This window comes from Diceros bicornis, chromosome 7, assembly GCF_020826845.1.
Source record: "Diceros bicornis minor isolate mBicDic1 chromosome 7, mDicBic1.mat.cur, whole genome shotgun sequence".
Taxonomy (NCBI): domain Eukaryota; kingdom Metazoa; phylum Chordata; class Mammalia; order Perissodactyla; family Rhinocerotidae; genus Diceros; species Diceros bicornis.
In genome coordinates, this window is record NC_080746.1 from 54,577,787 (window position 1) to 54,720,034 (window position 142,248).

Below are 142,248 nucleotides of genomic sequence, written 5' to 3' on the forward strand. Positions count from 1 at the left end.
CCAGTTTGGAAGATAAAGACAAGTCTTGTGCAAGGCAATTTCTCTGAAATGGCTGCTCCGGCTCTATGTTAATATGGCTCCACTCATGTCATCTTTCACAGACCTGAGGGCCTCTGAGTGGCTCTCCAGCTCAGACATTCTCGCCAGGCTCATAGATTCTGAGGATCCAGTTGGTTCTTGGTGATCACACCACTGCCAAATACCCACCCAGGTTCTGCTCGACTGCTTCCAGGAAACTCAGCACACTCCCTGCAGCTTCCTTCCACCTTTGGAGAGTTCTAGCAGAAAGGCCTTGCTCACACTGTATCTTTCTTCCTACATCATCCAACCACTGGGCTCAGTTCTGCCTTTGGAGGCTGCAGAACTCCACACAATTCAATAGACCCTAGGCACTGGGCACCCTGGCCAGGCCTTGTGCTGGACTCCAGGGACACGGAGGAACCAGAAATGGTCTGTTCCTTTAGGAGATCATTGTCAAGCTGGGGAGACAAACCAGTAAACAGACACATAATTTCAGTAAAAGCTTAAGCTATGAAAGAGAACTCTGGAACTACTGGAGCAGAGCCTGAGTGAGGAGAGGTGAAAAGGCAGGGTGCGTGTCAGGTGCCCGGCCAAGAAGTTTCTATGTTGCCCAATAAAGACTGGAGAGACGTGGACAAATCCACTAGTTCTGTCTGACTCCAGACTCAGTAATAATCCCGGCTGCCATCTACATCTCCCTCTAGGCGCCGGGCCCCGTTGCCTCATCAGATACCCCCAATATCTCATTGATCCCCACAACAACCCTGCCAGGTAGTAATACTTATTTCCGTTTTGTAGATGAGGAAACTGAGGCCCAAGCAATCAGATATCTCCCGAAGTTCCAGTGCTCAGTACACTTGAAGCCTGATTGCAACCAATCTGAACCAGCCGCTGGCTGCTCCTGCATTTCCTAAGGCGAAGAGCCTGGGTGGTGGAGGTGGAGGGTGGGGTGGGTGGGGAGGTGGGGCTGTGCTAACAACTGGGTGGAAACTTTGGGCCTGAGTGAGCCTTGGGAGGTGTGCCTTTGTGTGAGTAAGGAGGGATCATCTCCCTGCGACCTCCAATTCCCCCTCAAAGGTGGCCTTTGCTGCAGTAGCCTGGCAGTGGGCAGGGCCCTGGTCTGGGAGCCCCAAGTCCAGGCTGTAGCCCCGGCTGGCTCTGACCCACTGTGTGACCTTGGATGGGGCTCTTCCCCTTCAGGGCTTCAGAGTCCCTGTTTGCAGACCGGAGGCGGGGACAAGCTCCCCAAGCAACAACCACAACTGTAGCTGAGTCAAACACTGTCTGGGACTGATCTAGATGGGCAGATGTGATTCTGAATGTCCTCCCCTCCCCTGCCCAAAGCCCCTCCCTTGTCTCCTGGGGCTGCAGCTGGGCCCACCCTCCATCTTCTCAGCGGGATGTCCTTTCATTTAGGAAGGGAGTTCCGCAGACAGTGAGGGGACAGGAGGGGCGGGAAGGATGAGATCAGCATGGCCCAGCTGCTCCTGGGTAGGTGGATAGCGTTGGGGTCAGACAGACCATTAACCATCTGTGTGACGTAGGGCGGAGCTCTTAACCTTCCTGACCTTCAGTTTCCATATCTGTAAAGTAGTGATAATAATAGTACCTCCTATTGGGGGTTATTAATAGTGAGGATAAAATGAGAATTAAAGGCAAGTGTGTCTGTACAAGACTTGGCTCAGAGCTTGGTATGTAGTAAGCACTCACCAACGTGGCCTTGGTGATGATGATGATGGTGGTGATGGCAGTGAGGGGAGAAGGATGGCGACAACCGTAATGTTGAACAGTAAGAGACACTGCCCCGCCCTCTCCCAACACGCAGGTATTTTCCCGCCTCCAGGCTTTGCGCTCGAAGTCTCTTCTCTTTGCCTGCAGGTCCCGAGACTCTCCTACTCCCATTCCACAAATGTGTCCTGAGTAACCCAGGGCGCTCCCGGCACCAGGCCCTGTGGATCTGAGCCTGGACGAAGATCTCACGCAGACCAGCACCCAAAGGCTTTGCAGAACTAGTAGAAGGTTTCCCCGGGGAGGGAGAGTTGAGCCAGAGTCTTGATGGAGGAGTAGGAATGGGCTGGAAGCAGAGAATAGGATTTCTTTTTCCATTTAAAGACATTCCAGGCAGCTGAAATAACATGTGCAAAGCAGAGAGGTGTGAAATAGCATGTTGAGCTTGGGAAACTGCAAGAAGCACAATACGGTTGGAGCGTTGGGAGCAAGTGGGGGGGTGCGGTTAGAGATGGGAGCAGAACGAAGAGGATGTTTGGGGCAGAGCATGAAGTGCCTGTGTTCTAAACAAGACATTTAAAATTCATCATGAAGGCAATGAAGAGTGATTCTTTTCATCATGCAGCAAATGTTTCTGAGGATCTACTTGATCCGAAGCACCTTTGTAGCGGGCGCTGTGATGCGCTGCGTAGGTGCCACGCCTCCCCCTAGGACGAAGCATTCTCCCCTCTGATGGTTCATAGCTCGAAGCTGAGTCTCCCCTCCATGCCATTGCCTTAGGCTGAGAGACTCTCCGCATCTAGTGTCACTCCCCCTCCTGGGACCAGCCTGCCTCCAATGATTGGTCTGTGTGGGGGTATAAAGGCCCAGCCCCCTTACCCCAATTTGGGACAACTGGGAAAAGCCGTTCCAGCTCCAGAGCTCCTCAGAGGTGGGCTGAGGCCTTTGTGGCATCTGCATCACAGCCCAACTTGTCCCTCTGCCCAGTCCTGCTTCAGTCGATCCCCTACAGGTATTGATCCTGAGATGAATCCCCAGTAAACCCCCTGCTAGCAAATCTTCAACTCAAAATATCCTTCCCCAGGAAGCCAACCTGTGACAACCATCATGGAAGAATGTCAGGGATGGTTGACATCTCGTTGAGGGTCAAAGAGAGACCCCTGGTTTTGGAAAGTTGCTCTGCCCACAGTGTGAGAACGAAATGGAGGGAGAGGCTGGAGTCCAGAGGCCAGTGAAGAGGTTGTTCTGATTTAGCAGAGGAATGATGAGGGCACGAGGTGGGTGGGGGCAGGAAGAAGGGATGGATCTGGGGGACTCAGATGAAAGAGAATTGCCAGACACGGGACAGGCTGGGTATGCAAGCTGCCTGGAGCCGCTGGATGAGGTGGAGCCAATTCCTGGGATGGATTTACCAGGACTAGGTTCAGTCTGGGAGTGGAGAGCAGGCCATGCCCATGAGACATCTTGGGGGAAGTCCAGGAGGTGGGGCTGAATATCCATGACCAAGAGATGGATCTGAGCTGGAGGTGTGGATCTGGGGGTAAACCAGCACCTGGCAGTTTACAAAGCATTTACTCACACTCATTAGTTTAATACGGGCACCAACAAATCAGAAGGGTCATGAGAGTCCTAGAGACCGCCTATATGTTAACCCTTTAGTTGCTGAATCATGGGTGGGAGGGACATCCAGGGGGCTCTGAGCAGCAGCTATTTACCAAGCAGTAAGTTAGAATCTTTGCATGCCAGCTGAATGTCAGCCCTGCTGGTTCCTCAGATAATCCTCTGACGAAACTGCTAAGGCAGATACTATAATCCCTTCTTAAAAAGAGGAAACCAGGGCTCAGTGAGGTGAATGACTGGCCAGAAACTGGACAGCTCCTACACAGAAGAGCTGGAGTTGCACCCGGGTCTGTCTGGTCCCACACCCCATGCCTGTAATTGCTGCATTGGGATCAGAACCCAGAGTTCTTGGCTTTTCAGTCAGGGTCCTTCCCCTTGTTCAAATGGCCACTTCCTGTAGTGAATTCCAGAACTGAGATTTCAGATCCTGAGCCAATGTCTCCTTCCAAGAAATGGTGCTGAGAATGTCCAGGCCTGTGGGGGATGTGGGGTGGAGTGGGAAAGCCCAGTGCCAGGCACGAGGGAATTTCCAGACCTGGGGATCCCCCAGCTCCTGGTTGGGAGCCAAGGCGTGTGTGGGAATGTTCACGGCCTCTCCAGTGGATACTGCCTCCCCAGTGGCAGAAGGAAACCTGGGGGCCAGCTGTGCCTGCCTAGGCTTGGGCCCTGCATCTCCAACCCGTTCCCTCCAGGGAAATGGGCTACCTGAGAAGCAGTGAGCATCTTGTTACTGAAAACGTTCCTGTGGAACCTGGATATTCATTCACTTGTTCATCCATTCATTTGACATTGAACAACTATTTAGGGAGTACCTCTCAAGTGTCCTGTGCCACCTGGGTCCTGCCTCACCTGGGTCCTGCGTCACTTGGGTCCTGCCCTCACCTGGGTCCTGCCCCCCCCTGGGTCCAGGCTGGTGGAGGAGTTGGGTGCTAGATGGGTAAGGAGAAGCAGTGAGACAGCCTGGGGATTGTACAGGGCTGTTCTGTTTGTCCCTGCGTTCCCTGTGCCAGCAGACGTGAGGCCAGCACAGAGGTGCTGTCAGGGGCTGTTGATTAATGGATTAAGGAAGGAAGAGTGAGGCTGGACAAAAGGAAGGGCTTCCTGACTGGCAAGAGAGAAAACCCTGCAGGGAGAAGTAGGGGTGGAGGGACACCCCCATCCCAGAGAGCGCCCGCCTCTGCCCTCAGGGTTTGACAGCCACCCATCCAGAGGCAAGAGGCTGACCTCAGAGATGCCGGGCCTTCCCAGATTTGGAATCTTCAGTTCTGCTATGGCTCCAGGTGGCATCCAGCTGCCAAAAGGACATCTTGGCTGTTTGCTCAGCTGTGACCCAGAACACACTGAACTGACTTTCTTGCTAAATCCTGCTCAGGGAGTCTGGGAGTGTTGGCAGCAGGGAACGGAGCAGGGAGAGACTCCATCCTCGGTGCTCTGGTCTCCTGTCCCTGAGACCTGAAGTCCTGGGCATGACTTGATAGGGTTGCACTGTGTCAGGTTTTTAAAAACATGACTTGGTGTTTTTTTTCTTTTAACTTTTTAAACTTCTCTGAGAAGGTGATTTGAGAAGCCAGTTCCTTACTCTTCCCCCATCTTTCAGTCACAATTTCGTCTTCATCCCCATGGGGCTGTGGTACTCAGAAAAGAGGATAAGTTCCCCTGTGGCCTCCCAGGGAAGAAGTGCCTGATGAGGGGAAGGAGCAGGAGGAAAGCAGGCTTTGGTGAGTACCTACCACGGGCTGGTCTTACGCTGGGTGCTTTGCGTGGCATCTCCATTTTTTTTGGTTGAGGAGACTGAGAGATAAAGTAATATGTCCAAGAGCACGCAGTTGATGATGATTACGCTAATCCTAATAAAAATGATAGTTATTAGGTGAAACTGTTATTCGAAAAACTGACAACTTATGGTTCAACTGAATACGTGTTATTCAGGCACAACACAGAACGTTCTCTTTATTCTCACGGGAACTCTCTGCAAGGAAGGAGTTCTTATTCTGATTTCAAAGCTGAGGTGATTGAGGCTGAGAGAGAGCTGGTGACTTGCCAAGCCTCCCAGCAAGTCAGGAGCGGGGCGGGACCTGGGACTCAGGTCAGTTTCCAAAGCCTGTCAGTTCCTTAACCTCAAGCCACCCTGCACTTTGTCTCCTCTCCTGCACCTCAAGCTGACTCAGGAGGTGGAAAGACACTGGCCTGGTGGTTGGGAAATTCGGGCTGGAACAGGCTCTGCCCCAAAGTGCTGAGTGGCCTAGGGCAGGTCCCACTCCTCTCTGGGCTCACTGTCCACATCTGTAAAAGGAGGGGTTACGCTCACCCATTTCCCGCTGTGACCACTTCTGGATGTGTGCTTTGTGCACAGAAGGCTGGGACCACCTCTGTCTCATCTGCGCTCCCAGTGTCTAGGGTGGCCCTTGGCTCAGTGGGGTCTCAGTGAACTGTCACTGACCGTGGGGGCGGGAGGGAGTGTGTGTGGCGCTGGGTGGGCAGCCTGCAGGCACCAACCCAGTGGGCAGGGAATCCAGGGCGGTTCCTTGCAGGTGGGAGGCTGCCCTGCTGGTGAGAGGGTGAATTCTCCCTGCCCAGGCCTCTACAGGGGCAGATTCTGGGGACCCCTCTCAGCTCTTCGCCTGGGACGCCCCCCAACAGAAAGGCCTGAGGCTCTCGACCTTCACTGGGCCTCCTGAAAGGTGGGAGGGGAAGCTTGCTGGGGGCTGCAGTGTCTCAAGGCTTCCCTTGAACTGCCCCAGTCACTTACGTCACCGAGTACTCAGCTATGCCCTACCCCACTCTAGAGAAAGAGGATCAAGACGTGGGAATGCCCAGCAGGAGACAGGTAGAGTTGTCTGTCCACCCACCTCAGCTAACCGCCCACCCTCTCAGAGGGGAGGAGTGAGGACAGTATCAGTGCTTTCCACACCCAGGCTCTGGGAGGGAGGTAAGTCTGGCGGTCCCCAGGGAGAGACTCATAGATGCTTTACACCACCACCTGGTTGACCTCCTCATTCATGAACTTCAGGTGGCTCAAGCTGAGGGAGGCATTGTGGGCCTTCATCTTACCATCTGACCAGCCAGCCATAGTAGCAATGGCGACCATTTATCGAGTATTACTGTATGCCAAGCAAGATGCTCAATTCTTTGCATTTATTATCACATTTGATCCTCATAACAGTCCAGTGAGTAAGTTACTATTTTTGTTCCTATTTTACAGCTGAGAAAACGAAATCTTAGAGACATTATGTAACTTGTCCAAGTTCAGACATCTAATAAGTGGTAGAGCTTGGATACAAATCTAGGCTACAAAACTTGGGCTTTTAACTACTACATTCTACTAGTTCCATCCATCCATCCATCCATCCATCCATCCATCCATCCATCCATTCATCCAACCATCCATCCATTCATCCATGCATCCAACCATGCATCCAACCATGCATCCATCCATCCATCCAACCATCCATCCATCCATCCATTCAACCGTCCGTCCGTCCATCCATCCATCTATCCAACCATCCATCCATCCATCCATCCATCCATCCATCCATCCATCCATCCATCCAACAATCCATCCATCCATCCATCCATCCATCCATCCATCCATCCATCCTTTCATCCATCCATCCAACCATCCATCCATCCATCCATCCATCCATCCATCCATCCATCCATCCATTCATCCAACCAGTTACCCATTTGTATCAGACAGAGTCATAGTAGAAAACAGACTCACACTTAAATTAGGATAGTTCAAGGTGGGCTTATTAAAGGGACTATTTATGAAGATGGAGAGGCAGTGGTATGATGGGAAACCACACAGGATCCTGCAGTATCCTAGAGTTAGGAACAGCAAGGTTGATATTACCTAGAACCTGAAGGGGTGAGAGGAGGGAGATGTTAATGGAACCTGGGGAGAGAGAGGACCTGACAGAAGCAGTGCCCTTTGTCAAGAGATGAGCCAGTCTGAGGCACCGCACAGAGAGGGGTCCTGAGCAATGAGTGCCCCAGCTTCTTCCCTCCTCTCTCCCTGCTGTCTCCTGCTGGGCTCCCCTTCAGCTGACCCAACCAGAAGCCAAAGGGCACTGGAGCCGGTTGATGAAATCCCTTCAGGTCAGCCTCTGGGCACAGAGCAGGGTGCGGAAGGGTGGAGAACAGAGCTAGAGGGGTAGCGGGAAGACACCCTGCACACCATCCATCCATCTACCCACCCTAGATGTCTCTCCTGGCACAGTGCTGTGTCAGGTTCTGCTATTGGCATGGGTCTATTATTCTAGGCAGAACAGACGTGGTTCATTCATTCCTTCATTCATTCATTCATCAAGCCTCTGTGAGACCTTGAGTCCTCTGTGAGAAGCTCCAGGCTGGGTGTGGGGGACCCAGGGAGGAATGGGACCCAGATCCTGCCCTTGAATTGCTCACAAACCAATGATAGATCATCCTGAGATGTGATCAGGGCTGCCTGCTTCCTTGCATGGGTCTGGGGTGGGGAGAGGAGGTGGCTGGGTCAGATGAGATGGAAGCAGTCCAACCAGCAGAAAATCTATTTACCAATTTGACCAATTATTAAGATTATGAGATGGAGCTGTAGTCAGGAGATGAAGGGTCCAGCTTAGGGCCAAATCTAGGCTTGGTGCCTTGGTCTCATTAACATCATTATGTCATGATGAAGAAACAAAGCCCCAGCCTCATGGGAGCAAGTCACAGCCCTAGAACCTCCAGGGCTCCTGCGGCACATGGGGAGGTAGGCAGAGCCTTCTTATCAAAAGACCTGGCTTCTCCTCCAGCTCAGCTGTGTGTCCTTGAAGGAGTCCCTGTCTCCCTCTGGGTCTGTCTCCTCAGCTGTACAGAGGCTGCTGGGACCTCCGGCTCCGAGGTTCTGTGAGTCTGGGAGGAGGCCATAGCTGGAGACTCCTGACCCCTTCCCCATACCACCCTCAGAGCCTTGGCAGGCCCTTCGCAAATGCCTCTGTGCTTCTGTTTTCCTTCAGTTGCAGCCTCACTCCCCTGCACTCAATTACCGCCCTCCCGTTGGCTCTGATTTAATTACTGTACCACAGCCCCTCCAAGGGGTGCTCAGACTTGCTGTGAGGTTAATGGTGCCAGTAGTGCTGATCCCAGGGGTCCAGCCATGCTGAAAGCCCACCTGGGTATGTGAGGGGGTGAGGGTCTGCCTCTCCAATGCTCTTTTGTCTCCTGACACCTCAGTGTGTCTGACACAGTGATGTATTCTCAGCCCCAGGGCCTCTGTCCTGGCAGGAATGGGGGCAATTTGCCTCTTACTTGATCTCTGGTCTTTTTGTTTGCTTAATTGGTTAGTAGACTTCCAAAATAATTTCTTGAAAGACTATATCTGTATATCTCCATCTATATATCTGTATTTCAGTCTGACAGGCACGAGGCTCTAGAGTGCAAGGCCCAGGAAGAGGCCCCTTTTTCCAGGGTCTAAGATGGGTCTGATCAGATGGGAATGTGGGCCTTTCAACAGAGGCCAGTGGGAAGAGATGCGGGCGACCAGATCCACCAGTGGGAATGAGGGGGCAATGGGGGGGTCCCATTGTGGAATGAAGGTGACCGAGGACAGGTGGCCCTTGCCATTGCCCTGGCTCTATGACCCCACCAACCTCCAGAACTCCAGCGCCCCAGGTAGGAGGGGAGGGGGAAAGCCCTGAACTATCCAAGAGAACACTGAGCTGACCAGAGTTGCGTCCATCAGCAGCAGAGGTTAAGCATGAAGGTTACACTTCTGCACCTGTGAGCACAGCTGATCAGCCCATCCCTCTCTCCAACCTGAGCCTGTGTCACATCCCTGGGTCTCTGAGGCGAGCACCTTCCACCTGCTGTAATGGGAGAAGCTTCAAAGCCTCTTCCAGCTGAAAGTGTCACTCTGAAGTGGGGGCTGAAACAGAATCCCATTTGTGCGGGACCGTGACATCTCCAACATCACAGAGTTCTGTGTCCTGCCTGCCCGGCTGCCGGCTGCACACCCCACTCAGTTGGTGGTAGGTGACTTCTTGGAGTATGTATTCTTGGCTATGAGTATGTGTGACTGCGGGCTTGACTGTGAACATAAGCGTGAGCGAGGCTTGAGTGTGAGAATATGTGCCCACACGAGGAACCTTGTAGAATTAAAAAAGCCAGAAAACATTGAACGAAGACCCATTGAGTGCTAGTGGCCCGCCAGCCTCTGAGTTGAGGTGTGTGTTTCAAATGAGGACCCCAGCAGTTAGCCTGCTTGGTAGGCTGGTTCAGCGGCTCTGAGCCCAGAGACTCCAGCCCTATTTTTCTGCAGGGTCCGTTAGTGTCTTGGGGCGAGGGCCGCCTCAGGCTGAAAGGTTAGGGGGAAGCTAATGTCAGGGGCCAGGGAAATATTCTGGGTCACCCAAAGCAAACACGAGCCGCTGCTCAAACCTCACAACAAAGACCATGACTGGATCCACCTACGCAGAGAACTAGGCCTCTGGCGGGAAAGGGAAGGGGAGGCCCAAGCATGGAAGCTGGAGGAAGGAAGGAACAGAACTCACCTGGCCAGGCCGTTTACTCTGAGACACTCGGTCCTTCATGTTCAACTCAATAACCACCACCCAAGCAGGTTAGATTATTATCCCCACTTTACAGAGCAGAAGACAGATGCTCGAGAGGTGGAACAACTTGCTCAAGGTCATGCAGCCAGTAAGAAACTCCACCCTATCATGGTGGCCCCCTCGTTCCCTAACGCACAACAGAATTCCCACTTGAGGAAGTGGAGAAGAAAGGGGTAGGTCTGGACTTTCCCAAAGGATGGGGCGCGTGGTCAACATGACTCCAAGATCCGAAGAGCCTGGGTGTAGGGGAGGCTGACGAGGTGGGGGTTAGAAGCACACAGAGGTTTTGAGTTGGTGTCTGCAGCCCCCCAGCTGGGTAATCTCAGGCAGGTCATTTCACTTCCCTGACTCTGTTTTCTCACCTGCAAAATGAGGTGATGATTTGATCTACTTTCTTCATCAGATTGTCCATGAGAGTTAACAGATGCTGTATGGGAAGCGTTTAGCGCAGGCCTGGCTCAATACTCGTGTGTGGCTGTCAGCATTAGTGTTGGGAGGAGGTCTCCTGGGGTTGGTATGAGGGTGCCACACCTGGGGAGAAAGGGCTGGGTGTTCTCAGGGAGGAGAGAACCTAGACAGTGACCAAAGTTGCTTTGTGTCTGGAACAAAGCATGGGGAATTCTTGTTCTCATTCTCATCCCACAAAGCTATTCTCATTTCTATACCCTTAATGACATTTAAGCTTCAGATAAACAACGGACTTGTTGAGAGAATTGCCTGGCCCTTCAGACTTGTAATCCCCTCGAATCATCATGTTTTACTCCACACCCTTCCTCCACAATGCCGGGCGGGAGAGACCTTCATTAGTTTGAGCAGTGGGACAGGCTCTACTGAACTCGGGGCATGGGAGGGTGCTGGGGAGAGGGGGGCACAGAGGGAGGAGCAGATGGCACCTGCTTCTCACAGGAGGGGGGGCCCAGCCTCCAGGTGGGCTGACTTCAGTAGGACCAACATCATGCTTACAGACGCAGTGCTGAGCTCTTTAAGCCCGTCCCTCATCGCTCTCCTGCCTCATCCTGTTGCAGTCTGGCGTGCATATCAACCCCACTGACTGTGCCCTCCACTAGGTCCCCTGCAAGCTCCTTGTCAAATTCAGTGGACCCCTCTTACTTGGTCTTGACCGGCTTAGTGTCTTTGGTGCTCTGGACCTGCCCTCCTTCTTCAGACACCCTCCTTGGTGCCTTTGATTCGCTCCCCCTCCCCTAGCTGGTTCTCCCCTCTTCACCTAGGCTGTGCTGTCTCAGTTCCCTCTGAGTCCACGGCTCCTTCACCATGGCTGTGTCCAGGGCCTGTCCCTGGTCCCAGTCCTTCCCCATTCCACGCACTCTCCAGCCTCCCTGCTCTGACCACTCCCAGATGTCCCTCTCCAGCCAAGGTGACAATCTCCCCCAGCTCCATACCCACCATCCTCCAGCCTCAGGCCAGCTCCACTGGGAAGTCCCTCTGCCCCTCACGCTCAGCCTGTTCAGATATGCTTTGCCTGATCCTTCCTCCGCCTTGCTTAAAACTCTCCATCTACAAATACTTTGGAAAACTGTTTGGCACTCCATCTTAAAGCTGAACATGCGTATACGCTCCGACCCAGCAATTCCAGTCTTAGGAATATACCCAGAAATGTGTACACGTGCCCACCAGGAGATATAGACAAGAATGTTCATAGCACTATGCCTGGTAGCCCAGACCTGGAGACTTCCCAAACGCCCATCAACAGCAGAATGAACAGACAGAGAGTGGTGTATTCACACAAGCTGCTGCTACAGCAACTGCATCAATGAATCTCACGGACATACTGTTGAAAGAAAAAGAAAAAGACACAACAGAGTTGATGCTGTATGATTTCATTTACAAAAAGTTAAAAAACAGGGGAAAGAATCTCTGGGGCTGGAAGACGGGACAGTGGCTAATCTTGGGGGGATGCAATGCCTGGAAGGGGCCTGAGGGGGACCTCTGAGTACTGGGAATGTTCCGGATTTTGATTTGGATGCTGGTTCACGTGGCTGGACTCCTTTTAAAAATTCATCAAGATGTATACCTATGTGAATTTTTCTGTATGTCTGTCAATAAATAGTCAAAATAAATAAATAATGAAATCCCCCGTGGGCTCTTGATTGATAAAAGATAAAACCCACAAGCTCCTTTCTGGCCTGGTAAATGCAAGGCCCTTCATGACCTGGCCCTGCCTTGCCGCCTCCCTCCCAACCCCATATTCCCTGATGTCTGGCCCTGAGAGCACCAGGGGATTTGCCATTCCCCCAAGCAAGGTGCTGTCTCTGGTCTCTGGGCTTTTGTGTAGCTGTTCCATCTGTCTGAAATGCCCTTGACAGTCTAGTTCATCTGGCTATGCCCAGAGGTCCTCCTTCCCCACCTCCTCAGGCAGTTGGTTACCCACCAGGGCTGGCTCCAAAGTGCTCGGGTCAAATCTCCCTGCCAGCATTTCTTTTCTGCTGGGGACGATTGTTGCCTGCTATCCTCCCTGTGGCCGTGAGCTCTGTCTTGAATCAAGGGACAGTGTCTTTGTTCTTGGGCCTGGGACTGGGTTAAGTGTCAATAAGTTAAAAAAATTAAACCATATGTAGTCACATGCTTAACAAATCATTTCTTTGAAAAGAACAGAATGACATAAAGGGAGTAGAAATTTTGGTTATACAGATATCAATTAATATAACATTTTAATACTTAGAGTCAGGATGCCCCTGGAAAATCTGCGCTGTCTGGTTGCCATGGTCTTTCTTGTCACAAGGCAACCCAATGATAAGCTAATTCATAATAAAGCATAAAGAGCTGAATATGTTTGCATTTAAAGGAAGCGTCCTGAAACAGCAGCGTCTTACGTGGTGGAAGGGAGTATACATATGGTGACATTTCCAGCACAGTGGCTGATGGCTGCTACTGTGAATGTCTATGTGCACCTCAGTGGTCACCCCAGAATTCAGATGGGCAGTGGGGACCCTATCAGAAGGACTGCCCTGTAAGGAATTAAGTTATGTTTTCTTTCATGAGAGAAGTTGCACGCAGAAAATGACCTTGGAATCTCAGGTGTGGCCTTCCTTAGAATGTTGCTGCAGGAGAGGCCACGACGTCCTGGGAGAGGGAAGCCTCCTGGGGGGGAGGGGGCGGTGGGTCAGGGTTCTTGAGAAGGCAGACACTGGAAACAACCTGAATCCCTAGCCGTGGGGTTGCCTGGGAATGAACACTGAGACAGGGGCCCCCTAAGAGCAGCAACACTGTGGGCTCGGGCTGCCAGGGGGTGAGGGGCCGCGAGGAGCCAGGCAGATGCTAGAGCATTCATCTTCCGCCCCCCTCTGGGAAACACAGCCGCCCTTTGACAGGGTGGAGAGGGAGGCGTGGAGAAAAGCCATCCCTGGGTGGGGCCAGCAGTGCGGTCAGGGAGAGGGAATGTAATTAGAGTGTTTTCTGGGCTGAAAAGGAACAGTTGCCAGATTCAGAGGAGAAAAAGGGTCTGAAGTCTTATCCAAGGGAGGGAGGATGCAGGCCAAACCCCGCCCCACCAGGACGGCCCATGGCTGTGGGCCGAGCAGGCAGACCTGCCAGGCAAGGAGTGCAGGTGTGGAGCGTGGTGTGGAGGCGGCGGGACAGCCCCTCGAGGAGCATGTGGCCTGGCAGAGGGCCCTGCTCCAGCTGTCAGATCGTCGGGGGCAGGTTTCCCTGGGCGGTGGGGGGAGGATGCCAGGTGGCAGACAGCAGTGATGGTGGCAGTGGCTGCTTGGACACAGCTGTCTCTCACCACAGGGAACGTGGACTAAGTCCTTTATGGGTCACAAAGTCCCTTGTAGGGGAGAAAATTCAGGAGACTTGAACAGATTTTGACTTTACCTTAGAAAAAATAATAGACAACAGCCCTAAAGGATAAGTTTGCTACAGTTGACCACACATTAGTTAGGAACTTCTTTGTAACAAGAGAAAATATCATGTTAAAACACAACTGACAAATCAAGAGAAATATTTGCCACATATGGAAGACAAGAGCAATGTCTGGAAAATAGAAGGAACTCCTATAAATCAAACAGAAAAGACAGATGACCCAATAGAAAGCTGGGCAAAGTGTTTGAATGGGAAAGTCACAAAAGAAACAAAAAGGATTTATGCGTGCAAAGATGTCTGCCCTGCTGCTCCTCAGGGAAATGAAAGTTTAAAATGAACGTTGACTGGGAAATTCGTTTTCACCTACAAGACTGGCAAGTTTTGAAAAATATTGATGATATCCAGTGTCAATAAGTGTTTGGACAACGTGCAAGAATAGCGGGTGGTGCATTCACTCTACGCAACACCATGCAGCCAAGTTTACAATACCATGCAGCCTTGTAAACTTGGACTTATAATGTGGTCCAAGAGAGGGAGGCCTGAGCGTTTGCTTCCCTGGGCTGTCCTGTGCTCCAAGTGACCTGGAGGCTGAACTGAGAGCCAGTGAGCTAATAGGCTCCTCCCTTCCGGGAGGAGCCCAGCCTCTGAGCAGGGACGGGATCCCCCGGGAGAGGTGTGGACTGTGTCCCCCTCTTCACGGCAGTCCTGCACCTGCCCGGTGCTCACATTAAGGACTCTCCACACAGCCACATCTGGGCAGGCAGGTGGAGGTGGAAACTACCTGAGGGATGGGACATTTTCATACACGGACAGACTGAATGTTACCTAAAGAGGCTATTTAAATGATCAGATCAGATGGAGCTTTAAACCACGTTAGATGACATTATGTAATTTTTTCCTGCTAACCAAGATGGGAGTGGTTTGGGAGGAAAGTCAGATTGGTAACAAACAAAATAATTACAGCTTCCTTGTGCACTGGAACACACAGTGAGCTGAATTTGGTGACCCTGATGCAACGCACTTTGTCTAGTCGGTTTCCTCTGCCTGGCCTTCCCTCCCTCCTCTCTCCTTTCCTCGGCTCCTACTCACCTGTCACTTTAATCCTGATACCCTTCCTCAGGGAGCTGCCCTTGAACCCGCAGACCGGCTTCCACACCCCAGAGCTTCCCTTTATCACAGCATTTGGCACACTGTGTTGTCCTGCTTGCCTCCCCCATCAGACTGTGAGCTCTGAGGGGCAGAGACCATCTACTATTCATCAGCACACCCTTAGGACCCAGCACAGGACTTAGCACATGGCAGGTGCTCAGTCGATTCTTGTTGAATAAGTGAGTGAATGAATGAATGAGTGAGAGGGGTCTGCATTTATAGAAGATCGGCAAGCCGTGTGACCTTAGGCCCAAAATTTACCCTCCCTGGGCCTCTGTTTTCTATCTACAAAGAGGTGGGGGTGGGGAGCTGGGCTTCTCCCTGACAGCCCCGCCTACCTGGTCCTTTTCCCGCAGAGCCCAGGACTGCGTGGCACTCTGTCCTCTCTGCCCACGGAGAAATTCCAGACCAGAAAACGCAGTCTGTGCAACCTCCCTGCCCCCCGCCAATTCGGGCCTTTGCAAAATGCTGCCGCTTCCTCTTTCCAGACATGGCTCATGTCTGGGTTCCTCCCCGTGCCCTCCTCCTTGGGGACCCTGACTGCTTCCAGATGGGTGAGGACCCCGCCTCTTTCCCGGAGTCCAGCAGGCCAGCAGCCCAGCTGAGATGCTGCCCAAGGCCTCTCCCTACCCCGGGGGTGTGGGGGATCCCTCTTCCCTCTCTCAGGCTCTTTCTCTCCTTCTCTGTGTGTTGTTCTCCCCTCTGTCGCTGTGTCCCTCTCTCCCTTCTCTCCGTGTGTCTGTCTCTTGGCCTCTGTGCTGCTGGCTTTGTCTTTTCTCTCTCTCTGCCTTTCTCTCTCTACTTGCTCTTTGCATCTGGGTCTCCGTCTCTGTTTCTCTCTCTGTCTTGGTTTTTCTGTGTTCTCTCCTGTTCCCCCTCCAGACCCTTTTCCCACCCTAGAGGCCCCCTCCCTTCCACAGGCCTTAGCCTCCCCAACCTGGGTGAGGGGTGGTCTCACTTTCTCCTAAAGCCCCCTCCTGGCTCCTGCCCCACGCCTGCCCCCGCCCTGGCCAGCCTGAATTCTCGCCCCAGCTCCTCTGTCTGGCGGGAGCTCCAGGACAGCACTGGCCCGGGCACAGTCAGGGGGAGTGTGCTGGACCCACAACGTCCCAGCACTGCCTTCCTGAGGGGGAGGAGGGAGTGGCTGTGACCCATGGCGAGGGTAGTCTGGGCCTTTTCCGGCCTGGAGATGCCCCACCCCCACCCTGAGTGAAGCAGCCTGGCCCCTTCCTGTCCCTGACTGCTCCAGTGCCCCGGCCAGGCAGTGGCCCCCCAAACAAGGGCTGCACTCATGGGCTCCCCAAGGGGGCTGCTTTCCTCTGCTGGCTTCCTCCCGCAGAGCCTGCTGGGAGCTGGGCTATTAGATATCAGGGCTGCTTCAGTGGAGAGGAATCAGACCCCAGGACCCAGCCCGAGGGATGGTAAGAGAACCCAAGAGCAACCATGAGACTGGAATGTGAGACATGAGGTGGGAATTAAACATGGAAGATTCCGCCCTGTTGGGTCCTGGGCTCTGCTCCTTACCAGTGGGGTCGTCTTAGGCACATCACGTCCCCTTCCTGACGTGAGCTTTCCTCCCCTTCCTGAGCCTCTGTTTTCTTTCCTAAGGAATGGGACAGCAGATTCCCCCCTGGGGCCCTGTTACTAGGATTAAATGTTGATGTGGATAGAACACCCAACACTGAAGGCTCACAATAGGTGAGATGGAATCTGAGTGCCTGACAGAGGAAGGAGCTTGAGGTCAGGGGACCTGTGTTCAAGTCCCACCTCTACCTTCTCAGGCTGCACGGGGATGGGTGGGGGTGGGGGAGGATGCTCAAAAAGGGTTGAAGAGTAAATAAATGAAGGGACGAGCGGATGGACGACTGTGTCTGTCACTGATCAATGGTGGCCTTGTATGAGTCCCAGGTCCTCAGTGAAATGGGGATGTAATCCTTACCTTGCCAGGTTGTGAGAATGAAATTAAATGAGGAATGTAAAAGTGCATGGTTAGTACTCAATCTTAGCCCCTATATAAATTATAATAATCATAGCACAAGAATTAAAAGAACAAATTCAATATGTAAGGATCAATCTTTACTCTTATACATGGAGCCAAGTTGCCCCATTGAAGTCCAAACTGTTAAGAAGCACAAGCAAAGGGCCCAACTTGCTTTTTAGTGGCCCTCAGGGCACAGCAGACTGAGGGCAGGTGGCTGGAAGTGGTTTGTGCAGGCTCTTGTCCCAGTGGCCAGAGTGGCTGGTGAGGAGCAGAACTCCAAGCCCAAGGAAGCTGCACCTGGAGCAGCCCTGAGGGGGCCAGGGTCGGGGCCCAGTGCTGCCCGTGAGGGTGTGGGCCAGGGGTGAGGCTGCTTCCATGACTACAGGCTTCCCCTCATCTTGGTTGTGAGGTTGGGACATCCTGTCCCCGGGCTGGGCACCGGACCCCTGCCCCATCTGAGCAAGGGCCACAGTGGCACACCAGACAGATCTGCCCTTTCCTGTTATGGCTGTTCTTGAACATGTCCCACATGCCAACACATCTCTGCCTTGGCTGCCGCTGTCTCTGCCACCTGGGAGGTGCAGTTCAGCCTTCTCTTTCTGTTACTATCCTGCTCACCCTTCAGCTGCCAGCTCTGCTGCAGCCCCCAAGTCTCCCTGGCTCAGAATGACTCACTCCCTAACCTGACCTTGGAAGTTAGCTGACTCCCTGAGCCTCAGTTAACTCATGTGTAAAATGGGTTCATTCGTACTTACCTGTGGGTCTTATGAGCATCAGCGAGAAAACTCACACGGAAGTGTCCAGCGTGATTTTGGCACGTGAATTCTCCCTCATCTTGATGCTTTCTTTCTTTCTCCAACAAGACATTTGTCTTGCTGTCCCCCTCGTGTTATTGGCGTGTGTTCCTATCAGAAGGGGAAGTCCTTGAGGACAAGATTATTCCCTTCCCCAGTGCCTAACACAGGACCTGACCCAGCACGACACACACAAGGGGAAGTGGCCCCGGCCCTGACCGTCACGAGATAAATAGGGCCACGTTCTCTGAGCACTCACTACGTGCTAAGAACCTGGGGAGCATTCTCTGAGCATCATTCAACCACTCAGCAAACGCTTAGTGAGCATTGACCGTGTGTCAGGTTCCGTCGACAGCACTGAGGTGACAGCAGTGAGCACAAGTCACAAATCATGTCCTCGGGGAGCTGGCCTTCTAGCAGAGGGAGCAGGTGACAAAAAGCAAATGTGGTGAGTGTTAGAAGGTGACAAGGGCTATGGATATAGACAGAGCTGTGCAAGGGGGAGCATGAGGGAAGGGGAGTGAGTTACAACTTGAAATAGGGTGGTTGGTGTAGGGTTCCTCAGAAGAGGACCTTTGAACCAAGGCTTGAGGGGTGAGGGCGTTGGCCATGCAGGTCTATCTGGGGAGGGCGTGTTTCTGTCCAGGGGAACAGCCAGGGCAAAGGCTCTAAGGTGGAGCTGACCTGGCTGGTTGGGGTGGAGAAGGGGAACAGGAGAGGGTTAGGGCGTGAGGCCAGGGCGGTAACTGGGCCACTTTACCAGGCCATACAGGCCATCGTAAGGACTTTAATTTTTGCCCTGAATGAATTAAGGAACCATTGGAGGTTTTGAGCACAGGAGTGACAAGATTTTATTTAATTAAATTAATTAATTTATTTTTATTGAGAAATAATTGACATACAACATTGTATTAGTTTTAGGTGTACAATATAATAATTTGATGTATGTCTATATATCTGTGTATATATAGATATATACTTTGAAATCATTATCACAGTAAGTTTAGTTAACATCCATCACCACACATAGTTACAAAAAAAACCATTTTTTTCTTGGGATGAGAACCTATAAGATCTATTCTCCTAGCAACTTTCAAATATGCAATACAGTGTGTTAATTATAGTCACCACGCTGTACATTACATCCCCAGGACTTGTTTATCTGATAACTGGAAGTTTGTACGTTTTGATCACCTTCACCCACGACCTATGTTTTGAAAAGGATCACTCTGCGTGGCTATACTATGGGTTCAAATCCCAGTCCCGCCTCTTTGTAGCAGCATCGCTGGGCAAGACATTTTACCACTTGGCTTCAGTTTCCTCTCTGTGAAAAAGCAGAGTAAGAATCTGTGTCTAACAGATCCTTGGCAGAAACTCCTGTCTGCTTTCAGGCCTAAGAATAGCAGCCCTCCGAGCAGTTGGTCTGTTGCAATCTCACGAACACTGTGGCTGCGTCTCTCAGGCTTGCTGGCGGCTGGGAAGCCGAGAGCCCAGCGCGTGCCCTGCCCGGAGCAAATGCATCTTTCTCCGGTGGTTGCAGCCTCACCCCTCCGCTTGTTTCTCTCCACGCCTACTTAAAAAAAAAAATTTTTTTTTAATGTTATCCTCTCTAAATAATTACTTTAAAATAACAGTTTTTCCTCAATTAAAAAAATAATACATGTTAATGTTAGATATTTTGGGAAATGGACATGAAAAGTGCCATGAAGAAAATATGTGACCCAAAGATAACCACTTTTAACGTTTTTTTGTAGTATTTCTTTTTGATCATATATGCATATCTCCAGAAAATCATTGAGTTATGAAACGTTTATTTTTCCTTCTTCTACAGTTCCTCTAACCCCACGGCCTTGCCCTCACCCAGGCTGCCAGGGGTCGCCCCTTCATGCCACAGTGGAACACAGATCACAAAGCAAGCAAACATTTGGCTTTTGAGGTTTGAATGTTAGCAACACATTTGGAAGAACTGATGAGGAGTCGAGCACCCTAGATCCAGACCAAACAAGGAATGCTGAAACGGAGAGCAGAGGGAGAGAGTGGAGGGAAGGTGAGGAAACGTGGGTGCTCAGAATGGGCCTGCACCATCTACCCCTCCACCCCACCTTGCTTTGTCCCAGAAAGTGAGTGTGTGGGGACCGCCCCAGCGAGGCAGAGGGGTGTGTGGGACTCCACGAGCAGAGAGGACCAGCGCCCTCCCCCTCAGCAGAGCCTGGGGAGGCCAGGTATTTGACTGCCTCGCACCCTGCTGAGGCTCTGGAGAGCAGAGCAGAGACGACGGCAGAAGTCCAAGCAGATGGGCCGAGAGAGCCTCACAGAACGCTCCATCGCCCTGGAGAGGCTCGGGGTGGGAGAGGGAGGTCCTGGGCCTCTGGCGGTTGTGGGGCGTGATGGAGAGCTCTTGGGTTCCCCTTGGCTCACACACAAGTAAAACAATCACAGTGCACCCGCTGCGTAGCTGTATCCGTTTCCTGTGGCCGCTGCAACAAATTGCCACACACAACAGATTTTTATTCTTTCATAGTTCTGGAGGGCAGAGTTCAAAATCAGTTTCACTGGGCTGAAATCAAGGTGCTGGCAGGGCCACACCCCCTCTGGAGACTCTAGGGGAGAATCTTCTCTGTGCCTCTCCCAGATTCTGGCGGCTGTTGGCATCCGTTAGCTTGTGGCTGCACCTTTCTCTGTCTCGTCTTCATGTCTGTTGAATCTCTCTCTGCCTTGCTCTTATAAGAATACACGTGATTGCAGTTAAGACCCATCTGGATAATCCAGGATGAGCTCCTCCTCTGAAGATCCTCATCCTAAACAAAAGCGAAAACAAACGAGTGGGACTACATCAAACTGAGAGGTTTCTGCACAGCAAAGGAAACCAACAACATGAAAAGGCAACCTACTGAATGGGACAAAATATTTGCAAATTATGTATCCAATACGGGGTTAATATCCAAAGTATATTAAAGAACTCATACAACTCAGCAAAAAAAACCCAAACAATCTGATTAAAAAATGGGCAGAGGACCTGAATAGACATTTTTCCAAAGAAGACATACAATGGTCAACAGGTACATGAAAAGGGGTTCAGCATCACTAATCATCAGGAAAATGCAAATCAAAACCACAATGAGCTATCACCTCACACCTGTTAGAATGGCTATATCAAAAAGACAAGAAATACAAGTGTTGACGAGGATGTGGAGAAAAGGGACCCCTTGTGCACCATTGATGGGAATGTAAATCAGTGCAGCCACTATGGAAAACAGTATAAAGATTCATCAAAAAATTAAAAATAAAACTACCGTATGATCCCACAATTCCACTTCTGGGTATTTATCTGAAGAAAATGAAAACACACTAACTTGAAAAGATATCTGTACCCTCATGTTCATTGCAGCATTATTCACAATACCCAAGACACGGAAGCAACCTAAGTGTCCATTGATAAATGAGAGGGTAAAGAAAATGTGGCATATATACAATGGAATATTATTCAGCCACAAAAAAGAAGGAAATCTTGCCATTTGTGACAACCTAGGTGGAACCTGAGGGCATTATGCTAAGTGAAATAAATCAAACAGAGAAAGACAAATACTGTTTGATCTCACTTATATGTGAAATATAAAACAAACAAACTCACAGACACAGAGAACAGATTGGTGTTTGCCAGAGGCAGGTGGTAGGGGGCAGGCAAAATGGGTGAAGTGGGGTCAAAAGGTACAAACTTCCAGTTATAAAATAAATAAGCCCTGGGGATGTAATATACAGCATGGTGACTACAGTTACTAACACTGTATTCCATATTTGAAAGTTGCTAAGAGAGTAGATCTTAAAAGTTCTCATCACAAGGAAAAAAATTTTGGTAACCATGTGTGGTGATGGATGTTAACTAGACTTATTGTGGTGATAGTTTTGCAATATATACAAATATTGAATCATTATGTTGTACACCTGAAACTGATATAGTGATATGTGTCAATTATACCTCAATTAAAAAAAACTTACCTTCTAAATAAATAAGATAAATATAAAATTTTAAAAATAAGTAAAATTAAAATTATAAACAAATACATAATTTAAAATAAGCAAATCATTAAAATCATAAATAAATAATTCAAATACATAAATAAATGTATTTCCTAAGGGAGAATAAAATAAAGATCTCAGTCTTCTGCTCTTTATCCCTACCTGTGTGTGTACACGTGCACATCATCCCTATAGGTCTGCCCCTTGTCTAGGGACCAAAGAAGAGCTGAGTGGGATGGGGTCCCACAGTCATCGCTGTTCTTTCAGTTTCTCTCTGCCTGAGTGCAGGCGCCTGATTTAATGCACAAAACACATGCACAATAAAGGAAAGAGAATATTTTATTGGCCTCTGATGGGTTGGAGATGCATATTTAGAGTTTCTGGATGTAGGAGACTGATTAAAGAAAGGAAAAGGAAGATTCCTTCTTCCCGCTAGAGTCTAAACTCAGTGCGGGCAGGAGTCCTGGAGCCCCAGGGCTTAGCAGACCACTTGGGCCATAGGTGCTCAGGACACTCCGAAGTCATGAATGGATTCAGTGTATCCAGGGGCAGCGCTTTTGTATTTCATCCTGCCCCAGGATATTTTATTCTGATGTGAAGAAGGGAAGAGGAAAAATCAGGTGCCTCTAGGGGTGATCTGGGGTGAGGGAACTCATTTCTTTGGACCTCAGTTTCCTCTTCTTTGAAATTATGGGACCTAATTAAAAAAAAAAAAAGTCTTTATCTTAATCACATATTTTGCCATATAAAGCAATATTCATCTTTTGTCATGTAAGGTAATATTCATAGGGTCTGGGGATTAGGAAGTGAATGTGTCTTGGGGGAGGGGGCCATTTTTTCTACCTACACAGGGGCCCTGCAGTAGCCGAGAAAGCTGCCTGGAACTGAAGGGCCATGTGGCCGGACGCAAGGCTTGAGTAGGTGGTGGCCGGTGACGACGGGCAGCCAGGGCTCCGACAAGCTGCAGGGGGGTCTCAGGGGACACCATTGTGCACAGATGATCCTTGAGGACCTACCTGTAGGAACAGGGAAAAGGAGGTGGGGTGGGGGACCCAGAGATGACTGAGAATAAGTTTCCACCTCACAGAATGGGGGTTCATAATAGAAATTAAATTTAGTTAGAAAAATGAAGTTACCACTTTTTTTGTACATCGAAGTGGTCTGCAATTGGAATCCATTATGTATATCAACGTCAATACACACTCCCACAGCTAGTGCTCATTTACGTACTCTTCTAGGCTAATGTTTTTAACTTAATAACATGCTGTAAACATCTTTCCATGTCATTAAATATTCTTCTACATCATCATTTTTACAACTGCCTTTAACCATTCTATTGATTGATATGAATTCTGTAATTGTATATGCAACATCAATATATACAATTCTGCACCATCTTGTATTTTCATAAAATCTTATAAGCCAGCTTGCATCCATTTTTTTCTTTTTGACATTATGGGAAATCAATATACTCATGAATATCTTACAAGGTTGGTGTGAGGATTAACTATAATATGTGTAAAATTTGAAATTGTAATCCATTCCAATCTGCCATGCTTTCTTTGCCACATTTACGTCTCCATTGTTCCTTATCGCAGTAAAGGTGTGGCTCGAATGAGAAACCTGGGTGTCATCTTGCTTCCTCCCTTCTTCTCACCCTGCCCCCCATATCTAATCGGTTGCCAGTCCCACCCATTCCGCCTTTGAAACTTCCCCGGGATCCACAGTTCTCTGCATCCTCTCAGCCCTCCACTGGGTCAGGCCCTTCTCCCGTCTCGCCAGCACTGTTGCACCAGCCTCCTGCTTGGCTATCTTCACTGGGGTTCCCCCAAAACCAGACCCTGAAACAGGGACTTGGGTGCACATAGTTTATTTAGGGAGTGATTCTAGGAGTAAGTCAGGCAGTGGGGAAAGTGAGGAGAAAAAACAATAAAGCTCCGTCTCCCTGGGGCCCCCTAGGTGTCTGTAGGGCTGAGCAGGCTCCCGGGAAAGCCCTTCTCCTTTCACGGGGAGAACAGAGAGAGGAAGGCGCTTGGGTGGGAAGCTGTCAGCATGTAGGGGAACTCTTTCCTGTGGCTGCCCTCAAACTCAGGGGTGGTCCAAGGGGACCCAGGGCAGGACATCATAGTGTGTGTGACACTGGTCTCCTGCCTCAGTCTCTCCTCTGCTGCCCGTCTTCCCCCTGCAGCTGCAGGGTCTCTCTGAGACACAGGGTCCCAGGCTGAACTGTATGGACAGGGGGAAGCAGGCAGAGGGTGGTGGACAGATTGGCTGCCACGGCGGGGCTCGTTGAGGGGCTACAGCTTGGTCCACGGGCTGCCTCGTGTCTCAGTTCCGGCCATGCTGAGCTGGCCTGGGCTGGAGTGGACTGGAAGAAGTGTGTGAGCAAGCCTCAGGACATCAGATTTTACTTGGTTCAGGTTAAATTGGAAAGATTGAGTCCTTAGCATCAGACGGTGAGGGGTGGGGGGAGGGAAGTGGCAGGAGGCCCAGGGAAGCCCCTGGGAGTCCACACTGGCCATGAAAAATCCACATTCAAATAACTGAGAGTTTACGCTTTGCCTTTTGACGAAGGCATGAAAGGTATGAAGATGTATTTATTTACTTATTATTATTATTTTTTTCCCCAAAGCCCCAGCAGATAGTTGTATGTCATAGTTGCACATCCTTCTAGTTGCTGTATGTGGGACTCGGCCTCAGCATGGCCGGAGAAGCGGCACGTCGGTGCACGCCCAGGATCCGAACCCGGGCCGCCAGTAGTGGAGGGCGGGCACTTAACTACTAAGCCACGGGGCCGGCCCTGAAGATGTATTTAAATCAGCATTGATGACAGCTAATATCCTCATATATGTCTGTAGATCTTACCAGAAAAAGAGTATGCCACCATTGGAATCTTGCCAATATTGGAAAACAAATGAATAAATGAGAGACTCATGTGTATCATGAGATCAGCTGAGAAAGCAGCTGTCTGGAAGCTGGTGACTTTCCCCCGCAGCCCCATGACCCCGGCCTCACTCACGGGGACTCGGTTCTGATCTGGCTCGTAACATGTTGCGTTGCCTTCAGCCAGAGTGGCCGTCAACCAGAGCAGACCCTTCAGGGTCCTCTTAAAGGAACAAGTTTCATTATGTGCTAATTAAATTAGTTCAGCAGTGCCTGCTTTGTGCCAGGCCCTGGCTGGGTCCTGGGACCCAGAGGTGGTTCAGACGTGATTTCTGCTCTCAGAAGGCTCCCAGTCAGGGGAGGCTGAGATGGGAGACAGAGTTGAGTACTGTGATGGAGGGAAGCACGGAGACCCCCAGGTGGCTTGACGAGTCAAGTGAGCCTTCCTGCAGGGGTGATATATCAGACGGGTCTTGACAAATGAGTAGAAGTTTGCTGGGTAGGAAAAACGTGAGGGGCAGGACAAGAGGGCATACCTTCCACCCCATTTATGGAGCACCTGCTCCATCTATCAGGCCCCCTGCTAGGTATTAGATGTATGAAAACGATAAACACAGGAACCCTGGTGTTAAGGAAACTGAGGCCCAGAGAGGCAAAGTGACACGCCTAGACTCACACAACACATCATGGGCAGAGCGAGGACTTGAAGTCTCCAAGTCCCAACCTTTTTCCACCTTTACTGGGCATGACTCTGGAGGACAGCCCCAGGGGACACGGCTTCCATTCTGAGGGTACCCATATGTGCTTGTTCCAGGCCACCCCTCTCTCCCCGACTCCTCAGCACGAATGGACATTGGCTATGCCTTTCATTTCTGTTTTCTGTGCCTCTCTCCACCTCTTAGGTTGGAGACTGTGAAAGTATATGCCCAGGGAAGGCCAAGGCAGGTCTCCAGGCCTGGTGGTCTTGGGGAGGGTCTGGCTGAGACAGTTGGAGAAGCTAAGCCCAAGCAAACGTTAGCATATCAGAGTGGTGAAGCCAAGGCCTGAGCCAGAAAGCAGCCCTGTGTCACCAGCAAAGTGCAGGGGGGGAGGGGCGGAGAAGGCCAGAAGCAGAGGATGGAGGTTAATGTGGATGGCATTTTTATATCCTAGCCCAGAAGTCACATGGCATCACTGTGGCTGTACCCTACACTTCAAGGCAGTTACAAGCGCCTGCCATGTCCAAGGGGAGAGGACATAAACTCTATCCCTTGAAGGGGAGTGGAAAGGTTCTAAAAGAGCATGTGGGATGGGAGATATGGTCGCAGCCATCTTTGGAAAACAAAATATGCCACACCCACTTTGTGGCTTGGGTTTCCACTTTCTTTATGTATCTTTTGATGAACAGAAGTTCTAAACTCGGCAGCAAATTTATCGCACTTTTTAAGTTTGCATTTTTTAATGTCTTGTTTAAAAAGTCCTTCTCTATCAAGTTCATAAAGAAGTGTTCCTATATTTTCTCCAAAAATTAACCCAAAAAGTTGGCTCTTGCGTTTGAGTTCTTAATCCATCTGGAATTGATTTTTGTGCATGGTGTAAGGTGCAGATCTCATTTCATTCTTTGCAGGATAACCAGAATTGTCAGCACCACTCATGAAAAGTCCTTTCTTATCCATAATGCAGCTGTCATGTATCAAGTTGCCCTACATGCAGGGGCCTATTTCTGGGGCCTCTATTCAGTTCCATTGTTCTTGTTGTTCACACCTGTGTCAACAACCACACTTTCTTAATTTCTATGGTTTTATGATAAATCTCGACAGCTGATGGGGCAGGCCCTTCACTTTATTTTTCTTTTTCAGGAGTATCTTGGCCTTTTTGCTTATCTATAAAAAAATATTAAAATTGACTTGCGAAATTCTCTGGAAAGTTTGCCGAAATTTTGATTGGAATGATATGGAATCTACAAATCTATTTAGAGATAATTGACACTGATAATTGATCATTTTTTACCCATGAATCTTAAATATCTCCCCATTTTTTAAAGGTCTTCTTTAATGCTTGTCAATGAAGTTTAAAATCTTTCTCCATAAAAGGGCTTGCATACCTTTTGTTAAATTTATTTCAAGGTACATTTTAATTACATTTTTGAACTTTATGTTGCTGATATATAAAAATGTAGCTGCTTTTTATGTATTTATATAGACAATAATATCATCTGCAAAAATGAGAATTTTGCTTTTTCCTATCACATCTTCATACTTCTCATTTCTTCTCTTTATTTTAGTGCGCTGGCTGGGGCTCCAGAACCGAATTCAATAAACATGTGACAGCAGAAATCCTTGTCTTGTTCCTGGTTTTAAAGAGGATTTTTAAAAAAACAACTCACTATTGAATATGATGTTTGCTGGTGGGGGTTTTGTAGGTAGTCTTTATGAGGTTTAGGAAGTTTCTGTCTCCTCCAAGTTTGCTAAGAGTTTTGTTTTTTTTTAAATTGTGAAGGAACATTGAATTTTATTGAATATTTTTTTCATCTATGAGATGAAAGTATGGCTTTCCTCCTTTAATCTGCTATTGTTGAATATTAGTTAAGATAAAATTCAGCTGTGAATGACAGAAACCCCCAAATAATAGTTGCTTAAACGTAAGGGGACTTTGTCTTTCTCACATACAGGACTAGCAGGCAGTTTGGCAACTGTGCTCCGGAAAGTCCTCAAGGCCTCGGGCTCCTCCCATTTTGTGCTCAGTCACCTCCCATGATCCAAGATGGCGTCCAGCTGGCACAGTCACCTGCCACGGGGGGTGGAGGCCCAGCGAGGCGAGGCGGAGGGCCGGCCAGCTGGCTCTCAGAAAAGGCTCCTGGAGGCTGGTGCCCTAGACTTCGCTTGTGTTTTATCTGGGATTTTTACATGCGTGTTCGTAGAGTCTACCAGATTACAATTTTAACACATCAACTTTGATTTTGGTATGGAAGAGTTGTATGAATTAGGGGTTACTCATTTTTTGAAGGTTTGGTGTGGCTCATCTGAAAAACTCCTTATCTTGGGAGTTTCATTGTGGGAAGATCAAAAAATTGTTTTAACAATTTCATTTATAGAAAAGTTGTAAGTAGAGTACCCATAATTTACTTTTCCTACAAACGAGGAAAAGGACCATCAAAATCAGGAAATGGACATGTTTACATTACTATCCCAGCTCCTGAGGCTCCTTTCTTGTTTCTCCAGTTGTCCAATAATATCCTTTATAGCCAAATGACCCGGTTTAACATCTCGTGTCATGCCGTGTCTCTTAGTCTCCTTCAGACCGAGACAGTTCCTCAGCTCCTCTTGACTTTCATTATCCTGATACTTTTGAAGATTACAGGCCAGTTATGCTGCAGGATGCCCTTCAGTTTTGGTTTGTCTGGTGTTCCTTCCTGATTAGATTCAGCTTTTGCATCTTCGGCAGGAATATCTCAGAAGTGACGCGTGTTCTTCTCGTTGCGTCCTGTCAGGTGGCACACGCTATCAATTTGTCCCATTGCCGGGGTAGTGTTCACTTTGATCACTTTGATGGCATTTGCCAAGCTTCTCCACAGGAAAATTACTGCAGAAAATTACTCCTTTTCCATTTGTGATGAATAGGCATTTTGTGGGGAGGTATTTTGTAGCTATAGAAATATCCTGTTCCTCATCAAATTCTTCCTCCCTCCTCCCTCCTTCCCTCCCTCCCTAACAGTTTGGACTCATGGTTTCTTATTTTATTCAACGAGTTATAATCTTTTATTCTCATTATTTATTTTGATGCACAAAGTGTACCAGATTTGACCAGTGACTCCCATGTCTTTTTGATATATCCCCATCATTCTTTGAGCACTTCCTTACTTTCCAGAACAAGCCATTCCAGGCTTAACTTGACCTTTCCCTGCTCCAGGCCTGAAATAGGGCTTTTCTACAGGGAGCCCTGGCTCCTTTTAGAAGCCAAGATTTAAGTGCTAGGGGTGCTCATTGCTATTGGCATGTTACTGCTCCCAAGTCCTCTCAGTGGAGAGAGCTAGAAAGCACATCTATCTGGAAAACCATGAGTTCACCCCACCACTTCCAATGCCACTCCAACACCATGTGGCTAATTTTATTTTTCTCTTTCCATATTTGTGACTCTCTCCTCTAACAGTGAGAAACCTGGCTCCCATTATCCTGAATATGTTTCCTTATTTGATCGTATGTAACCAAACTCCCATCACAGCCACTGCCCCCACTTTGTGTGGACACCCTCCCCACCCTTTCTGTGCTCTGATACCCCATGCCAAGCCAGCTCCCCTGTGGGCCCAGGGCCTGGCAAAGGGGAAGAAAATGTCAGTTTGTTGAACTGATGCACTCAACGCTCAGGCTTTCTTGAGTAACCCTGACTTAAGAAATTCAAGCCTTATGCTATGAAAATATCTTTTAATTTTGAATTGTCAGTGAAAAGGAAACCACTTGCTTTCATAAGTGGGAAAAGAGTTGTAAAAATAATGTCAAATCAGAAAAAAATACAGATTAAAGAAATCCTCTTAGAAACCTGTACCCTTAGAATGCGGTGCTGGACCCCTGATTGGAGACCCACCTTCTAAGTGCGTGTTAAGCTTCCACAGCTCTGGAAGCCCGTTCACTGAGCGTGGTTCCCGTTCTTGGTAACTACGGATCATCGTTGAGCGCACTCGAGGTTAGGATTCTGATGTCCCTGCTCTGCGTGGTCCCAGATTGAGAAACGTGGTGACTTCTGATATCTGTTCACGATTATACCTTCTCGTTCTTCCCTGTCAGCTGACATTTCTGAGGCCTGTCTGTGCACCCACCTCCCGTGTGCTTCCTTCTGATTAACTGGGTTTAGTCTGAAGAAGTCTGAGGATCCAGACCGCAGGGCCTGTTAGGAATGCGCAGAAACGTGAATCACGGTGTTGGTGTTTGTTCAGCCGGCACCACACCCCACTTTCTCTGCCCGTAGCTGCCCTGGATCAGGCAGGAGGTCCTCGGGGCTGTCACCACTGCCAGACCCCCAGCTTAGGGAGAGGCCAGGCATTCCTTGCTCTGGGTGTCCGGGGTCTCCCTGCCACAGCCCACCCGGCCTATGGGCCAGACCCCGAGCCCTCTCCTCCCCATCTCTTCTTGCCCGTCTCCTCTTTGGGGCTTTTGTTTGGCTCTCCGCTTTTCTCCAGGTTTCCTTCTCCTTTCACTGTCTTTCTCGGCTGTATTCTAAATAACCTGTATTCTGAGTCTGATTCTACTGATTGCTGGGCCTCAGTTTTCTCAGCTGGAAAATGGGGAGAGGGTTGACCATGGTGGATTCTAAGGCCCCTGCTGGCTCTGCCCACTCCTGGCTCGCGTCCCCGCACACGTCCTTTGATTTGCCGCCTCTCTTTTTGCTCTTCGGCTGCTTACCCTACACTCTTTCCTCTCTGCCTCTGATTCTCTTGGAGTCTTTCTCCTTCCTTTTTCTGTGACTTTATTTCCTTCTTTGAACATCTACTCCTATCTTAATTTTTCTTTTTTGAATCTATTTTTCTCTTTCTCTGTCTCTGCCTTTTTCTGTTTCTGCTGCTTCTAACGCTATCGTCTGTCTCTCTCTGCCCTGCTCTCTGGCTTCTACATCTTCCCCGTCTGTGACAACTTTGTTCTGAATCCTATTGCTCCTTCTTACCCCATTACTACTTGATCCCCGGCCCCAACTACCTGCCTGACATTGCTTTCTCAGCCTGTTTCTGAACCAGTGTTTCTGGGTCCCCACCCCTCTCCTATCCCTCCCCATTCATGCTCTGGCCTGGGGCTGGGAGCTGATGCCACGCAGCCCTACCAGAGCCAGGCTCCTCCCTGTAATGGAAACGGCAGCTGTGAGGTCGCCTCCAGCCGCAGTGTTGGGCCTAGTTGGCTGCCTCTGTCTCAAAGAAGGCTCAGGAAGGCAGACACAGCACTCAGATGGGGTGTCCCATCCTGCCACGGTCTGGAGAGCACGCATGGGCTCCACAAGCAATCCCCAGCCCATGTGCGTGCATGCATACACACACAACGTGCACTTGCACACACACACTCACAACATGCACACACACCAACACACATGCACAGCTGGGCGTGAGCACTGGCTCCTCTTTCATTGGGATCTACTGCTGGCACTCACGTTTGCGTAAAGAGTGTTTCCTGTCTTTGGAGTCTGCTCTGGCCTGAATTGCAAGCTTCTAGCCCTTGGAACGTTCTCCACGTATACGGAGATCAAGACCCAGTGGGGAGAGAGAATTCTGACCCATCCATAGGGCAGGCCCTGGCTTCATTCCCATCAAGCCCACAGGTTCTGCACCTTGCAGTCTGGCCTCATACTTTGCAGAATCCGGAACTAACAGACACTTACTGGGCACCTCTATACCAGTGCCAGGGTCACCTGTCCCTCGCACAGCCTCACAGCAGCCCCGGGAGGCAGGCGCAAGTGTCCTCCCTTTCACGGGTGAGGAGACTCAGGCTCCCAAGGTCACAGGCCAGTCAGAGGCAGAATTTCCAGTCCAGCGCAAGTCTGATCTGCCACATTGTCCTCTACCCACCGTGACAACCCAGTGATGAAGATTTGACAGTGAGAGGAGAAGTGAGAGAGCCTGTGGAAGCAGACCGGGGACGGCTGGCTCTAGTCCTGGAAAAGACGCCACAGAAGGGAAGTCAGTCAGATCTGCTATCCCAGGAGGGGCGGGGTTATGGTCAGATTTCTGACCCAGGACTGGGATCTGCGTTTTAGGGGTGAGGGAGCGTGGCGAGAGTTGAGGGGCAGGCCCCATCACACATAGCACAATCTTAAAGGGGGCAAGAAGTTCTCAAAGAGTGGCCTCAGATGGCAGAGTGACAAGTGGCAGAGCCCGTTTGGAGGGCCCAGCTGGTGGTCTGCTAGCGCAGCGAGGAGCGCCCCCTTCCCCGACTTGCTGCCCAGGCCCCCTGACATGAGTCAGAGTGGGCTCCTCAGGCCTCCAGGGCCCAGGGTTGGCTCTGTGCCTCCAGTCCTGCTCCCAGCCCGTGGTTACTTCTAGACACTGTGCTGGGCCTGCCTTGTCTGGGGTACTGGGGCCATGGGGCATAACCTGACAGCACTTCAGGCGGCAAACTCTCAGGGCCAGGCCCTCCAGGGTGCCGGCAGGGGCCCATCTGACAAGAGTGGCTCACTTTCTCATCACACTGTTGCTCACGGCTTTCTGGGTTCTCCCAACTGTTCCTTGTTATTTGTTGCTGGCTCTTGGTCAGCTGGCAGCTCTCCACCAGCCAGCCCTCTGTTGCCTCTGTCCTGCTCAGTCATTTGCTGGAGATTGGGGTAAAGCAGCAGCAGGCAGGCTCATCAACCCCCACGTGCATTAGGAGGTGAGGGGCCAAGAGTCACCACACACAGGATCCATTCCAAAGCGAGTTTTTCCCACCTCATTTTGTGCCGCCAACCTCCACTAGGTTGCAATCCTCTGCCTTCCCTACTAGATTATAGCAGGCGCCCTGGCTTAGTCACTCTGTCTCCCCAGGACCGAGGACAGAACTGGCATAGAGTAGGGGATCAGAAAACATTGAGTCACAGATGAATGAAGGGGTGAATCTCAATAAGCTGGACTCATGAGGGGGATGCAACCAGAGGAACTTTATCAAAAACCAACACCAAGATCCTGCTTGACCTGTCGTCCTGGACAGGGAGCTGGGCCGTGTGCTGCTGGTGGAAGAGGCAGATGCTCCAGGTGGCGGAAGCTGTCGGCTCACCCTGCTGAGCAGCACTGGAGGCTCTGAAACCCGAAGGTGGTCCTGGGCCCAGCAGAAGTGGGTTTAGATCCGGGTGGGTACGCTCCTGCTCGGCTCTCCACTGGCCTGCAGCACCTCAGCAGGGCAAGCCACTTTCTGAAACAGGAGCACTGTAGTGTGGACGAGAGTCCTGCTCAGGATCAGGGCCACCGCCCAGGCCAGGGCACCAGCTTAGGATCCGAAGCCTTCTTGCTGTTTCGTGTTCCAGGCCGGACACTCCCTCAGCTCAGCAAGGCGCTTGCTCCAGGGAAACAGAGTTTTCTGTTTATTTTTTGAAGCCGTGTAGAACTGGGCTTGGCTTTCTGCAGGGTGCTGCCTGTTGACGAGCTCATTCTGAGGCAATTCCAGCCAGGCCTGAATTTATCCCCTGTGATAAATCTCTGGCAGGGATCAGGAGCGACAGCAACACATAAAATAAATGCCAAAGGAAAAACTCAGCCTCCTGAAACACCCTGTTAAGATGGCAAATTCACACCCAGCCTCCGGTGGAGGTGCAGGCGCCACATTAAAATGTTAATTTCCCACATTACGGAGGTGTACCTGGAGCTCCTGGGTGGGCTGTTAAGTGGGTGTTTGGTATTTGCCCTGGTGGCAGGATGGGTTCACTTAACTCAGCCACTTGTGTCCAAGAATCTTCCCCAGCCTCAGGGCAGCTTCCACCCCCAGAACCTCCACACTCGTCTAGAACTGTCTCCGTTCCCCAGAACCACTTTTACCCTAATAGAACTTTCTCTATTCTCATAGAAATCTCATTAGGGTCCTTAGAGACCATCTTCACTTCCCACCTCGTACTTGCTGGGTGGCCTCGGGTAAGTCAGACAAATCTCTCCAGGCCGTAAACACCTCCCCTGTAAGTGCTGAGGGCCTCCAGCGTGCTGAGCGCTCTCTAGAGTGTATCTCGATGAATTCTCACCACAAGCCTAGAAGGTTCACTTATTTCCTCATTTTACAAAAGGAAACAGGGCTCTGGGGTGTGAAGTACTCTCCCCGGGGCCCCTGTTTCCTGAGCCCAGCGCTGGGGTCTGTCTCTAAGCCTGTGCTCTTTATGCCTCACTCCTGTGCCCCACAGCTCCTGTGTCTCCTCTGTGTGGTCGCCTGTGTCTCCATTCCTTCACCTGCCAGAGCTGCCAACAAGCTACAGGCCAGGCCCAGCCCTGCAGTGGGCTTTTTACTGCCGAGGACGCTAGCCCAGGCCAATTATTGGAGCCTTGGTGCCCTCTGCTGGATAGAGCCTAAAATACCAGCCTGAGTCCACACTGGTACTGTCTTTTTCAAAGGGCATTTATTTCTTCACCCATCATCTGTCCATCCTTCCATTCACCCATCCACCTACTCACCCACCCACCCAGCCCCATCCCCACCCATCCGTCCTTCCACCCATCCGCCCATCCCAGTCTCGCTGATGTCCTGCAGGCACCGCCCTCATACACTCAGTGCAGGGCCCCCAGCCCCTGCTCTGCACCAGGCCTTGCACAGGCCTCAGCGATGCAGAGAGGGGAACAAGGAGGCCCCACATCTGTGTGCCCCTTTCCTGTGTGCAGAGCGCATCATGTCCATTGTCTCCTTTGTCACCACAGCAACCCTAAGGAGCCTTAGGTTCCCCATTTAACTGCTGAGGAAACTGAGACCCAGACTGGCCAGGCAGCCTGGTGTGGTAGAAAGTCTTTGGAGACAGAGACTGGTTTCAAATCAGGGCTCTGTCATTTACTAATTCTGCCACCTCGGGCAAGTTTCTTAAGCTCTGTGGACCTCAGCCCCTCATCTGTAACGTTATCTCACTCAACTTATATTTAGCATGCGTGTACCATGTGCCAGGCTTGGCTTGGGGTACAGCAAGGACCAGGATCGGAAAGGCCCCTGCTCCTCCGAATCTTACACTGTGGAGGTTATATAGAGGCTTAAAGGAGACAAGAGTATATCACAGTGCCATGTAAGTGCCATTTATGTCATGTCATTGTCATTGTCGTGTCATTACCTCTATGAGGAACATGAAAGGATTTAGAGTGCTTTCCTGGAAAAAGAAAAAATGAAGGAATGGTTGAAATTATGTTAAAAAAAAAAGCAGCCCATGTTGGGGCTGAGGGCGTGGACTCTGGAGCGGGACTGCCTTGTTCAAGTCCCGGCTCTGTCCCTAAAGAGCTTTGTGATCAGCAGCAAGTAATGACCTCTCTGTGCTCAGTTTTCTCATGAGCAGTATGGAGATAGTAAATCAATATGTACTTATTGCATATCTCATAGGTGCCGGGCAGGGTCTTGGGGTCCCAGAAATGAACAAGACAGGGAAGGCCTGTCCTATCTCATAGGAGGGTGACGCGCAAATGGATCATTACATGCCAAGCACCTAAAACAGTCCTAAACTTAACGTGCACTGCTTGCTGTTGTGATTCTCCTGACTGTTGTGAAGGCACTATGGATGTCATTTATTGGTACTTTATGTTTGATGACACTTCTGGGGCTGATGAGGCCGGAGCGGGCAGGCTTGCTCTGTGGCAGAGAGTGTAGAACAGGGACCAGGGTGGGGAGGTCAGAGTGAGGTAGGTTTCTCAGCTCAATAGGACGGGAGCATTAGCAATAGGATGTGAGCTGAGCGGCTCACAGCAGGGCAGCTGGCCCAGGGAGTAGTGAGTGGCTCATCAGGGGAGGCATGCAAGCATGGGCGGGCATACCACACAGACTTCCTGATCTGTCTGAGAGGTGGCACAGATGCCACTGAAAGCTCCTGTCTCAGCTAACGGCTTCCATGTTTCTGGGGAACAGACGGAGTGGACTAACTCCCCTGAGAGAGTCCCAAGATGGAGAGGGACCAGCTAGGGCAGTACTGCTCCTGGTGATGCTTGCCAGAGCATCTAACTGCTGCCTCCTGGTCTCCACCCTGATGCCAGGCAGCTGCCCTCTGCTTGTGACTCAATCTCCACCAGGACCTGGGAGACCAGTGGAGGCCTGACCACCCTTCCCAGGAACTGCCTCCTGGTCCTAGACATGCCTCCCCCTCAACCCAAGGTGCCTCAGGCAAGCTGCGCCAGCTGATGCTGTGTGGCATAGAGACAGACCTTCCCTGCTGACCCCTGCCCAAATGGCAGAGTCATGGACAAAATTAATGGCTGCTGTTGTGGTAAGCCTTTAATTTTGAGGTGGTTCCCTAGTGTGCGATAACTAGAGTGTAACACCATGCTCTGCTTGTCTCCCCAAGAATTTGAAGAGATAATATGCTTACAGAGTGTGTAGCATGTGTTTCGCACAAGCTGTGCCACTTTGTGCAAGTTACATACCTTCCCCGAGTCTCGATTTCCTCATCTGTAAAATGGGGACAACAATGGTAACACCTTGAAAATGCACTCTACGTGAACCCCCCTGATAGTGGCGCCTTGTCTTTAGGGTAAAATCTCAACTCCCGAGCCTGGTATTTGAGGCCGTTTATCATGTGGTCTCTGCAAACCCCCCAGCCTCATCCCCTGCCCTGTCCCTGGCCACAGGGAGCCTGGCGTTCCCTCTTCCTGGCGCTCCAGACACTTACTTACGCTGGTCCACTGCCTCCTATGCCTTCCTCTCCTACCCACCTGGTGAACGGCTATGAACACTTGAGACATAGTCAGGTGACACCTCCTCCTTGAAGCCTTCCTTGCCTCTGTCCAGGCAGCTTGTCCCCTCTTCTGGCTCCGTGCACACCTTGTACTTTCTTCTCTCACAGTTGTTATTGCCACAGGACTCTCTTGATGAGGCAGACACCAGACTGTGGCCCCTTCAGGTGTGGAAACCATGTTTGACTGCAGGGCTGGACACCAGGACGAATTTGTTAAAGGCTAAGTTTGGTCTATGAGCCCTGGTGAAAGCAGGGCTGGAAAGGCCGTGGATACTGGGTAGGCGGCAGGGCAGAAGGTGCGGGACCCTAGCCGGGGGTATCAGCCCCGGGTGGACCACTGTAAGCAGAGTCTCCTGAGGTCTCTGTGTGCCCAATGCAGCAGGTGCGAAGCCAGGAGGATGGACAGACTCCAGAAATAGGGTGTCTTCCAGATGAATGGAAATTTGGGCCCAGGCCTGCCTGTCAGCTATGCGTGTTGACCACCTTCCTTCCAGGTGCACAGCCAACCTCTGGATGCACCTGGCACTAACTCCCTGTCCCTGCACATTTGCCTGTATCGCTCCTTTCTCCTCAGGTGCCCTCCTGCCATCTGTTCCTGGGAAAACCTCCCCTCCTTCAAGGCTGGGGTGGACTCACTGCCGCCTGCCCCTTGACTCTCCCAGGGAAAAGGGGTTGTGCCAGTGTCTTCCCTTTGCTCCCCCAGATCCACTCTCCACCCTTCCCCACCCCTGCTGGGCCCCTGGAGGCTGACCCGTATGGACAATGTCATGGTCTCTTGCCCCCGGGTTCTGGTTGGGTCTGGCTGGTGAGAAGCCCTAGCAGCAGCCCAGAGAGAAGGAGACGTGGGATTGGGTTTCTACTTCCTACAGGGATGCTGCAGTCTGGGTGTGTCCTTTCACCTTCTGAGGCAGCCGACTCTTTTCTTCTGGGCTCCAGAAAACTGGCTCCCTCACCCCTTTGGGCCTGGGGAGGCAAATAGTTCTGCTACCATTAGCCTTGAGCATTAGCAATATTCTTTACCATTGACCGTTTACCAATAGCAATATTCTTTATGGAACCCCTACCCCCCTTTTATAAACAGGCCCTCCTAGGATTATCCTAATTTGCGTGTGCCCTTAGTTTCCTGCTGGGACCCCAGCTAGGACCAGCAGTGGCCTTAGGAAATACATCCTGGAATTCTGGAATTGAGTTGGTCCTGTATTTGAGCGATGGGGGGATAATCTCCTTGCTGGGGGAAATAGGATGCAAGTAACTCATGGCATCTGGTGGTATCACAATTGCTCCCACGATCGTGGGTAGCCGCAGGGATGCAGTGCAGGTTGGAAGGCCAGACTTTGGTGGAATATCAAGTGGCTGCGGCACTTAGCCCTGTGGCAACAATACTAATTACAAAGACAGAGGAGGCCCCTGGCTTCTTCCTAGAGCCCAAGAGAGTGTCTATAAAGGAAATAAATGAAAAATTATGATCACGTAATTGAGAACACGTGTGAGCAACAGAAGGCTTCCACAATAGGGTTGAAGGAGTCGCTCACATCCTGTGGGAGCCGGGGAGGTGTAACCGAGGACCAAACCCCTGCTCTGATGGCAAGGGCTTCGGAGTTGCAGCACCCTCGCCCCAGGTCTCTTACATCGAAGGAGGAGCATGAATAGGGAAGGACTGGGACCCCTAGACTTGGAGTGGAGCCATTTGGGGCGACATGATGGGCTGAGAATTGTGATCTGCAAGTCCCCCTGAACCTCCTTTGCCAGCAGAGGCCGCCCCTCCCACCTGAGTGCACCCCATCCTCTGTGTAAAGGGCTTTCAGTGGTCCCACCGGGAGCAGTCATTCTAGAAGCTGATACCCATGCTCCTCAGAACATGCTCTCATTGTTCCTCATTGTCTCCAAGCCCATAACCAGAGTTCAATCCCAGCATAGCCTGAAGGAGAAGCACGAAGTCTACACCACGAGAAGATAGTCTATACGGTGAAATACTTACAAGACCTTGTAAATCTATATCAGTGGGAGCCTGTGGGAGTGGATTCCAAGGGTGTTAGACCATGGGGAAGAATTATAAAACTTAACCGGCCCAAATTCACTGACATGGGTGCCCTAGCCTAGGATTTGGGATTTAATAGTTTGACTTGATCACCCAGGAGTGGTTTTAATTGTCTACTGTGTTGACTAATTGAAGCTTGGAGACAATGATGGTCTCATTGAGTGAGGTCATAATGCCAGAACTTCCTTGGAATACTGTGTAGGAAAGTCTGAAGGCACAGGAAAGTGGACATGTTGGAGCAGATCTATTACATGCAACCTGCTCACACCTCTAGGAGAGGCTGGAGGCCACTCCCTTCACCAAAGCATTAGGGAATGCATTCATGGGGTTGGGGGGCCTCACCATACTTGAAGAGCTCTCTGGCAGCTGTCCTCTGTAGGCCAGAGGCGGCCATGGCGGGTGTTGTAATGGAAGCTCCCTGATCTCTGTGCAGTTAACGGGAGCCCAGAGAGATGGCAGCACTTAACCATCAGAAGCAAGATGGGCACAATTCCCATAATAAGCCGCAGGTATGGAGTGGTTATTGGTTATTGGAGTGTTTCAGGAATCCGTGGGGATGGCTAATTAATCACAGGGTCCCTAGGGGAAAAATATACATGGAAGCCTTTCAAGATGCTGATTGACACATATCGAAAGGAAAATTCTAGATCTGCTGGGTAGAAACTTACCTTGAATCATCATCATGTTGATGCGTTGCCTCTTACCCAGGTCCCAGACTGGGCAGTTCACGGGCTCAGAGCCCTTGACTGAGCGGGATTCCGGGTCCCTTTGAGGAAAGTGTATGTCATGAATTTTCCTCCAAGGGGTCCTGTGGTCATTTTCCAGGGTGATTGTTCTCTGGGGAAAAGAAAATATCTTTCTATAAGAAAGACTATCGAGAAGGTTCCTAGACACTGGCTCTGACTGTCACTGATGTCTGAAGAACCCAAGTGTCCTGAGGGCCACTGGTAAAGAGGAGGATGGTCAGGTAATATGTACAGTCCTCACCTGAGACCTTCTAATGGAAGGTCAGTGGGATCATGACCCATCCTGTGGCTATTTCCCCAGTCCGAGAATGAATGATGGAGTAGACTTCCTTAGCAACTAGCCAAACCCCCACATTGCTTCCCTGGCCTGTGGATTGAGGGTTGTATGGGAGGAAGTGACAGGTAGAAGCCCTGAAACTGCTCCCCACCTGGCGTTCCCCTGCGCATACAGTACACCAAAAGTAATACTGTATCACTCAGGGAATTGCAGAAATTAGTGCCTGCATCAAAGAATTGAGAGATGCAGGGATAGTAATTCCTATCACATTCCTATTTAACTTGCGTTTTGACTAGTACAAAAGCCATTTGGGTCCTGGAGAATAATAGTAGATTATCACAAACTTAATCACAGGGTGATGCCAAGTGAAGCTGTCATTCCAGACATCTTTACTGGAGCAAATCAACACAGCCCTTGACACCTGGTAGGCAGCCATTGGCCTGGCCAAGTTTTCTTTTCCATTCTGATCAGTAAGGAAAGTCAAAAGTGGTTTGCAGGATAAAAGTATGCCTTTACTGTTTTGTCCCCAAAGCTATGTCACCTGTCCAGTTCTCTGTCACAATAGAGCTCAAAGGGACCTTGAATCTGCTTGATATCCTATAGAACACCATACTGGTCCATCACATTGACGTCATTTTGCTAAGTGGACCTGGTAAGGAGGAAGTAGCCAGCATCCTAGCTGTCTTAGTGATACATGCCAGAGAGTGGGAGACATACCCTGCAAACATTCAGGGGCCTGTCACATTGTGAAGTTCCTGTTGGCCTCAAGCCATGTTGGGTTATCCTTTCTAAAGCAAGAGCCAAGTCATGAAACCTGGTACCACACGTCACATAGAAAGAGACATTAGTACTTGGTGAGCCTGTGTGGATGTTGATGGCAACGTATATACCACGTTTGGGTGTGTTGCCCTGACCCATTTATCAGGTAGCCCATAAAGCTGCCAGTTTTGAGTAAAGCCTAGAGTGAGAAAGGGCTCTGCAGAGCATTCGTCACATTTCCCTGCCACTGAGACTTGTGACCCAAGAGACCCAGTGGTGTCTGTGCAGGCAGAGATGTTACAGGGAGCCTTTTACAAGTTCCAACAGGAGAATCACCACACAAACCCCAAGGGTTTTGGAGTAAAGCCATATTCTTTTCTGTGGACAACTTTTATCCATTTGAAAAGCAGCTTCTGACTTGCTCCTGGTCCTGGTAGAGACTGACCATTTGACTATAAGCACCAAGTGACTGTGCTACCAGAACTGACAACTGAACTGGGTGTTATCTGATGCACTGAACCAAAAGATGGACATGCATGGAAGCATTCCTTGTGAAATGGAAGCAACACATATGAGACCAAGCAGATGGCTCAGACTCCGTGGTCCCTACGCCTATTTTTGCCACTTCTTCCTCAAGCCACACCTGTGACCTTATTGGGAATTCCTTATCCCCAGTTAGTGGAGGAGGAAAAAGTAGGCCTGGCTCGTGGGTGGATGTCATGGTGTGCTGGCACCAGCCAGAAGTAGATGGCAGCTGCATTACAACCCCAGTCTGAACACACAAGTGGTGAAGGGAAATCTTCCCAGCAGGCAGACCTTCAGGGAGTACATCTCGTTGTCCATTTTGTGTAGAAGGAGAGATGGCCCGAGGTACTGATTCACTTTAACTCCTGGGTAGTTGATAACGGCTGTCTGGATGGCCAAGGTCTTGGTATAGACAAAATAGGAAAGTTGGTATCAATGAGGTGTGTGGACGGACCTCTCAGAATAGTCACAGGGTGTGAAGATATGCGTGTCCCACGTGAATGCCACACCAGAGGGTACCTATGACAGAGGAAGCCCTCCACACTTAGGTGGACAACACGACTTGTGCCTATCAGTCAGCTTCTTCCCAGCGCCCCAGTGCTTGTTCAATGGGCCCATGTACAAGGTGACCACAGCAGCCACAGAGGAGGTTGTGCGTGGGTTCCACACCACGGACTTACCACGGCTCCTCTGACTACAGCCTCAGCTCAGTGCCCAACCTGCCAACAGCAGAGGCCACTGCCAAACCCGCAAACTGGCACCACTTCCCTGAGGCATCAGCCAGCTACCTGTTGGTTACATCGGATCTCTCCCCTCATAGAGGAGGCAACACTTTTTTCTACTCCTAGAGATGGGAATATAACTGGGTATAGATTCGCCTTCCTCGTCCACAGTGCTTTTGCTGGAACCACTGTTCACAGTCTTACAGGAGAGCCCTATCTATTACTATGGCATCCTCTACATCAGGGCCTCTGATGAGGGGAGCATCTTACTGCAAAGGAACTGAAGTACTGGGCTCACAGGTTTAGCTTCATCTCCTATCACCCAGAAGCATCTGGCTTGATGGAACTGTGGAATGGTCTGCAGAAGGCATAGTTACAGAACAATCTGGGGGACACTATCCTGTACGTACAGGATGCAATATATACTTTATACCAGTGGCCAAGTATGCCATCTTCCTATAGTCAGAATGCATAGATCGGGAACCAAAGAATATAGAGGAGTGGCCTCTCTCACTACTACCTCATAAACTCACTGGAAGAATGTTTGCTGCCTGTGCCTGTGACCTTGGACTTGGTGGTTTGGAGCACCAAGCACTAGTTCCCAGGGGAGGAACAGTTCCACCAGAGAACACAGTAATTCATCTGATGAATTGGAAGCTGAAACTGCCCTTTGACCATTTTAGGCTCTTCATGACCGGGAGTCAACAGGCAAAGAAGGGAATCACTACTATATAAACCAAAGTGATGGATCCCAATTACTAAGAGGAAATTTCATTGTTACCTCAAAACAGGGGCAGGCAGGACTACGACTGGCGCCCAGGATATTAACTGGGGAGCCCCCTAGTACTCCCTTGCCCAATGGTCCTGGTCGATAGTAAATGGGGCAAGCCAATAAAGACCAGAGCACTGAAGACTCCAGTCCTTCAGGAATAAAGGTTTGGATCACCCCACCAGGTAGAGAAGTCTACCCACCTGAGGTGTTGTGAGAGGGTAAGGGGGACATAGAATGATGGTGGGCAATGGCAGCTCTGATTACCAATTTGATTACCAATCAGCTATGGAGGTGGTGACTGTAGCAGCCACGTGTTGTGTTAATTGTTTCTTTTGTACCCACTCTCTTACACAAAGAACACCAGCAGTGACAGATGTTTTAGTTTTAAGTGGTTGTATGGTGCATTGACAGCACCTTGCTAATACAGTAGCTGATGGGACTTCGTATGTCCTGTATCTTAGGGATAACACTTTTCACTGGCTGAAGGACAAGAGTGAATGCTGAGAGGCAAAGAGGTAGACTGTGCCAGATATCTTCCCTCTGCCTCTCAAATGATCTCTCCACCCTTCCTCACTGAGCTCTCTGACCTGGGAGGTTGGCTTGTATGGGAAACATCATCAGACCACCATGCCTGTTGTCTTCTGGTTGGTTTTGGCCAAGGAGAGCCCTGGCAGATCAAAGGGAGTGAGCAATGAGGTCAAGATACTTATTTCCATTGCTGCCTCCATGCAGGGCTGTCTTGGGCTGGCTGTGTCCCTCAACCAAAGGTCATTGCCCCTATCAAGGCATGGATGGGGCATGGAGGGAAGGAAAGAAGGTGGCTCTGGCTCTCCCCTTGGAAGAATCATGAAGTGGGTGGTGGTGACGTACATAGGGAGGCCTGGGTTCTGGTTCTAGCCCTGACCCAGTTCCCTGTGTAGTGTTACCCAAATCTTTGAACTTATCCGGGCTGTCAATTTATTCTACTGTTATATGCACGTGGTAGATAGACTCTAAGACAGATCACATGACTCCTGCCTCCTGGTATTCACAGCCCTGTGTATTCCCCTCCCTTTGAGTGTGGGTGGAACCTGTGTCTTGCTTTTAACCTACAGAATAAAGCAAAGGTGTTGGGCTGTCACTCCCATGATTACGTTACTTTAGATTACGTTACCTTATACAAGACTCTGTCTTGCTAGCAGACTCGCTCTGTTGTTGGCTTTGAAGAAGCAAGGTGCCATGAATCCTGCAACCAACCACCTGAGGGAGTTTGGAAGCAGATCCTTCCTTAGTTGAGCCTCCAGAAGAGAACTCAGCTCTGACTGAAGCCTTGATTGCAGCTTGTGAGACCCTCAGCAGAGGTCCCAGCTAAGCCGGGCCCAGACTGCCAACCTACAGAAACTATGATATGTGTGTGTTGTTTTAAGTCACTAAGTTTCTGATAATTGTTATGCAACATAGAAAACTAATACAATGCATGGTTTATAAAAATGCTGGTTAAATTAGAAAAAAATCAGAATACTGAATGCTGAGGAAGAGATGGTGAAACCTGGAAACCTACATTGTTAACTGATATTAACACTACTTTCTTTTATTATGAAAGTTTTCAAACATACACAAAAATAGGAAGAACAGTATGAACCCAAGCACAACCACGCCCTAGATTCAAAAATTAAGATTTTTCCATCCTTCATTTATCCCTCTCTTTTTGCATAATAATTTCCAAATGAATCCCAGACATTGTGTCATGTCCTCTACACTCATTCATGTATGTGTATTTGAAAAAAAATGGCTAACTTCTTACATAACCACCTCGCCATTTTGACATCTAAAAAACTTAGGAATAACCTTGTATCAGCTAATGCTCAGTCCATATTCAAATGTTTCCAACTATCTAAGAATATCTTGACATTAATACACCTTTTGTAACTTGTAATACGAAACAATATGTAACTAGAGCCTTAATAAAGTTCATATTCTTTTATCCAGTATAGCTAATCCTGGGGGTTTATCACAAGGAAAAAATTCAAAAGATGGCAAAAGCATGATATCTATTAAAGAATTATTCATAATTGTGAGAAATTGCAAACCACTCAGATATGTCGTCTATCAGTCAGGGTACACTCTGGAAAACAGAGTCCTCATCAGTGGTTCAATGGTGGGAAATTAGAATGAGGGAGTGATTACAAAGGTGTTGGGATATGAAGCAGGTCAGAAATTGGCAACAGCAGGAAGCTTCTCCCACCCCTGGGGAGGGGGAGGGACAAAGGGAGGAAGGAGGCGGTGGTACCTGAGCCCAGAAATTGGGGCCACATAGAGAGGGTGTCTGAAGAGGCCAGAACCAGAGAGGAGACACAGCCATTACTGGGACAGTGTCTAAAACAGAGAGAAAGGGGGAGAAATCTCCTGGCTTCTGCCTTTCTCCTGTCCTCCAATCTCCTGCAAGTGTCTCCTATTGACTGAATCCAGCCAGAAGCCAGTGGCAAGGAATGCTGGAAAGTGAAGTTTTCAGGGTCAGTCCCTTGCGGGGCAGAGGTCATTCCCTAACCTCCCTCTTGGGAGCCCTGTCAGGTTTGGGAAGGTCAGGGAATGGATCTGAGAGCAAACAGGCATATGTCTGGCACATCAACAGGGGCCCTAAAATCCTTCCAGAACAAGATTAGTGCTAAATAAAAATATCCAACAAAAGATAATTACTAACTTAGGACACATCCACTCAATGTTTTCCTTGACCATTGAAATTATAATTATAAAGATTATGTAGCAATATGGAAAACATTTATACTGAATTATAATACAACATCATTTCTCTTCTGTACTTTTTCTTTTTTATACCACCTATCTCTAACATAAAAAAATGAATCTACTTATTTATCATGTTTATTGTTTATCGACTCACACACCATTCCCCACCCCTGCTAGAAAGTTAGCTCTATGACGGGCAAAAATCTTTGCTTTTTATTTGTTTGTTTGTTGATGTATCTCAAGTGAACTGTGCCCGAAACAGAGTAGGTGCTCAGTAAATATTGTTGACTGAATAAAGTGACGTGAAGAAAGCAAAACACAACACACACTTCACAAGGTTGTTGTGAGGGTTAGATGAGATGGCGTGTGTACAACCCCTGGCATAATAGCAGGTATTTAGTGTACTTAGTAAAGGTTAATTTCACTGTGGTAGGAGAGAGCTGGTGGAGGAGGAAGGGCTGAAAGTCCACTGGACTGTGGTGTCTATCTCCACATACAGGTTAACATCAAAAGGGAAGATAGAAAAACCTCCATGATAATTTCCAAAGAATCAATGTGGTGTGATGAACAGAAGCCTGGATCTATAGTCAGCTCTGCCACTCACTAGCTCTGGGCCCTTGGTCAAATTACCTAACCTCTCTGGGCTATACTTTCCTTATATATAAAATTGGAATAATAATACTTGTCTCAGTGTGTTGTACAAATGGTGCCCAGCACAGGGCTTGGCATCTAGTGGATGCTCAATAACGCTGGTTTCTTTAGTGCTCATCCTTCCTTTCTTCCTCCTGGGAGTCCTGGCCAGGTCTGGAGCTGTCCGGAGTGCTGAAGACATCCTTCCCCCTCTCCCTCCCTCCCTCTCTCCCTCAGGGCCTCTTCCCTTCACCCCCTCCTTCCTTTCTGTGCTTGGCTCCCCAGAGCCCTAGGGTCTGAACAGATTGAATTTTCCAAGTGGCTTCTTCAGGCCCTGAGGAGGACAGGAAGGAAATGAGCCATATATGAGACACTCCCCACCCAGGAGTCTCGGGAAGCTGACGGGCAGCAGGAGTGGTGACCGTGTACGCTGTGGTGGGAGTGGGGGCTCCCCAGGACAGAGCCTGCTTGGAGAGTTTGACATCCAAGGACCCTGGTGCAGGAACCTTAGGATCTGCAAAGAGGCAATGAGTCAGCACAGCATGGCAGGTGGGTCTTTGGGGAGCTTGCCCTGAGGAAGGCAAGAAGGACCAGGTTGGGGGTCAAGAGGGTGACCCTTGGCTACAGGGGCCCTGGCTCTGCAGGAATCCCCCACCCCCCTTCTCTGGGTTCCTATCACTTTCCCTATCTTGGTCATTTGTCTGTTAAAGCAGCTAAAGGCATCTTCATCTTTTTGGGTTATGATAGTATGGAGTCGATTATCTCCATGAACTTGGCGCTATGAGCCAAGCAACCTGTGGCTAATCCTTGATGTCCATCTCCTTGAGTCTAAAAATACAAATGGTCTCCCCCTAGGAAGGTGGCACATTAACCCACCCAGAGGTGAGGCCACTGGCATCTCACACGCTCCTCAGGGCAGGGTTGGGAGAGGGGACATGGCCAGCTCCAGAGACAAAAATCTGTTTCCTGATTTGTATTGACAACTAGAACATCAAAGCTGAAGGATCTTTGGAGACCTAAACATCTCAACAGAGCCCTCTCTATACGGAAGGCACAGAAAGAGGTCTGGACTCCACCCCACAGGACTCTTGTCCTGCCCCGAGGCTGGCCCTGCTAAGGGCCTGAGCATTTTATGAGACCCTGCAGGCCATCAGCTGTAGGATGCTGGTGACACTGAGCACGGCCAGCAGGAGCGCAGGGCCAGGGGAGCCTGCTGCTGCTTTGTGGGACCGAGGGAAGTCCACACTCCTTTCTGTACCTCAGTTTCCCCATATGTACACAGAGGAGTTGGTTTAGATGCTCAGATCTCCAAGGATCCTTCAGCTCTGATGTTCTAGGTGTTCAAAGAAAAAGGGGTGATTTTTGTCTTTGGCTGGGAAGCCCCAGTCCCAAATCAGCCCTAGCTTTTGGTGAGACCTCAGAGAAGCCGCTGTCCTGCCCAGAGTCAGTTTCGTCCTCTAGAAAAGAGGGTAAGTAGTCTCGTCTCGGTGCCTCTGGGAGGACCAGGCAAAGCAGCGGATCGCTGGTGCTTTGCAAAGTACAGGTTGAGACGAGAGGCGGAATCACTGGTATCAGCTGCATATGCCTACGTTTCCGACTGGAGATGATGAGCTCTCCATGAGCCCAGAACAACCCCGCTGCTTCGAGGGGTTCATCCTGAGGGGCGGGGATGCTAGGAGACCATTGGAGCGTCACAGCGGAAGAGGAGGGAGGGTACAGAGGGCCTCCAGAGGCTGGCGGAAGAGCAGCTCTCCCTGGGTCACTGAGCCCTGAGCTGGGAGAACCGGAGCATCACAGGCCCAAGGGGCCCAGGGTTGGCCAACCGTACGGAGGGGCTTCTTCTATGGATGCAGAGGCTGAGGCCTCAAGGGGGACAGGGGCAGGACTGGGGCTGAACTCAGGCCCCACCTCCCCGTTCAGCTCTTTACACCACAGTACACCTCCCTCCCCTCAAAGATCCAAAGATGGTGATAACTATTCCATTTAGTTAGTTAGTACCACTCACCTACCTGCTGACCACAGTGAGCATTCCCACTGTAGATACTCTACACAGTTGGTCTTCGCCACAGCTCTACCAGGTAGCTATTCTCATCCCCATTTTACAGAAGAGGAAACTGAGGCTCAGAAAAGTTAAGCTTCTTGTCCAGAGTTAGGGCTAGTGAGTGATAGTCAGGGTTTATCCCTCTGTGTGACTCCAAGGCCCTTCTTATTCCTCTGCTCTGAACATAATTCCTAAGGAGCTACTCTGCACAGACCATCGCTCTTGACATTGGGAGAGCATCCTCTTGCTCTCCCAAGTGTGGGCTCATTCCAGCCCTGCCTCGTCTGGGAAGCCCCCCATGAGCCCTCCTCATGAGGCACTCAGAACCTCCCCACTGGTCCTGCCTACTGCCCGCACTTGTGGTCAGCTCTCCTCTGGCTGGGACCTGCCTCCCTTCCAGCCTGGCAGTTTCTGAAGGGTGAGATGGGATCGTATGTCTTCCTGGGGCACCCATGGTAGAAGGCTGCTGGCTACACAGAGGGTGTGGGAGGACTCGGCTGGATCCTGTGGGTGGGAATGGGCAATGGCAGAAATGCAGGCAGAGGCCAGGTGGGAGTTGCAGGTCTGCAGGATGGCCATCAAAGTCCTGGGACAGTAGGATGGAGTGGGGACTGACCCAGGCCAAATGTCCTGGTTGAGGAGGCCCTGTGTGGGGTGGGGGATGAGCTGAACAGATTTGTCCAAATCCTGTCTCTCTGCCAAGTTCATTCAATATCCCTTAGTTTCCTCATCTGTAGGATGGGGATAGAAAGAACTTGTCTGAACAGGGCTGTGAGGCAGATCAGAGATGGCACTGTGTACGTGCATTGTAAACCCTCTAGCCACAAACACACAATGGAAATGCTACCTGCATCCAGGCCCTGCTTATGCTACGGGGCCCACGGAGTCCAGCAGAGTCAAGTGCTGGGGATGGGGCTGGGCTCAAGTGTAAGAGGGGGGATGCTCAAGGGGCACCAGGAGAACTTGGCCCACTTTGGTGGATGAGTAAAGGCAGAAATAATAATCTTAGGTCGAAAGAGGGAGGATTGATTGAATACCTACTTACCAGAGACTATGCTAAGTGCAAAATAGACATAAATGATAAACATACTTCTTAGTACTGTTGTGATATTGAATGACTAAATGTTTATAAAAGTACTTTAGGACAACACAGAACAAGTTGTTGGTAAATATCAGCAATTGTCAGAGCCAGTGGGGAAGAGGCTGGTGAGATGTTAGTCAGAATTATTGGGTGGGCAGGCTGGAAGGGACATGTTAATACAAATCTATCCACAGTCGAGGGGATGTTTTTTGCACCAGGTGGAACCCACATTTGGTGGCCTTGGCTATTGTTACAGGGGGAGCAGAGAAAGAGGAAATTCCTCCTTTCCCCAGACTGATGGGCAGGCAGGGGTGGGGAGTGACAGCAGAGGAGAGGGGTGGACCTGAGTGCTCGGAGCACCTCTCCAGGGCCACAGAATCCTGGGCATAAGGGAAGGCCTGCGAAGGTGAGCCTGCCACCTCTGCCCCCAGTCGTGGTGCTCTGCATGCACTCGGCATTCCTGGGGGGCTCCGAGCAGACCGCCCTGCTGAGCCGAGTGTGGGCCCAGGGCCTGCCAGGCGAGAGGCTGGTCTTTGTGCCCTATGACACCAACCGCTCCTACCCGGCCCTCGGCGACTGCGGGCCCCTGCGGGAGGCCTATGACGCACTGCTCACTGTCAGTCTGGAGTCCAGCCCTGCAGACCAGGCCATCAAAGCTGCCGGGGCCAATGGAGAGAGGGCTGCCCGCCTGGAGCCACAGCAGGTAGGTCGGTGCAGGGCCCGGAGTGTGGGGCCACGGCAGGTGTGCATGTGCTCCTCACCCACTCTAGGCCTTCCTGGCCAACCAGACCCACCTCCACTGTGGGCACGTGACCTGTATGTTACATGGCAAAGTGTCTCTCTGCCTAGTCCCTGGGTGTAGTGTTTCTCTCTCTCTCTCGTAGGGGTGTGTGCGTGTATCTCTCTGTCTCTGTGTGCCTCTGTGTGTGTGTATCTCTGTCTCCTCTCTCAGATCATTCACTCTTTGACTTGCTCTGTCAATTCTCCTTCTCTCGTGTCTCTTTTGCTTCTATTTTTCTGTCTCTGACTCAGCTCCTCTATTTCTCATTTCCAGCCCAACTGCTCCTTCTCTTGCAGACATTCTTTCTCCTCTTTCTCTGCATCTCTCTGGCGGATTGTGAAGATAGGAGGAGGGGGTGTTGGGGGTGGGAGAGCGAGAGGTTTCCTGAAGTCACTGCCATGAGCCTGAGGAGCGTTGGTGGGGATGGGCCGTGGCTGGGTTTTGGCTTATGGGACTCAACAGCTTGAGTCTCCCTTGGGATGTCTGCTTCTGGTGATAAGGAGACAGTAGTGGCTGGAGGTGGTGACAGGGATGCGGGTGCTGATGGCAGGTCATTCAACCAGTCATTCACCTGACGAGTGTGAATTGAGGCCCTCTCATGTGCCACTGTGCCGGGTGTCAGGGCCACGGTGATGGACAAGACACACCTGGCCTTCAAAGAGCTTCCACTCGGTTAGGGCAAGACAGACAATAACCAAGCAACCCAATACCCAAATTCAAACAGTGATCACGTCAAAAGGAAATAAAACAGGATAAAGTGACAGAGAGTGGCCGGGATGGAATAGCGGGCAACAAGAGGTAGGACGCGCAGGGAAGCCCACCCTAAAGAGGTGACGCGTGAGCTGAGCTCTGAATGATGAGGAGGCAGCTGAGTGAAGATCTGGATGAAGAGCAACCAGGCGGGAGGAACAGCCAGTGCAAAGGCCCTGAGGCAGCATGAGCTTCGATGGCAGAGGACCAGGCAGTGAGAGTGTGGAGTCGTGAGTGACAGGGAGCAGGATCGAGATGAGCTTGAGGCCTGACCATGTGAGGCATCATAAGCCAGGACAAGGAGTCTGAACTTATAATAAATGAAATGGGAAATCATCACTGGGTTTTAAGTAAGAGATGGTTTGATTTATGTTTTTTAAAAAAATCACTTTGGTTGCTTTATGGGGAATGGCCTGAAGAGGGCCACATGAAGCAAGGAGGCCCTCAGCCCCAGGTGGTCCAGGTGAGCAGTGAGGGGGTTGGACCAGGGGGCAGGAGGAGGGGTGGTGATAGGTCAGTTTTGTTGGGAATAAATTCTGAAATAAAGCCAAACAGATTTGACGATGAACTGGAAGAGAGAACGAGGCGTTAGGAATCAAGGCTTGAGAAACTGGGCAGGCTGAGTTCCATTTTCTAAAATGCAGGAGGAGTGGAGTTTGGTGTGGTAGAACCAGGCGGGGCCTTGTAGAACCAGGAGTTGTTTTGGACATATTAGGTAGGTTTGAGATGCCTGTGAAACCTCAGAGGTGGTGGTGGTAGTGGTGGTGGTGGTGGTGGCCGTGGAGACTGTGAGGCTGCTGAGTGGGGACTGAGGTAATGATGGGACCAAAGAGAGGACTGTGTTGAGAGTGGAGGTAGGGGAGGGATAATTCAGACAACTGCTGCTGGCAGGAGGACCAGGACCCAGAGGTGTCTGGGAGCCTGTGCCATGGGGTTATGGGGTCGAGGGACCTTCTCTTCCACAGGTGTCCCCGCTCTTTGGAACCATCTATGAAGTTATTGTCCTGCTGGCCCATGCCTTGAACCACTCTGAGAGCCACAGAGCAGGGCTCTCAGGGGCGCAGTTAGGGGACCACACAGGGGCTGTGAATGTGGCTGGCTTTAGCCAGAGGATTCGGATGGATGAGAAGGGCAGAAGGCTGGCTCAGTATATCATTTTGGACAGAGATGGTGGGGGGAGCCAGCTGGTCCCCACCCACATACTGGACACCGGCACATGGCAAGTGCAGCTGCTAGGCAGGGCCATACACTTTCCAGGAGGGGGCCCTCTGGCACGCAACTCCAGCTGCTGGTTTCACCCCAATACACTATGCATGAGAGGTAATTTATCATCCATCCATGAATCCACTCATTCATCCACCTATCCATCTGTCCATCTGTCCCATTCATCCATCCATCCATCCATCCATCCATCCATCCATCCATCCATCCATCCATCTGTCCATCCATCCGTTCATCCATCCATCCATCCGTTCAACCATCCATCCAGCCGTTCATCCATCCGTCCATCCACCCATCAGTTCATCCATCCATCCATCCATCCACCCATCCATCCATCCATCCATCCACCCATCCATTCATCTATACATCCATCCATCCATCCATCCATCCATCCATCCATCCGCCCACCCACCCATCCATCCGTCATCCATTCATTAAGGCTCTCCATGTGGACAGTCACGTGAGGAGCAGGAGCAGGTGCAAAGGAGAGACTTGACACTCTGTTGAGAAGACTGAACCAGCAGTTGTGAAGCACCAGGGAAGATTAGCAAGGCCTCCCTCAGCTGAGCAGGGCTAAAACATTTACAGACCATGTTCCCGTCTCTCAGCTCTCCTAAACGGCACCACAGCCTTGTGACGAGTCCATTACCCTCCATGGGCCCCAGTGGAGAACTGAAGCTCAGAAAGTCTTAGCGACTTGCCCAAGGTCACACAGAGTGGTGGCTGAGTTCATGCCGAGCCCAAGTCCACTGACCCCAAGTGTAGGATTCCTTCCACCTCCTGACACTGGGGAGTGTGAGACACGAGGCACACACTGTTCTGATTCCTAATGTTCATCCATCCCAGACCTTCATCCCTGATGGAATTGTACCAACACGCAAGTGCACAGGCATATGGAGATGAGCACGCACATATTCGTGTAAGCAAGTGCCCCCACATTCCCTAATGCACACCTAGTTACGGTGACCGCCGTTGGTGGGTGGCCCCAGGATGGCCAGGCTTGCCGACTCGCTGCCCACCCTAACCCTTCAGCGGCCCCACCCCACTCGTGACCCGGGCTCTGCCCGCTCTTCCTGCCCCAGCTCCGACATCACACCTCTGTGCATTTCCCCAGACGCGCGCCGCCCTCTCAGGCCTCCCTGGGCACGTGCATTTCCTCTTCTTGGGGTTCTCCTGCCTTGCCTGGCTAAACCCTACCTGTCCTTCCAGAACAGCTCTGCGGGCAGGGTTGGGGGGCCCCTCCTCTGTGCTCCCCACAGCCCCTGAGTGCGTGGCTTTATAGAGTGTGTGTGCTGGGCTGGGACGACCAGATTTGTGGTTCCCCAGACCAGACGGGAGCTCATAGCCAGAAGCCTTCACCCGATTGTTTCTGTGCCCCTCTTCTTCCACAAATAGTGACTGAGGACCTACTGTGCACCAGGCACTGTGCTCAGCCCAGGGACATAGGAGTGAATGAAACAACGTCCCTGCCCCTAGAGCTGATGTTCTTGAAGACCAGGCCCCGGCCCTGCTCTCCAGGGCCTCTGGCTGGTGGCAGAGACAGGGCCAGCCAGAGACCACACCACACAGTGCAGTCAGATCCGCGCCAGGGGCAGCCAGGGGCTGGCGGAGCGCGGAGGAGAGCTTTACAAACCCTCCTCCACCAGCCCTGGCTCAGAGGCTTTGCCCTCTGTCAGGTTTTAATTCATTCATTCAGCAAATCGATCAGCAAACACTTATCGAACATCCACTGTGTCCTAAGCTCGGTGCTGAGAACTGAGGATGCCACGGCAGATGAGATTGTGGTCACTGCCAGCCCCCGTGATGGAGCTCACCGGGCCCTGGGGGCTGGGGGGCAAGGGCAGGGCCCTAAGAGGGGACCCCGAGGGGTGCAGGTAGCCTGAGTAGCAGCACGGGCCTCAGGATTTTTCTTCTCACAGCGATCCAAAAATGGCAACTCACACTCTAGCCAGGATTGTTGTGGTTATCACCAATGCAATGATCAGGCTCGTGGACCAGAGACCAGACAGCAGGGGCTGTGGGGCAAACGTACTTAGGGCTGCAGCTCGACACTGCTGCTGACGAGCTGTGTGACCTTGGGCAAAGTCACTTACCCTCTCTGAGTCTCCACTTCGTATCTATGAATAGGACCCAAGACCTAGCACCCTCACCTGCTTGTCCTTGCACGTGGGATGGGGCGGACCCCAGCAGCAGGCCCTGTGCTTCCCAGGGGAGAGGAAGGGGCCATGTGGTCACATCTTCTCAGTGAGAACCACTCCACAGTGGCACCTAGGAACTGGGGACTGGCTGGACTTGTCCCGTCCAAGGCTGGCTTCTCTGCTCCCTGTGCCACGGGCCTTGTTTGCTGTGATTGTTGAACCTTCCAGATTCGTTCATTCACATCTCCTTTCAGCCTTTCCTCATTCCTTGGTGTCCTCTAATAACAAGACTCCTTCCATGCTCACTGGACCGAATGTCACCCTCCCTCTTCTCCGGAATCCCCTCCACTGACTGTTTCCCGACACTCTCTTGACATGAGCAGTCGTATCGAGGCCAGCAGTGGCCTCCGTGCGGCTGAGCCCCAGGCCCAGCCGTTAGTCTTCATCTTGCTTGGCCAACGAGCTGACGGCTCCCTCCTCCCAGCTGCACTGTCCCCCCCAGGGATCCCCCTCGCTGGTGCTCCTTCTCAGTCATCTTTTCTGTTCTCCTGCAGCTCCCACCTGTTAACCTCGGTGCTTCGAGCCCTTCCGTTCTCTCTCTGCACTCACATCCTTGATGCCTTATCCATTCTCGTGGCCCCCAGATTGACATCTCCAGTCTTGTTATCTCTAAACTCTGTATCTTGGCACGTCTGGTAGGATGCTGCTAGACACTCAGATGTTTAGTTGCATCTCAAACTTGGCATCGTCTGAAGCTGAGCTCCCATTCTGCCCCCACCTGCCTCCCGTTGCCTTCCCCGCTGCAGGTAACGGCAGCCCATCCTCTGCGAGGCTCAGGCCCCTCTGCCCCGCACTCCCACACCCAGGCTGTCAGCGCGCCTGGGGTCTCCAGCTTTACAAGTTGCCCAGAAGCAGAGCCCTGCTCACCCCTCCGCTGCCTGCACCCTGGTCCTGGCCCCCAGCATCTCTCACTGGGTTACTGCCGCAGCCTCCCTGCTTCTGCTCCTGTCCCCGTCCCTCAACCTGGCAGGTTGCAGGACCCTTTGAAAACAATCAGATCTGGTGCTCCCCTGCTCGGCACCTGCAGAGGCTCCGCCTCACCTGAAGTCAAGCCTGAGTCCTAGCCGCGACTTCACAGCGCACTGTGCCCCTCAGCTCCTGTCCTCCCTCTCCCTCCCACCCTGCTCTGCCCTCCCCGTGAACACGCCAGGCATGCTCCAGCTTCAGAGCCTTTGTGCTTGCTGCTCCCTGGGCCTGGAACACTTTTCAGCCACGCACGGTATGCTTGTTCCCTCACCTCCCGCAGATCGAGACTCAGAGCTTCCCTTAGGAGCCTGGGAGAGAGGCAGGATGGTGCAGTGTTTAGGGGCCCAGAGGCCAGAGCTAAACTGCCCGGGTTTGAACCCAGGCTCTGCCACTCGCAGACAGTTACTTATCTCTCTGTTTCCTCGTCTACAAAATGGTGATCATGACCGCCCTCCTTCCAGAGGTCATTGTGAGGAACAACTGAATTGAAATACAGAATATCCTTAGAATAGGTGCTTAGTGCAATACAGTGCACAGTAGTATGATAAGGGCTACAAGGTATTTGCTGCCATTATGATGACCTGGACTTAATTCAGATTGGGGGTCTCAGCAGGGGGCAGACAGAACAGGGCTGGTCATCCAACAAAAGGAAGGAAGGGAGGGAGGCAGCAGAGGCCAATGTTCTCTCTCCAGAATGGGGCTGGGCATTTTGCCACTGTGCCAACACAGGCCGATGCCAGGGCTGCTCAAGCAAAGCAGCCTTCTGCACCTTGCCCAGCGGTCCAAAGCAGCCTCTCTACACCCCACTCCTGACATGAGGGCTGGAGATTGGGATTCAGCGTAAGGAGGGCTCTTCCGACAGAGAGAAAGACAATGAAACTGGCGGCCAAGACAGGTAGTGAGTGGCCCGTTGAGGGGGCGTGCAAGAAGAAATAGGATAACACTTGACAGGGATACACAATTTTTATTTATTCAGCCCCTGCCCTGTCCAGGCCCTGTGTTGGGTGCCAGGGGCACCAAGATGAGTCAGACACAGGCCCTGCTGTCCAGCTGCTCTTGGTCTAGTGGGAGGGGCCTGACATATAGCAGACAAAAGGCCATGGTGTGACCAGGCCTGAAATGGGGTGTGAGCAGGGTCCGTGGGGCCCCAGAGGCAGGAACCTGAGAGCCCGGGCAGCAGTGCTGGGAATCAGCAAGTGCAGGTGACTCCCAGTCCACAGAGAGGACTTGCGCAGACGGGCGCCTCCCCCCTGGGGAGGGGGCTGGGCAGGGTTTGTGTCCCCATTTCCCAGAGGAGGACCAAGGAGCAGGTGCCGGAGCTCAGTGGAGGGGGCTGTCCTCTGTTTCAGGACTCGCAGTCGCCCCACTGCCCCCACAGGCGCGCAGCCCCTGAGTGGCCTCCTGGCTCTGGCCCTGGCCTGCGTCCTGGTGCTGGCCTGCGGGACCCTCACTTGCCTCGTCAGGTTGGACTCTGTCTGCACCCCAGCCTCATTCTGCTCCTGTGTCCCCTCCCCACAGGGCCTCTCTAGTGTGCGCACAGCCCTGGCAGCTCCAGGGGCTTTCCCATCCTCGTCCCAGGACCTCAGGACCGCCTGGCACTCCCATCCATCCTAGAGCCTCGGTCAGGGCCCTGTCGGGGCCGGGGTGCCTCCTGAGGACGTCCATTTGAGACCTGGGGAAGAAGCTGGGACCTCGGACAAGACTCTGTCACCCCCTGAGCTTCAGGCTGTGAGTCTGTACAGTGAGGGCTGGGCCAGGGTGACCCCCAGGGCCCTTCAGCTTTCAAATCAATTCTTCCTGGGCCTGAAGTCTCCCGTGTTCCCGTGTGGCCTCGGCCACATCCAAGAGGGGGCAGCGCTCCACCCCCAACCCTCACCCCAGACTCTGGCCGCCCCAGGAGGCCTCCGGGTGACAGGAACACCCAGGCTGGGGGCCAGCAGGCACATCAGGCCGGGTCCAGTCCTAGGCCAGGCTGCGGGCCTCCGTGGGGGGCGGTGCTCAGTGGTGCTCTCTCGGCCCCGCTGGGCCTGCTGGGGAGACAGGAAGGGAAACAGAGGATGGGGAGGACTCGGGGCCAGCGGCAGGTCCAAGGGGCAGACTGAGGCGGGGGTGACATTCGCACCATCCCCGCTGCCCTGCGCTTTCTCTCGCCTCCAGATTGGGCGTCCAGCAGCTGCAGCAGGTGTGGGGCTCCCACCAGATCCTGGTGACAGCCCAGGAGCTCAGCCTCATCCATGGGCCCCTCAGCAGACGGATGAGTGGGGCAGGTACTGGGCTGGGTGGGCAGCAGCGGCTGAAGCTGGGTCTAGGCCCCTGACATGCCTGCCCCCTCCAGCGGCTTCACATGGACAGTGTGAGTGAATTGAGAAGTGTGGTGGATGCTGGGAGCCTGAGGTCGGTGGCCCAGGGGTCAGCTAGGAGCCTGCCTGCCCCCCAAGAGCCCTCCAACGTGGCCCTGTACCAGGTGAGGGCCTCTGCCACCCACATGCCTGGGCCTGGGAAGCTGTAGGCAGTTTGGGAGAAACCAAGGGAGCCCATAGCCTCTTGGGCCTCTGTGTGTCCACTCTTGCTACAGAATGGGAGACAGAGGCCCCAGAGGGGCAGTGACTTTCCTGGGCCCACGATGAGTGGGTACCAGGGCTGGAAGTGGGGAGCAGGGCCCCAGCTCCTAGTCCAGTGGGGTTTGTGCTCTGAGCTTGGGAAACAACCAGTTCCTGGCCACCTGGACCTGGGCACTGCCAGCATGGGTCCACCCCAGGGCCCCTCTCAGCACTGGGGCCAGCCTAGGTCACCGTCCTGCCTGCTTTGGCGAGGGGCAGGGAGATCCCGGGTCCCTAAGGCCCTGACATGTGGGGGCAGCATGCAGCCCGGGATAGCCTCTGGACAGATCCTGGGCCACCAGCGGACAGGGAGGCTGGAAGGCCAGAGATGAGAGCACAAGATTCTGGAGTTGCTGAGGACACTGCGATCTCTCAGGGGCTGTGTTCTCAGATACCACAGTTCACCGAGGCTCCGATTCTCACGTCTATGACTCACGGTGGATGAGCTGGGCTAATTGTTCCTGTAGGAAGCGACATGAGGCTCTTGTCCTTCCTTTCCACCTTCTCCCTTGGGGAATTCCATCTTCTTTTCTTTCCTGCTGAAAGGAGGCTTTAATGATATACAAAACATGTTGGGTCTGCTCCTCTGTGTTAGCTGGCAGGCTGCGGGTGAGGCTGAGGAGGCAGAAATCCCTCAGTGATGAGGGCAGAGAGGGCTAAGGTGACAGCCAGCTCTGGGTCAGGGCGGGGCCAGGACACGGCCCCAGCCCCAGGCCTCTGCCTCTCTTGCCCTCCCCTCGAGTCCCTGGGTCACGGAGGCCCCCTCACTTTACAGGATTTGGGGCGTCGCGGGTGCCCGAGGCCTGCAGAATAAGGCTGACCTTGGGGCCAGGAGCTAACATGCCTTATACCCACCATCTCGTTAGCCCTCATGATGTGGGTGGAGGCACCATCCTCACTTTACAGAACTGGAACCTGAGGCTCAGAGACCTGAAGTCACCCGCCCAAGGTCCCATAGCTGGGGACCAGCAGCGGGTGAACTCTTGTTCTTCCTTGAAGAGTGGGTGTGGAGAGTGGGTGTGGCTGAAGAAGTTTGAAGCTGGCACAGCCCCTGAGCTGCGGCCGAGCTGCTGCCACCTCCTGAGAAAGGTAGGGCTGCAGAGGGCACGGAGGGTGGGCTGCGGAGGGGGTGCTGTCAGGAGACCCCTACCCGTCTGGATTGTTCCCTACTCAATGTGGAAGTTGGTAGCCTCAGAAAGGAAGTCCTTCTTATCATTGCCAGCACCTCAATCACAATTACACACCATCACTGTCACCATTGTACACCAGCATCCCCAGAGTCATGTCACCACCCCAACATGATCATCACCATGACCACCAGGGGCACAGTCCCCTCCGTCAGCATCACCACACGCATGATCCACGCCACCGAAGGAGCTTGTCCTGCACCCTCCATCCTTCCACCCATCCTCCCCTTTAGTCAGTATTTACTGAGCACCACCTATGCACCAGGCTGTGTTCTGGGTTTGGGGGACACAGCCATGGAGAGAGAGACAGGGTTCCTTCCCTCAGGGAGCTTCCAGTCACTCGTCATCACTGACCACATAAGCCCCTTCACCCCCGAGATTGTCAGCATCCTGAGAGGCACTGCGGGATGGAGGACAGAGCACAGGAGTTGAGTCAGGAAGTTGCCGGGTGGAATTCTGCCTCGCTGAGACCCTTAGCTTTCCTGTAAAATGAGCTAATGAGATCCACCTAGGGGAATTATGAGGATTGGAGAGAATATGTGAAATAACCTAGAACTTTCCCTGGTAAGTAGTGTGCCTTGATAAAGGATGAATTTTATTATTATTTCCAGCATGACCACTATTTGAAATCAGTTCAAGGGGATTCAGAGACTGGAGGTTAGGTTAGGCATTTCCCGGTGGGCATCTTGCAACCGATATGAGTAGATGTTTCCTAAAAGAAAAGGTCCTATATGTGGTCAAATAGGTTTGGAAATTGCCTTGGTTAGCCATAGGACTTCTCAGAACCTTTAATATACTGTTCTGGTTGTCTACGACTGTAACAACTTACCCTAAAATGTAGTGGTTTAAAACAACAACCATTTTATGATATCTTGTAGTTTTGTGGGTAGGAAATTTGGGCAGGGCTCAGCTGGGCTATGCTTCGGTTCCACTTGGCATTGGTTGGGGTCACTTGGTGGTATTCAGCTTGTAAATGAGCTGTCCAAGTTTGGCAAACTATGGCCCTCAGGCCCCATCAGGCCCACTGCCTATTTTGTAGATAGTTTTATTGGAACACAACCACACTCATTCATTTATGTATTGTCTGTGGCTGCTTTCGCCCTACAATGGCAGAGGTGAGTATTTGTGACAGAAATTGTATGGCCCACAAAGCCTAAAATATTTACTCTCTGGACTTTTTCAGAAAAGTTTGCTGACCCTGGTCCAGAGGGCCTGGAATGGCCTGACTCACACGCTCAGGGCCTTGGCAGGGCAGTCAGAAGACTGGGCTCAGCCACACCTGTCTTCCCGCTCTGGGTGGTCTCAGAGCCTCTCCACGCAGTATCTCCAGCTTGGTGACTCTGGGTAGAGAGACTTCTTATGGCCGTTCGTGGCTCCAGCAGAGAGGGCTCCAAGAGACAGAGAGTAGAAGCTTCCAGTCTCCTAAGACCCAGACCCAGAATGCACAAGACCACTCCCACCATGTTCTGTTGTCACAGCAGTCACAGACCCCACTCAGACTCAAGGGGAGGGGACAGAGTTTCCACCTCCTGAGAGCAGGAGTGTCAGAGGATTTGAGGTCCTTCTTAACTCACCATATATGCCAATATGCTGTGAATCTCTAAGGGAGGAGGCTAGTCAGGTCTCCCCTACTTAGTTGACCCCTGCACTGTTTTTGTGAAGAGGGTTGCACCAGACAAGGGTTCCATCTTTCCTCCTTGGGCAAATGCTAGCATCACTGGTTGGGTTCAAGCCCCCTGACCTGCTGGACAGCCATCAGAAAGGCTGCTTTCTGCTTAGGCTTGATCCCCTCTGCTCCTCTTCCTCTCCTCATCAGTCCCTGAGTCTAGGGGGGTGAGAATTTACATTTTTCAGGTCCGTGGTGCCACTTAGATTGGGAAACAGGCCTAGATCCCTATACTGTGGAGTTGGCTACAGCTCATTCACTTATTCATCCATAATGCTTCCCTTATTCATCCACTAACTCGTTCATCCATCCATCATCCATCATCCATCCATCCATCCATCCATCCATCCATCCATCCATCCATCTATCCATCCAACATTTCTGATGCGTCCCTGTGCACAGCAGCATGCTGGGTGCCGAGTGCTGTGGGCCCGGATATGGATTGTACCTGGTCCAGCCCTCCAGGGCTCCCTGGAGGCAGCTAAGGTGCCCATTGCCTCAGCAGATGCGGGAGCTCCGGCATGAGAAGGTCACTGCCTTCCTGGGCTTCCTCGTGGCCCCTGGGGTCAGTGCTCTGGTGATGGAGCACTGGGCATGGGGCAGCCTGGAGGACCTGCTGTGGAGTGAGGCTCTGCAGCTGGGCTGGACCTTCAAGGCCTCCCTGTGGCTGGATTTGATCCGTGTGAGTACCTTCCCCAGGCCTGGAGCTGTGGGAGGCGATGGGGAGGCAGGCAGAAAAGAGAGGCTCAGATTTCCCAGACCTGGGCTCTTTCCATTTTTGAGAAAAATCTGAACAGTATGGCAAAGTGTTCTGGGGTCTGTGGGAATTCCGCGAGGCCCAGGGGTCCCTTTCATTCATCACAGGCCTGATGAACCCCACTGTGTCCACTCCAGAGCGTGCGGTATCTGCACCATCGACATTTCCCCCATGGCCACCTCCAGTCCCGAAACTGTGTGGCGGATGGACACTTCGTGCTGAAGGTCACTGACCACGGTTATGCGGAGCTCCTGGGCGCTTGGCGGGCTCCCTGCCCCCGGCCAGCCCCAGAAGGTCAGCTCAGGGGTGGGCGGGGGGCCTGCCAGTGGGTTCTGAGGCCTCTGTTTAAATAGGGTGCTTGTGAGGCAGGAAGAGAGGGGGAGATGTCCAGTTCCTTGGCACTTCCTGTGCTGTGACGTTGAGTTGATGGCTTTTCCTAGCTGAGTCTCAGGCCCCTTACCAAATGAGGAGAATGGAAGCATCTACTCCTCCTGGGTCTGTGGGGAGAGGGCGATGACACCACAGGTGTGAAGCACCTGCCCAGCTCGGCCCAGCTCGGGTGGTCCATGGGTGACCGCGGCGTGGCCCTGCCCTGTGCTCGCAGAGCTGCTGTGGATGGCTCCGGAGCTGCTGCGGGGGCCCGGGGCGCCTGGGCGGGGCACCCTCAAAGGAGACGTCTTCATCATCCTGCAGGAGGTGCTGACTTGAGGCCCGCCCTACTGCTTCTTGGGGCTCTCAGCAGAAGGTACAGCACCTCCTCCTCCTTCCTTGGCCTGTCCGTCACTGGAGTCCCCACGTAGTTGAGTTGCTCCGTGACCATCAGAACATCTGGGCCTGAAAATAACCACATAGACACACATGCCTGTTTGACCACAAGAATTGGGTTTCTTTGGTGTGAGCCAGGAGTCTTCAACAACTCTGCCAAAATAGCAACTGACCAGCTCCAGGGCTGAATACATTGGTTTCTGGGTGAAAGCCCCAACCCCTTCCTTCCTCTCCCAGTGTCACTGCTGTGTCTGCAGGGGCTCATGCCTAACCACTCCCTGCTCAGCACAGATCATGCGTCTCTGCAGACCTCAGCTCTTCCCCAGCTGTATCACTTACTTTGTAACCTTACACAAATCACGTACCCTCTCTGAGCCCCAGTTTTCTCATCTTTAAAGTGGGGATCCAATATAAAATGCGCCAGACCCCCAGCCCCTGTCTGATGTGGCTGGGCTGCTCAGTATTTGGGGGCTTGGTTCTCCGTCTGGGTGGGGCTCCTTCAAGAGCATCTCTGCCCCCATACTTCTGGGTGTACAGGATAATCCCTCACACCTTCCCCGTTGTCACCCCGTTTTAGACATTTGCTCTCTTCTGACCCCAGCGCCAGGGCCCAACTTCAGAAACATTTTCTCCCCGTCTGTGTTCTCTGTCAGGGCTCCCTGGACCCTAGGCTTCTCTTCCAGTTGTCCCTCCGCTGCCTCCGTCCCGTCCTAGGGACCTGTCCCCGCAGATGCCCTGGCATCTCAGCCCGCAGTGCAGGGCAGTGATGGAGCCGAGCCACCATCCCCTCCCACACTGACAGATAATCTAACTCACAGGGAGGCCTGGCCCCGCTTCCTTTCTCTGCCACAGCACCACTCAGAGATTGATGAGCATTCCAGCCCCCAACTGATGAGGTGGGGGAGCGGGAAGGAGGGGGGCTTTGTCAGGTCATTCGTTCAGCACTTCAGCTGCCCCCCACGCCTGCCTGCGGGGAGAGGGAAGACCAGCCAGATGTCTGCAGCTAGCACCGTGCAGTGCCCTTCAGGCCTGGGCTCTGTCAGGCTTTAGGGGCAGGGCCAGGTCTGGAACTCTGTGGCTGCCCTTGGACCGGGCTATCAGTCCAGGGCCTGCTGCTCCCTGGGGTGTGCTCTCCCTGGTCTCAGGGAGTGAAACGTTAAGAGCACAGGCGTTGGCGGACACCGACCTGAACCCAGCTCCATACTGATTCACCTCATGACTCTGAGTAAACCCCTTTCAGGCTCTGAGCCTCAGTCTCCTCATCTGTAATGCCAGCCTCCCAGAGTAGTTGTGAGGATTCAGTGAAATGCATTAAGTGCCTGGGACATGGAGGGCACGCGATAAATATCTGCCTGCGTGGTTTTAGGGGTGTGTAACGGGGGACCCCAGGTTCTCTCCTGACTCTCCCACATGGGAGCAGACCCTGCTTGCTCTCAGAAATAACATCTTTTAAAGATCGTGTATGTGTAGGCCACCTGCAGTTTCCAGAGCGCTTTCCTGTGCGTTATTCCACGGGACGTCCTGGGAGGTGGGTACATGGGGATCTTTTCAGAGGTAGTTAAGTGAGGCTCAGAGAGGGGAGGGGACTTCTCAGCAGGAAGCAGTGGGTCTGGGGTTGGGGCAAGCTCAGGGCTCTTGCCCTTAAATCTCTCGGAGTCATGCATGGAGCATCTTCTTACGGAGCTGGGTGTGCAGCCCCCTCGCTCAGCCACCAGCATGGCCGATCACTCAGAGCGATGCATCGCGTGTGGACAGCGGGCCTGGTGCGATCAGGGAACACAAGACCCGCCTGGCCTGGGCCAGTGTTTCCCAGCATGTTCGCAGGTGAGGAGTCCATTTTAATGTCAAAAAAGGTCAGAGTCTCACATGCTACTATTTGACTTTTAATATCCGCTGACTGGAAAAACACCCAAGACAAAGTCTGCTCTGATATCAGCGACACTTTGAAATGGATTTGTATTTTGTTCATTGCAACACCATTTTGAAAAAGAGCTGTACATGTGTGTGCGAGACGGATTATTGGTTCCATCTGCTCATGGTCTTTTGTAAGCACATGGGCTTCCCAGACCCTTTACTGGGAGGCCCTCAGGGTCTGATGCCTGCAGGCTGGGAACCTCTGGGCAGAGGAAATCGTTCAGGATGGAGGGATCAGGCCCAGTTCTAGAGTCTGCTCTTTACCAGCACTGTGGCTGTAGGCAACCTACTTCACCCCCAGGAGCCTCAGTTTCCCTGTCTGTAAAATGGGACAGTGACTCATGCACTATCCCTGACAAGGAGGCCAACAAAGGGATGGGAAGGGGATTGAAATCCAGAAAGCTCCTCCTCACTGGCTCCGAGGGCTCCCACCTCCTCCCCCATGAGCGGAGGATCCCGGCCCTCCTCAGAGACTAGCCTGCTCTCCTCCACCAGCCCTCTGAGGTCTGCACTGTTATCATGCCCTGTTTATGGGTGAGGAAACTAGCCCCAGAGAAGTGACACGACTCGTACAGAGTGTAAAGGGATCATCTCGGAGTCCCCTCCTGACCCGCGGAAAGCCTGGGCTTGGTACCCAGCTGCTCTCTCTCCTGGCGTCCTTGTGAACCTCTCAGCTCCCCCAGGCTCTCCAACACCTCTGGGGGGGGTGTTTCTGTCAGTTGTTAAGTGGGGAAACCGAGGCACAGAGTGATGGCAGGGGGCAGAGCCAGAACTAGAGCACTGATCTCTCTGAACTCAACTTAGTCTGGTGGCCTTTATCACACAGAGTAGGGACAGGAAGTTCCATGGCAGGGCTGTCTTGGGAAAATAATAGTGATGATGATGACGCTAAGTGGACAGTCTTGCTTCACACTGTGGGGAGCTGGCCCCAGAGAGTGTCCAGAAAGAGCCACAGTGTCAAGGTTCCAAGCACATTGGACATCGCTGGAACAGAGCAGTAGCAGGTGTTGCAGGGTCTGGGTGGGGAGAGCCTGCGAGGTGCCAGGCGCCTAACACCCATGGTCTCCCTCCTCAGCACCCCTCTCCAGAAGGCAGTTTATTAAGCTCATTTCACAGATGGGGAGACTGAGGCTCCGAGAGCTCACTGCCTTGTCCACTATCTCGTAGAGAGGTGGTAGCAGATCCAGAACTCAAACCCCGCACTGCTGGTGGGTCTTAGTCTGAGACCCTTTCCCTGGCCACACCCTGGGGCGGACCCAGGAAAGCAGCAATCCTGGGTCCACTGGCCAGCATGCCCTGGGGTGCAGAGCAGGGGGCCAAGGAGTACCCTCAGGGCCTGATCCCTGCACCCCCACAGGCCTACCCTGTCCCCCTCTCAGGACCTCAGGCCAGGCCCCTCCCAAGCCCCCCTGGGACCTCAGGCCCCACAGTCCCCTTGGTGATCGTGGCAGAAATCATCATTAAGGTGGCATCCCCCCCTCCCCTGTGCTGGTCACTGGTGTCTCCTGACCACGGGCCACCTGAGTGCATCCAGCTGATGGAGCAGTGCTGGGAGGAGGCTCCGCAGGACAGACCAAGCCTAGACCAGATCTACACCCAGGTCAGTGCTCCCTGGAGGAGCTGGTACTCACAAGAAATGGCTCATCAGTTCACCTCACTTTGCCTGGTGGGAGACAGATACCATCACAGGGGCCTAGAAACCCTACGCAGTAAAGGGGCCACAGGGTCCATCCTTTGAGGAAAGCTTTCTCAGAACCTCAGGTTCTGGGGACCTTTGTTGAGGGCCTTCCTTAGTGCCCCACGCTAAGTGCTGCGCTTACTTTATTTAATACTTATGATAGCAATGGCCATCCTTAAGAAGCATGGTTATTATCTTGGCTTTACAGGAGAGAAACTGAGGTACAGAGAGGTGAGGGGACTTGCCCAAGGTAACTGAGGGAGTGAAACGTGGGGCTGGAATCCAAACCCAGGTCTGTCCACCTGCAGAGCTGGTGCTGGAAACTGTACCCCTGCACCCAGCCTCCTGGCACTGGAGCAGAGACGCCACCCGTGGCTGTGGAGGCAGCGCTGGTTTCCCACGTCAGGGAGTGGAGGACGTGAGGGGCACTGGGTCCCCCAGGCCTGCCTCAGGGACCGCAGCAGGAGGGGTGGGGCAAGTCTGTACGAGTCTGTGGGGCAGTAGTGGAGTGTGGGCATGACCGAGCTGCCTAATAGCTCTCCCAGGGCCAACTCATCAAGCCTGAGGTGACATCTTCTTGCCTCCCCTTGCCGCCCTCCAGTGCCCAGCCACAGTGGCACGTTGCCAAGGAGAGGCTCAGCGAGCAATTGCCAAGGAGAGGCTCAGCGAGCAAGACGGGCATCCAGACAGGGATGAGGGAGCGAGAGGCAGGAAGACAGATGGAGGAGAAACGCACAGGTGTCCTCTGAAAAGCCAACCCTCACCCCTTCCCCACCTCAGCTCTGGCATCAGGAGTGGTGTCCTCATTTCACAGATAAGAAATCTGGACCTCAGAGTAAACGAGCTCTCAGTGCCACGTGAGGGGGGGTTGCAGAGCTGGGACAAGCAACTGGTTCTTAAAACACCAGCCTGGAATCTTTCCAGGGATCAGAGATCGCCAAGGCCAGTGAGGTGGGAGGAGGTTCTTGCGACTGTGGGGAAAGATCCTGCCTAAGACTCAGTGACAGAGAAGGCAGACATGGGCACCTGCTGTATTCACACACAGAAGGCAGGAAATGCATCCTCCTGTGAGAGGCTAAGGGTCAGAGTGCCTGCAGAATGCTTCCCCGGGCAAGTCAATTGCTTTGTTGAGCCTCAGCCTCCTTAAAACTTGCCTGGAAAGACAAACTCTGGCCTGACTTGCCTTATTGGAGTGACTACCATTAAGTAAAAATAAAAAAAAAATGTGGTTCTCTGAAAGGGGGAGAGTGAGTGAGGAATTGGAGAATGAGCACCGACCCTGAAGTCAAAAGACCTGAGTTTAGTTCACTTAACATTGTTCTGGGAGTACCGGCCAATGCAATTCAACAAGAAAATGAATATTAGAAAGCAAGAAGAAAATGATTGTTATTTGCAGATCCTATGATTGTGTTCCTGGGCAATCTGAGGGAGACAATGGAAAAAACATTCCAAATGATAAAATAATTCAGTGAGGCGGCAGATGACAAAATTAATACATAAAAGTTTGATACTCAGTTCCACCACGAGAAGGTCCTCAGCCAGTTATTTCACCTCTCAGATCCTTTTTTCTTCATTTGTAAAAAGGGAACCTTCCTTGCAGGTGACCTTGGAGTCAGCCTCGTGTCCTTGGTGTCTCAAGTCCAGCAGCTATCAGGCCCACCCGAGTGACCTTTAAAGCTTGTGCCTCTGCTTTTAATGGGCAATACAAGATAGGTACACGTTAGGGGCCACCGCCACTCCCCACCTTACAGACATATGGTTGAGAGAAGTGGTGTTAATGGAGGTTGGATATGCACACCTGCACACACTTGTGTGTACACACACACACACACACACACTAAGATGCTGGATGTAGACAGGAATGGACCCCTCCACTTTGACCATCACTAATTTGCTTCTACTGACTGCACTTTGGGAAGGTACAGACCACATTGGGGAAGGTTCTAGTAAATATCCTTAGGAAACAGGCTGCCATATTTCCTGTAAGGTTGTTGTTGAAGGTATGATTTACTACCGCACGTGAATGTCCTCATACGAAGACCTAAGAGAGGTGCTTCTTTCTGCTCAGTGCCAGCAGTGGTTGTGTTTCTTTCGAGCAACTAGTTTACTGCTCCATTGTCTCATGGACTCCGTGGATTGTGTAATCTATATTTCCCTCTTTGTTCTGTTGATAGGAAGCTCATATCCAAAATTGTGACCAAATTCTAGCATGCATTTTGCATGCAGACTTCATTCTTGGATTAGCTTTTTGTTTTAACCTTTACTCTCCTTCGGTCCTAGTGTCCTTACACATGTATTATTTTATTTTGTGGTATTGCTTTATTTTTCTTAGTACTTAAAATTTTTTTTGGAACAAAGAGAGAAATAGAGAGGTAGAAATAGATTTTATATATATAAATAATCTACATGTGTTCTTTCTATCTATCCACCCATCTGTCCATTCACTCATCCATCTCCATCTGTCATATCCACCCACCCATCTATTATCTATTGATTGATCGATTGATCAATTGATTCATGCATCCATCTATCTTTGAGAAGAACAAAGAAGGCCTATTCCATAGCATTGCTGTGAGACCCAAGGCAGTAGGGTGAGTGTTTGTTACCAGTAACGCTGTGCTGGGCACAGTCTCCTCTGCAAAGTCCTCTCTCTGCCGGTCCACCCCACGCAGAACTAACCCATTGTTCCTCCCAGCTGTGTGTGCTTTCCCTCATCAGAGCTGCCATCTCCTGTCTAGGACATATCTGCTCCCCACCCATCCAGCTCCTCCAGGCGAGGTCTCCATCTGCTTCACTCCTGTGGCCCAGACTCCCATGCAGAGGGCTGAGGGTGCTGACCTTCATGGGTGAATTGGGATTTTCGTTTCATCTTCAGTTCAAAAGCATCAATCGAGGCAAGAAGACCAGTGTTGCCAACTCTATGCTGCAGATGCTGGAGAAGTATTTCCAGAACCTGGAGGACCTGATCCAGGAGCAGACTGAGGAACTGGAGCTGGAGAGGCAGAAGACGGAGAGGCTGCTCCGTCAGATGCTCCCTCCGTGAGTGACCCCTCAGGACCTGACCGAGCCTTGAGCCTCTGTGGCCCCAAGCATGGGACCCAGAACACAGCAGGTGCTCAGTAAATCTGGGCTCCATGGATGCATCCCGTTCATTCATTGTTTATTTATCTAGCATATTTCCATAGAGCCCTTCTATGTACCAAGCACTGTGCTGGGCACACAAGTATTGAATTTCTGCTACCTGACTCCCTTGGGAGCAGGGAGAGGGCACAATGTCACCCATCTGACTTCAGAAAAAGTCATGTCCAGAGAGGGACAGGTATTTGCTGGAGGGCAGCCAGCACACTAGCAGACCTGTCCCAGATCCCCTGATGCTCACCCCAGGATTTTCCCCAAATATCCCTCTCTCACCTGAAACTGTGGAAAGGGGGTCGTCCTACCTTCTGACTCTGGCCCTTCCCATCCCTTCAGGTCTGTGGCTGAAGCTCTGAGAATGGGGGCGACTGTGGAGCCGGAGTACTTTGACCAGGTTATCATATACTTCAGCGACATCTTGGGGTTCACTGTCATCTCAGCCCCGAGTGAGCCCATTGAGGTGGTGGGCTTGCTCAACAACGTCTACTTGCTGTTCGATGCTGTCCTGGGCAGCCATGACATGTATAAGGTGAGAGTACCAGGAGGCTGGCATCCTTCTCTCCTTCCTTTACTGCTGTGTTTGTGACATACATTTACTTCCTGTCATTTATTTATGTGTTTTTATCAGTTAGCTATTGCTGTGTAACAAATAACCTCAAATCCCAGTAGTGTAAAACAATAAGCATTTATCATTGTTCACAAGCTATAGGTCAGCCCTCTGGACTTGCCTGGCCTCACTTGTGCACCTCTGGTCAGTTGTGGGTGAGACAGGAGGCTCTGCTGATCTTGGCTGGGCTCTCTCACATCTCTGGAGCCTTGGGTGGCACAACTCGGTTCTGGTCCAGGTGGTCTCATCCTCCAGCGGGCTGGTTGGTGTTTACATGGAGTGGCAGGGTTCCGAGAGAGACGGCAGAAGCACAGGGGCCTCTTGAGATCTAAGCTGGGATTGGGCACACTGCTAATTCTGACATATTCTGTTGGTCAGAGCAAGTCAAATCTCAGCCCAGATTCTAGAGGTGAGGAAATAGACTCCACCAGTGCTGGGCAAGGGTGGACGGACAAGTCAGCTCCTGTGCTTGTTCTCAGGGAGCTCTCAGTGCTGTAGGTGAAAGATCAAGACAACTCACAGTGAAAGTGATGATCAGGGGAGGCAGAGGAGGCTGGGAGAGCCCCCAATCCAGCTAGGGGTGGAGTAAAGAGCAAGGAAGGCTTCCTGGAGGAGGCACTGTTTTCCTAGCATTGTCCGGTCTCGGTGTGGTTGCTCCAGGCAGCAATGGGGGAACAATGTGTTAAAGCTTGGGGCTTGAGAGGGCGGGCCTGGTGAGTGTGAGGAACGCTGAACCGGTCGTGATGACTGGACGTGAAGTGGGCCAGCGGCGGGAGTGGGTGGGTGGGTGCGAGCACTGGACAGGGCAGCGGGGGTTCTGGCAGAGCCGTCAAGACCCTCCATGATCTAGTCCCTGTGCACCTCTCCATCCTGCATTTGAGTCCCAACCTGGCCACCAGCTTCTTCCTGGCTTTGGGCAAATAGCCTGCCCTCTCCAGGCCTCTGTTTCTTCATCTATAAAACATGAATAACGACCCCAGTCCCAGAGGGTTCACAGACGATGGGCAGATCCTGTCCCCCTTGTAGAAGGGCTGTGAGTTGTGAAGAGCCTCCTGCCCTCTGCTCTTCAGCTCTCCCCTGCCGTGGGATCTTCCGGCCCCAACCTTGCCTCTTATTCTGGTTCAGTTGCTGGGGGTCTCGGGTCAGCCTCAGACACAGCGGACGAGGTGGGGAGGGAGGGCCCAGCAAACAGCCACACTCAGGCTCCACGGCCTTAGCCTTCGTTTGTGACCCGCCAGCCCCCTTCCAGCCATGGCCCTCCAAGGAGGCAGGGACGGTGAGGGCCAGGCCCGGGGCTGAAGCCAGGATGGACGGATGCCTGGACAGGAAGTTTCCGAGGAGAGAACTGACTCTCCGAGGTGCCAGACAGTCTGCTGATCGCATTATGTACGGTATCCCAACAACAATAATTGCCAGTACTTACTGAGTGCTTACTGTATACTGGAGGCCAGTCTAAGTGCTTTATATGTATGAACGCTTTTAATCATCTTAACAATCTATGAGGTAGGTGCTCATACCCCTAATTTATAGAGGAGGAAACGGGTGGTTAAGTGGCTTGTCTAGTTACATATTCCCAATGGGCTGTAAAGCTGAGATTTGAACTTGGGCATTGTGGTCCCAAGATCCCCCTCCAGGGGGCTCACCATACCCGTGACATGGACGTCCTCAGGGTAAAGCCACATGTTCATAGTGGCCCATAAGGCCCTTCAGGAGCTGGTCCCACCAGCTGCATCTCTGGCCACTCCACCTCTGCAGACCTCTATATTCCTCATACCTGCTTTGCTCTCTCCAGCCGCTAGGCCTTTGCACATGCTGTTCTCCCTTCCTGGAACACTACTCTCCCTCGTCTTTGCCTGGCTCCCTCCTGCTCATCCTTCTGGTCTCAGACTAACTTCCTTGCCCTCCCAGACATGGTTCGGAGCACCTGTGTGATGCTCTCACAACCACTCCTGGACGACACAGCCTCCCCTTATGGTTCCAACCCAAGCCACTCTGTGCCCATTGCCTGGAACGTGCAACACATGGCAGGTCCTCAGGAAATACATATTGACTGAACCAGGAGCTCACTGAGGCCTGGAGAGGGAGGTGACTGGCCTGAGGTCACACAGCCGGGAGGTGGTAGAGCCGGGAAAGGAACCTGCAATGTCCACCCCCACCACCTGGCTCTGTGCACTGCACCACACTGCCCAGCACCGCCCTGCGGAGACATGAGCCACCGACATTCCAAGGATGCAGCTTCCCTCCCTCTCCCCGTTCAGGACCCCGTGTTCCCGCCCCAGCCTGAGGTACTGAGGTGTTGTCTCTCATGCTGGCTGAGTTTCCCTCTTGCCTCCAGAGCCGCTCGGCCCCTGGGCCCCAGGAAAAGATTCCTCATCTAGTCTCGCTGAGCACCGAAGCTTTGATGTGCCCTGAGTCACCTCTGGCCTGTCTCTTCCTCCCCTGCTAATCTTTTCTCACACATGTGTCCCTCCCGGCTCTGAGTCATGCCTCTGATCCGCTCTGAACTCTGGCCAAGAGGTCTGCATCTTTCTGGCGGAACACAGTGAAATAAAACAAGGTCCACACACCCGTCCAGATGTGGGGAGACGGGGGGCCCGTTCCTCGCCGTGTGCGAGCTCATCTCTCATCAGGCCGTCTGCCTTGGTTTCCCCTCCGTCCGCAGCAGGATCTGGTTACTGCTCTCTAATCCGGTCTGGGTTGGGAGGCAGCCAGGCGACCGTTTCCTGGTTCCACAGGAGTCTGCGATTCCCTCCCAGCATGCGCTGAGTGAGCACTTTTGTGGACTTAACTCCAGAGCAGATCCCATGTGGCTGTGGGGAGGGGAGGACTTACCCCAGCCACTCGGCCCCGGGGGTTAGTCTGGCCCCAGCCGTACTGCGGAGCGACCCTGGGCAAATCACTTCACCTCTCTGGGCCTCGAGCTCCTGTTTGTAAAACTGAAGTGAAAGTGCCTATGGCTTAGGGTTGTCGGCAGATTAAGCCACGTGAGAGGAAGTTCTATGCTTCATTCATTCACCAACACCACGACGACGACAACCCAGCACGTGCAGGTGCTGAGGGCTCCCCCTGAAAGTGTAGAAAGAGGGGTAGGGGGACACCAGCATTAGTTAAGCATCTACAGAGGGCTGGCCAGGCCTAGAGATTGTCACAGGATATCTCAGTTAACCCTTGCAATGCCCCTCAGAGGGAGGGATCATTATCTCTACTGTACAGCTGAGGACACAGGCTCAGAGAGGTAAGTGACTCACCCAAGGTCACACAGCAAGCCAGTGTTGGAGTTAGAATTCACATCTGTGTTTGTCCATATGGAAACCTTCGCTCTTACATCTCTTCTGGCTGTTCTCCCGTCTGCAAAGGGCCACACCCGTGAACAAGGAGCCACAGCCCTCGGTAGCCCTGAGTGTCCACGACGCTAGGCGTCTTTGAGTGGTCATCTTCACAAGTCTGAGCTCCTAGAGACTAGGGCCTGTGCCTGGTCATCTTTCTGTCGCTGGAGTTGTAGGGGTGATTGTGAATTACACCAAACTCTCCCTTCCAGCTCAGGCAGCAGGCAGGGGGCGGCCTAGAGGTCAGCTTAGCAGCTTGGAGAACGTGGTCTGGAGCTGTGGCCACCATGGAGCTTTCTACTGCTTCTCGTTCCCGGTCTAGACCGGGGGTCACCCATCTGGGGCGGGCTGGGTCCCTGGAGCAGGTGTACTGTCCCTGAAATGCAGCCGCCCACCTGGCGGGCTGAAAGTGGGGCCAGGGAGCAGTAGGTCTCCTGGGTGGCCTCTGGGAGGCAGGACCCAGCCCAGACACAGTGCTGACCAGATGCAGGGCGGAAGCAGACGGAAACCCCATGCAGTGGGCAGATTCTCCTCAAAACAGAGAGAGAAAGGGCCCAAGCCTTGTGCATCAAGAAGCGGCATAGCATACAGGCTCTGGAGCTCGACTGACCAAGTTCAAATCTGCGCTGTGTGACGCTGGCGAGTGACCTAACCTCTCTGGCCCAGTTTCCATCTGCAAAATGGCAATAGTAATGGTACCTACCTCACAGAATTCTTGTGAAGATCGAATGCGTTAATATTTGTAAAGGGTTTGGCACAGCGTCTGGCACATGATAACTGCCATACGAGTAAGGGAGGACTTCCAGTCTTGCCCGTCACATAACGTGTTCCTCCTGTCCGGAAGCAGAGGGTGGGCAGAGGGAAAGCCAGGGCTCACTCGTATTTTTCCCTCTTGGGACGGGGGCTGGGAGATCTCTCTCCTCTGTGGACATGTACACAGTGGGGGGTAGCCCTGCCCCCGACCCGCCACATTCACTGCCAGCCCACAAGTGCCGGGTGGGCGACAGCAGTGACGGACGACGGGGAGGGAGGGAGGTCACAGCCCTGAGGAGGAAACACCTTTTCCCCAGCTGGTGACTGGGAAGACCTTACGGACTTGATGAAGCGTGAGCCAGGTTGATGGAGGGCTCAGACCTCAACAGATAGGGGCTGGGGGCGGCGTTTCAGGCAGAGGGACCAGGCGATCAGGCCTGGAGGTGAGCAAGTGTCTCTGCGGAGAGGAGAAAGGTTCCCGTGTGGCTGAAGCATAGGGAACCAGGAGAAACTGTTAGGAATAAGTCAGGAAATTCCGCAAATCATGGGAGTCCCTGATTGCTAGCCATGGGGCGTGAATTTTAAGCCATTGGCCGTGGGAGCAAATTTAAGTATCTGAGCAGAATGTGGCATGATTAGGGCAGATCACTTCCCAGTGTTTGGGTGGGGACAGCTTGGCAAGGGAGAGATTTGGGGGACACAGGAGGTAGGGCACAGTCCACAGCTAATGTTGTATGAAAGAGATTTATTGAATTAGAGCGCCTCCTATGGACGGGAAAAAGCATTGACATTATTATTATTGTCCACCTGGTGCTCAGGGAGAATGGACGTGCCTGGCCAGAGGGACGGCTCTGCCCCGGGCCGAGTGCAGCCAGCATGTGCTGCTGTAGGAGCGGCAGTGAGGGAGCTGGGCTCTCTAGCCTGCAGAGCTGACGGCTGTGGGGTAGAGCCACCATCTACACCTCGGCTGGCCTGGCCTGTGGCAGGGGAGGAGGTCACGGCACAAGTGTGTCCCCAGCACCTTGGACAAGACCTTCGGAACAGAGCAGGTGCTTAGGAAAGGTCTGTGGACCAAGTTCAGGAGGTCAAGTTGGAACCAGCAGGTGAGAGGCAGGTTTCAAGTCAACTCAACTTTTGAAAATCAGAGTTGCCTAAAGGGAGAAGCAACCACCTCCAGAAGGAGGGCCCATTCTGTGAAGAGCCCTGAGCAGACCGGGACAACCACTGGGGCTGGGGGAGGTGGGAGCCTTTAAAGTCCCCCCCAGTTCTGAGATTCTGGGGTTCTATCTCCTCCAAAATCATTAGTCAAGGAAATAATGATGATGATGATGATGATAAAGACAGAAGTCTTCGTTTATTGAGCGTCTGTGATGAGCCTGGGTCTTTACAGACTTTATCTTGAATGCACATTCCACATAAGAGAAAACTAAGGCTCAAACAGGTGAAGAGTTCTGCCCAACGTAAATGGCAGAGCCAGGGTTCCAACCCACACCTATCTGATTCCAAAATCCACCTCCTTCCCCATATACCTCGGAAAGCCCATGGGGTTTGGAAAAGAGGATGTATATCCAATATGTATGTGTTCTTCTCCCGATGTAGCCCTGATGGGGCGCTGTGGCATCATGCAGACGGGGCACTTAGGTCTGCTCAGAAAAGACGAGACAGGCGTGGTCACCCACAGTTCAGACCAAGGCGATCTGGATGTGCAGGTCCAGTTGTTGCCAGAGAGCCTGGAATGGGCGGCCTGGCAGAGTTGGCACTGTGGGCCAGAGACCGGAGTGGGGCTCAGGGGCTCCCGAGAGGTGGCCTTGTGCGGGATGTGGGACAGACCAGAGGGTGTGTTCTTGGGCTGGAGCGTCAAGGCTGTGACTTCTAGGTGGAGACCATCGGGGACGCCTACATGGTGGCATCGGGGCTGCCCCAGCGCAATGGGAGCCAGCACGCGGCTGAGATCGCCACCACGGCCCTGGACATCCTCAGCTCTGTGGGCAACTTCCGGATGAGGCACGTGCCCGACGTGCCCATTCACATCAGGGCTGGCCTGCACTTGGGTATGGGCCGGGTGCCGTGGGGGTGACAGGTCAGACTAGCCCCCCAACCCTGCCTGGGGCATTGGCTGAGGCAACCCCAATGGCATGCTTCTGGAATTCTGAGATTCTAAAACCCTATGATAGCAAAGTTTTAGGTGTCTTTTTTCCTTCTATTATTTTAAGGCTCTAAGATATTATAAATCAAAGAGTCTGTGGTGCTCAGATTCACATATCTTTCTTGTTTTTGGTCTCAGCATCTGTCAAGAGCATCTAAATCTGTGCTGAGGAGCTGATAGTCTGACGGAAGAGGCAGGACAGGGACCTTCTGTGTTCATGCAAACAACTGCATTTTTTTTGCAGGGATGGGTCCAGGAGAGACCTCAGAGTCTCTGTTATATCCTTCTCATGCCCCCACTCCTTCCTCCCTCCATAGTTTCACCTGCAGGATAAAGTCCAAACTCCTGGCGCCCGTAGTCTGCAAAGCCCTCGCTAATCTCTCCAACCTCAGCCTCCTCTCCTGGCTTGGCCCTCCATTCATACTCAGCTGCTCGCAGTTTCCCACAGACATGTGGGCACTCTACCCCTGCCTTTGCACCTGCTGTTTCCTGCCCACTCATTCTCTCAGCCTCCAAGACGCAGCTCATGCACTGCCTCCTCCAGGAAGCCCTCTGGGCTGGGTCAGAGTCCCCTTTCGGAGCTGGCACAGCCCCGGTGCTTCACTCTTTACAGCATTGATCACAGTTTAAAACTCATCTCCCTCCACCAGGCTGGGAGCTCCGCCAGAGCAGAGACTGACTCCATTTATCTGAGTCCCCCTCCCCCAGCCCAGAGCCTGGCCCAGATGTCATCTCCTCTCTGAGTGTTAGAGATTCCAGTTTCATCCTCACCCCTCAGCTGGAGCCCACGATGTAGGGTGGGGACAGCAGTGGGGGTGGGGCAGGACAAGACTGTCACAGGGACCTCTCTCTGGTCCAGGACGTGCTGGCACACACTGGACACATTTGCGTTCCAGGGCCCTGCATGGCGGGGGTCATGGGGCTTACCAGGCCTTGGTACTGCCTCTTTGGGGACACTGTCAATACTGCATCCCGGATGGAGTCCACAGGGCTGCGTGAGTGTCTCATATTTCCATCCTGCCCGGGGAAGGGCCCTCTCAATGATCCCCGCAGCCTGGCTGTTTGAAACAGTGCTTAGTAACCAGATCACCGCCTGGTGGCGGCATACCCTAGTTGTCAGCAAGGCAGCTGTAAGGAGGTGATGTCGTCACTGGTTCTTTTAACTTTCCACAGGGTTCTGTGATGATCTCATGAGAGAATTAGCAGAGAGAACAATGACTGAGAGGCAGGAGACCGGAGCCCTAGCCCTGCCTTCCTGGTCTGCCTAGTGTCCTTGAGCAGAACGCTCTCCCTCTGGGTCTTGGTTTCCCCATCCTTACAGTGAGGACACCCCTTCCAATTTTTTAAAATGCCGTTTTAGGTTCTTGCTGGCAGCAGGAGCCACTCTGACTGTAAAAGCTGAAGTCCTCGGACCTCTGCCTCTGGCTGCACAGATTGTGTGCTCTGTGATGTTTTTCAGTGCGCATCCTGCATAACGCAAGGTGGCGGCCATACTGGGGGGTCCTGGTCTTAAAAGAAAAATAAAAACTGCTTATCTGCTCTGACTCAGGCTTCATAGACTTCCCTACAAATAGAAACTATGTTCCTAGAGGTTCTGGCTTCATCTTGAGTTCCTCTGAACACTCAATCTATGTAATTTGCTTTTCCTCAGGGCCTCTGGTTTAGCGACCAACATTCTACTAGAGGGCCAAGAGGGCAGAGAAAGGGTATCATATGAATCAGAATTTTGTGTATCACTGGCTGGAACTGGGGCTGTTACAGGCTCTTGATGATTTTACTGAACACTAGGTACACTGCCACCAGGTGGTGACTTGGTTACTACCTTTCTTCTCAGCATACAGAATTCATGTCAGCAGAAGCACAGTCCAGACACTGCTCAGCCTGGATGAAGGCTACAAAATCGACTTCAAAGGCCAGACTGAGATAAAGGTGAGAGATTTCTCTCCTGGGATTAACGGGAAAAGTCCCCAAAGTTCCAGTTTCTGTGGGCAGTGGGAGAGATTCTCATCTGACTACTGTAGCTGAAGGAAATGCCTGCCTGAAGTTGGGGATGGAGCTGATCACCTTTACATGTCCTGTCAACTCCCCAGATTCTAAAGAAACATTTCTTCCTAGGAGCCACTCCTTCATTTGGCTCCTCATGAGGAGAGGGGCCAGAGCAAGGAAGTTACTTCTGTTGATGACCTACCTGGGCAGCATGCTGGTACACAGCATATATTAACATACTTATTACTCATAGCAATAATGAAAGGAGGACCAATGTCCCCATTTTATAGTGGAGGAAATTAAATTAGAGATGCAAAGTGACTTGTCCAAAATCATACAGCTTGTATCCCAGGTCTGGTGGCTCCAAAGCCTGCACCTTCTCCATAGCACTGTTGGGCTCCTACTCGTCCCTCAGAACCCTAGCACAGACATCACCTCTCGCTGAAGCCTGCCTTGACCCAGAACACTCTCCTTCTTCCTTTCCCCTAGCAGTAACTATCATTCCTTCTCTGTGCACCCACCAGTCCCACCACCAGCCCTCTGCTGCTGTAGGTGTGATGTAGGGTTGCACTTACCCATGAGCACCTTGAAGGCAGAGACGGCTCCAGCCTCTGCATTCTTTTTTGAATGTTAAGATTCAGTATTCCTGTGAATGACTTTTCTTCCTACCCCACCCTCTCCCATTCCCCCAGTTCCTCAGCTAAAGCCAGGCCTGGTGGGGAGACAGGAGCTGCCCAGGCCTTTAAAGGCCCAGGGCTGCAACTGGGCCCCAGAAATTGGGTGTCTACAGGACTCACTTCATTACATTGTGGAATGTCAGAGCAGGAGGGTGTGGCTCAGAAAGGGGGAGCAGCTTGTCCACAATCACACAGCCGGTGAGGGCCAGCACATGTGGAATCCTTGGCTCTGGAGGCTGAGGTTATGGGAGGGAGCATGAGCTGGAGTGAGTGGGGGCAGGCCTGTCTTGTTGGGGGAGTGGGCATTGGGTGTCCTGATGACAGAGGGGGTGCAAAGAGGGAGCGAGGAGGGCAGCACGCCCACCTTAACTTCTTCAGCTGGCCTGGGGGCTCCAGGGGGCAATACCATCCCTGGCCCAGGGTGGGATACAGAACCCCTAGACCAGCCAGCCCTGACCTCAGTGCCCCTCATGCCCTCTCCACTCCCAACCTCCAGGCAGCTGCACTCCATCCCAGGGGAGGCCAGCAGGTCCTTCAATAGCTGGGGAGGGTCACAGATCAGAGACTCAATGGCATCTTAGCATTCCAGATCTGCTGCTCATAGAATTCGTGATTCATGATTTCTCTTCTAACAGATAAATATTAACTCATTTAATCCTGCCACCAACTCTATGGAGCACTGTGGAAACTGAAGCACAGACAGGTGAAGTAAGTTGGCCAAAGTCACACAGCTAGCGAGTGACAGAGCCAGGATTTGGACTCAGATAGTCCACCTCTAGGCTCTAGGCTGCTCTCCCCGAAGCCACTGGAATGGCTCACCTCTGCCCGGCTCTCTGCCTGGAGATGTTTGCTCAATGCCCTTTCCTCTCTCTTCCAGGGTAAGGGCATGGAGGAGACCTACTGGCTGGCGGGGAAGGCGGGCTTCCCCAGACCCCTCCCCACACCCCTGGACATCAGACCTGGGTGAGTAAGAGGAATTTTTCCAGAAGCTTGAACTCGTATGTTTGAAATTTGATATTTGTTATTTTTCTGATTATGAAAGTATTACCTGCCTGGTGCAGAAAACTTGGAAATACAGAATTCTTTAACGATTAAATAACCACTATCCTCCCACTCCTGAGAGGCAGCCACTGTGAGCGCTCAGCGGGGTTCCCGTTTCCGGTGCGTTTGTCGTGGGTGAGAGCATGCTGCCTTGATGCCTTCTCATTCTGATCCGTGCCCTCGGCTCAGCATCCCGGGCACCCTCCCAGGTTGTTCAGAGCACTTTATAAACACACAGGTAGTGACAGCATCAGGATTGCAACACGCGGGCGCGCCGGGATTAGCTCGCCCCTTCTCTTGTGGCTGAGCACGTAGAATCTTCCTATTCTGAGTTGGTCACGGTAAAGTGTTGATAAATATCACTGAGCATTTGTCGCCTTTCTGACTATTTCTGCAGACAAGGAATTTATAGACCAAGGGGCACTCACATTTCAGGGGCCAAATGAAGCCGATTCTCCACGAGCTTGTTCCTACCCAGCAGCTTGGCTCTTCCCTATGTCCTCTGTCCTGTGAGAGCCCACGTCCCAACACAGGTGGGGTGGAGGGAGGGAGCAATAACACTTTACTCCGACATGCCATTCCTCACTCCTTTCCACCCAAGCACTGGACAGTTCACAGGGGGCCGGAGAGCAAGGGGCACAGGTGTGGCCAATGGCTGAGAATTACAGTTTCCTAGAAATGAGGAGGCCCCGGGGCCCACGGGGCCCACGGGGCCCACAGGCTCGTTCCACCAGTGGGGAGGCTGAGCCCGGGGTGGGCAGAGCCCTGTCCTGGGCCCCACAGCACAACTGCATCAGAGCTCCCTGCCCAGAGTTTTTCCTTTATCAGAACTCCCGGCTGGCTCCTCTCAGCTCTTCCAGGATGGACCCCCACCCAAGGCTGCCCCCTCCCGTCGCTCAAAGACAAGAAATGTGCAGGACACACATGGGCTCCCTGGGAACAGACCAGCGCTAAGCAGCCCAGGCTGCGCGTCCTCCGGGCGGATGGGCTGACATGGACAGGGGCTGCTGGCAGGGAGTCAGTTGCAGAAGCCACTTCCTCACCATGCTGCTGTCAGGGTGCCTCAAGGCCTCAGGGCCCCAGGGACTCCAGGCCAGAGTGGCGCCTGGGGGCAGGAACTGTCCGCATTCATCTCTGAGTGCCCTCCTCCAACACACAGCCGCATCCAGTGAGAGGGGGTAGATGGGTACACACTGGCACATGGAGAAGGGCCGGGGTGCAGAACACACAGACGCACCCGTTTTATGAGGTCATGCCAGCCTCCTGGGTGCAGAACCAGCTGAAGTTCACAGAAAGGCCACCGCACAGCCCAGGGTCCCTCAACTTTGTGGACAGTCTTGGCGTGGACAGCTTGCCGGGCGGCAGTACGGGGTGAGGACAGGGCTCAGGTAGGGGGCACGGACTGGTGTGTGAACTGGGGCAGGTCCCTGTCCTCTCTGGGCCTTCCCATGTGCCATAGCAGCCCCAGCTCACCCACCCCCCGGGGAGGATGGCTGGGGTCCTTCATGCCCTTTCCCCATCCAGCCAGGTCCTCTGTGCCAGCCCACTTCTCCTGCCCCTGGGAGAGAAGAGCAGGCCATCCCCTGCCCTCACAGCCACGCTGCGCACCCGACTTCTCTTCTCCATGCAGAGCTGCACTTCTCAGAAGGCCCGTCGGCTGACGCTGACTTCACTTCCTCACCTCCCACTCCCGCCCAGCCCCTGCAGTCTGCCTTCCACCCCCACCTGCCCAGAAGGCTCTGTGAAGGTCACTGGTGACCTCCACCTGTGTCGCTAGATCCGTGGGCAGTTTTAGTTCTCACCCGAGTGCTCAGCAGAATTTCCCCCTTGCTCTCCCTCTTCCTAGAAACACCCTCTTCCTCGGCCTCCTCGGCACCCGCTGTGCTCCCTCCTCTCCAGCTCGTCCTCCATGGGCTCCCCGCCTGCTCCTCTCCTCCCCCGAATCCTTAAATGCTGGGGGTGCCCAGGGCTCCTCCCTGGGGCTGCCTTTCCTATCCGGATGCCGCCAACACCCCTTGTGGGCCTCGGGCCCCACCACCCCTCTGAGCTCCAGGCCCTGCAGCCCCTGCTGCCCCTCAGTGATTCCTTCTGGAGTCTTCCTGGCACTGCAGACCCACTGGGTGCACCTGCCCCACAGCCTGGCCCTCCTCCAGAGTTCTCTCCTCCCGGACAGCCTCACCTTCCTTACCTGGAGGGCTGGGTGCTGTCCTGGAATCCTCAGCAAGTCCTGTAGCTCAGCCTCCCTCACATCCCACCTGACGGCTTCTCCCCCTCCACCTGGGCCCCTCTGCTGGCCCACTGCAAGGGCTCCTCGCCACTTCCTCCCATCCACTGGGCCCCCTCCATGCATCTCCGTTGGCAGTCAGCTATTTTTTAAAGAAAATGCAAACATGCTCAATACGAAAGTTCCCTGTGTAACACTCTTGGGGTCTTCCTACTACTCTGAGGCTCAAGCCCGAACTCTTGCAGGCTGCCTCTGAGGCCCGGCTCCAGCTGGCCTGTGCCTGCCCCTCGGCCTTGTCTCTGCTGCCACCTTCTGCCCTGTACCACCTGCTCAGGGCCTCCTTGCTGTTCCTTAAAACACACTGAGCTTCTCCCCACCACAGGGCCTTTGCTTTTGCTGTCCCCTGTACCTGGAACGCCCTGACCTGGTCCCTTCCTATTGTGCAGGTCCCAGCTCTGATCTCACACAGTAGATGGAGCCCTGCTGTCACCCTCTACCCCACCTCCCAGCGTGGCGGCCCCTCATAGCATGTGTTACTCCCTGGTATTTCCTGCTGACATGTTTATGGAACTTTCCCCTGACCACGCAAGCCCCAGGAGCTCCTGGCCGACGATGCGCCTGCAGGTGCCCCAGCGCCCGGCGCCCAGGGAAGGGGAGATCTCCAGCTCTCGCCATCTCCCCAGCAGGGCCTGGCCCTGCGGGCACCGGGCAGCCCTCGCCCAGCCTCCCTGGCCCACCCGTTCCCGGGAGTGGGAACCTGCAGGTCTGGCGGCCATCTGTCATCCGAACTCCCTCAGCCGATGACTTTTCCACTCCTGGACAGAAACTTTAGAAAGTGCCAGAAACGTTTTCTTCTTCTCGAGTCAGGGAGGGAGGAGACTGGAGATTAGCCCCAGTGAGCTCCACCCGACGTGGGACCCTTCTGGGCCTCCAGGCAGGAGAGGAGAATCCCGCACCCACCTAGGCCCACGGGCTCAGATCCAGCACATGGCACACACACGTGCACACACATGCTACATCCGTTGTGGGCACGAGGTTCACACACACGTGGAAGGCCCACCATGTGCCCCTCTGCTTGCCTGGAGATGAGATCACAGATAGACCAACAGACGCACACACACAGAATCTCTACAGGAAGGGCTTGGGGTACCAGCTGGATGGAAATGTCTTAGAGTTGTGTTTACAAGGCAGTTACCAAATTTTTACCTGAACTGTGTGCTATAGCTTGATTTTTTAAGTTGAGTTTTTAAAGATGCTTTTATTGTCACTTTCTGTATTTGCTGTGTCTGCAGAGGTTATTTATATTTGTATTGTGTGTTTGGGGAGGCTGGTGGAGATCGGGGAAGGGGACAGAAGCCCCTCCCATGTCCTGGTGCAGACAGGACCAGGCAGCAGGGCCCACAGACGTGCTTCTCATCACGTGTCACAGAGACACCCCACACAGTGGCCCCTTCTCTCCCCTCTGCCCCTGTCAACCAAGCTCAAAAATGTCCCCTGCCAGGTTGCTGTGAGGGCCTGGCTGTCACTGGGAGCCCTGCTCCCCTCTCTGTACAAAGGCCATAACCCGCTCTCCCCTCCTCCAGGCACGTGTGGGAAGCAAATGAGAAAATGAGTGTGTGCAGGGTCCAGCGTCCCTACTCCAGATTTGCCTCATCTGGGGACAGTCACAGAGCCCCTCACCCCACAGCATATGGCCTCCCAAGGTCACGTCCTGAGTAGGGGACAGAGCTGGGCTAGGTCCCCGTCTCCCCTGGACTGAAGCCACCCATGCAGACGAGTCAGCAGCCCTTCACCTCTCTGAGCCTTGGTCCCCAAGGTTCCGAGTGCGGAGGGCACCGGTACGCCCACGGTAGGGCTGCTGCAGGGACCGGGAGAAACCAAGGAAGTGAAAAGAGCCCCTTGTGAGCCGCTGTGGGCTCTAGACGCCCACCACTGTTGTTCTGGGGGTGGGCTTATTATTCTTGTTTCTCCTCTTTCCCTAGGGACCCCTGGCAGGACCTCATAATCTGAGAAATCAAGGTGGCTTTTGCCAAAGCCCGCCAGTGCCGGGCTGGGCCTTGGGGCTCAGGGCAGCCTTCAGCCAGGCCCTGAGGAGGGGGACAGAGTGGGGCAGGGGCCTGCACCAGCTGGGGACACCCTCAACCCCTCCCTGTGCCACTCTCCTCAAAGAATTCTTTCTCTGAGCTCCCTGGCAGCCACCCGGGTGCTCGATAGTAAGCACTCTGGAGCGACATTAATCGGTGCATTCCAGGATGAATCCTACAGGCAAACTTGCCTCTTGACACAAAAACAATAAAAACAGAAATATGCCCTTCCTTTCATGCAGCACTTTGTTCTTGACAAATCATTTTGACTCTGTGAGCTTGTTATTGTAAAGCTCATTGTTCTCGCATCAAGAGCATGGTCCCCGTTGTACAGCCGAGGTGCCCAGGCCCAGAGGGAGGAGGCTATTTGCCCCGGTGGCACGGCTGTCATGGGCAGAAGCAAGACGGGAACAGGAGCTGGCGCCAGGCAGACGAGGGCTCCAGGCTCAGGTAGGCCACCTGCTCGCGTCGCATCACTTCTCAGAGCCTCTGTTTTGTCATCTCTAAAATGGGCGTTGAGAGGGCCCACATAAGGCTTGTTCCTAACACAGGGCTGGGCCCACAGCAAATGCTGGAGTATGCCGCCTCCTTCCCTGCCTCTCCTCCTCGAGCCGCCCAACCTTTGGGCGTCTGTGAGCACTGTGTTGGGAGTCCAGGTCTTGGGCTCCCAGAATCTCAGGGAAGGGGCGGGGAGGGGAGTGAGAATTCCTTGGTTCTTAGGAAAATGAGACTTCTGTCTTACAGGGGAAAAAAAAAAAAAAAACACAACCCACAACCAACTCATTTAACTGGCTTCTGACATCAAAGAGTGCTCACCAGACCCCCAGGCTGATTTCAGAGCCGCCAGACCAGCGCACGTGGAATTCATTTCCCTGACTGAGGGGAGAGGGCGAGGGCCGGGGGGAGGTTAAGCTCTAAACAAACTCTCCTTCTTCAAAAGACCACTCAGGAGGAGGAGCTGGCACTGGAACTGAACTGGGGGTCGTTGGGAAAATGTTCTGCCAGGCACAGTGCTCACAGAGGCCAGGCTGCCTCTGTGGGTGTGTGTGTGCGTGTGTGTGTGTGTGTGTGTGCATGTGTGAAAGAGAGGGATGTGGATGATGTGTGCTTGGAGCCATGAGCTGCTGTGTGGTAGAAAGTGCTAGACTTGACTTTGGGAGATGCCACTGTGGCCCCTACCTGCATGATTCCGGGCCTAATCGTTTTACGCCTCGGTTTCCTCAAATGCGGAATGGAGGCAGTCACCCTCACCTCCCATGTCCTTGTGAGAATTAAAGAGAGGACTGTGGGAACACCATGTCTGTTCCCAAGCGAGCCTGTAGGGTGCTGAGAAGGGAGGGTCTGCGCGTGCCTGTCTGTGGGACATGGCCACGGCTTTGTGAGTGATCGTGTCTGTCTGTGAGTGGGGTGCAGCCATGGGGTGGAGGGTCAAAAGCATGGCCCTGGTTCCTCCACTGACCTCTGTGGCCTCCCTTGGCCTGTGGATTTTCTCTCCAGGCCTCAGTCTCTCCCTCTATGAGAGGAGCGTTTGGTCAGGTGACTGTGAGGTCCCTCTGGGCTGTGGGTAAACGGAAACCCTGCACGGTAGGCAGACACAAGGAGACAGGAGTTCAAACCAGGACCCAGCTTTCCTGCCGTGAACCAGTCAGGGGGCCTCTCTAAGCCCCCAGCTCCTCACTGCACAACAGGGACCAGACCCGGCCCTGCCTGCCTTATGGGGCTGCTGTTAGGTCAAAGGAGGCGAGGGCTGCGAAGGCACTCTGTCCCATGAGGAGTGTGCTGCGGCCGTGACTCAGGGTGCACATGTGTGCGACAGACCTGCGTGGCTTTGTGTGTATTATGTGGATGTCAGAGCTCAAAGGGCCCTGAGCAGGCAAGGGACACGTTCCCGTGCATGCCTGTGTCTGCATGTGTATGCTGGTCTGCGGAGGTCTGTGTGCGTGTGCATATATGCGTCTGTGTGGGCTGTGTATATGCACTTGTGTGTATGTGGCCTTGGTGTGTCTGCGTGTATGCTGCTTTAGCTGTGTGTGTTATGTGTCCAAGTGTGTCTGTCTGGGCACCAGAGTCTGGGAGCAGCGGCAGATCTCCTTCTATCAGTGTCTGTGCACACAATGTGTGTGGTGTGTCTTGTACATGTGTGGGTTGTGTGTTGGGGTGTGCCTGGATCCAGCCATGGGGCTCCTTGCTCTTGGGCCCTCCAGAATGGTTGTGGGTGGGGGCAGCCCCTGGCCCTCCACCCACCCTCTGAGCCGCCCACTCTCAGAAGGGCTGAGGCAGCTTGGTTCTCTGAAGCCCCTGCTCAGACCCCCTCAGGGCAGAGCCTGGGGGCTCCAGGAGGGAACTCTGGCTCCAAAGATGCACACTGCGTGGGAATAGATCCTACACACCGGAGTCCTCGCCTTTCCCCAAACTTCCTCCATCAGCGGGGACGAGGTCAACAAGGAGGAAGGCCAGCGCCCACTTGGCTCCTGCGTCGTGCCCCTGCCCAGGGCTGGGCCGGTTTCCTCTATGCTGGAAGGTTTGGAGCTCACTTATTCCACATTTATCCACTGCTTGCTGTGCGCCAGGCCCCGGGGCCTGGAGCTTCCACGCATACTAGCTCAACCACAGCCACCCTCGGAGACAGGAGTTATCGCCTGCTGTCTAGATGAGGAAACGGAGGCTCGGAGGGGTGAAGTGAGTGGTCCATGCCAGCCTCTGTCTGTCTCCTGATCTGAGGCAGTTACACGGTGCTACAAAAGTGCAGAGAAACAGCAATGGTCCCTGGAAGGCTTCCAGAGGGGGCGGCCTCAGGGGACACACAGCTGTCTCTTCCGTGAACCGGGGTGAGGACAGACCTTCCTGGTAAGGCCGAGGAGGCTCTGGGAGCTGGCCCTCCTCTCATGAGGAGCTGGCCCAGCATTTGCATGGGGCTTCCGTGCACATGTCCGGGTAGAGCCCCAGATATGGGGCCCCAAGTCGTGACTTTCATGATGAGTCAATGCCAGCTGGTCCCCATGAAGTCCCCCTCCTTTTCCCCACCAGACTTTCCAGCAATGGGACACTCCTGACATCTCTAGGGGATGGGGTTCTCCCTTTGGCAGATGGGGCCATGGGGCTCCAGAAGGTCCTCGTGGGGTGGGTGATCTGGGATTGCTTGGCTCATCGTTCTTCAGGCAGGCACGATTTGGGATGGACTTCTTGGAAAAGTCCAAACACTAGCCTGACACTTCAGGCCCTACACAGGCTGGGCTCACCTCATCTGCCCCCTACACACCCAGCCCTCTGGCCATGACAGATTGCTTACTCCTCCCCAAGCCCCTCATGATGCCACAACTTGCTCTTGCTATTTTCTCTACCTAGATGACCTTATCCCTTTTTCAACATTTGGTGAACTCCTACACATCCTTCAAAGTCCACTGAAAAGCCACCTTCTCCTGAAACCCTTTCCCAACCGCCCTCTGTATGTAATTAGGGGTTGCCACGCCTGACCCTCACTTGACGGCAGGAACATTATCTAGTTTGTTCCTTTAGTCCAATGCCCAGGAAGAGGTGTGCACTGGGAGGCTGAATTGATGAATAAAGAAACTAATGAACTAGTTAGCCCAGAGGCTTTTAAAACAGTCTCCCCTCCTGCAGTGCCACCTCCATATGTACCGAGCATGTTGTGTGTGTGTTGTTCTCTGCACCTGGGCTTGCTCAGTTGGGATCCTGCATAGCAGGTGCGGTCGGCCTGTCAGCCTGTGGCCTCCCTGACTGTCCTGTCTCTCCTCACCACGACCCCTCCTCTTGCGATGGACGCTCTCACCTCCAACACCTGCACCCACCTGGGTGCTCTTCCCCAGCCCCTCTGCTTCCCAGCCCTTCTGGCCAGCTCCTCCTCAACCTCTGCTCCTCTGCTGCTTCCTCCAGGAAGCCTGCCCTGAAACCCTCCCTTCCACCCCGCGTACTGCAGGAGGGGCACCTCCTCTGGCCCCTCAGCCCCCTGGCCACGCAGTCCGGCCCTGCTCCTGCAGACTGGAGACTTCCTGAAGGCAAGACTGGATCTAAGCCCTCGTTCTGTGGCGCTGGTGGGAGAAGAAATGTAACAGGGCAGGGGAGGTGGAGGAGGCCACTGTGGTGGCCGGTGAACCTCGCTTTAAGGAAATCCACCTGCATGAAAATTCAGATCTGCTCAAAGACTGTTAGAACTGTCTACAGTCTTACATGGGGAAGCAAAGCGACATAGAGGGGGAGGGAAGGGGCACACATGTACCGGGCATGTTGTGTGCGTGTTGTCTCAGGGAGCCGTCCTCGCAGCCCCGGGAAGTGGGTGCCATCGTCCCTATTGTTGCGGAGTTCACCTGGGCCTGTCAGACGCCGAAGCCCAGGTTCTTCCCCGAGGGCCAGCCATGCCACCTCTTGTCTCAGCTCTGCCCCGGACTTGCGTGCACAAGCCACTCCTGCTCAGGGCCCCAGTCTCCCCATCAGGACATGGACCCAGTGGCCCAAATCTCCGAGGTCCCTTTCCAAGAGGTTTCTGTGCGTCCTCGAGACTCTTCAGAAGTCCACTAGGGGGCAGGCAAGCTGTTCCAGAGAGAACCAGGAGCCCCTCCAACAACCCCCAGATTCTTGGCCCCTCCCCAGCCTCCAGGCTCCCTGGGCTCAGCTGCCCAGCCAGGGAGGGAGGATGGTGCTGCAGGGATAGGCAAGGCCCCATCGCACAGAGGAGTCTTGCTTGGGAATCTCCCTGACGACTGGAGGACAGTGAGAGTTCAGCAGATCTCAGTGTCCTCTTCCCGTCTGAAAGGCCTGGCCCAAGTCAGCACGTGTCAGAGGTTTGTCCAGTCTCTAGCCATTTACATCTCCTCTTAAACAACATGTGGGTGGTGCTGAGTCTGATCCAGTGCTCTCCTGGATGCCGGCTCACGCGGCCCACCGCACCCTCTCCTAGGAGGCGGGTGTAGCGGTCCCCACGCACGGACAGGAGAATGAGGCTCTTAATGGCAGTTCTCTTCCATTGCTGACTTAGACCTTCCTTCTGGGCTCCAGGCCCAGCATCTCCCCAATGAGCCACAGATCACCCTGACTGTGCTCTGCCCTGTCACCTGGCCAAAACCAGGGGTGATCACCCTCTCTTCCCTGTCCTTCCCATGGCCCTCTCCTCAACCGGTGATCAATCCCCAAATCCATCCTGCCCACCACGATGGTCTCTGCCTTTGTCAAGGCCCCATCACTGGGGTCCTCAGCAACGGCACTGCGCTCCATGCTGCTCTCCTGCCTCCATTCACCACTGGCCCCTGCCGTCCCCAGTCTACCTGCAGCACAGACCTCGCCATGTCGCTTTCCTACTTAGCACGCTCCCCACTGCTGACGGCCAGGGCCTTTCGCCATGGAGCTCCTGCCAGTGGAGCTACCTACCATCTCCCCTGATGCCCAGCCCTTTCCCACCCTCATCCTGTCTTCTCAAATTGCTCAGACCCCCAGTTTCAACCTGGAGAATTTTTATTATAAAAAGTAGTCCTACAAGTAGTTATAACAACTCCCAAAACTGGGAAGCAATGGCCTGAAGACTGTGTAAACTTCTGACACCATCGTGTCCAGGTGCAAAATCCTTCCAGCTCAAGGAGCATCACAGTATTCTCTTGGCCCATTTCCAGAACTGTCATTAGGTTCACAGCCTGGGGAAGCCAGGCTGTGGGGGCAGTCTCTGTTCCCCCTTGTGCCCACCTTGAGCCCACGCTCAGCTCTTGTACATAGTTCTAAAACCAGATCCAACTTCCCAGAGCATCGATAAGTGGAGAGTTTGCTGGAGCTTTCCTGGGAGCCAGAGAAGAGAGTACATCCTCGTGCGTTGTGCAGCCAAGCTTCGTGAACCTCTCCAGACCTCTGGTTCTCCCTCCCAGCCCCCTCCCCAGCAGCGCCCCTTTTTCCCTCCACTCTTCCCCACCACCCCCTTGCCTCCCAAACCCCCTGTGGTCCCAAGCCAATCAGTATGCAGCCTCAGCCACCTGCCTCATTGCGTTACCCAAAGAGCAACCACAAGATGGATTAAAAGCCCAGGAGCCTTTTAAAGGATGTCTTCAAGTCTCCCCCCATGGGCAGCCCATTGGAGGGTCTTTATTTCAGGAATCAATACAGATGGAATATCTTCACTTTAATCCTCACTACAATCATGCAAGGTAGATATTATTCGATAATTCTATTCTACCCCATATTTTTGTTGACACTACTGAGACTCAGCCCAAGGTCACCCAGCAAGCCAGTGGCAGAACTGGACCTTGACCCCAAAGCCCACACCACAGGCACCATCCTGGCTACCTTGTCAGCCACAGCCACAGCCACATACTACATGGAAAAAGGTTACACAGACACAGTGACAGCCTCAGTCACCAGCCGCAGGGTGGGACCAGCCAAAGGAAATGGGGTGAGTTCTGGGGTGAGGTCCAGAGGAGCAGGCAGGTGAGGCTGGGGCCCTGGGTGAAGCCAAGGCCGACAGCCAGGTGTCTGGATGGCGGATGGCGGATGGCGAAGCTGAATGGGGAGACGTCAGAGCGTGCTGTGGACAGGGGTCAAGGTCGGAGACTGCAGTGTACATGGGGCAGTGGGAGAGCGAAGCAGCAGGGAACCCAGTGAACTCTGGCCACCAAGGAGCCTTTTAAAGGGCTAATCCAGGCCTTCCAGGCACTGGGATGGATGTCTTCAAGGCTCCTCTCGTGGGCAGCCCAAAGGAGGGTGAATTTCTCACTCCTGCGGCCACAGTCCCCCCTCTCTTGGCCTCCTGGACTTCTGTAGCACAGCCGTGAAGAGCCCTTTCAGTCAGAGGACTCAGCTTTTTTTTTTTTTTTTTGGTATGGGAGCCCCATAAGCCTGTTCCTACAGCCCTCACCTCTGGCAACTCTAAATGGAGAGAGAGACAGACAGAGAGGGGAGAGATGGGAAGGGAGAGGGAGAGGGAGGAGAGGAGAGGGAGTGTGGCAGAGATAACTGAGCACAGTTGGGAGAGAGCAGGAAAGGAGAGAGAAGATAGAGGTTGTATGTGTGCGTGATGTGGAATCTGGCCCCTGTGAGTATCGAAAGAGACAGGAAAACGGGAAATGTGACACGGGCTTGGCCCCCCAGGGCCATCAAAGGGTTTTAAGCAGAGAGTGAGCTGGTTGAATCTGTGCTTTGGAGAGACTCCATCTGGCCGCCACGTGGAGGATGAATGGCTGGATGATGAACAGGAAAGGGAGACGCTGGAGCAGGAAGCTGTCCTCACGGGAGGGTGAGGGGAGAAACAAGCGGAGGCCAAAGCAGGAGGGAGACCCAGGAGCTTCCACATTTAAAGATCAAGGGGAGCAGGAGGGAGGAGGGGAGGGGCCAGGAAAGGATCCAGGAGGGGATGCTGGAGATGTGGGAAGAGAACCAGGAGAGGGCATCTCAAGGTGCCAAGGAGAGAGGGCCGTCCAGGAAGGAGGGAGTGGGCAGCTGTGAAGCATGCAGCCAAGTGACCAAGTGCTCAATGGAGCTGGGGACAGAAGTATGTCTGTCCACAGCAGTTCTGGACGGGGAGGTTGGGGATGCGCTGGTTGGAAGGATGGGGCTAGAGGCCAGTGGAGGAGGCAGTGAGGACGGTGGAGGGGAATGGAGACAGCAAGAGCAGGGAGCAGCCTGGACAGGGCTGGCTGGGTGGAGACAAGAGTGGGGGGCAGCAGCTGGGGGCACCCGGGAGGCCTGGAAGGGGTTTGTGAAATGGACGAGCGTCCATGCTGACTGACGGGAGATCCTGCAGGGAGAGGGGGTGCCCATTTTTCCCAAGAGGCGGCCTCTGCCAACGGGAAGCGCAGCCCGTCCGCCGGGAGGCCAGACGGGCCCTGATGGCCGCAGAGGTGAGGTTGGCTTTAAGGGTCTGGTTCAGGCCTCAGACCCAGGTCTCCTGCCCCCAGCACACAGGGGAGAGGGAAGGCAAGCAGGCAGAAGTCACCCAGCCCAGAAGAGGCCAGCGAGCAGCAGTCCAGAAGGCTGAATACTCATGCCTACACTTCTAGGCCTAGAGAGAGGGCTGGCTGTAGGGACAGGGCCAGGCACCCGCTCCTCAGGAGACAGGATCCAGCCCTCTGCATTCTAGAGCCCCAGCCCAGCCTCCAGGCTCCTGGGGTCCTGAGCTCCCAGCATCCCACCGGGATTAATCATGGCATCCCTAGGAGGCCACGGCAGTCCATCCAACTGTGCCCTTGCCCCTTCTTCCCTTTCACACCCCAGGAAAGCAGCCTAGTGGAAGCCACTCAGCTCATGTGTGGTCTACTTCTGAGAAAATCAGAGCCATGAGCAATTCCAGATCAGAGCCTAGCTCCCACGAGCGTGTGCACGTGTGTCTGCGTATGTGCACGTCCACACACACACACAGTATGCTCATCTGCACACCGTGTCTGGTGGATGTGCACAGGCTTGGGAGCCTGGGTGTTTTAAGTCTTTGCCATATCTATGGGACATGAAGTGTGTCCCTGGGCAATGCGGGTGGTGTATTTGTGACTACGGCATTTGCATAGGAGATATATATATATATAAACTGTGTGCACATCACATACGCTCAGTGTGCATGCTTGTGATGTGTGCTGCATGCGTGGTATGTATACGCAAGTTGAATTTGTGCAGGGTGTGTGTATCTGTGCAGGGTGTGTGTGGCGACTGCGTGACTTTTGAGGGGATCTCTGTGAAATGTTTGTGGAGTGTGCGTCTGTGTGAGGTTTTTGCGTGAAGTTGATGCATGCTTGTTGTTTCCATGAGTTGTGGCCCCGTGTGTCCCGTGTTGTCTTTGGGGGTATATGTGAAGGTGTGTGGAAGTGTGAGTGCTTGTGCAGGTACGCTGTGTCTGTGGGGGGAGCACGTGTGTGGAGGGGTGTCCTTGGGGGAGGCATGACAGCCCAACACAGCAGAGAGGGGCAGAGTTCCAGCCCCCACTTTGCCATCTCCTGGCTATGTGACCTCGGGCTGGCTGCTGCCCCCTCAAGCCCCAGATTTCCCCACGGGCCAGCACTGAGGTTCTCCAGAAGGCCCCGTGGTCATGAGGAGGAAGGCCACGTGAGTAGGACAAGAAGGGGTCACAGGCGCCTGCGCTAAAGAGGACCCGTCCCAGTGAGAGTTGGGTGTCCCCAGGCCCCTGCCCCCTCGCTGTCCTCTGGGGGCCCCACCTGTCCCCCCGCAGAATGGACATGCTGCCCACTCTCACTGCCCGAGTGGCAGCCACAGCCGCATTTCAGGCAGGTCCCCTCCGCACATCCCTGGAGCACAGCCCGAAGAAGCTTTACAGACCACTGGCCTCCCTCCCTGAGCTAAACCAGCATGAAGAAGATAGAGCAGCTGCCCAAAAAATGCAAACAACAACCCGCCAGGAGTCATGAGCAGCGCCGTCAACAGGGTGAGCGCCACGGGCGGGCGGGCACTTAACACAGAGGAGCTCACTCTTCAAACAGCCCTCCCTGTCCATCATTGCTCCACTCTACAGAGACAGAACGGGTTCAGAGAGGTGAGGCCACCAGCCCAAAGTCACGCAGCAGTGGGCGACACAGTAAGGATGGGAACCAGGTGGGTCCCTCTCTGAAACCGGGGCTGCTCTCTTCCTTAGCTTAGTCCTACTCAGGCCCCTCCTTACCCCACCCAAGAGGGGGAGAAATACAGGGTAAATTGGAAGACTTTTAGATTATCTGCTCATTTGGCTAATTAATGCTCCATCAGTTGACAATACAATAAAGCATTAAGCGGGTCTGCACTGGAGCCCCACTGGTGGACTCATCCGCACCGGCTGTTCAGGCTTGAGCTAATTCCTTAACCTCTCTGGGTTTCCTCATGTGTCATCTGTAAAATGGAGATAATAATACTAATAATAGCATCTACCTCATCGGGTGCTGGAGGATTAAATGGGTTACAACATGAAGGCTGCATTAGAAGCCTGCCGGCCCAGCCCCTTCCCCACCTGAAAGGATTCGAGGCCTCACGCTGGTTTCGGGGTTTCGCTCCTGGTAAGAAAGAGTCATAATCCTGTTAACCGTAACCTGTCTGTTTCAGTCCTTCAGTTCCGCACTCAGCGGGGAGGCTGCTGGTATCCCCGTTTCACAGCGGGTGAAGGCTGCCTGGGAGGAGCCTCACCCCCGACCCGCCTGCCCCACGGCCACGCAGGTGCAGCTTCTCATGGGGGACCTGCCAACTGGCAGCCTCAGCACCCTGGCAGTTTGCTCGAGATGCAGATTCTGGGCCCCACCTCCAACCAAGCTCAGGGCAGGGCCGGGCAATCTGTTTTAATGAGCCCTCGGGGGTTCTGGCACTCTCCAAGTCTGAGAGCAGCTGGCCTAGGCAGAGCTGACTGCATGAACCCGGGGCACCTCTGTGGGGCAAGTGAAAGAAAGGAGGGTCGGGGTGGGGGACTCATACTCTTAGCTCGCCTACAACCTCGTCCTCACACTCCCGGGGCCTAGAATCTGCTGTCCTTCCTGGAGTGGAAGTAGAGGAGGCAGCAGGATTCTCTGAACCTTGAGGTGACCATTATCTGTGGATCACTGGTACGTGAGCCAGTTTCCAGATGCTCTGCCAGGCCTGGGGGCTCTGACCGCCCGGAGGAAGATGGGCGCTCGCAGCTGCTGGGAGCTCAGCACAGCGAGAAGCCCACAGCCGGGAGGGTTGGGGAGGGACCTCCAGGGAACTCCTGGAGGCAGGGTACCCCACCATGGGATGCGCTAGGGGCCACAGCCCGTCTCCCCTAGGGAGCTGGGCCCTGCCTGAGGAGCCCGGGACCCACCTCTGCCCTGGGTCCCTGAGCCACAGCGCTAAGTGCTCCAACTCAGCCCCCTCCAGACACTGTCTCCCGTCCCTGGGTGCTCCACCTGCCCCCGGGTCCCTTCAGTCAGCCACAGAGTCACCCACTTTCACGTGAGGAAGAAGGTATCAACAGTCACATGGACTCAGCCCCTACCCCACTCAGCCTTCCACAGAACCATGATCTCAACGCCCCCTTGAAGCTGGCAGAATGACTGTCCCCATTTTACAGATGAGAAACTACCAGGGGAGGATGACTTGCCCAAGGTCACCCAGCCTCCGGTGGCAGGGCCATCCCACGGCAGCCTTGCCTCAAATTAGCGCCGCCGTCAGGAGCTCACACGTGTCTGCTGCTGTCTCAGCCGGGCTGGCTCTGCTGCCGTTGTCATTAGCTGGGAGGTTACACTCTGTGACATCACGGGCCGTAACCAAACCCCATGGTGACAACCCTGGATCCTCAAGAAAAGGGGTTTAACCTTCAAATGGTTAAAACAGAGAAAAGTGGTGTGGCTCAAAGGGACAAACCCTCAGGTTCCCAGCAGCCCGAGCGCGGCAGAGAGCTGTGGTTTCACGGTCCGTGGCAGTCAAGCTGTGGAGACGCTTCTGAGCCTGCCCTGCGTGCTTCACCCAGTCTTGAGTTTTCTCACCTAACGTCCCCCCTCTCCCCGGGGGCCTCCGGGAGCCTCCAGACTCCTCAGCCCCAGACTCAGAGCCCGGAGCCTCCCGTGTGGGGGCCGAGGGATGCTCGGGGCCTCATGGGCACCGCTTTCCCTGCATTGGCTGCTCCAGGTGCCACAGTGAGGGGGTGACTCATGCCCCGCTGAGAACAGAAAACCAGCCAAGCCAGTCGCTGGCCATGCACAAGGGCCTTGTCGTCTGAGGACTCGGATGGGAATGGCTGCTTTGCCCTGCCCTGTTCGCTGTGTGACCATGGGCAAGTCACAGAATCCCTCTGAGCCTCAGTCCCTTTTCTGTAAAAGGGGTGCAACAATAGCCTCCCTCGTCAGATGAGGAGGAGGAGATAATTCAGGTAAAGTACCTGGCCCAGGCCTGGTCCTGTCAGCCCTCATCATTCCACTTAACACTTCAGCTAGTGCTCAGAGCAAGGGACGCACCACCTGTCCCTTTATAAGCGTTGGTTTCCCAAGCACCCATTGTTGCCTTTTGGCTCACAAACTCCCTACAGCTGACACCCAGCAACATTTGCTCTCCTTTCCTACTGGCCTCCAGGAGGTGACCCACAGCTGGTATGGTCTGAGCCCAGTCCCTGCAGGGAGCAAGGGAAGGAGGGCAGGAGAAGAACTGGGGAAGCCAGGGTTCTGCCCCAGAAGACAGGGCCCCAATACAGGCTGATAAGGAAACTCCCTGACTCCCAGGGGCCCACAGAGGTGCTGGGGAGGGGCAGGGAGTGAGGACAGTCATATCCTTGCACCAAGATCTGGCCTGGGGGTCCGGATACCTGGGTTCAATTCCTGGCTCCAAGGCTGTGTGACTTGGGCCAGTTACTTAACCTCTCTGAGCCTCAGTTTCCTAGTCAGTAATTGAGCATAAAGACACCTGGAAGGCTGTCTGTGGCTGTCCTGACCCTGATTTGCCACATGAGAGGAAGGATTGGCCCATGGTGGGTGTTCAGCAAAGAACGATGGAAACTAAATTGGGGGTCCGGGGTGCCATGAGGACAGCAAGGCTCAGAGAAGTTTAGTGACTTGTCCAAGGTCACACAAGATGTGCACATCATTGCCTCCCTGGGCCACTCACTCCTACTTGGGATCCTTGAGTTTGGGCCTGAGGCAAAACCCTGCCAGGGAGCCTTGAGCCTGACTTGGTACCTGAGGGTCTTTTCTCATCTCAGAAGGGTAGTCCAGGGGACACGGGAAAAGACGTGTCTCCCATCTTCCCCGACAGATACATAAGGAAAGAGAAGCATTTCCACAAAAGTACCAACACCGTGAAGACTGAGCTGCCCATTGGTGGGCTGTCCAGGAGGAGTCCCCATTCCCAAAGATGTGCAAGCAGAGCCAAGCAACACTGGACAGAAAGTTGGGCTTGGTAGCCTTTAAAAGAAAGCCGCCCTCCACATGGCTGCCAGGCAACCCAGCCCTGCTCAGGTCCAGCCTCTCCCCCGACTTCAGACCAAGCTCAGACCCCCGGACTCGGCCTTCGAGGCCTCTGGACCCAATCATCCCGTGTTCTCTTCTGCCTCTCATCTGGTCTGGGAGCTCCACAAGGGTAGGTCCTGGACACTTTTATTTACCAGCCATCTGGGGCCGCCAGGGAAGGGAGGTCACGTTTACTGAGCAAGGACCATGGGCCAGGCCCTGATCAGGTACTTTACATACATTGTTGCCTTTGATCTGCACGGCAAGCAGGGACAGCAGGTGCTCTTCCTAGTCTCACTTTGCAGATCAGCAAACTGAGGTCAGAAAGATCAAGCAACCTGCCACAAGCAAGACAGCAATGTGACCGCTGAAGAAGGGAAGAGACGAAGGAGGGGCACTGAGCACGTGGGGTTCCCGGCTTTCAGCCCCCAGTCCCGAGGGGCATCTGCAGCGGGTGGGCATGCTTGGTTGCCCATCTGTCTCCAACTCTTGGGGAGCCCCATCCGGGCACTGAGTGAGGTGGAACCCCGTGAACTAACTAACCACAACCGCAGCCTTTTGTGGGGGAGTGGGAGGCAGGCCACTCCCGCCCAGCCCCCCATAGCCTCAGCCCTGCCCAGCTCAGGCCCCAGCCCAAGCTCGCACCAGCCCAGCGGTTTCTGCTTGGCGGCCGCTCAGGGAAGGGTGGGGCATGCCCAGCCAGCCTGGGCCTGGATGTCGGGGAGCAGGTGGGACAGGAGAGCCCGGGACCTGCCTGAATCCCACTCAGCCGTGCTCTGCCCACCTGCAGGGCTGCCGCGAAGCACTTCCTGGACATTTGGCCCCTTGGACAAGGATCTGGAAAAGGAAGCCCACAGGGTACACAGCAAAAATAGCAGCAGCGGCTGCAACAAACAGTGAGGAATTACCTAACATCCACTGGGCGCAGGCTCCAGGCTGGGTCCGTTACACTCAGCTCTGGCATCAACTCCGAGAAGTAGTGACTATCTTCCCCACTTTACAGACAGGGAAACTGAGGTTCCTTTTGACCAGATGGAGCACTAGAGCCCAGAGACGGGGTTGGGATAACCGGCTGGGACCTCTTTGTGCACAGATCTGAGGCCTCCGGTGGCCGGGGGGGAGGGGTAGCTACGGACACCAGGTCCTCCAGCCTTTCCCACCCCTGCCCTCCGTGCAGCCCAGGCCCCTCCTGAGCGAAGCTTTCTCTGATCTGCTCTTCTGAGACTAGCTTAGGCCCTGAGCAACCCCATCACAGCTTGTCCTCTCTGGGCTGTCCCCATCTGCCCAGGCCCATCCCCACAGTGAGCCAGATGGGAGGGAGGGAAGAAAGCAGCCATCTAGGATCAGGGAACCCAGCTACTAAGCACAGCTTTACCCTGATTGACCACAAAGCTTTGGGTGGTCCCTTTCTCTCTGCAAAATGGGGCACCTGTGCCACTCTCAGGGCTGCGGACCATCAGGGAAGAGAAATTGTGGTAGAGGAATCCTCTTCCACCCTTGGAACCAGGGCCCAGAGGACAGCGTGACCCTCCTCCCCCAGCACCCCCATCCTCAGGTCCACACCCAGCGGGGCAGGGTCCCTGTGACGTGGTAGGGTCAAGGCATTGGAAAGAGGGGGTGGCTTTGGGGAAGACTGCCTCAACTTCTGATGTAAAAGACAATAATAGCACCACGCTACTTTTGCACAGCACTTGAAAACCATCCGAACAACATGGTGCCTGGAAAAGGGCTCTGTGGACAGATTGAGCTCAAATCCCTGCCTCTTACAGGCAGTGTGACTTTGCATATGTCACACTTTCCCAGACTCAGTTTCCCCAAATATAAATGAGGACCTTACCAGTCCCAGACAATTGGTTTTTATTTACATTTGCTGTGCTCATCCCTAGCCTGTTTCTGCATCTGAGAACTGAGGACTTGGGTGGTGCCGTTTCACAGGGCTGCTTAAGGGTCCGGGAGATGATGGAGGAGGACGGGTCTGGACACTAGAGCACAATCCACAGAGGGGAAGTGACCTGCCTGGATTCGCCAGAAGGGATGGCTGCAGGGTGGGGAACCCCCTCTGTGGCCGCCCCAGGGCCAGTGAAGGGTCATTTCCTTCCGCGTTCAGCCCCGCCGTCACCTCTCCTGTTTGCCCCCCCTAAGTGCAGCGGCGCCGGCAGCGGGGAAATCGTGGCCAGGCCGGATTTCCTCTGCGGACCTGCGCCTCCTAGAGCCACCCGCCCCTCCGGACCCCGTGGGGCCATGACCCGCACGTGCGGCGCCCAGCCGGCCTCGCTCGCACGGCGCTTCCTTAGCGACCCCGCTGCCTCCCCGCCCTTTCATTCCGCCCCCTTCGGCCCGCCCCTTCTCAGCCGGGGTTCCAGCGAAAAGAAGATGCTTCACCCGCTCGCGCGTTCCGCATCAACCGAGTCACACGGGGGCGCGCCGGCCGGCGCTAGGACCCCGCGGCCGGGCCGAGGGGGGCGTGGTGGGGCGGGTCGGCGGGAGAGGTATTTAAATTGGAGCCCGCGCCGCCCCCTCCCGGGTCGGCTCCCGTGGGGCAGCGGAGCGGCCGGCGCCTCCTCGGGCCGGGACCCCGGGGCTGGCGCGGCGGCACCGCGGGGTGGGCAGGTTTGCGCAAAATGTGCCCGGGAGAGGAGCGGCGGCCGCGCTGAGCCAGGTAGGAGCCGCCCCGGGGCGAGGCTGCCCGGCCCCTCGGGGCACCGGCTGTCCCTCCCCCGCGAGCACAGGGCGCGGAGCTGGGCTGCGGCGAGTCCCTCGGGACGCCGGTCCCCCCGCCCCCCAGCAGCCCCCTCCCGCCGCCGCCCCCACTGCGCTCAGGGGTGACCCTCCCTCAGCCCCAGAGGTCTCCCAGGCTCGCGTCTCAGCGGATCTTTCCCGGGAAGGGCGAGGCCGGTGGTCCCATTTGACAGATGGGAATACCAGGGCCGAAAGGCCGGCGCTTGCGGAACGCACGGCTAGTTCGGGGCAGACCAGGATTTGAATCCAGGTCTCGTACCGCCCTCGGACCCGGGCCGCGCGTGGGGCTTCCCAACCCACCGCACCAGAGAGCCTGCCCATCTGCCGGGGGCACCCACCTCTCTCTGAGGGGCTCCAAGCCAGCCTTCTTGGGTGATGAGATGTGAGGGATGTGAGGGTGATGAGATGTGAGCCCACCCCCACCCTGGGCTGCCTGAAATTCCGCCATCACAGCCACATTCCTTTGGGTTAAGGTCTAATTCCCCCGTGGGATGCACATGTCTCCAGAATGGGGCTTGCTCTCTGTGATTCACTGCTGGTGGGAACGTCCACAGCAGCTCTCCCAGGACCCCACTCTGCCAGTGATCCGGGCTGAGAAGAGGGAGAGGAGCACCCCGGAGCCCAGCGCTGTGAGCCTGTCTGCTTGGGTGTGAGTGTGTGTTCGGGGGTGTGGAGGGGATTGGAGGGGGTTACAGAGGGAGAGCTTGGCCTGGGGTAATGGAAACATATGCGTTGGAGGCACACAGACTGGATTCTGATCCCAACTCTGCTATTTACTGCCTGTGTGACTTTGGGTAAGTCACCTCTCTGAGCCTCATTCGACTCATGCACGAAACAAGGAAAATTCTGTAGGGGACGGGCAGCTCAGCACCTGCTGGGGAAACACAGCATTTGGCTTATACAGACCTGGCCCAAATCCCCAAGCACTTAGAAGCTGGGTAACTGTTGGGTCAGTTGCTTCACCTTTCTGAGCCTCAGTTTTCTCATCTGTAAAATGGAAATTATAGTAACTGCTTTATTGGGTTGTTGTGAGAATTAAGTGAGATGATTATAGGTCAAATGAATAGAAGAGTGTCTGACATCCTTATATAGTAGGGATGGGCTTATTATGATAGTAGGCCTTGCCCCCACCCCCATTTCTCTCTCTCTCTCTCTCTCTCTCTCACACACGCGCGCACACACACACACACACACACACACTCTCACACACATGCCCATTCTTTGGCATTTCTCCTCCCAATCAGTCCTGCGATGTCTCCTGCCTCCTCTGGCCTCGGCCACTTATCTGCAGGCCTGGGGCCTCCCTCCTCAGCGTGTCTGGCCTGGGCTGCTCAGCCTTGTGGGTCATTGTCCCAGCTGGGAAAGACAACACGTGTCCGGGCATCCTCAGCTTGATCATCACAATGGTTGGGGGCAGCCAGTGGCAGAATGGAACCAGGCTACTTGCCCTACAGAGGGAACCTGGAGGCACTGAAGGATTAACGGACTCGCCCCAGGGAGCAGGGCTGGTGAGCGTTAGAGTCTGCGTGTGATCCTGGGTCTCAGTGACCTCAGGCCTCCCTGGAGAGCGGGCAGCCCTCAAATGCTACCCACTCTCGGGGCACTGCTGCAGGGTGCCCACAGCTGAGGGGGCCCTGTCTGTCAGATGCCAGGGCAGGGTTCCACGGGCTGCAGGGACAGTCCCTGCTGGATGTGCAGATGCCCACCTTGGGGGTAGAGTGGGATGTAGCAAGCAGAGGAGCGGGGCCCGAGGGCCCCTTTGGGCCGCAGTGCCTTCAGGTTCAGAAGGTGTCCCGGTCCTTCCATGTCCTCACCTCGCACGTGGCACACAGCCCCCTGCAGTGCAGCTTCCGCCCCTAGCTTTGCCGTTTGTTCAGTGAGCACCACTTAATAGACCCCTCTTATCACAGAATGAGAAATAAATTATCAAGAAATGATCGATGCAAGGAAAACAATCAGACATGTGAGGATGTGGGGAAGAGCATTTAGGCGGAGGTCCTGAGGCAGGAGCGCACGTGTTGGACGAATGTGGGGAAAGCTGCAATCGGGCGAGGGAGGGGCGGTAGATGAAGTCAGCGGAGATTGGGTAAGGCCTGGGTTTTATTGGAGGTTTCCAAGCAGGCAGATTCATGGTCTGATGTGTGATTTAGAGACTTCACTCTGGCTGCTGTGAGGGACAGACTGGAGGGTCAGGGGTGAAGCAGAGTGTTGCCGAGGTCGAGGCCCAGGGCGGGGCCTCAGTCTGTGGCCGTGATGCAGGCGGGAGGCAGGCTGATCCTGGGGCTGTTTTTCGGGGACAGCAGACAGAACCCCTGTTGAGGGAAGGAGTATGGCAGGGAGCTGAAGGGAGGGTCAGGGAGAACAGCTGCTCTCACCAGTGTCACTGTGTCACCAACTCCTCGCGTCAATTCTCAGCACCTCCCCGGCCTGCCTGGTGGTGGAGATGGGTCCCAGAGGAGAGTGAACCCCTTCTGCCCTAGAGGTGTGGGGCCAAACCACAGAGTGCTCGGTGCTGTGCTCGCTGGAACCCCGGGGGCTGTGGGAACCTGGAGGAGGGACCATACACAGCCCAGATTTGGGGAACCAGAGAGGCCTTCTTGGAGGTGACATCTAAGCTGAGACCCAAAGGCTGAGGAAGTATTCCACACAAGAGAGGGGAGGAAGTGAAGGTGTGGGCCAGTGAAACAGTGCTCAGAGCACTGAAGGAAATAGGAGGCTTCCAGAACCCCGAGTGGGGAGGGGACAGTGAGAAATGAAGCTGGAGAGAAGAGCTGGTGGGCAGGGCTCGCTCCCTGAGGGCCTTGGAGGCCCCCCGAAGGGTTTCCACTCAATTCTGAGTATGCTTGCTTTCACATGGGCGTGATGTTCTTCTTTTTAAACAGTAGAACAAAATTTCCTGTGAAAGCCCGACCTGTGACGCAGGTGATAGGAGAGCGGCTGTGGGGTGTAGGGGCCCCTGGCACTGAGGGGACACCGTTGCAAAGACACCGCTGTGGCTCTTGCCTGTTTGAGCAAAACAGGAGCTCAGAGCAGCCACCTTCATTTAAAATTCATTGCAAGGAAGCTAGTGGGTTCCAGCAGTAACGACCCAGCCCTCAAAGGTCCTATAAATACCTCTTCTTCTGAAGCATCCTCAGGTCACAATTCAGTGCTCATTGACTGAGCACCTGTGGGAGACCTTATAGTGTAGAAGTTAAGGGCACAGACCCAGGAGGCAGACTTCCTGGGCCTGCCACTTGTTAGCTGTGTGACCCTGGGTATGTTACTTAATCACTCTGAGCCTCTGTTTCCCTGTCTGCAAAATGAGAATGGTAATCATGCAACCAAGTCGTTGAATTATTATGAGGAGTAAATGAGTTAATACACGTAACGTGTCCAGAAGAGTACCCAGTGCATAGTAAGGCTCTGTAAGTGGCATTTTCATAGAATGTCTCGTTTGATCTTTAACAAAACTTGGCGAAGTTGGCATTAACCTCAGAAGAGGAAACTGAGGCTCAGAGAGGTGAAGTGACTTGTACAAGATAACACAGCAGGTAAGTGGAGGAGACAGAGAGAACAGTCAGGTTTGGGTGACTCTGAGTCCAGTGCTCTTGGAGGACTTCATGTGTCCCTCCTTGTTAACGCTCTGTATGTATCATGGTCACTTCTGCGCATTTGTCTCCCCGGTTCCCAGCCCAGAGCCAGATAGGACGAGGCATTCAGTAAAGGTGTGAATGAATCAGTGAGTGAACGAAATTGATGGATTGATCTGTGTTCCTAACACTTGGCCCAGGTCATCAGTGAGGCAGCCCCTAGCAGCACTTGGATCCGACCCCACCGAGGACCTCCGTGGTCCCCCTCAGCCTCACCCCGGCTGCTCATAGAGAGAAGGGCCGGCCCTGCAGGCCTGAGTGTCCCCGTGCTGGAGGTGGCTGCAGTGAAAGTAAAGGGCCTGGCAGCCTGCTCCTGGGGAAGTCCATGTGCAGTGCCGGGCAGGGCAGGGGCGGGCAGGCCTCCTGGCGGGGCTTCCTGTCAGCGCTCCAGGCCCAGCCTTCAAACAATGGCAGGGACTCCAGAATCAGAAAATCAAAAGAAAAAGGGCAAAATAAAAGTCCTGGGTGGGGAGTTGAGGAATTCCGTTTGGGGCCTGAGGAGCTAGGACGGGGGACCTGCTTGTGGCCTGGGTGTAAGTGGAGTCAGAGGCCCGGCTCCCCACCTCACCCCTCCAGTCCTGAGCTTGGTCCCTCTGCCTCTGCTCACCCCCTCCAGGCTGTCTTCCACCAGGTGGAGTCTTTTGAAACCCAGATCTGACCATGTCACCCACTGCTTAAAAACTCTTGCCCAGGAGAACGGCCCAGCTCCTCGGCCTGGCGTGGAGGCCCTTTGTGATGGGCTGCAGCCCCACTTCGCAGCCCCTTCCCAGGGTGCCCCGTTCACCTTTATCCTGGCTGCAGCTGCGGTCTGGGGCTCCCAAGGACAGGCCCAGACAGGAGGGGACGGTGGGGCTGGCGGTGGGAAGGAGCCTGTGGTCTTACGGTGTTCCCCGTTCCTCCCCGCTCTCTGCAGAGCCATGAGCCACCAGATCCTGCTGCTCCTGGCAGTGCTGTCCCTGAGCCTGGCTACCTCCCAGCACCGGGACAAGGTGCCCTGTAAGATGGTAAGAAGCCCTGCCTGGGCCGGGTGAGCACCCGCACCCCAGCTCCCCAGCCCTCGGGTGTCCCACCGCCCCCCACTGGCCGCCGGAGTTAGAGGAGTCAGAAGAGGAAGGGAATGTACCCCATGCATCCAAACCTGGCATTTAATGAGCACCTACTAGAATGTTTCAATACCTTAGTTACTGTGAATCCTGCCAGGCAACTGCCATTATTCCCATTTTACAGAGTTGGCAACAGGCTTGGAGAGGTTGGTGACTTGTCCAACGTCATTCCTCTAGGACCAGTGGGGCCAATATTGGACTCTATTCCCCCAATATGCCCCCAGAGGGCAGTGGGTCCAGCTGAGTGATGTAGAATGTGTATATATGTGGGGAATTTGGGGTGGGCCAGCTGGGAAGGGCTCCTCTGTACTGGGTCCTTCCTGGGGACAGATCCCCTTCCCTAACTGGGCTCCTCGATGTGGGCCTGTCTGCCACATCCCTGCTGGGATGCCTCTCACTCATTACTGCTCAGGTCAACTGCTGCCTCCTCCAGGAAGCCTCCCTTGACCCTCCCAGGCTGCTCCCTTTTCTGGGTTCCTGCAGCCCTATGCTCCCTCCGTCTCAGTCTTGAACACATAGGGTGGTTGGTGAATGGGTCCAAGCCTGTGTCACCTGCCAGACCAAGAACTGCTTGAGAGCAGGGACCAGGTCTGATTCACCTTGTTCTCTTTCCTGCCCCGAGCCAGGGAGACCAGCCCTGAAGTTACTATGACCCTGTGGGGTACAGGGAAAAGGGACCACTTAGGTCCGCGTGTAAGGCTGGGCACTCACTGAGGTCAAGGCCGGAGCTCGGGCTGGGGAAGGGATGGGCTCCCTGGCAGCCCCACTTGGACCTGGAACCAGACACTCATGACACAGGCTGGGCAGCTGCTTCTGGAAGCTGGACGTGCTGGCAGCCAGGGCCCAGCGGGCCTTCCCTGGGGTTTGCAACGTCCTGCTGTTGCCACCTCATTTCTTGCTCCTCAGAACTCTTCTGAGATTCCCAGAACCCAGAATCACAGGCAGAGAAGGCCTCAGACATCACCAATGCAGCCCCTGGGGACACATTCTCCCTGGGGACACAGGCTCAGAGAGGTGAAGGGCCTGGGCCACCCCACAGACAGAGGGGAGCTGGGTGAGCTCTGGATTTGGGGCAAACAAACTCATAGGCAGGAAAGCATTTTTTGAGCTACCGTGGAAGGAGTTATGATGATTTCAAAATAGTAAAAAGAAATTGCCATGTGCTGAGGGCTCAGGGGGTGCCTGCACCCCACTAAGGGCTTTCTCTCATTTTATCCTGCCCAGAACTCCCCTTTTCAGCTCAGGAACCCGAGGCTGAGAGAAGGGATGTGACCCACCAGGGTCATACAAATAGGAAGTAACAGAGCCAGGATTCGGACCCAGCTCCCCCGAGCTTGTGCTGTCCAGTGCCGGGTCATTCTTCCTCCCCTGGGTCCCTTCTGTGTGCAGGTGGTCAAATGGAGTTGGCTGGCGAGTCTTCTTCCCACCCAAAAATATAAATAAATAAAAGCTAGGCAGCGGCATCTTGGCACATCTGAGAGAGTGGGTAGAGGGGCGTCAGAAGAAGCTCTGAACTTGGCTAAGGGCTGATTCCCCCAAGACCCCTCCTTACATGCATCAGTCATGCTGGGGCTCAGAGCACAGGGCACGGTGGGCGCCACAGAAATGGAGTGCCGAGAGCTGCCCTTGCCTTCCAGCTCCTTGTGGCCTGGAGAGCCGGGCAGCCCAGTGCAGCCCTGTCTACCAGCAGCCCCCTCTGGGCCTCTGTGACGGGGACCTGGGCATCTGGGCAGAAAGTGAGTCTTAGGCCCTGGGTGTGGCCAGCTTTGTGTCCTGGCTCAGCTCTCAGGGGCTGCTGCCCCAGGGAGCCTGCAAGTATCAGAGGTGAGATGGGGTGTGGGTTTGCACTGGGGTAACGTGCTCCCCCCATAGCAAATGCTCAGTAACGGTGCTGAAGGCATCAACCTGGGTGCCCGCCCAGCTGAGGGCCCAGAGGTCAGAACTCAGCTGGCACCAGTAGGAAGAGGAACTCACAGTGGTAGTTTTGAGCCCCTGACTATCTGATTTGGGGCAGCCCACCCCCCTGAGCCTCAATTTCCTCAGGGGGTACGATGAGGTGGATAACGCCCAGGAAGATTAAATGGCCTGCCGCGGAGCCGGCGCTCCAGTTAGTGGTCACTGTGCTCGTGTTCGTTTTGCTGTTTCCTCTTTCATCAGAATGGTCCTGGGAGCTGAGGATGGGGAGGAGGAGGCCGTGCCTCGTCGCCCCGGCGGGCACAGAGGTGGTGAGGGAGGAAGGGGCGAGGAGCCAGGCAGGAGCGGCAAGGTGGCCAGGGTCAGTTTCTGGTTTAGTGGGTGCCCAACCACAGCGGTGTCCTCTGAGGAGGGCTGCTCACTGTGCTCATGGAGTTGAAGAGTCACCACATGCCCGGTGGAGGGCCATCCCTTCCTTCCCCCTCCTCACCTTGGCGCTCGAGGGAGGAAGCCGAGAGCTGGGCCAGGCCCAGAACCCCAGGCTGGCGTTCCTGCCCTCCCTGCTCTGCTGCTGACTCACTGTGACCTCGTGCGGGTCACTGCCCTCTTCAGGCTCCGTCTCCCCATCTAGGAAGTGGGTGGGCTGGGCACTTTGGGCTCGAATGATCTTTGACTCTGATCCGAATGTATGGATCATCCCTTTTCTTTCCTTTCGGAAAGGTGATTGACTCCATGCCTCAGGCCTTTACTAAGCCGATGATGTCTGTGACTCTCATTCATTAAAAAAATTTACGGAGCACCTTCTGTGGGCCAGGTCCATGGCATCCACATCCATCATGCCAGTCCCTCTTTGCTCTGAGCTCACGGTCTAGCAGGTCCCCACACAGAGAGTCACATTTCAGGGGGCCAAAGCTATGAGAGAGGAAGCACAGGAGCTGTGAGAGCCCAGAGGAGGCCCCGACCTGCCCAGCAGTCAGGGAAGGCTCCCTGGTGGAGGAGATCCTGGAGCTCAGCATGCAGAGTTCACCATGCAGATCTAGTTGGGAAGGGCATAACCAGCACAGGGAATAGCAAGGAGGAAGCCCAGAGGTGCACATGGGAGGGCTCAATGGGCAGTGGTCAGGTGTGGTCGCTGCATATGGGCTGGGCTTGAATGGGTTGGGAGGAGAGGAGACAGGTCAGCAGGGGCCACAAATAGCCTTGAACCCTGCTGAGGTCCTGGACTTTGCTCTGGAGGGGTTTAAGCAGAGGGCAGCATGGGCAGAGCGGAGTTTTTCAGTAGCTGCCCGGCATTTGGCAGGTGGATGGGTCAGAAGGGGTCGATGGAGACAGAGGCTGGGGCAGGAGGAGGCCGGCCTGAGCTGGGTGGTTGCAGAATTCAGCCCCTTTGCTGGGAAAGGCTGGGGTTCCTGGTATGCTGACTGCATTTGCATGGAAGGAATTCTGGCCCCAGAAGGCACATGTGGTGAAAGGACAAAAGTGGGGCTTTTGGTTATTTAAAGACCTGGGTTCAAAGCCCAGCTCTGCTCCTCACCAGCTGTGTGATCCTGGAGCCTCCCTTACCCTCTCTGAGCTCAGGTTTCTTAAATGGGCATGATCATATTTGATGGGCAGGCTATTGTGAAGATCCAGTGAGACCACGGGTCTGAAAATGCTAAATAAAAATGTAAAATGCTGAGTGGGTACTGGGGAAGGATGAGTTACTTTCTGGATAAGAAACCAGAGTGGTAATGTGACTTGATGGGGCTCACACAGCAAAACCATAGTCTTGTCATCAAAGAAGGTGGCTTAGGACCCTGGCCATTCTTTCCTCTGCCCCCTACCCCTACCCCACCTCCAGGGGCCGATCTGGACCAGACCACGGGAAGCGAAGCTGCTGACGGGGGTGAGGGTGAGGGTGGATAGCAGCAGCAGAAAGGATGTCACATGTGGGGAGTCAGCGAGGAAGGCAAGCTCTGGGACCCGGAGCTCTGCCCCATGGGATGAGGGCTTGCATGAGATCTGCGGAGGAGGAAGCCAAAATAAAAACTGACGACAGGACTGCAAACTGCAATTTTCCCTTTTGGAAACATTTCTAACACCAGTTGGGTAAATTTAATATCTGGGCACACAGAGGGAACCCAGGGTGTGGGACCAGGAGGCCTGGGTCCCAGCTTGGCTGTGCACTGGCTCTAGATCACTCTAGTTGATATACAGCTCAGTGTCCTATAAAAAGGGGTAATAATCAGTACAGGGTATTTTATTAGTTCGTTTGTCCTTATGTCTGTCTATCATCTGTCTGTCTGTCTACCCATCAAAGCTTCCCTGATTCCCTCCCTGTACGTGGGGCCAGAGACAGGGGCAAGGAGCAGGATGGGATCATCCGGATTTGGGGTGACTAGGCGGGGGTAGAGGAACGTCGAGCATCCTGGGAGGCCAGAGGAGAAGCCTAGCCAAGCCTGGTTGGGGCCCAAGTCATCCTTCCGAGAGGAGCATGTCTGGTTCCACCTCCTACTGCACCCACTAATGCCCGCCGCTCTCCCTGCCCTCCCCCTCCCCAGGTGGACAAGGAGGTCTTGTGCCAGGGCCTTGGTCTGCTCCAGGTCCCCTCAGTGCTTCCGCGGGACATTGAGGCCCTCGACCTATCTGGAAACCAGCTGCGGAGCATCCTGGCCTCACCCCTGGGCTTCTACACAGCGCTTCGTCACCTGGACCTGAGCACCAACGAGATCAGCTTCCTCCAGCCAGGTGTCTTCCAGGCCCTGCCCCACCTGGAGCACCTCAACCTGGCCCACAACCGCCTGGCGGTGGGCACCGCGCTGAGCACTGGTGGTCTGGGCCCCCTGCCGCACGTGTTGTCCCTGGACCTGTCTGGGAACAGCCTGTACAGTGGCCTGGTGGAGCGGCTGCTGGGGGAGGCGCCCGCCCTGCGCACCCTCTCGCTGGCGAAGAACAGCCTGACGCGCCTCACCCGCCATAGCTTCGGGGGCACGCCGGCGCTGGAGTGGCTCGACCTGCACAGCAACGTGCTCATGGACATCGAGGATGGCGCTTTCGAGGCCCTGCCCCACCTGGCCCACCTCAATCTCTCCAGGAACTCCCTCACCTGCATCTCCGACTTCAGCCTCCAGCAGCTGCGGGTGCTCGACCTGAGCTGCAACAGCATAGAGGCCTTTCAGACGGCCCTGGAGCCCCAGGCCGAGTACCAGCTCACCTGGCTGGACCTGCGGGAGAACAAGCTGCTCCACTTCCCTGACCTGGCCGCCCTCCCCAGACTCACCTACCTGAATGTGTCCAACAACCTCATCCGGCTCCCCGCGGGGCCGCCCCCGGGCGGCGAGGGCATCCACGCGCCCTCCGAGGGTTGGTCAGCCTTGCCTCTCTTGAACCCCAGCCGGAACACCAGCACCCACACCCTCTCCCAGCTCTTGAATCTGGATTTGAGCTACAATGAGATTGAGCTCATTCCCGAGGGCTTTCTGGAGCGCCTGACCTCCCTGCGCTTCCTGAACCTCAGCCGAAACTGCTTGCGGGCCTTCGAGGCCCGGCGTGCGGGCTCCCTGCCCTGCCTTGTGCTCCTGGACGTCAGCCACAATGCGCTGGAGATGCTGGAGTTGGGCACCAGCGCCCTGGGGTCTCTGCGGATGCTGCTTCTGCAGGACAATGCCCTCCGGGACCTACCGCCATACACCTTTGCCAGCCTGGTCAGCCTGCAGAGGCTCAACCTGCAGGGGAATCGAGTCAGCCCCTGTGGGGGCCCCGGTGAGCCTGGACCCTCGGGCTGTGTGGCCTTCTCTGGCATCTCCTCCCTCCGCATCCTGAACCTAGTGGACAATGAGATGGAGACACTCCGGGCAGGTGCCTTCCTCCACACGCCACTTACCGAGCTGGACCTCTCCGCCAACCCTGGGCTGGATGTGGCCGTAGGGGCCTTGGCAGGCCTGGAGGCCTCCTTGGAGGTCCTGGCCCTGCAGGGCAATGGGCTGGCCGTCCTGCAGGTGGATCTGCCCTGCTTCAGCTGCCTCAAGTGGCTCAATCTCGCCGAGAACCGCCTGAGCCGCCTGCCTGCCTGGACGCAGGCGGTGTCCCTGGAGGTGCTGGACCTGAGGAACAACAGCTTCAGCCTCCTGCCGGGCAGTGCCATGGGCGGCCTGGAGACCAGCCTGCGGCGCCTCTACCTGCAGGGGAATCCACTCAGCTGCTGCGGCAACGGCTGGCTGGCCTCCCAGCTGCACCAGGGCCGCGTGGACGTGGACGCCACCCAGGACCTGATCTGCCGCTTTGGCTCCCAGGAGGAGGTGGCCCTGAGCCACGTGCGTCCCGAGGACTGTGAGAAGGGGGGGCTCAAGACCGTCACCCTCATCATCATCCTCACCTTCACCCTGGTCTCTGCCATCCTCCTCACCACTCTGGCCACCTATTGCTGTGTCCGCCGGCAGAAGTTCAACCAGCAGTACAAAGCCTAGAGAAGACGGGGGCTGCAGAACAGCTCAGTCCGGAGACCCTTTGAGGTCAGTGGGGGAGCTGGAGAAGGGTGGGGACTGACCCAAGGTCACACAGTGAGCCGGGGTCCGAGAACCCTGGTCTCTGAATCCCAGCCCAGGTTTCCTTTCTCTGCATCCTGCTGCATCAGTAAGTGACCCACTTTCCAGGCCGCACATGGGGTCCAGCTGTGGAAGCCGGAAGTTGGGCAGTTCCAGGACTGACAGAGAATAAGTTTGACCCATCGGATCAACAAACATTCGCCAGGCGTCTGTTTTGTGCCACACCCTGCTCTGGCACTGGGGACACCGGTGAATGAGACACAGCTGTGCCCTCAGGCATCTCCTGGTCTGGGTGGGGAGGTGGTCGCAGAGCCGTGCAGTGACCACACAGTGTGGGGGCCTGGGGTTCCGAAGCCCTGCAGCCCTCGCTGGCTGAGTGTGGACAGTCCTGCCCTCGGCCAGGCCAGGGCGAGGGAGGGGCAAGACGAAGAGCATTTGTCTGAGACGTCTCCAAGCAGACTGTTTGTCACATCTTTTGATAATGACTTTCAGCTTCACTGGAACATGAGGAGCTTGTGACCGGAAGTGAGCTGGAGCCACATGAGTACGTCTTGGATCCAGCGCTGTTTGGCGGGCTCTGGCGGGGCCTGGTTAAGAGGCTGTTGCCCTGGGCTCTGGCCCAGGGCTGGACCATTCCGTTTCCTGCTCTGGACAGGCTCTTTCCCTAGCTGGCACGCTCGTGTGGCACACACTGGCCCAAATACTGCCCTAGCCCCCCACCCTCTGCCCGGGCCCCCTGCTCCATCCCAGCCCCACCCTTGCTGGCAAGCCATGAGTTAGAACCCTGGGAATCTGCTTCTGTTTTGCACGAGGCTTGGCAGCTGTAACAAACCCAAGCCTGCATCTGCCTCTTTATGGGAACCCTCTGAGGTTGGTATTTTATCCCATTTTATAAAAGAGGCTCCAAGTCTCCCTCTAGGGTCTCCCAGCTCAGAAATGCCAGAACTGAGATTCAGACCCACATCCTCCTGACTCCAGGGCCTGAGCTTTGTCCCTGTGGGGGCTGCAGGCTGTTAGGTGGACAGGAAGTGGTCCCACATGGGCAGAACGGGGCCCGGGAGCATCCCCACCCACTCCTCTCCCTCCTCTCTCCCAGGCAGGCAGAGAGCAGACAGGCAGCCACAGGCTGTCTGCTCCTTCTCTGCCTCAGTTTCCCTTGTTCCCTCCTTTGCAGACTGGTGCGGGTCTCCTTTTTCTCTTCTTGCTCTTGCATTCCCTCATTCCATCTCCCTCCATTGAGCAGAACCTGGAGCTTGAGACCACTGAGTCCAACCGCCCCATTGTACAGATAGGGAAACTGAGGCTGGTGGAGAGAGTGGGCCTTGCTCAGGACTGCACAAGTCAGTGGCAGAGCCTGTGAAAAAAGTGGATTCAGACCTCACTGGGGGGCGTGTGGTGGCACTGGTGGTTGGACCTGAGTGGTTTCCTTCTCTCTCAGCTGTCACATCCCAAGAGGACGCTGGCTGCAAATGCTCTTTCTGGTCCTCATCATGCAGAGATTTTTTTTCCCCCTAGAAAAATGGGTAGAGAAACCCATCCAGATATAACCCCATGTCCCTCGTTCCTGTGGAATCATGGGCTGTCCTGGAAGAAGGGAGGCCCTGGGATGAGCCCAGACCCTGCGTGACTGTCTCCCTCTCTTACCTGGGCTTGGCCTTTGGTCTGGCTCACGATGGTGCTCGGTAAAGTGGGAGACGGTGAAAACGCCCCTCTCTCCACCCCGTTTTACAGATGAGGAAACTGAGGCCCAGAGAGGGTAGAGGACTCAGGGAGTCAAAGGCCAAGCTGGGGCTGGAACCTGGTGTCCTGGCCCCAGCTGGGGCACCAAGTGGTATGTGGTGGATCCAGTCCCATTGGGATCACGCCCGTAGGTGCCCACCGTGCACAGACACTCTTCCTCAGGCCTGGAGGGCAAGGTGTGGCCCCTTCAGGCCTGATCTTTGAAAACACTACACAATGCTGCTCTCACCTTCCAGGAGCCAGGCCCACCCAGGCCTCGCACCGGCTCTTTGTATAACCCACATGAATGTATTAAAAAATGATTTTGGAGAAACAGCGCGGCCTGCCAGCCTCCTCCTTGCTGCGGGTAGTGGGCATCACTGCGTGCCCTTGAACGCTGCCCTCCTCTGCTTCCCTTACAGCCTTTGAATCCTCAGGGCAAACCTCTGGGGAGACAGGCTGGGGACCGTTGGGTGGGAGACTGAGGCTCTGTGTCGTCACCACCCTGGACCTCAGGGCCTCAGCCCTCGTCACATATCCTGCCATGCTCTGTCCCCTCACACTTAACAGACCCTGCTCCCCACCCCCGCCACGGAGAAAGTGGTGGCTTTCCACAGGAACACGGTGGTGGCTTTCCTTCCTCTGAGGCTCCCTGTTCTCGCCCTTTCTCTGTGCTCACTCCTCTGCCGGCTCTGTCCCTCCCTCCCTCAGGGTCCTCGTCCCCTCCTCTCTCATTCGCTCCCTCACTCTCCTCTCTTTTCAGCCCCTCCTCTCTATTCCCTTCTTCCTCTCAGACTTCAGTGGCACTGCAGTCTTGCCCATCGCGAAAATAGTAGAGACCCTTAAACCACTTTTCCCTTCCTTCTCCTACTTCGTGGGTAAACTTTTTGGTAAAGTAGCTTTCCCTCCCTCCCCTCTGTTCTCAACCCACCCCAGGCTGCCTTCAGCACCTCCTGCACCAGCGCCCGCACTGCCCTGGCTGAGGTCACCGAGGGTGACCTCTGCCAAACTCAGAGCACTTTTCATACCACGCCTTCTTGACCCCTCAGCTGTGGGGGTCCCCTCACCCTGTCCTCCCTGTCACCCACACCCTCCCATCAGCACACTCTCCCCGGCACCTAGAACCCCCCACACGTGGTTTTCGCTTCCTCTCAGGCCACTCCTTTTCAGGCTCTGCTGTGTGCTCCTCTTCCTTGAGCCATCTGAATGGCCATCCCCAGGACTCCGTCCCAGACCCTCCTCCCCCCGAAAATGTCATCACCCTCTTGCTGTAGCCACCCCATTGCTCTGAGGATGCCCACGGCTCTGTCTCCAGCCCCTCCTGAGCACCCAGGCCTGATACCCAGAACCCTCCCCTGCCACCCACCAGCTAGAGAGCTAAAGGTCCCCTAGGGGCTGGAGAATTGACAGCGGCTGGGCTGCAGTACAAGGTTGAACTTGGAAGAAGAGCAGAAGGGGCCAGCAGAAGAGTGTTCCTGGTTCCTGGAAAGGAGTTGGAGGGTGAGGGCATGGGCTGTGGGGTCTGGGGGTGGGAACAAGAGCCCCCTCACTGGTAGTGGGGGTTGGGGGCAGACGAGGGGCTCTGAGGCAGAGTCTAGAGGCAGGGATGGTCGCCCCCGCCTCCCCACCCCCACTGTGTAGCCCCCTGTGCTTGTGCTCGTGTGGCCCCGCCTCCCCTTCTCAGCTGCTGGACACCCAGACACTGCCCCCTCCGCAGGTGCCCACCTTCTCCTCCCCGCTCCTTTCCCCCAAGTTCCAGTGCACTAATGCTCTGCCTTCCCCACCCCCAAGCATCCTGGAGATTTCTGCAACCCAGCGTCTCTGGGCTGTGACCTGTCACCTCCCAGTTCCTGCTCCCAGCTCCTACTCCTCAAAGGAAAATTTTAAATGCCTATTTCACGGATGGGACTGGGGGGGTGAGAGGGCACATGACTCCACACCCTGGCACACGGTAGGTGCTCAGGGAGGGCAGGAGCATGGGCTGAGTTCAGCCCAGGCTCTGTGAACCTCCAATCCAGCTGGGAGCCCGCCAGGCCCCTGACCCCTCTTCCTGGAAAACAGGGGAGCTTGCTCACCTGGCCAAGACCCCCAGTGAGGCAGAAATTCCTGTTTTCAGCCAAACGTGGACACAGCTGCCAACTAGGTCATCAGAGCATCCGGCAAGTTCTAGGAGGAGGGGAGGCCCTCACCCGCCCCCTGTCACAGACAGCCTGTGGTGCCAGGCCACTAGGCTTATTCAGTTCAGAGCACTGCTACGGCGACACAGGAGGCACGGGTCCTGGCAGGAGCCAGGCTGGCAGGCTGGGCAGGAGGGGAGGAAGGCAGCACATATGGCCCACCGGCTGCCTCACCCTCTCAGTGCCCTGTGCTGGCACATCCCCCAGGGACCCAGGATGCCCTGTCTGCTTTCTGTGCCCCTGTCCTTTAGGCAGCTCACAGGCCCTGCTAGTCTGGGTCCCTGCAGCCCTCCAGGACCATCTCTCTGGCCGCCTCCCACCTTGTATTCAGAGCTGAGAATTATTGAGCACTTCCATGCACTGGCCTCCTGACTGTCCCCAACACCGGGCTCTCTCCCACCTCCTCCACATGAAATGTCTCCACCCTGACCCCCTGCCAAACTCCTCCTTTTCCAGCCCTGCCCACATCACCGCCTCTAGGGAGACTGCCCTGATTTCCCTCCTCCAGCTGCTCACAGTGCCCTCAGCACAGCATCTGGATATCTGCCTGATCCGCCGCCACGGGTGGAGGTCCTACCTCGTGTCATTTCTGTGTCCTCAGGGCCCCTGAGCCAACACAGAAGGTGAGTTCAGAAAAGGTTTCCTGAATGGCCAGCCCCTCCCCTCCAGGACTTAAAAACTTGTGGGGATTAAGACCAGCCCTCAGACGGAGAATGGGTGACAGGCTTCTCAGACAGACCCAGGGACACAGAGGACACAGGGGGATGCAGGACGTGGGCTTCCCAGGGGCAGCAGTGGCCAGTGGCAAGGCAAAGCGAGAATCTTCTTCACCACCCTCCATCTCCCTCCACTTTTTGCCTCTAAGACCTTGTCTTCCCTTCTCCTGCCTCCTACCACTCTTCTCTCCTCCCCGCCATCTCACTGAAGCAGTTGGGGCTGTGGTGGCTGAGAGCAGGGAGGGGCGGAGGCCGAGCTGTTTATAGGACCTGGAGCGGCTCCATCCATCAGCTCTGTTTGGAGCTGCAGACCAAGCACAATAAATACCTTGGCTCCTCCCCAGCTGTGCTTTCCCTGAACTTGGCCATTCGAACTCCAAATCTCTCTGGCCTGCTGGTTCTCAGGACCCAGCTCCCACCCCACCCTCCCACCTCCCACCAAGCTGCCCTGGAGAGAGCCCTGCCTCTGGGACCAGAAACGCGGGGCTGAGTCTGGGCTCTGCCACTGCTTTGCTTTGGGAGCGAGGGCAAGTCAGGCCACTTGTCTGTGCCTCCATTTCCCCGTCCGTAAAATAGAGTCGTAATCAATGCCCCGCAAACGTACAGCGCTGTTCGTATGTTAGATCAGAGCGGCTTGAGCATCCGCTCTGTGCTAGGCCCTGGGCCCTGCGGGATCTCTGGGAACAGTCAGACAGAACCTCTGCCTATTGGTGGAGGGAGGGGCCACAGCACAGCACAGGCAGGAAGTGGTCAGCGCCACGAGGGAGGTCCAGATTTGTGCTCGGCGTTTGTTTGCAGCAGGGAGCAGCCCTTCCAGCTGGAGGAGTGAGGGGAGACTTCGAGGACATCTGGGCTGGCCCTGCAAGGAAGGGTAGGATTTCAACATGTGGAGAAGAGGAGAGGCTCCTCCAGACAGAGCAAATGGTTCGGCTGGAGCCCGAGTCGGGCACTGGGAAGAGGCGGGCCTGGGGGGTGGGCAGAGAGGAGTCTGCCTATGCCCAGCCTCCACCGCATCACTCCTGACTTTATCCTCTCTGATCCTTCAGCACCTTCTGCTCTGACTTTCCAGGCTTCTGGAATCTTTCTTCCTTCCCTGGAGAGCTTCGGACTCACCCAGCTCTCCCAAGTTGTGGATGCATTCCCGGAATTCTGCAGTCATGTCCCCACCCCTGCCTCCCCTCAAAAAGCCACCCTAGAAACTGGAAGACTTAGATCAGGGGTAAAGCCAATAGCACATGTTTCTAGAATGAATAACGGAATGAAGGAAAGAATAAAAGAGCAAGTCAATGAAAAAGAGAATAAGTGAGTAAGTAAATCACTGAATTCAACCAATATTCCTTAAGCCCCTGCTACACCCCGTGCTAGATGCTACATCCCTCCCCTTGTGGTACTCAGTGTTTACTGGGGGAAATAGATATTAAACACACACACACACACACACACAAATAAAGACAAAATGGCAAATTGTGATGAGTACTACGAGAGGAAATAATTGAGATGGGCAGACTCAGAGAAGTCCTCTCCAAGGGCATGATCTGTAAGCTAAGACTGAAGGACTTAAGTGAGGGAATTAATATTCCTCCGAGCCTCTTCCCCTCGCTCCTATGAATTTGACGAAATGCCTGGGGAGAGCAAGATCCGCGCTCTGGAGCCCGAGGTCCATTTTCATACACTGAAAGCAGCCCATACACTGGGGCCCTCCCAGCTTTCCCTCCCCCCAGTGCCGTGGCTGCCCCATTCTAGAAGCATGGGGAAAAATATGGAAGACTACATATAGGGTGGTGGAGGGATCACTGAGGGAAGGGTCCCAGGAGTCAAGCATTGTGGGGGTAGGGGGCAAGCTAGGCTGCAGAGTAAGAGTCCAGTTCCAAAGGCCCCTGCTTTATCATTTTTTTAGAGGGGAGGGGGTAGGATGGGCTTGGCTCCCTCCTCCATCCCTGCATGCACATGTCAGCTTGCACCCTCCTCTTTCATCCTAGGTAACTTATTAACATTCTCATATCTAACCTTCTGTATGTTTTCTCCATAATCAAGCAATCTTTGAAGACACATTTAAATTATATGCAAATACACATATGCATGTATCATTATTTTATAAAAATGGGATCATATCATATACATTTTCCTGCATCTTGCTTTTCTTATTCAACAATACTTCAAGGAGATCCCCCTAAACAAACTGATGTTGCTCTGATTCATTGACAGTCCATAAAATTCCAGAGGGTGACTATTCCATAGTTTCTTCAGCCATTCACCAATTGATGGACATCCACTTTATTCTCTTTTCCTGCAATGATGAGCATGCTGTAAAAGCATCCTTGTCCATATGCCCGTCATCTCTGGCCGTTGTATGTCTGTCAGATAAGCACTTACAACTGAGATTCTCCATCAATGGATACATGTTCGATATAATTTTAATAAGGCTTACTTTTCAAAAAGATAGTCACGTCTCACAGTTCCACAAACACCTTATGAGAGTATCTTTTCCTGTGCTTCCCTGCCAGAAATGCAGGTGACAGCGACAGGTATAAAGAGGCCCCTCATTTTTCCTATAAATCGCATTTCCCTGCTGCTGCATCTGAGCAGCCTGTCATTTGCTCATTGGCCATTTGGGTTGACGCTCCCTTGAACTGCCCATTTTTGTCCTCTGCCCGTTTTTCTGTTATCTTTTCCTCGTCAATTGTGAAACCTCATTGTACATTGTAGTTATTGAACTTCCTTTAGCATTTTTATAACAAATGTCTTCCAAATCTGTCGTTTGTCTGTCGACTCTGCTTATGTCTCTGTGCCCGACAATGCCTTTCAGGGCCTCCCTTCCCTTTCTAGCTTCTCAATCTGATTGTTTCCCTCAGATCGCTCATGTGGTCTCCCAAATTTTCCTCTTCTTTTTTTTCTTGTTTTCTTTTTTACATTTAAATCTTTAAGTAATCTGAAATGTATTTTTGATTATGAAGTTGGATAATGGTCAAATTTTATTTGATTCCAGATGGACAGTAATTGTGCCAGTGTCATTTATTAAATAATTAAAAGTTAACTCTGTCAAATATGAAATTCTGATATATATTTGGTATCTATTTCTGGATTTCCTGTTCTGTGTGTTTCACTGATCTATTTTTCTACTCCCACACCAATACTCTAGTGATTGGTTTTAGAGTTTGTTCTGATGTGTATAAGGCAAGGCCTCTTGCATCGTTAATATTTTCCATAACTTTTTGGCTATTCTTAGGCATTTATTCTTCCATATAAACATTTCACTTCATTTGGAATAGATTTGGGGAGTTTTGACATTTCTATGACATTAAATCTTCTCATCCTAGAGCATGGTATATCTTTCCATTTGTTCAGATCTTGTGTTCAATCCTTCCACAAGATTGTATAGTTTTCCTCATATGGGCCCTATGTCTTTCTCGTTATATTTATTCCTAACTATTTTGTACTTTTTGTCAATATTGTAAATGGAGTATTTTTTCTATTTCCACTTTTACATGTTTATTGTCAAAATAGGGAAAAATGATGGGTTTTTATATATTTATCTTGTATCCAATAACATTATCAATTTTTCCTACTCATTCAAAGAGGTTTTTTTGTTTGTTTCTTTTGTTTTTGCATTTGTTTTTGGTTTTTGTTTCTCTGCGAGAGGCTCTTGGGTTTTCTAGGTATACGATCATTTAATGACGTCACGGTTCTGGCAGCTCCCTTGATGCCCTCACCACAGCAGTGTCTGCCTCCAGCCAGGCCTCTCCTCACCTGGCCTGCAGCCAAGTTGCAGGGACCCACACTGCCCACCACAGAGCTCCTTCTCCTATGTCTTCTCTTCCGGCTCCAAACCCCTGTCTCCCTGGTTTGCAGGAGCAGAGTGAGGGTGAGGGTGGAGGGCCTCAGAATCCCTGCTGCTTTGTTCCACAGAGTGAATTTATTCCCGCCTAACTGGAATTCCCTGCTCCTCCTAGAGCAAAGGTTGAAAACTGGTGGCCTGTGGGCCAGATTTAGCTTTCAGGCTTGCTTTAGTTGGCCCACACAGTGGTACATAGAAATCTGGTTTAATTGCCAACATTTAAAAATTGGAAGAGTTGTTTTTTATGGGAACATGGAAAAATCAGGATTTCTGATTTTTCGTAAAATTCTGGACAGTCTGAGAACCTGGGCCCCCAGCCCACAGAACAATGAGTGGCAAGAGCTGTGAAATTGCATCTCCCACCCAGACTGTGGGCTCCTCAAGGGCAGCGAGCCATCCCATCCCCTCTGTACCCCAGCACCTGACACAGGGCTTCAGGCAGGGGTCACGAAAGTGTAATTCCTTATGTATCATGTACAAGTTTCAAGGACTCGTGCATTCAGAGTCCCATACAGTAAAGGTTCTGACCTTTATTGCGCCACAGACCCCTTGGCAGTCTGATGAAGCCTATGGACCCCTTCTCAGAATAAGGTTTTTAAATTCATAGAACAAAAAATATACATGATTACAAAGGAAATCTATTCTATTGAATGCAGTTATCAAAATATTAAAAAATAATTGTGATTAATATGTATTTTTTATTAACACATTAAATAGTGAGATCTAGTAGCAGGTATAACAACTACTGTGATTTTGAAGCACTGATGAGCATGAATAATATCTTGAGAGATCTACAACAATGGTAACAAGGCATGGAAATGTCTGTAATTTCTGTTGGGGACAGGACTGCTAATGTCACAGGTACTGCCAAGACCCTGGGGATCTGCAGCCTATGTTCATGTGGGAAAGAGCTGTTACATTTCAATCAGAGGCTAATGATGAAAATAAAGATGTAATTCTTTTTCTCATCCAAGTTCACAGACCCTAGAAATTCTACCCGTGGATCCCCTGGACCTCAGGTCAAGACCCCTGCTTTGGGAAACGGTGCTAACGGCATACACCTGGGCCACAATAACAGAGAAACAGTCCCATGGAAATGACCCAGTCTTGAGTGTTCTCCATCAGGGCAGGGTTGGAGTATAAATTAGGTCACTTTTCTGGAGGGCTTTTTGGCAATTTATTCCAAGAATCTTAAAAATGTGCATCTCCTTTAGCCCTGCAATTCTGTTCCTGGGAGTTTATCCTAAGGAAACAGAGAAGTAGCCAAAGGAAAACTGAGGGTGAGGATGTTTATCACTGCCGAGGGCACAGCCAGCTTTTGCGGAGCCTGATGCTTATACAATGTAGAGGGCCCCCAGTACAAAAAGAAGACAAAATCATGAGTATAAAATTGCTAGGCTCTGGGACCGGCCCGGTGGCACAGTAGTTGGGTTTGCGTGCTCCACTTTGGTGGCCCAGGGTTCACAGGTTCGGATCCCAGGTGCAGACCTACACCACTCATCAAGCTATGCTGTGGTGGCATCCCATATACAAAACAGAGGAAGACTGGCACAGATGTTAGTGCAGTGCCAATCTTCCTCAAGCAAAAAGAGGAAGATTGGCAATAGACGTTAGCTCAGGGCCAACCTTCCTCACCAAAAAAATAAAAAATTTGCTCGACCCCTCCTGGGCATGTGGAAAGGTCCTGAGCAAGTGAGGGACCCTGCAGCTAAAGCTTCATCAGCTTCACATAAGTTGACCCAATCATAGTGTCATTAATAATAATTTAAAATTGGAAACAACCTAAAACAGCCAACAATGGGGGTTTGATGTAGTAAGTTATCATATATCTACACAAGAGAATACTGATCAGTCATTTAAATGATATGAATGTAGAGGTGTATTTATTGACATGGAAAGGTGCTCAAAAAATAATATGAAGTGAAAAAAGCAGGTTATAAAATACGTATAAGAGCCCAGTTTTGTTAAAATGACATATGAGTTACGTGTAACAGGATGTTAAATGGGACTTCTCCTGTCTCAGAATTGCTGCTGGCCCCCACAGCCTCAAAAGCAGCACCAGACACAAGCCAGCAGGTCTGGAGCAGCGATTGTGGTGTCCTCACGCCATCACCCCCTCCAGCCCCACGGCGGGCACTGACCAGGGAGAGGAGGATGGCTGCTGAGCCTTTCCACAGGGAGAGTTGTCCAAGGGCCACGCTTCACCCCACACGGCTCAAGCCAGGCGACCTGGGCTCCCCTGGAGCTTCGAGGACACAGAGCCTGGGCCCACCCCTCACGTGGAAAGTCTGAAGATGAGAGGACGGTGGGAGCTGCCCCGGATGTAGTCCGAGGTGAGGATGGGGGCTGCTGGGGGAGCCACTGTGCTTCCAGAGCTTGGCAGCAAAAGAAGAATGTTTCCTGGAGGATCAACTGGACACAGTGCAAAGTAGCTGGGAGGTGAGCCATCCTGAAGGATCCCTGCCCAAGAGGTCTGCCCTCCAGGGCAAGGGGACCCCTACAGAAGGACCCCACCCAGTAGGAGTGGAGGTGGTGGGCACAGATGGTCAGCCAGGGGTATGTCCCCTAAGTCCAGGACCACAAAGGAGACTCCACCCAACTCAAAAAGTGTTTGCCTCCTGAGAGCAAGGGCCAGAGATTGGGCATCTGGCCCCCAGAGGGGTCTAACACCAGATCACAACGACTCCATTCCGAGCAGACCTTGCACTTTCCTCCCTCTGACCCCCACTCAACCTGAGCCCGAATCGAAGATGCAGAACAGAAGGAGAGACAATCCTTTCTTTCCCCACCACAGGTCCCTGAACTGTGTCTCACTGAGAGCTGTAGGGGAGGAGAGAAGTTTTGAGAAACTCTGATTGTTCGTTCATTTGTTTGTGTCATTGAGGTATAATTTACACATGGTAAAATGCACCCTCAAGATACAGCTCTATGAGTTTTCACAAGCACACACAGTTGCGTAACCACCACCACAGTGAAGACATAACACATTTCCATCACCCTAAACAGTTCCCGTGCCCTTCTGTCGTCAACTCCTTTCTCCATCCCCAGCCCTTAGTAATCGCAGATCTGTTATAGTATCTGCCGTAGTTTTGCCTTTTCCAGAATGTCATATAAATGAAATCACACAGTATGTAGCCTTGAGTCTGGGCTTTCACTTAATACAGCACACTTGAGATTCATCCATGTTGTTGAAAGTATCAAGATTCCTTCCTGTGATTGAGAAGTATTCCATCGAACAGATGCACCATAGTTTGTCTAACCATTCACTTATTGAAGAGCATTTGAGTGGTTTCCAGTTTTCGGCTGGAATTAGAAATAGAGCTGCTATAAAATTCACATATAGGTTTTGGTGTGAACACAAGTTTTCGTTTCTCTTTGGACAATACCTGGGAGTGGGAGTGTTGGGTCCTACAGCAGGTGTATGTTTAACTTTCAAAGACTGCCAAACTGTTTTCCAAGGTGATTGTTCAATTTTTAATTCCCTTCAGCCATGTTGCTCTCCGTCTTCCCCAACGCTTGGTGTTGTTGGATCCAGTCCAGGATCATGCATTGTATTTGATTGTCACGTCTCTTTTGCCTCCTTTATTCTGGAATAGGTCCTCAATCTTCATTGTCTTTTATGACATTGACACTTTTGATGAGTCTAGGCCAGTAATTGTGTAGATTGGTTTTCTTTTGTTTTAACTCCCAGTAAGGATCATAATTGTTCCCATTCACAGTCCAGTCCTAATGTTGACCACAGCTTGCTTATTTATTTATTTTGAGGAAGATTGGCCCTGAGCTAACATCTGTGCCCATCTTCCTCTATTTCGTATGTGGGACACTGCCAGAGCATGGCTTGATGTGCAGTGCACGTGTCCACGCCCGGGATCTGAACCTGCCAAAGCAGAGCAGGCGAGCTCAAACACTATGCCACCGGGCCAACCCCATCTGTTGCCAATCTTCCTCTTTTTTTTTTCTCCCCAAGCCCCGGTACATAGTTGTATATCCTAGTTGTAGGTCCTTCTAGTTCTTCTACGTGTGACACTGCCCCAGCATGGCTTGATGAGCGGTGTGTATGTCCACGCCCAGGATCCAAACTGGGGAACCCCAGACCACCGAAGCGGAGCGCGTGAACTTAACCACTCCACCACCGGGCCGGCCCTGTAGATTGATTTTCAATTTGGGTTTGTCTGATGTTTCCTCTGTCAGGTTCTGCCTTTTTGGGCAGGAATACCACAGAAGTGATGTTGTCTTTCTCGGGTCACCACATCAGGAGGCACTTCATACACCACTGAGTATAGCTTTTAATATGCATTAGGGCAAAAAAAGAAAAAGACTGGAAGGAGGATATTCACCCAAAAATAAGAGTGGGAGGAGGATTTCAGGTGATTTTTACTTTCTTCTTTGACTTATCCATATAGTGGACTCAGCCAGCAAGCATTTCATCTAGCCACCCGCTCCCTCCAAATGCTGCCCGCTCACCACTTCAGACCTGACCTTAGCCTTTGATGCTCTAGGGAAAAAGAGGTCACATCCAAGAGGTAAAGAAAATGACACGATGTAATCTTTGTCTTTTAAATTTCTAATATCCCAGGTCCTTCCACTTAAAGGATTATCCAGGGTCATTTTTACTGTGTGCAATTTTTGCCTTATACTCATAAAATCCAATGCCACTGTATTTTCAGATTTTTTATTCAGTTAATTTATATTACTCATGAATAATAAAAAAAAATTGATATTAAAAAAGGGGAAAAAATCACTTGCTTCCATGAATTGACATTTTGAATTGTGGACCAGAAACCTGAGCAGCCCGGGGAGAGGGTAGCCTGGGGGTGGGTGATTTATATGTCACTGCAGATGTCATGGAAATTCTCAGCTTGGCATCTTCAGAAGGAGGAGGAGCTTGGAGGCAGGCACCTCAAAGGGGGAAATACCTCCAAACCAGTCATCAGGCCTGCATTTCTTCCTCCTAAATGTCTCTCATCTTCTCTCCATTCTCACGCCCCTGAGGGTTCAGGCCTTCGGCATCTCTCGCCTGGACTGTGGCCCCAGCCACAGAGCTCCCTGGTCTCCCTGTCTTCAGTCTGTTCTGCAGCTGAATAATCTTCCCAGAGCCATGCTGTTCTTCTGTCTCCTTTCCATGGCTACCACCGCCCCATCGTCTACCTGATTAAATGCATTCCCTGGTACCCTGACATCCACCTTTCCCCACCCTCTGGCCCCACCCTGCCTCTGCCCCTACGGTATCCCACATGCCAGCCAACAGTGGGCTGCTCGCTCGTTCCTGCACTGTCCTCTCCTGCTTCTGTGCCTTTGCTCAGGCCGTTCTCCTCCATGGAATGCCTTCCCCTGACAGCTCTGCCTGTCCAAACCTGGACCCTCCTTCAAGGGTAACCATCAAAGAAGTCTCAAGAAGTCTCCAGCAAACCTTTACTGAATAGCTGCCATGGGCCAGGCTCTGTGCCGAGCCCTGAAGATACAACAATGAGAATGACACAGGCCCTGCCTCCACGGGGTTCACAGTTCATCAGGGAGTTGAGAAAGATAAACACATAAACAGAGATACAAAGGCTGGATGGAAGGGAAGGATAGGAAAATGGTATTTCTTGCAGAAAAAGAGTTGCCCTTGTAGGTGGTATACGGGTTTGCTAGGGCTGCCGGAACAAAGTACCACAAACGGGGAGGCTTAAAACAACAGAAGGATATTGTCTCCCAGTTCAGGAGGCTGGAAGTCCAAGATCAAGGTGTAGACAGGGCCATGCTCCCTCTGAAGGCACTAGGGGAGGATCTGCTCCCGGCCTCTCCTGGCTTCTAGTGGTTCCCCAGCTTGTGCAGCACAGTGTCTGTGCTCACATGGAGTTCTGTGTGTGCCTCTGTGCCCAAGTTTCCCCTCTTTGTTAGGACAGCAGTCATTTTGGATCAGGGGCCCACCCTACTCCAGTATGATCTCACCTTAACTAATGAACATCGGCAAAGACCCTACTTCCAAACAAGGTCGCATCTGAGGCACTAGGGGTTAGGCCTTCAACATATGAATGTAGGGGGGGGACAAAATTCAACCCATAACAGCAGAGCGGAGGCCAGAACCCAAAGGGTGGGGATGAGCATGGAGCAACAGACCTGGAGGCACTGGCTCGAGCTCAATTCGCCCACGCGAGAAAGGCAGCCGATAGAAGAGGGGTTTGGGGGGAAGACAGAAACAGCTCACGGGATTTAAAGAGATAAGTTATTGCTGTGTGGTGTGCATTGTCAACTCCACTGAGTTTCCACAAAAGCTACTTCTGCTCTGTACAGTGCAGTGGGGGAGGGGATGGCCAACGCGTGGGCCCCAAAGCAAGGACAGGCCAAACCAACGCCCCCCCGCAGGAGGCTAAAGCTACGGCCTGGAGGAGATGGGCTACTCCTGGCTGAGGGAGTGGAGTGAGGAAGGGTCGAGGGCAGCAGCTTCGTGAGGGAGGAGAGAAACAGAGAGAACTAGTTGTATCCAGCACCAGACTCTGCCACATGCATTCATTTCTGAGGGTATGCTTGATTCTCATGAATGCCTTGTGTGGTAGAAATTATTGTCCCTGCTTTACGGCTGAGGACATGGTGGCTCAGCGGTGATGTGGCCTGCTAGAGGTCCCACAGCAGGTGCCAGCCAAAGCAGGGTTTGAACCCAAGACGTCCCTCAGCAAAGCCCATGCTCCTTCCAGGGCTCCTCAGATGCACTCTGACCACAGCCTCCTCTTCAGCAACTCGGGGCACCTCGTGTGCAGCTGAGCTCCAACAAGCCAGGTGTACTGACCGATTAAGGAATGTTTCTGTGCAGCCACCTCAGAAGCCATTGTCATATCCCTTGGCCCACGTCTGATTTCAGCCAAAGCCCACCTCCCATGGCCAGCGTCCTACGGCAAGCTTGAGCGGTGAGTTTCCACATTGGCTATAGGCTCTTTGGCACCAGAGGAGCCCGCTCGGGTAGGCGAGGCAGCCAGGAGATCTAAGGCCCTCACTCAATGGGGCCAGAGTCAGCAGATCGACTTCCGCCTTCCCCTCCTGCAGGTGGACGATTCTCGGAGGCATTCTGTAGGCTTCACGGGGTCCTTGTGGAATGCAGCCCTGTCACCCACTGTGGAGCTGGATACAACACACCCAAGTATGGGCTCTTTTTCCTTCCCAGTCTCACTCTCCTCACGCCCTTACTCTCCTTCCTGGTATCACCTCCTCAGTAAACTACTTGCACCGAGGCCTGTCATCTTACTCTGCCTTTGGAGGAACCCAAACTAAGACGGCACTGCTGGCATTGGTGGGAATGAGGAGGAAGCCTTTCCAAAGGGCCACTCTGAAATGGACTCAGAGCCATGCATGGAGAAGCCAGCAAAGACTAATGGGTTGTGGACCGTTTATAGGGTTTTGCTTTAGAGGTAATGTTGGAGAGAGAGGCCTGGGCGTATCACACAGGTCAGAGTCTGGGCTCTGTCTAAGCACGGAAGAGACATGCTTAGATTTGTATTTCTGAAAGACCATTCTGGCTGCCGAATGGAGGGTGGATTGGAGGTAGCAAGGCCAAAGTCAGGAAGACGAGTGAGGAGGCCATTGTCGTAACTGAGTGTAGATGTCGAAGGCCAGACTAAGGAAGTGGTGATGGCCTAGAGAGACGACAGAGTCAAGAGTCGTTCAGGGGCTGGCCCGGTGGCACAGCGGTTAAGTGCGCATGCTCCGCTGCCTCGGCCTGAGGGTTTGCAGGTTCGGATCCCGGGCGCGTCGTTTGCAGGTTCCGATCCCGGGTGTGCACCAACGCACTGCTTGTCAAGCCATGCTGTGGCGGCGTCCCGTATAAAGTAGAGGATGATGGGCAGAGATATTAGCCCAGGGCCAATCCTCCTCAGCAAAAGAGAAGGGGATTGGCATCGGATGTTAGCTCAGGGCTGATCTTCCTCACAAACAAATAAACAAAAAAGAGTAGTTCAGAAAGTCGAACTGCTGGACTTGGTGAGAACTTGGATAAGGTCAGGGGTTGGGGGTGGAGAGAGACCATCAGGGGTGCCTCCAGTCTTCTGGTGCCTCTCCCTGGTGGAGGGGACGTGGGGAGAGAATAGGGAGGAAGGGGACGAGTTGGGTGTTGGTTCTTGTGAGTTACAAAGGTCTCTGGAACACATGGGGGTCTGTGGTGGCACTCAGGAGGGAGGTCAGGCTTGAAACAGACTTGGGAGGTGCCCACCTAGTGACCTCAGTGGTATCCCTCACTCCCGGACCTGCTCCTGCTACTGAACAAAGAGGGCTGCCTTGGGTGACTCCTAAGGGTCCTGCAGCTCAGCAGGAGGAGCCTCTGCTGCTTCTCCTCCCCTGTCTCTGGTACCTTCCTCACCCCCAGCTTGGGGTAGGGACAGACAAGCCTGGGTCCTGACCTCTACTCTCCCAAGACCTCCCAGCATGCTCTGCTTCTTCTAGGCGCAGAGCCCAGGAGATCCGGCCTGTCCCAGGAGACGGCAGACGTGGAGGTACCCAGTCCCAGCCCTTGGAAACCTCCCTCTCATTGTTTTCACAGCAGCACCAGCCCAGAAACAATTTAGGAGGCCCAGGGGGAAGCAGACTTTGCCAGGTCACTGCCCTGTCTCAGGTGGGCATGGATGGGGTAGTGGAGGGCATCCCAATGGAGACAAGGAACAAGTCAGGAAGGTGGGAGAAGGTCCAGCTCAGTCCCAACTAGGATTCCAGGAGGCAAGATTCCAGCAGGAAATGGAGCCACTCAAGGTGATGGGCTGAAGGAGATGAAGGAAAGGATGGGCAGGGGGAAGGGAGCCAACAGAGGGTGAGGAGCACCCAGACTAGCTCAGTGGGAATCGGTTCCCCTCCTAGGCCCACAGGGTCAAGAGGTGGCAATGGAGTTCCCAGAGCCAGTGGTGCTTGGAGCTGTAGAAGGGGGAGCTGCCAGGACTGTGGTCCCACAGGGAGGAGCAGGAGGACCAAATGCTTTCATCTCTCTCTCTTCTCTCACTGGTCTCCCACCACAGCCTCTCACTGGCCGAACCTAATGGAAAGGGGAAGCATCCACAGAAGCCAGCCTCCAGGACGCAGAGCAGGATGGAGGACGGATCTGGGGCAGATGGAGAACGACTAGCGACAGTGTGGGTCAGATGCTCTTTGAAGCACGTTGGAGTGCAACGCTTGGAGTCCAAAGACCAGGGTCAAAGTCCCGACTCCATGCCCGACCTTAGGTAAATCCCTTTACATATCTGAATCTTGAGTCTCTCTCCTATTAGAAAAAGCCATCATAAACATTTCGTCTATATTATTTTTACCCACACCATTTAGTACCCCTTCCCCACGTGCCTGAGACGTTCCTTCAGGAAGGAGCCGTGTGCACTAATTCACACGAACATGTAAATGACTGACACCAACTCTGAGCTCTTGCAAGGCACAAGGGGGACAAAGAGATGAATGAGTCAGCAGGTTTATAGGGTGTACCTTATTCCTGTCTGCATCGCTGGTACCTAGTGCAATGTCCCACTCATCATGGGCAGAGGATAAATGTTTGTAGAATCACTAAACTCTCATCTTTGTATCTCTGTGTGCTGGGTACCCAGACAGAGCCTGGCAAACAGAAGGCACTCATGTGTGTGATCAGTACCTGAAGGGACTACTGAATTCAGTGGGGCCCAAAGGCCACATCTGAGTGTGGGGGTTCCTGGTGGGGGAGGCCAGCAGCAGATCCCCAGGGGCCAGGATCCCCCCTCTCTGCATGCAAGAAGTCAAGGCCCTGGCAACAGCTGCAGCCAGCTGGCACCAGGTCCCGGCAAGAGTCATTGTTTGGCCCAAACAGGAAGCTGCCCAAGGGGAAGTGTGGCCTCACCTCAGTGAACCCCTGAAGAATGGCCCCAGAGAAACTTGGGGACGTGCTGGCAGGCACAGGCTGTGTTGCAGCTGCACTGCCCCACCTCAGTCTGGGTAGTGGACCTTGCTCAAGTCTTGGGGCCTGGTGCAGGAAGACAGAGCTGGGAGCATGGGGCTGGGTTCTAGCCCTGTGTGACCTTGGGCAGGTTACTGCCCCTCTCTGGATGTATCTCCTCATCTATCCACTGATGGATTCCAACTATGCATTTGTGGTTGAATGGATCCACATCTGGCTGTCTCCTCAGTCCCTCTGGCTGCGTGTTTCCTGACATCTCCCACTGCAGATGAGGCCCATGGAATGACCCTTTTCCACCAGGAGAAGGGAAACCCAATGCTTCCATAGCAGTTCACAGTTAGTAAAGCACCATCTCCTCATTTCATTTACTCTTCCCAACAATTACGCCAAGAGGTGAAGGTGGGGTCCATGGTCCCATCTCACAGAGGAGGACACAGAAGCTCAAAGGCAGGATTCAACCCCACACCCTGGTCTTGGGTCCCGAAGCTCTTGGGAAGCCTCATGTGATGAGTGAGTGTGTGCACGCTCAGGCTGGAGAGGGAGGCGCCCATCCACCCCTGCAAGGTGAACTCTGAGACAGAGGGCTGCCGGGGGCAGGCACCGTGGAAGCCCAGAGGAGGCCACAGGCCGCCTGCCTGAGGGAAAGTCAGGAGCCTGACTCGAGGGCTGGCAGCTTGAGGCTGCTCAGTTGGTTTGCTGTGTATGCATTTTTCTCAATTCAGGCTCCGCCACTTACCTACTCTGAGACTCAAGCGAGCCACTCTGCTTCTCCATGCCTTGGTGAGCTCAGTGGTCATCTAGACATGATGCCTGTCCTGCTGACCCCCAGGCTGGGCGGGCATCAGAGGAGCTGATGGGGGGCGGAGGCCCATCATCATGGGGACGTGTTGGTTGCCCATCAAGCATCTATTCCCCTCTTCTTTCCTCATAGGACCCCAATTCTGCTCTTTCTCCCCACTCCCAGGTTTAACACTAGATCCCAGTGAATCTAAGCCAATCAGCACATGGCATTCCCTGAGAGACTATTATTGATCAGAAACATGACCCAAGTCGTCCTATTCAAATCAAAGAAAAGGCCTTACAGTCTAGGGTTGGGAGAGAAGTCCTCTCTTGCACTCTCCTGCTGGACATTCACAGGGAAGCATGTAGCCCCCATTGCCACTGGCAACCACAAGGAGAATGACGGCTGTCATGGGACCACAAGGGGGACCAGCTAAGGACAAGAGAGAAACAGAAAAGCCAGTGTTCTTGATGACACCAGGAGCTGCTGCTGGTGTCGGACCACCCCCTCTGGACTCGCAGTAGTGCGACATGATACATTTCCTTGTTTTATTTAGACGTTGGAGGCAGGGTTTTCTCTTATTTACAGTCAAAGCCATCTTCAGTGCCCTCTCATCATCTTGCAGTTTCTGATGCACAGAGTGGGAACGAGCTGCCCTCCCCACGTTGGCTCATTCTTGATATTCAAGGCCAGAGGACAGCTGTGAAACCTCTGGGCACCCGGCCAGGACTGACGACTTGTTCACGGCTTTTTGGAAGCTCTGCATTCTTTCCTCTCTGTTCCTCGAGCCAGAGACTATTCCTCCCTCTCCACAGCTGGCCTCTGGCCTCGGCCCAGGCCACCCCACCAACATTAATGCTACAAGATTGATGGGGCAGGGAGCCAGAGAGCCTGGACCTGATACCCCAGCCCTGGCTGCTCCCTCCGCTCAGCCTCCGATTTTTTCCCTCCTCTCCCCTCCAGAGACCTCAGCCACTTTGTAGCCGTAGGATTAGAGTTTTCAGAACATAAGATCCCTCGGAGATGACCTAGTACAACCTCCTGGGTGTACAAAAGTGGAAACTGAGGTCCAGATATAAACAAGAGACTTGCCCTGGGTCACACGGAGCTGGGACTGGAGCACAGGTACCTTGACTCCCAGTCCAGGACTGTCCCATACACTGCGAGAAGGTCATAAATGGACGTAACTTTTCTGTTTTGAGTATCCACTGTCTACCCCATGTCGCTTGTCTCGATCATTCTTTTCTATCCCTATGGCCACTGCTCTGATTCGGACTTCGTGGTCTCCTGCCTGGGCGTGCGCCTCATTCTAACAGTCTGTCCAGTTCCCATCTGCAGTCCTACCCCCCACGCTGCAGGCAGAGGGATTGTCCTTAATGCAGACCTGACTCGGTTAGCCCCCTGCTTCACCGCCTATAGGACAAGATCCAGGATCCATAACCCGCCTTACAGGGGCCCTCAGGATTGGCCACTGCCCAACCTCATGTGTCAAATAAGACCTATATTCCTTACTAAACTCAATGGAGGCCTCCTCCAGCAGCTTTCCCAGATCCCTCCATCTGTGAATGACCTGTGTCTGTGTCTATCACAGAGCCCTTCTCAGGGTGGGAGAGTCTGACTCCAGCTGTCTGCTCCACCGGATGGTGGGTGCTTCCAAAGCAGAGACCACGTCACTCAGCATCACTGCCACCTGCTCCCTCCGCCAGGGTTGACCTTGGCCGTGTGCAGTTTCCTCTTGTTGGTTCCAGGTGTTCTGTCCATAGCTGGGAAGGCAAGGAGCACCGGAGCGGATGGCAGGAGATTCTGATGCCTCATCCTGAGTGGGCTCCATCCTGCCCAGCTTGGCCGTCCTCTGACCCAAATTGGGAGTGAATGTGTCTCTACTCAAGGTCATGGACATGGAGAACCCAGCCCGGCCTGGGGCTCTGGGAAGCCACGGGGGCAAAGCTTAACAATCAGTCCCCTCTTAGTGCAGCCAAGGAAAGTCCTGGACTTCGAACTCAGCGCTGGGATTCTAGGAGCTCCACTTCCAGGAATCAATCCTAAGGGGAAAATCCAGAATGCGGACAAAGACTAATATGGCAGAATTTATTTATAACGGCAAAAATCTGCAAACAATCTAGAAGTTCAACGGTAACAGAAAGGTTAAATACACTAACGTGTATTCGGATGGTGAAATAATGTGCTGCCACTAAAACTACGTTTGCAAAGAGTTGTTATTAATGTGGAAAAGTGTTAGGTGAAAAAGAACAGAATACAAAACCATATATGTAGTGTGATGATAACTGAAAAAAATGCATAAAGACTGGGAGGAAATAGACTAAAATGCTAAAAATGGTTGACCTGGGATAGACACATTAAAATTTTTCCTAGGTTTATACTTTCCTGTGCTTTCCAAACTTGGAAAAATATTTAGACAAGAGAAGAAAAAAGAACAATTCTGGTCCCAACTCTGGTGAAAACTAGACGCATGACCTTGGGTAGGTTAGCCATCCTCTTCAAGATTCGATTTCCTCATTGTTTGTTCATCCATTCCTTCCTTTGTTCTAGGAATCTCTCCTAAGGACGTCATCTGTGCCAGCTGGGGGCTGGGGACCCAAAAGTGAATCCAAATCTAAACAAATGAAAACATGTTTAACCTTGTTCATAATCAGAGAACTACCAATTAAAACTAAGCCAGGATACCATAACTTATCTATTGGATTGGCAAAACTCCAACAGTTTGACAACATACTCTGCTGGCGAGACTGTGGGAAAACAGGCCTCTCATACATCGTCTGGTGGGAATACAAAATGGTGCCAGCCCTACATGGAAGGGAATTTGGGAATTTCTAGCAAAATTACCTGTGTGTTTGCCCTTTGACCCAGCAATCCCACTTCTAGGAATCTATCCCAAAGAGATAATGGCAAACATAAGACAAGACGTGTGCATAAAGCTATTTGTAATAGTAAACAACTAGAAACCACCCAAATGTCTATCAATAGGGATTAGTGGACCACACAATGGATGATTCTGCAGCTAGAAAGGGAATAACAAGGATCTCTAGATGCTGTGATGACATGACCTCTGGGTACGGTGTTAAGTAAAAAAGCAAAGTGGAATAAAATGTGTACAGTACGCTATCATTTATCAAAGAAAGGGAAGGGAATACATATTTTCTTTAATTTTAAAAAATCAGTTAAAATATAAAAAATAAAAGTTTAAAATTGTTATCTATTGGAGGAGGGAGGAAACAGGGTATAGAGAATGGGAGTAGAAGCTAGACTTCTCTGAATATACCTAATTTTGTAGATTAACTTTAGAACCAGGTAAATGCTTTACATAAAAATAAAACAAAATTAAATCAAAATAAAAGTCAAAAGCAAGTCCCCCCAAATCAAAAGCAAAACTAAATAAATGAATCTGTCTATTGAGTTGACAGCTTCACCACGCAGAGTTGAATTATTTCAAGGATTTAGAAACCTGGTGACTTGCCTGCACGTCACTAGCAGGATATTTATTCTAAGGACAAAAGAACTGCAAACAAATTGTAAAGTGTTTTCAGTCATCATATTGTTAGTAATACTACTGGTACTGTTACTCTGAAGTTTTTATAAAATATAGAGAAAGTTGGAGAAAGGAAATCAGTAATCATGTTAACATTGTTAGGAAGTAAGATTTTCAGCATTAGAGAAAAAGGAGACAAATATAAAATCAAAGATCTTAAGTAAAAGCCCTATAGCCTTAGGTTTTATTTAAAATATCAGTATGAACTCTTGATGTATATTTTCTTAAGAAAAATATTTCCCAGCTCTTCACACTGAAAATACCTAGAGGCAATGACCAACCAAATAGCATTGGCACCCCTAGCATCCAGATCTGTGGTCCCTACATACCATTTCTCACCAAGAGAACCAGGGCTTCTTGGAGAAACAGCCCATTCCAGGTGTGGGCAGAAAACATATAAGACAAACCTGGACATCTTGTCATACCAGAAAGTCAGGAAGCTAATAAACCCTCCTAGGTTCAAAAGAACTCAGAACTCAGAGATCCCCACTGGCCAGAGAGGGGACACTTTGAATAACAACAAGAGTAATAACTGTAATGGATTGAAACATATCAAATGCATTAAAAACTATGAGATAACAATGATACAAAAATCCAAAACCAAATAAACAAACAAAAAAACCTTTGCTGGTCACCTTTGGCGAATGTTAGGGAATCGACTCATTATTCTAAAAACCGATAAATAAGGTGCAAGCACCAAGCATCTATCCTGCCTTTCCTAAACAGGTTGGACCTCAGAGAAACCAGAGTTGACAGGAGAAGTTTCTCTCCATAGAAGTATTCCAGCTAATAAATGGAGAAGGAGCGATAAAATTAAAATATCATCATTTTGCAAATCTCTAACAAAATAGTGAATCTAGACAATGACCATCAAAAGCTTCTAAAAGTGCAAAAAGACACATCTCCAAACACTATGTGCCCGATGAGGAAAGTACACACACCTCCTATGAAGTACTCTTGCCAAAACTTTGAATCTGAAGGTCATCAGGTCTCTAGATGTAACTACCAATTCTTAGGAAAGGCAGGGGCCTGCAGAATATGTTCAATGACACCATGGGGGATGCAGTAAGAGAAATCCAGAATGCAGAAAACCACAGGGGACATTTTTGTACTCAATAAATATGTAAGAGAAAAAATAAAAGGGAGGAGAAACCTATAGACTGAAGGAGACTTAAAAGACTCAACAGCCAAGTGAAATGTGTGGACCTTGTTTGGATCCTGATTTTGAACAAATCAATTTTAAAAGACCAGCTATGAGACAACTGGGAAAACAAACACTACTAGATATTTGATGATAATAAACAATTATTATTCAAATATAAGTATTGGTATTCTGGTCATGCCTTTATCTTTTAGAAATACATACTGCAATATTTATGGGTAAAGTGATTTGATGTCTTGGATTTGCTCCAGTGGGGGTGGTGGTGGATATAAACGAAACAAGAGTGGCCTTGAGTTGGTGAGGGTTGAAGCTGGGTGAGGACTACCTAGGGTTCTTTGTACTATTCTATTTTTGTGTATGCTTGACATTTTCCACAGTAAAATGTCTTCACTGCTCTCAAGGAGGTGAGGAGGAAGACTAGACATATCAACCAAAGAGATCAATTTTTTCCAAGGCGGTGGTGGGGCAGATCCTGGAATGCTGCACCTTCCGCAGGAGGAAACTGAAGCAGGAATGTGCATGTAGAAGGAGGCGTTCCCAGTAGAACAGCAGGAGTGAGTGCAAGAAGATTCCACATCTGGGGATGGCAAGTAATCTGCATTGAGGGAGCAAAGGGGCAGATCAGGGGTAGTGGCTGAGGAGAAGATGGGAATATTGTGGAGGGCCTCGAATGCCCACCAGGAAGGCCCGGAAGAGTTTGAGCTGGGGAGTGACATCGTGGGTTCTGTGTTTTAGCAATGCCGCTCAGGCAGCTGGAGAGATTGGAGGAAGAGGCCTGGATGGGTGTGGGGAAACCTGAGCAGAGGCTGGGCAGGGGTTCTAGAGAGAGACAGGAGGCCTGACCTGGGGCGACGGCTAGGGCCAGGCTGGAGGAGGTGGGCAGCTGCAGTGAGCAGGTGCTGGTGAAGGAGGAGCCCTCGCAGAGGCCGGTTTCTGGCTTGGGCAGCTTGGTGGATGTGGGTGCCATTACTAAGATGGGGTGAGGGGAGCAGGTTAGGCTCCTCCATCTACAGCCCTGGCTGGGAGGCAGGGGCCTGGGTTCTGGCCCTAGCTCTGCTGTCTGGCTGTGGACCCCGGGGCATGTCTCTGCCCCTTTCTGGCCTAGGGGTCCCCATCTCAGATGAGGGGTTCTCCAAATCCGCTCCTGGACAAATTCGCTCCCAGCCCCTGCGTACATCCTCGCCTGCAGAAGGATCACAAGTTCTCTACTGGCCTCACTGAAAATCCAGCTGTGTGATGTCAATGGCATTTCCCTTCAGAAAAAGGAAATGAGGTTAGCGAGCATGTTACCAGGAAAGGAAAGTTAGCTGGGCCCCACCCTCTGCAGCCCATGCTCCCCGCTGAGAGCACGCAAGGCCCCTCCACCTGGGGCTGGGGACGGGACCCAGATATGTCACGGGTCAGACAGAAGCACCAACACAATACGGGTGAGTGTTGACTGTTACAATTTTGACTTCCAAGCAGGGCTGGGTGCCCCCAACAGAGGCAGCACCCTTCCAGTGCCTGTAGCTTGAATCCCACCACACTGGGAAACTGAGGTCACCGGAAGCTCCAGGGGTCTCATTCAACGTCAGCAAGGCCCTAGAGATGAGCTCTTTGTATGTGAGGAGGCTGAGGCCCAGAGAGGAGAAGGGACATGGCCAAGATCACAGGGCAAGTCAGAGGAGCACCCAGGAACAGGTCACAGCACACCTGGGGGCAGCAGTCTGAAAGCCTGTCACGCCGCAGGGCTCCCAGAATGCTCTGCTCCTCATGGAGGTCCCCAAAGAGTCCTTCTCCAGTTACAAATATTAAGTGCCTTTCTTAAACTAAACCACCCCCAACCCTTAGCTTTTGACAATCGGAACATTCCTTCAAATGCTGTTATGAAGACAAAATGAAAACAAATTCCAATCCATCCAATAAAATTGCTGCATGCTTTTGATCTGAAGGAAGAAATTAATAGTAAATTGGTAAATTTGGTGTGTTCAGCAAATCAGTCATTTGAAAGGTTGATCACTTGGCAAATTGGCCGTGAAGTGAACACATTTTCAGAGACTTGACCAAGAGCCTCCCTCTGACCCATCCACCATCCCTCCCCACCACTGAGAGCCTGGTGGGCAGGGCCCGGGTCCAGGTCCTCTCTCCACCCCAACCCCCACCAGGGCCCGGCACACAGCAGGGTCGGACGCTGGTGAGTTAATTGCGTAGTGCGCTAAGGATATGGAATCCTGAAGTTGGACCTGAATGTCCTCAAGTGTTGGAGGGGCTGACAGAAGGTGAATTAGCAATGGTGGCCTTGGTAACCCTGATACAGTGAGGTGACAGGGTGGAAAAAACCCTCACCTTTGCTCTTATTGCAAAAGTCAACTTGGGTCATACTTTCCACTGTGCCCCCTGCAAGGAGGGCCTCTGCCTCACCCTCCCACACACCAGGGGCTGGGGGTTTTCAGGTGACGCGGGACTAGGTGTTTGCGTCTCTGCACCTTTGCAGGACCGCTCAGCAACAACGGAGCCAGAAAAGGCAGTGCGTACACTGTGTGCAGTGTTGGTGAGCTTGTGTGCCTGCATGCAAGGGTGTGTGTGTGTGTGAGCATGCAGGTGTGTGCACGCATGTTTGCACATTCATGTGTGGACGGCTGTGATGTGTGGTTTTGTTATATACCTACAGATGCTCGTGTATCTGTGTTTATTGTTATTGTGTATGAATATGTGTAAATGAAGTATATACGAATACCCATGTTTGTACGGACACGTGTGTGTTAGTGTGAGCATCCATTTGTATACAAGCTCTCACAATGCAAGTATATTGAATTTATATACCTGTTGATCCGTGGATGTGTATGATGATTGGGTACGTATAAATATGCTTATGTTTGTGCTTTTTGCATAAATACATGTTTGTGTGTTGATATTAATCCATATGAGTGTATGGAATATGTGTGCATGTTTGTGTAAGGTGTGTGTTTGCTCTGTAGGTGCATCTTAATGTAGGAATGTGGATGAGTGTGATGTGTATGCATGGGTGCCTGTGGGAATCAGTGTTTTGCGTGTGCCTGTGTGGACACGTGTGTGGAAATCTACAAATGTGTGCGTATAGGCGAATTTGTGTGTGAAGCGTGCGTGTGCGCACGTGATATGTGTGGTGTGTATAAGTGCGTGTGGTTGCAGGTATGTGCACACACAAACATACCCTTGTTGCCCTTTTCTTTCTTTTCCTCTTGGGGAATTACAGAGCTTCTGAGTCCTAACCATGGCTGGTGGCTCTTCCAGGAACATGGTTTCCTGGACCTGAAAAGTAAGAACGTCAGAGGTCCCATGTGACTGAGGAAGGGAGGTGGGCCTGAGGCTTGGGATCCTCTGAGAACCGGGTGGAGGCCCCCATGGCCACTGCTGTGGACCATGTTGGTGAATGGGTTGGGACACCTGGGGCCTCAGCGCCCCCTGTGTGCCCGGGGGACTGTCTCTGCCACATCTGGTCATCAGTCTGCCCCTCAGTGGCTTTCAGAGCCCTTTTTTTTTTTTTTTTTTTTTTTGGTAGTAGAGCCAAAATAAAATCTTACAAGGATCCCACCATGGAAAGCAGAGGAGTAAGTGGGAAATGCCGTGGCTGAAGGCTGGGGTTGGGGGGTGCCTGGGAGGGGCCTCCATGGCAGACAGTGCTAAGTTCCCAGCCTAGGTTATCCCTTTGCCTGTTCAGTTTACATTCTAGTGTACAGTTTAAAAAACATACCCACATCCATAATCTCAGCTAATCCCCATGAACTCCTTCCAGTCTGCTTGGGGCAGCTGGAAGCTGAGCTGTGGGATGGACCAGCCCCGGGTCCACTCCTGCCCCTCTCCATCTGAGCCACTTCTGCACCCCCAGCCTCCCTCACAGCGAGGATCATGGGAGATCACACCAGTTGACACTATGAGGTGTTCCGTCTGCATCTGGCACACGGTAAGCAGCCCCCAGATGCGGGCAGTTGTGCTTAAGATTATCCTCATTTTACAGATGAGGAAACTGAGACCTAGAGAGGCTCTCTGACTTTGTCTGAAGTCAACAGAAGACGCTGGGAAGGATTGAGGCCCATCTGACCTCAGATGTCCACCCTCTGTCATGAGAAGTGTTCTCTTGTTCTTTCGGGCTTGGCCAGGCGGTGGTAAACCCCACATGTGGTTCTGTGGTTGCCCACACGGGCCTAAAAATAGCCCGCAGGAGCCCGGGGACTCCCCGTTGGTGAGTGGCAGAAGGCCCATTCCCCGGGCAGCCATGGACCTGCTCTGCCCCACAGATGGGCGGGTCCTGTCTAGGGAGAGCTGGGTGGTCTGGGTACCACGTATGATGTGCCAGAGGCTGTGCCAAGCCTGTAACATAGATTATTTTATTTCATTGGTTTGGAATGTTTTTTAGAGTCTGTGATGTCCCATTGGACACATATGAAAATTGAGGCTCAGAGAGATGAAGCGATGTGCCCAAGGTCAAGGAGCTTCGATGAGAACCCAAGTTGTTCTAATCCAAGGCCCCTGTTGCCCTTAATCCCCATCACCCCTTCCTTATCCTGAGCCTGGGACAGCTGGAGCAGGGGTGAGAGCAGGACCTTTGGAGCCACAGACCCGGCTTTAGATCCCAGCCTCACTGAGGTCTCCTCGTGGCCTTGGTAAGTCCTCAGCCTCAGTCTCCTCACCTGCAGTCAGGGGCCACATTGCCCATTATGTGGGATCATGGTGGGGATCCAATGAAATAACCCATGGAAGTGCCCAGGGCAGAGCCAGGCATGCATTAAGAGCTCACAGTCGCTCCCCTCCCACCACTCAGGACCACGCTTCCAAGGCTGGGGCGAGAGAGGCAGTGTCGGCTGAGCCTCTGGCAGTGTCCCGCCAGGTCAGGGGAGTGGGACTGCTGATGAGAGGTCAGGAGAGGAGGGCCCTGTGGCAGGAGTATTTTCCAAAAACGGCATCAGGAGTGTTTCCAGGTCCACATACTGGAAGCTTGTCATTCTCCATCAAGAAATGGAGTCTGTTGCCCTCCCCTTGAAACTGGGCAGAGCTCTGTGACTGCCTCAATGAACAGAATGTGGCAGAAGTGTCATTACATAACTTCCCAGGCTAAATCTATAAAGTGATATAGCTTCCACCTGTCTGTCTGTCTGTCTCTGTATCTGTCTCCCTCTCTCTCTCTGGAATCCAGCAACCATATTGCAAGGAAGCCCAAGCCACACGGAGAGGACACTATGGGTGCTCCGGCCAATAGCCCCAGTTAAGGTCTCGGCCAACGACCAGCTTCAACCGCTGGACATGTGGGTGAATAACTCTCAGCTCCTGTTAGCAACCATCCCAGGTCATGTTAAGTGGAGCAGAGGTGAACTATCCCCTCTGAGCCCTGCCCAAATGCAGATTTGAGAACAAAATAAATGTCACTGTTTCAAGCACTAAGTTTTGGGTATGCAGGGCTAGGTAACAGGAAAAGCTCTCCTCCTCCCCTGCAGCCCCCCAAGTCACCCCAGCCAGGTACAGGTAAGCTCCTCCCCGTGTCCCACTCCCACTCCTACAGGCAGAACCTGGTGACAGTCCTCTGCCCACTGCTGAGCCCTCCCAGTGGAGCCGGCCAGCCCTGGCTCAGATCCCAGCTCCGTGGCTTTCAGTGTGTGCCCTCGGGCAGGTCGCCAACCCTCTATGATGCTCGAGTTTCTCTGTGTCAAGTGGGAATTATGATGGCACCACTCAGGAGTCTGGGGAGTTAACTAAATTAATTGCCTGGCACATAACAAGTGCTCCTATGTGGATGCGGGGGTGAGAGGCTGGGGAGGAAGTCAGAGATGTGGCCCAGCCTTTGACATAGTCAAAGGAGAGAGGAAGACGAGTGGGTTTCAGGGAGCCTGGAAGGCCATGAGTTCTGTGGACATTCAATGTGAGAAGCCCAGCTCTGTGCAGGCTGGATGGGTCCCCAGGAAGCACTATCCTCAGATTGCTCCCAGATTGAAGGAGATACCGGGGGAAGAGGAGTGGGGCTGTGCGGTGGGGGGGGTGGGGGGGGACGCTAGAGCCTGGTGGGCTCAGCTACACCTGAGTGTTGGCTCTGAGGCTTCTCAGAAACCGAGGGGTGCCCTCCCTCCCCCAGCCAGGGCCAGCCCGGCCCTATCTAGGGAGATAAAGTCACTGCGGAGGCTCCCAGACCAGAGACGTCCTTATCAGCCACGGTAGCCTGGGGTATTTGGGAATGTGAACGAGCCTGATGCACTGGCCCAGAAGACACAAAGCAGACACAGGGGGATGGCCCCTCTCCCCATCCCCCCTTCCCTCCCTGCAACCCTGCGGCCTCGATGTCCCCCAAAACACAGCCCTGTGGAGTTCACTGCCCAGTGGGCAAGATGGACAAACAGATGCTCATAACAACAATCACAAGCTTGTTTCTGAACACTTACTCAGAGCCAGGCACTGCTGTGAGTGATTCACATTGTTCTGAGTGATTTACACATGTGAACTCACTTAATTCAAACACAGCCCCATAGTGTAACATTGTTAACATTTCCATGTTACAGAGGAGGAACCCGAGGCACAGGAAGGTGAGCACCATGCACAGGTTCCCAGAGCTGGGACTCAAGGCCAAGAGGCCTGGTCCCAGGAGACCGGTGAAGGCTGTGATGGGGGCTACATCATAAATAGTCTCCCCTGGCTGAGCTAGAGCGAGCTGTGAAGAGACAAGGGACGGGAAGGGGTCCCTACAGAGTGGGTGCCCCACAAGGCTCAGTCCCCCTAGTCTTCCTCTTCACACCGCTCCCCCCTCTTCCCCGCCTCGCTGCCTTGGGGCCTGTGGCTTGGAGCTCCCAGTGCCACTGAGGCCCCTTCATGAGAGGTGCTCCTGGGATCCAGAGGTGCCAACACCAGGCATCGGAGCAGGGAAAGAGCTCAGGGTTTGGGGTTCCTGACTCTGCTCTAGTCTGGTGGAGTGACACTCCCCGTGCCCACTCATCCCTGGGCCTCCTTTTCCCCATCTGTGAAACAAGCTGTGGCTGCAATGATCTTTGGGCCTTGGGCTCTGCTGACATTCCAGACTGTGTGAACTCAGCAACTGTGACTGCACAGCCGAGATGCAGGCAAGGGGCCTGGGTGGCCGTGACAGGGGTCTGCGGGCCTTTCTGGGGGAGGAGGCGTTGAGCAGCCCCTGAAATACCTTCCTTCCAAGAAGTGAAACTGTCACTATTTGCAGATGACATGATTTTATATATAGAAAACCCTAAAGAATCCACCAGAAAACTTTTAGAAGTAATAAATGAATACGGTAAAGTTGCAGGATACAAAAGCAACATACAAAAATCAGTTGCATTTCTATACACTAACAATGAAGTTGCAGAAAGAGAAATTAAGAATACAATCCCATTTACAATTGCAACAAAAAGAATAAAATACCTAGGAATAAACTTAACCAAAGAGGTGAAAGATCTGTACACCAAAAACTATAAAACATTGCTGAAAGAAATTGAAGAAGACACAAAGAAATGGAAAGATATTCTGTGCTCTTGGATTGGAAGAATTAACACAGTTAAGATGTCCATACTTCCTAAAGCAATCTATAGATTCAATGCAATCCCTATCAAAGTTCCAACAACATTTTTCACAGAAATAGAACAAAGAATCCTAAAATTTATATGGAACAACAAAAGACCCCGAATAGCTAAAGGAATCCTGAGAAAAAAGAACAAAGCTGGAGGTATCACACTCCCTGATTTCAAAATATACTACAAAGCTATAGTAACCAAAACAGCATGGTACTGGCACAAAAACAGACACACAGATCAATGAAATAGAATCGAAAGCCCAGAAATAAACCCACACATCTATGGACAGCTAATCTTTGACAAAGGAGTCAAGAACACACAACGGAGAAAAGAAAGTCTCTTCAACAAATGGTGTTGGGAAAACTGGAAAGCCACATGCAAAAAAATGAAAGTAGACCCTTACCTTACACCATACACAAAAATTAACTCCAAATGGATTAAAGACTTGAATGTAAGACCTGAAACTATGAAGCTTCTAGAAGAAAACATAGGCACTACGCTCTTCGACATCGGTCTTAGCAACATGTTTTCAAGCACCATGTCTGACCGGGCAAGAGAAACAATAGAAAAAATAAACAAATGGGACTACATCAAACTAAAAAGCTTCTGCACAGCAAAGGAAACCACCAACAAAATGAAAAGACAACCTAACAATTGGGAGAAGATATTTGCAAACCATGTATCTGATAAGGGGTTAATCTCCAAAATATATAAAGAACTCATGCGTCTCAACAACAAAAAAACTAACAACCCAATTAAAAAATGGGCAAAAGACCTGAACAGACATTTCTCCAAAGAAGATATACAGATGGCCAACAGACACATGAAAAGATGTTCACAATCACTAACTATCAGGGAAATGCAAATCAAAACTACAATGAGATATCACCTCACACCCGTCAGAATGGCTATAATTAACAAGACAGGAAACATCAGGTGTTGGAGAGATTGTGGAGAGAAGGGAACTCTCATACACTGCTGGTGGGTGTGCAAACTGGTGCAGCGACTGTGGAAAACAGTACGGAGATTCCTCAAAAAATCAAGGATAGAACTACCATATGATCCAGCTATTCCACTGCTGGGTATTTATCCAAAGAACTTGAAAGCACCAATGCATAAAGATACATGCACCCCTGTTCATTGCAGCGTTATTCACAATAGCCAAGACTTGGAAGCAACCTAAGTGCCCATCAAGGGACGAATGGATAAAGAAGATGTGGTATATATACACAATGGAATACTACTCAGCCATAAGAAACGATGAAATCCAGGCATTTGTGACAACATGGATGGACATTGAGGGTATAATGCAAAGTGAAATAAGTCAGAGGGAGAAGGTCAAATACTGTATGATTTCCTTCATTAAGTAGTAGATAACAACAACAATAAACAAACACATAGAGACAGAGATTGGATTGGTGGTTACCAGAGGGGAATGGGGGAGGGGGGAGGGTGAAAGGGATAATTCAGCACAT

General features: G+C 53.0%; 2 protein-coding genes across 2 annotated transcripts; both read left to right on the plus strand.

Annotated features, from left to right (window-relative positions):
• The first annotated feature begins 8,897 nt into the window (after nucleotides 1–8,897).
• LOC131409004 (guanylate cyclase D-like) lies at nucleotides 8,898–82,690 on the plus strand. The gene is given in 18 exon segments (XM_058546222.1): nucleotides 8,898–9,000; nucleotides 48,653–48,924; nucleotides 50,718–51,072; nucleotides 55,516–55,600; nucleotides 56,295–56,400; nucleotides 56,473–56,601; nucleotides 57,737–57,826; nucleotides 60,096–60,272; nucleotides 60,485–60,641; nucleotides 60,952–61,092; nucleotides 64,478–64,626; nucleotides 67,580–67,743; nucleotides 68,176–68,368; nucleotides 74,402–74,576; nucleotides 75,568–75,666; nucleotides 76,506–76,600; nucleotides 78,212–78,297; nucleotides 82,582–82,690. Coding segments are annotated over 18 exon segments (2,685 nt in total).
• A 15,415-nt stretch (nucleotides 82,691–98,105) lies between these two features.
• LRRC32 (leucine rich repeat containing 32) lies at nucleotides 98,106–111,500 on the plus strand. Its single transcript, XM_058545561.1, has 3 exons — nucleotides 98,106–98,193; nucleotides 102,819–102,909; nucleotides 107,463–111,500. Exons 2-3 carry the CDS (start codon nucleotides 102,823–102,825, stop codon nucleotides 109,365–109,367), a joined length of 1,992 nt encoding a protein of 663 aa, XP_058401544.1. The 5' UTR covers nucleotides 98,106–98,193; nucleotides 102,819–102,822; the 3' UTR covers nucleotides 109,368–111,500.
• The last annotated feature ends 30,748 nt before the right edge of the window (nucleotides 111,501–142,248 follow it).

Bases quoted from the DNA above. Each gene is read 5' to 3' on its own strand.
- LRRC32 (XM_058545561.1), top strand. From the start codon at position 102,823: ATGAGCCACCAGATCCTGCTGCTCCTGGCAGTGCTGTCCCTGAGCCTG. The intron at 102,910-107,462 runs GTAAGAAGCCCT...CCCCCTCCCCAG, and splicing joins ACAAGGTGCCCTGTAAGATG to GTGGACAAGGAGGTCTTGTG.